Source organism: Tiliqua scincoides, chromosome 3 (genome assembly GCF_035046505.1).
Source record: "Tiliqua scincoides isolate rTilSci1 chromosome 3, rTilSci1.hap2, whole genome shotgun sequence".
Lineage (NCBI taxonomy): Eukaryota > Metazoa > Chordata > Lepidosauria > Squamata > Scincidae > Tiliqua > Tiliqua scincoides.
In genome coordinates, this window is record NC_089823.1 from 38,687,738 (window position 1) to 38,831,916 (window position 144,179).

At 42.3% G+C, this 144,179-nt stretch overlaps 1 protein-coding gene and 1 long non-coding RNA gene across 3 annotated transcripts; one reads left to right on the plus strand and one right to left on the minus strand.

Moving 5' to 3' along the window:
- Positions 1-257: 257 nt before the first annotated feature.
- CBLB (Cbl proto-oncogene B) lies at positions 258-96,129 on the minus strand. Of its 2 annotated transcripts, XM_066619513.1 has the most exons (19): positions 96,049-96,129; positions 94,954-95,128; positions 78,472-78,722; positions 48,157-48,303; positions 34,858-35,014; positions 33,698-33,819; positions 32,327-32,464; positions 31,504-31,591; positions 29,953-30,084; positions 26,223-26,426; positions 23,768-23,953; positions 22,075-22,443; positions 19,762-19,856; positions 13,051-13,179; positions 10,872-10,960; positions 10,649-10,777; positions 8,287-8,427; positions 6,205-6,324; positions 258-2,819 (listed from the first exon to the last, which is right to left on the minus strand). In XM_066619513.1, the coding sequence occupies exons 2-19, from the start codon at positions 95,119-95,121 to the stop codon at positions 2,557-2,559; spliced, it is 2,928 nt and encodes a 975-aa protein (XP_066475610.1). In that variant the 5' UTR covers positions 95,122-95,128; positions 96,049-96,129; the 3' UTR covers positions 258-2,556. The 2 variants fall into 2 exon arrangements, with proteins under 2 accessions (XP_066475610.1, XP_066475611.1); XM_066619514.1 differs by lacking the exons at positions 78,472-78,722; positions 96,049-96,129 and having other exon boundaries at positions 94,954-95,039.
- Positions 96,130-108,801: 12,672 nt separating this feature from the next.
- On the plus strand, positions 108,802-122,734 carry LOC136643758 (uncharacterized). Its single transcript, XR_010794058.1, has 3 exons — positions 108,802-108,882; positions 111,079-111,164; positions 122,548-122,734. It is a non-coding gene; the product is annotated as an uncharacterized lncRNA (long non-coding RNA).
- The last annotated feature ends 21,445 nt before the right edge of the window (positions 122,735-144,179 follow it).

A 144,179-nucleotide genomic window follows, 5' to 3' on the forward strand; every position in this document is an offset into this window, starting at 1 on the left:
TGTTCCTGATAAGAAGTTTAGATGCTGGCGTGATACATGTTGGTTCTTTTCACAAGGATCTGTAGAAGCTTATCTGAGAAGAAATATTTGAACTTCAATGCAAATTCTATCAAAATGTCACAAATGTTGAACTCCAAAATAAATTGATATAGTACTGTGATAAGATGCTGATAATGCTAGAATTTTCAAACACTACCCCCATGAAAGGATTCACAACCCACAGAGGACCCTGACATACCACTGCCCCCCCCCCCCCCAAAATTCCTTACCTCTGGGCATTGTTGGTTCTTTATCGGCATCTTGTAGGTCTGGACCCCAATCTTCATTACAGAGGTTTCAAGTTGTCTCCATCAGTTAGGAACAAGGCTTCCCTGAACCTGCTGGGATTGCTCATACTAATGTTACAGCCACAAATGTTTACTAGCTACTGAGCCAACAGATGCTACCTATTCCTATATACTTAACTACATGTGGTCTGATACTGCTGTAAGAGCAGGGATCTCCAAACTACAGCCAGGAGCCACATCCAGCCTGCCACAAGATTTTATCTGGCCCACAGCAACTTTTTTTTGTCCGAGCATTTGCAAATGTTTGATATTTTTACTCAATATATATCATTTCTCAGTTCAATTGCAACACTGCTTCTTTGTAATTTTCACATTTCTTTTGTTCTGAATCATATCATGCCGATGATAAAGATTCAAGTAAAATTTATTCATTCATTTAAATTTCATTCATTCATAAAACTGATTTTTTTGTGGCCTGTGCAAATGTGTAAAATAGACAATGTGGCCCTCATACTGAAAAGTTTGGAGACCTGCAAAAGCAGCCTACAGCCTGCAAAAGGATTAGGATGCCTTTACAGTGGTGTTTATACCAGAGACACGTGTCAGTCACACTTTAGAACGGCCAGTTCAGGGTGAATGCCGAGTAAACTCTAGGACTGTTAGCACTGGGATGTTTTTGTATGTTGGCCCAGTAGACCCAATTAAACAGTTTGTATACTTGTGTCCTAAAAGATTACAGATATTTCATAGCTCTGTCTGTATTCAGCATACTTAGCTACCCCAGATCTATCATTTCAGAAGACAATGTGAACAGAAATTGGAAGATGTCAATAAAAAAATGAAAGAACATTTGAACTTATTTTTGAGTTTTAATAAGAATAATTCATTTTAAAAAGTTGGTGCTGATTTGGTTTGTGCTTTAAAAGATCACAGTCCAGGGTACCATTATGACATTCAAGGCAAAAAATTTTTAAGGTATCTAAGAATGCAGATATAATGAAATTGGTTTTTCTGGGCACTAATACGAGCATAAGGTATTAATGTGAATTAATGAAGCTTTGCAAAATTAGTGCTATATTAAGGATTCAATTTTAAAGACTTAATTTCTGGATGATATCCAGAAATCGTCTCACAGTCCCCCTAGCAATTTCTTAGAATCTTGCTTTCTCCTGCAACCCACGATGCTGTTGAAGGTTCCCCAACTGTTAATAACAACTTTTCAGGGGCTCAGAGCTTCAGCAGGAAGGTGCCTTCATTGACACAAGGTGGGTCAGCACTATGCCCCAGATATCACTTTATGATGATATGTCCCCAAAGTTGTGATAATTAGAGAGTAATCACTCACACAGGAAGTTATTTGCACTTCACTTTCCAGAAGGCAGAAATGTAATTTACTTGATCACTGCTAATGTAACTCAACAAAATGGATCTATTTGGTGTGCCTGAGGATATTCAAGGCATGAACAATGTGGATGTTGTTCAGCTCTTCAAGAGCTCTTGTTCAATCAGCTCTTCATGGAACTGAAAGGATTATTTTAAACACATACATTCAGATCTTTTACATATATGGCAGAAATGACATAAGCTTCTTTATAAATTTCTGGGGAATTACAACATCATGCAATTTAATATTGTGAATTTTTGGCTTTACTACCCAAACCACCTAGAGATCTTGAAGCTTACCAGTCATGTCAAATAAAAGCTGCCCAATGTGGTCAACATTCATTTTCCCCCCTTTCTCAATAGCAAAGATAGCAGGAAAAGAAATATCAGTAGTGAAGGCCACATTTTTTCCTGCATTTGCTTGATGTTGAAATGCAAAAAATCTATTAAAACTTCTTGAAAAAGAAAAATGGAGAGCACGCTTGGGAAGAAGTAAACAGCTTAGTTGATAGGGTAAGTCAGTACAAAAATAGTTGGAAATGCCACACAAGAATAGAAAATAGGAACAAAAACACAGGATGACTATCAGCTTGAAAATGGTCACTCACCACTCTGTAAACATGAAAAAAGCATTTCACAGATTAAAAGTTCATGGGAAGTAAACTTCTTTAAATTATTTGTCAGTTCAACCCTGATTCAAGAAGTATGGCTAGCAAAAATACAGACAATTCAATCCACTCATGTCGTGGCCTGAGCAGTTTTGCTTTGAAAAACTGCTAGAACTTGATTCTTGAAGATATGTAGAACACAACATCTTTCTTGAACTCAGTCTTGCATAACTGCTCTCACACATGAGAACTGGAGTGCTGCAAGGTTTGTCATACTGCTATAGATTGAGACGAGGGGAAATTGGTGGAGGAAAGCAGGCAAATTCCCTTAAAATGCTCCGTGCTACATCAAGGTTATTCTGGGCTATTTCAAGGGCCCGCTTCACTTCTTCAAAGGAATAGCCTTCGCCCATAAGTTTTGCAATTTTTGCATCAACACTTTCTATAGATGCATCCGAGTTATGTGACTTCCTGTGGTGTATTTCTGGAGCAGTCCTGCGAGGAAGTGGTTTCGGAGGTCTGGCTGGTGCTTGTAACCCATCTGCATAAAGATTAAACAAAGAGGTAACCTCACTTGATGTTAAAATGGACAGACACTTACTGGATACACTTTAAGGTCAAAAAATATTATTAGTTTATTTTTAAAAGGTCAGGTAAGTGCTTGCAGTTAATCTGGTTATCAAAGGCATTTTTTCTTTTAAAAAAATTACCTTTTCTAAATTCAAGACACGGTAGTTTAAATTATACTTAGTAATGTGTGATGCGAAGATGAAATACATCATGGAAAGACAGGAATGGCCTGACTTTCTGAATCCTATGTCTGTGATCTAGGAGAGTCGCAATCAATTTAGATCCGTGGTTCCCAACCTTTAGGAGCCTGTGGACCACTGAAGCAAACATTGGAATTGTTGAGAACCACATTCCCCTCCATCCTCATCACACAAAAAAATAGTTGGTAGCCCATGGGGGGAGCACGCAGTGAGACACTGGAAATGCCAGCTGTGGGGGTCCATGGCGAAGCATCTCACTGAGTGAGCGCTCCTCCACAGACTACAAGAAAGTATAGAAAATGGACCCTCCTGCAGCTGACTCATCAATAAGCACTGGACCACCAGAGAGGGAGGATAATAGACTACCTACAGCCACAGGCAACATTTTAGTATGCCATGTGGGTGCGCACACTTGGAGACACTGGAAGTGATCAAAGGTAACCATCTTTTTTACATGAAACCTTGCGAACCACTTCCCAGAGTCTCATGGACCACCTGCGGTCCCTGGACCACAGGTTGGGAACCACTAATTTAGATCATATATCTATCATAAAACTTGAATCTACTAGTAGATTTGGAAAAAAGGTCATATTCCAGGGCAGCAGACTTTATGACATGCATCAGGAAAATAAGACTTCCCAATACTGTTAGTCAATCAGTGATACTACGTAAAAGGCTGTAATCTACCTAGAAACAGTATGGGCATAATCAAGTCAAAATTAACCCCTTTAAAAAGCACTGTTGTCAATGGAAACAAGGGCTTATAATTCCTCCATGGAAACTGATGGAACCATTAACTTTTTAGCTATGGCTGAATGATAACCTGTATGATTATGTATACTTGCATCATATTTTTGTTGCCTTTGTCCTTTGCTGTGAAGCTGCAACTCAGAGGGTTTTGTTAAAAGCATGCTAATTAAGGGCTAAAAGTCCAGGAACTGACATGGTGAGACATAATTTTGTTGTAGATGTAACGACAATAACATCTCTCAAAACAGCCATTAATCAAGTGGACTTCCACTTTTAGTCAAAGAAATAAACATAGAATCCCTGCAAATGATCTACATGTTCACAAAAAGATAACTTGGGCTGCAATCCTATACACACTTCCCTGGGAGTAAGTTTAAATGAAACTTATTTAGATCATTTACTTATTTAATGGGGCTTATTTCTAACTAAACACTGAACTCTATGAAATCTATGTAGTATAAGGCAAAAAAATCCTCTTATGGATTAAAACATTTTCTGATTATAAATTGGGCTGGAATAAACATAAAATATCTTATGAACTGGATTGCTCAAGAATTCAAACATGTTCTACAAGTGTTTTATTCTGTCTGGGTGAAAGGCAAATCAATTCCTCATGAATCTCTCATTAATTCCACAGACTGTAAATCCTACAAACACATTCCAATTATACAAGGACAAGATTTAGGAGACAGATTTTCATTTAATTCACATTCAGTTGAAAGTACTGATACAGATCATGCTGCATTAGTACTGGCAACGGTGGGTGAAATATATGGACATTTTCAAATACATAGCAAAGTATATACAAATAGCAAATAAGTTATTTGAATATGCTTAAGTATCATGCAGTAATTGCACAGCATTAAACAATTTACTGGCAAGGATCCAGAGGACTATTGCTTAAACGATCATCATTCTGCATACAATATTTAAAACAGGATAAAACAAGGGTATCCTAAGAACTACAACTGTAGACTCACAAAATGGGAAGATAATCTGTGGCTGGAGGGAAGAACTGGCAGAAGGTAGCGACTCCACTGGCATCAACAGAAATGCCTTCCGCTTATATAAGTAGGCTTTTGATTCCAACCCAATAAGTGTAACTTCATAACACAGGGCACACAGCTTGTTCACATGAACATGTGTAAGAGGATATTTGGATGTGGTTTTCCTCAAATAAGATGTGTAAGCAAATTTTATTAGAAAAATAGAGTTTCCAGATGAAGCAGAACTCTGAATCCTGCCTATAACAGTTTTTAGGTAATCCCGAGGAGAAAGTATGATTCTGTTCCTCAAATTGTACACAAAGGGAAAATTTAAATACAGGCAGGCCTCCATATTCACAGATCCAGTATCTGCTGATTTGGGGGCCCTATTAACATAAATTTAAATGCTTACCCCTGCAAAAATGTTCTTCCTTTACAGGGCTGCTATAAGCATATGAGCTCATAGTGATGCACAAGCTGCCTCCCAGCAGCTTGAAAAGACTAGTTTGAGGTTAACAGAAATTGGTTATCTTGGCCAAGCCAAGATAGCATGTGATCATGGGGGAATGCTGGCAGCTGTCTCGTTCTCCTGAGGCATGACACAGCTGCAAAAAGGTGCCATAAAAGAAGGAAATAGCGACTAGGGTAAGTTTGGGAACCACTGGCTTACACTGTGGAATCTTCACTGAAAGTCTCCACTACTTTGTTGTTGCCTGTTCTAGTTTCAAGTGTAGCAGACAATTAAGTGAATGATAATCATGTTCTAAGTAGTTCAATGTACTGGTTTTCTGATATCTGTTGCACTACATCAGGGGTGTCCAAAGTTTTTGGCAGGAGGGCCGCATCATCTCTCTGACACTGTGTCAGGGGCCAGGGAAAAAAGGAATTAATTTACATTTTAAATTTGAATAAATTTACATAAGTTTACATAAATGAAAATATTAAAGATGAACTTATATGAATGAATGAATGGTCTTGCAATAGCTCAAGGCCTATAAAAAGGCCTGGCACAAAGCAAGGTTGACCTTTCCTTTGCTGCTGCTGCTGCATCACAGATGTGAAACAGCAAGCAATGGAGGAAGCCCTCATTCCACAGCTCACACGAGAGGTCAAACAGTTGGCCTCACACTGAGAGCAGTTGCGTCAGGCCAATGCGGGCTCCAACAAATCTCCGGAGGGCCAGAGGCTCATTGGAGACTGGGGGCTCCCTGAGGGCCGCATTGAGAGGCCTTGAGGGCTGCATGTGGCCCCCAGGGCTGGGGTTTGGGCACCCCTGCACTACATCATAGCATCTTAAACACATTCCCTATTTTTTAAAAAAGCTCAAAGTTATCAGTTTCTTCTTCTTGAGGTGCAATTCTACAGACATGCCAGAAGAACGGCTCTCAGAATCATCCACTTGTTACTGTATTCTGCTTACCTGAACAAGACGGAAGCTGGTCATAGTCCTGGGATGTTCTGTGGCTTTTCAAATTTTCACCAGTCAATCTTTGAAAAGGCGGCAAAGGAACTAAGCCATTTACGGGATCAAAGAAAAGTTCTATAAAAATAAAGGAAAAAATAAGATTCCCACAAATCCCTGTTGATAGACTAGAGTTATAGTATCTAGAGTTGAACAGTAGAACATGATGGTCAGAAAGGGCAAAATAAGAAGTCACGGGCTTCTTAAGTAAATACAGGAACCACAAAATACTTTTGCCACAAGCCAAAATGGCAACTCAGATTTCACTCAGCTCTGGTTTGAAAACAATCCTTGGTTAGCATTAATGATGGGGTTTGCACGTGCGCATTCAAATCAAACAAACCATGGATGTCACAATCACAGAATGAAATGGCAAACAAGAGGAAAAGAAGGAAAGGCGGCGCAGGAGCCTAATCCCCTCCCTTTAAGATTCAGGAGAAAATAATTGCAACTGACATACTGTATCTGGAATCCTTACTTCTCACTGCAGGACTGCTAATACACAAAATCCAGCAAAGTACGACCCACATATTAAAATTACAATTAAATATAGCAATGCAAGCATGAACTGTTGGAATGAATGTATGTGTTAGTAGCCAACCAGAGTAAGAGGCTCCCAAATCCAAGCCTCTTAAAAGATCCACATTTCAGAGAGAGAGAGAGAGAGAGAGAGAGAGAGAGAGAGATGAAAGCAAAGAGCCTCCAAACAAACTATGCATTGCACACCTTTCCTTGCCAAATATTAAGCGTTATTCTAATATTCAAAATTCAATATTAAGTGTCTTTTGGATGTAAGGATTCTATTTTCAAAGAATGGATGCAATTACCTGAATCATATCTAATACAACTTAAACTGTCTGAAAAGCAATACTTTACTGCAGTTTGATTTCATTTTCTTTTGCTTCAAGTAAAATAGTGCGAATGATGAAGAATGGACAGCATCACCTTACCGTTATCCAAAAGCTCCAAGGCAAAAACAAGAATATTTTTGTATGATATTTTTGTATGAAATCATTTAGGAGTCTGGCAGGATGTTTGACGACAGCTGAGTGGCAGTGCCACTGAACTGCTAACTGTCTCACTATTTCAGTATAAATGATACAGCGACTCTGCTTGAGAAACAAGCTTACAATATTGTCATAAAATCTGAGTTTCTTCAACTTTCAGATATAAGAAGTCAGTCTCAAGTTTATGACATAGGATTGGGCTGTTAATATGCCTAGTTAAATGCCTACCCCGCCCAGCTGATGCAGTTGTGCCAATGGAGCACTTGCTGCTTCCTGCAGGGAGGCAGTCCCAAGGCCTCCTACAAATAAGAGAACATTTGTTTTCTTACCTCAGGGCAAGCTTCCAATGCCCCAAATGGGTTTCCTTGGGTCTGTGCTAGCTATTTTGTTGGTGCTACTTTGAGGAGAGTAAGGAAGAGGAATGCGGATAGGATCCTGGTGCAAATGCTGGTGCCACTGGGATCTATCTCCTCCTGCCCTGCCCAGATACTTCCCCATTCCTCCTTGAAATATACCTGAAAATGGCATATTCTAAACCCTCTGTATTCATCAAACTGCACAGTAATTTACAGCTGGCAATACTAGGGGCAAGTTTCCTACTTTCTTGCAAAGTCACTGGAGGTCCAATCTTATTGACAGCTCAACCCATATGCTAACTGGGCAAAAAGGCTATTTTTCAGTTGGTGCTCTTCTTATATTTTATGGGGGAGGGGGAGTGACTGTTCTTGACTCCAACACAGTGTCATTTCTAGTGGTGTTCTGCCTTTTTAAAACTGTGAGCCCTTTTGAGACAGGGAACTATTTGGTTATTTGATTTTCTCTGTAAACCGCTTTGTGAACTTTTTTGTTGAAAAGTGGTATGTAAATGTTCAAAATATCAAGATTACTTATTTGGAGGAATCAAGACAATTTCATCTCCATAGTTTAAAATTTAACCCAACAAATAAACAGACATATGCCCAAAACTATTTAATACCTGATGACAGTTTCAGTCTGCTATAAGATTAAAAGACTGCTTGCTGTTAACTGTTACCTGCAGGAGGAAGATACAGTTCATGCCCTGATAGAGGTCTGTTTCCTGCAACAACTGGCTTTGTTTGCTCAATGAGGCTGTGGCGTGCAGGGGGTGGAGGCGGCGGCAGTGAGGGTGGTGCATTTTCAGATGTATCTTCACCTGCATTTAGAGAACGCTTATTATACAAGGAAAGTGTAATTAATAGTATAAACAAAAGAGAAGCTTCATATTGATTTTCCTGCAGTCATGGAGAGCCTCTTCTTCCAGAGCTGATCTAGCAATTCAGAGACTTCTGTAATGAAACTATGAGCCTTAATTCCATTATTCGCAAACCTACAGAATGCTGTGAATGACTTTTTACTGTATCTTATTAATGTTTTAAAGAAAGTTTTTCCTAGCTTGTAAAATTGTCTGCACATTAATAGCTGAACTTCAAAGCCAGTACTTAAGTGAAATAAAAATCCATACAGATTATATTGTAGGCCATTTCTAGTTATTATTTAAAGAATGATGACCATTGATGCATGGTTATCAATAGGTTATGGAATTCAGTGGCATGATCACAAACAATCTCAGAGGAGAAAGCACAAGTAAGATACATGAGTTTATCCTGATCCTTTGGAGCTTTCAATAACTGACGAGTTTAATGATTCCACAAATACCAAAACGTATCCAGTACAGAAGAATATTATGCTCATGGCATCACTACTTACTGTATATGTTTAGTTTAGTGATTTCATTTTACTTATCTAATTTCACTGTCTATAATATTTTCATCCAAATATGAGGTTGTGGGCTAGAACCCAAGTCTGTAAGGGAGTTGTGTTTAGCAGAGCTCCTGAACCTTACTTTCTAAAAAGAAGATCCCAACAACAGTGGCAGACCTACAAAATGTGCTGCTGAGGGGGCACATCCCGCCACCCCCTTCAGGTCAGTGCCTTCCCCTTCCTCCCCCCTTTTTAGAAGTGCAGTCCCACATGCCAAATGCTCACTCAGCTTTACCTTGCCCACTTTCCTCCCCAGCAAGGCAAACTTTGCTTTCCCGCCCCTTCAGTGAGACTCACTGCAGGTCATGGCACCCAAAGGGGCTGCCGTTGTCGCTCTGCATTTCATCCTCCCCCCTCCACCCATTACCCCCCAAGCTACTGGAAGGTCCAAGAACCCAGGGGGCAGGGCGGTTTAGGCTGCTGTTTCTGCTGCTACTGCAACTCAGAAGGGGAAAGGCAATTACCTGGTGAATGATGAGAAGACTGAGGGGAGGAGGAAAGGGGAAAAGTAGGAGGGAGGGCAGGCAACTGCAACTTGTCAGCGGAAGAAGCAACGGCATACAAAACACATGGGAAGTCCACTAAAGGAGAGAGAAAGAGGCTGCATACAAGGGGTGCCAACAGGCAGCTAAGAGTAGAGGGTGAAAGAAAGGAGGGGAGGAGCGGTGTTGCTTTTAAAGCACCTGGCCTGGACAGAAGCAGAAGCTCCAAGTCCTTCACTCTTGATCAGTGGAAACTGAAAACTGCCACTGTGTGCAAAGCCTGCCAAGATCAGCAGCCAGGCCATACCTCTGCTGCTGATGGCAACCAGAAATATAAGCAACAATGACAGTGGCCAATGCACACAAGATTTGAAAGGACGCCATGCATTCCAAATCTCATGCGATTTTGCAGACTGGAACTTGGCGATCTGGTGGCAGAGAGCATCAGAGGAAAAGACTTTTACAGAGTTGCAGTGCCTGTGGATGGATGGCTTGTGAAAAGAAGGGCAGGTAAGGAAGGCAACAGCTGTGTGGGCAGTGGTGCTGCCCTGCAGGCATGGGCCTGCACTGTTGCCTGGTTTCAACCTGGCATGTCGAAAAGTCTCGGGGAATCTTGGTCAAAACCAAGCAACAGAGCAGGTGCAGCTGCTCAAGGGAATTAAAACATGGAACAGCAGGAAGAGCAGCATCAGGCAGAGGTGGGTGGCAAATGCGGGTGACTGAGTGGGGGGCTGATGTGGCAAAGAGCAAAATTAAACTGCTGGCAAGCCGTGGCTTGCAATAAAGAGTGTTAAAATGCAAATGAAAACCGGCAAGGGGAGGAGCCCAGAATGCCACCCCTGCTCGTCTGCTGCTCTGGCCCATGTGGCCCACTGAACCCCCTGCCAGATACACCAGTGCAACACCACATGGAAAGTTGCTCTTCAAAATTCAAGAAGATCTGGTCACAGGTATCCAAAACAGGCTGGGGGGGGGGAGAATCTGGGAAAGTTCTATTGCATATGCTTCAAAAGGACTTTATATCTTGAATTTTTTTTAATTTTTCCATAAATTTGCATTTAACACAGTTCAAGCAACTGACATTAAGTATATTTACTTCTATATTTATCACAATTCAAGACAATATCTAACCTAATGGATGCACCAGCAGATCATAATCAGAGGGAGTCCTTTTGAGTACTGAGTCATGTTTGAGGTTGTTCCTGATAGGAGGCCGTACAGGTGGCAAAGGTACTGGAACAGTGGGTTCAAAGGCATCTCCTAGAAAAACAAGCAAGCATTAAATGGCACCTCCCAACATAAGTCTCTCACATTTTCTTCTAAGCATGTAAGAACTGAAGATGAGAAGTCATACCCATCTCTGAATGTTTAGATCTATTCATCTCAGAGGAAGCACTGTGCATTTCATTACTTATTCCAGAACACTGACCATTCTCACACACACTGAAAGCAAAGATAAAAGAAAATCATCTTGGAATGTTAATTACATGGAATAGACAATTCACCAATGCAGTTGATATACATAATGTACATTGAGCAGTGATGATGTACTTTCTTTATTTGTTCAACCACCATTTGTTCACTTTCAGAATATCTGTTCAGATGGAAAGATTAAATTTACACTAAAATAATCAGGACTGTACAACAAAATGGCAAATCTGTACAAATATAGCAGTAGAAAAAATAATTGCCTGAGTGCAGCTTTTTAAATTTCTTGCAAGGTTTAATGCTAATCTTACTCCTTCCTAGCAATATCATTATCTAAGACCAATATAGAATTAACAAAACAGAAGTGAAAGGTAGAATTCAACAGAATTTGTTTACTAAATAAATTTATTCACTAAAACGGTGCCCACTAAGAATTTCAGAGCACATCACAATCTGAACAATTAAATGGAAGCAACACAATTCCTAATGTAGATTTATAGAGAAAAAAGAAAGTAACCTTTTATTTTAGTGCTAGGATTTTCTTTCACTTTTAAATGAAATTCTAATTATCTATGATTTGTTTAGTAATGCTGCAAAGACAGAAAAATCTAAAGTCAAATGTGAATAATCCATAGTAGATACAGGTCCAACCTTGTTATACATGGATTTTTTATACACGAATTTGACTTAACACAAATGGCCCCTGCAAATGAGAAGGAATGTGCTGATCCCTGGAGAAGGGGAAAAATGCACCCCTTTAAAATGCTTTTCTTACTGTTGTAGAGATTTTTATCTCAACATGATGAGAAGGGCCCTTTAAATTAAAGGAAAACAGTCCTTTACAATAGTTAGAGAGAGGGCAGCCAGCTGACAATAACATCTCTCAAAACAACCATGAGAAAAATCAAATGGACTTCCACTTTTAGTCATATACATAGATTTCCTATAAACTGCAGCTAGCTGAACGGAACCCTCGCGAATAATGAGACTCAACCTTTAGTATGTATTCTGCATAACAAGGCCACAGAAAGCTATTTTATGACAGGAATTGTCAAAACAAAAATGTCAGGGACCACGACAATAAGCACTAGGGATTGCCCCATCCCATAAATCAGTGGTTCTCAAACTCTCTGGGAGAGTTTGAGAGCCACTAAGCTCTTGCGAGGGCGTGAGCAGGGAGGCAGCAGGGGCGGGGGAAGGCAGCGGCGCGATCCTACAGGGGCTTGGGCACATGTACCCAAGCCCCTGCAGCCTCCCAGGAATGCGGGGAGCCTGACACGACCTGCAGCAGGGCTCCCCGCAGCAGTGAAAGTAGATGCGGAGTGATCGCGCCCCGTCTTCGCTAACGTGGAAGTGGAGCGCGATTGTTCCGCATCTACTTTCACTGCTGCAGGGAGCCCTGCTGCAGGTTGCGCCAAGCTCCCTGCAGCCCCCCTGAGTGGTGCTAACCTGGGGATCGCGCCGCTGCCTCCTCCCTGCCTCCAGGCTGCCTCCGCCCCTTAAGGGGGCAGGGCCCGCAGGCTGGGGTGTCACTATGCCCCAGTTTGAAAAGCTCTGCCATAAATCAACTAGCCATCTATCAATATTTACAGTCATGACACATTAATACTATGGCTGTCAGATTTATTAAAATGAGGCAGTATTTTCCTACTAAGACAATCTCTGACAAAATGTATTACTAAGAGAGAAATTAGAATTACATTTTAAGTCCTAAAAAAAAACCCACTGTAGTCTTTTTTTAAAATTATTTAGGTCTATAATAAAAAATGAAAAAGCAGGAAGTCTGGACAATCATTTATGAAACAAACCAAATTCCACAAATCATTTGATGATGCACCAAATATTTTGTAAGAAAGCAACAACTGTGATTTCCTAAATTTTAAGAGTTGCTTGAATAAAGAGAAGTGTAGCTCAAAAACACTATCAGTGAGTTTTAGTGCCGAGTAAAAATGATCAAAATAAGCCCTTTGTTTCATGTGATTTGATAATTGATGTGAAACATCAAAAATTTGAAAGAACTTGTACACTGACTACAGATCTTTAAATAGTCACCGAAGATGGAGTTTGCATGCCAACGATAACTTTACATTAACAAAAATTCTTACCGAACATGAGGTTTTATTTTTGACTGAGAGGTCAAAGATACAGGATAGAAAGAGGGAATCTTGTATTCATCTTCTTCTATATGTTCCCTTGGCATTTCAGGCAGCGTATTTATAGCAGAAACAGGACACCTAAAGAGGAAAAATACATTATGCTTAATTAAGTTCCTTTGTAATAAAAAAAGATACATTAAAAACAGTTATAAAGTGCATGTGAGGTTTTACACTGTTTCTGGGTGATCTAATCAAATCCCATTACTTTCAGTGCCACTTATATGTGGATGATACCCAGGCTCTACCTCCCTGCTTCAGAATCTTCTCCTTCCAATTCCACATTCCCAGCTGCCTATCTGACATTTCAGCATAGATGCTTCACTAAGCTGAAGCATCTCAAGCTCCATTTGTCTAGGACTTTCTCAACGATTCTTCTTCATATACTCTTCTGTCTATCCACTGATAGAGTCACCACCCCACTGTCACATAGGTGCAAAAGCCTTGGCTTCCTTTTTCTCTCGTTACTTATCTGGTCTGTTGACAAATTATGTCACTTTCCCCAATACAATATTGCAGTAATATGGCCCGATGCCTCTGTCCCTTTGGCAAACCACAGCCTTGCTGCCTCTTGTGTCAGCTACTGCAACATGCTCTCTGGTCTCCCAATGACTCATCTCAGTCCTCTCACCTCCATCAATACACTGCTGCCAACATTGGTTCTCTCTCTGGATGCGTCAACTATCTCCTACCCCCTTTAATCCTTTCACCAGCTCCCGAGATCCAGTACAAGCCCTGCCAATTTCTGTTAACAGTCCTGCCTGTAATAATACAGAGTCCAACATCATCTAGCACATCATACTGGCTCTCACTAGTGATTTGACAAACACTTTGTAACAACATGTAGTGAATCTGCAAGGTATCAGTAATCTTCAATTTATAAATAACTACAGAAAGATTTCCTGACTAAGGGCCAAATCCTATCCAACTTTCCAGTGCTAGTGCAGCTTCGACAATGGGGCATGCTCTGCATCCTGTGGTGGGGGGCAGCCACAGAGGCCACCTCCAGGTAAGGGAATGTTTGTTCCCTTTCCTCGGGGCTGCACTGTGGCTGTACCAGCAATGGAAAGTTGGATAGGTTTGGACCCTAAATTATTAGTACTTCTTCATTTAGTTGTTGTTAAGCCTGGGAGCCTTTAAGCATAGTCACCAACATCTTCAGTTGATGTTCCATAGTAGAGATGCCCAAAACAAGCATTTAAGAAATTTATATCAGATTATTCACTTAACGGATCTGGAATTGATATTGTCAGACAGTTACTAACTGGCAGGAATGAAGTTGTATCAACCATCATGGCTAAATATCTTTATTATACTTATATAAGAATTGTCTCCAGAAGCTGAGTATAATCAATGGATATTTTCTTGGACTAATATTTGGGTTTCATTATCTATGCCAATAAAGGTTTTCATTTATATCAGATTACATTCTTCAAATAACCTGAAGATTTCAATGCAGGAGCACTAACTGTTAAAGCACTAAATAATAAAAGGGAAAAAAGATGGCTCAAGGAATTTAACACAAATGTATGACTATCTTTAGTCATACTATTTTGTTTTAATAAAGTTTGAAACTCTAAAATCATTCAAAAAGTCACAATTCAATCTCTTAATCCAGGAAATCATAAAACTATAGGTCTAGCCTCTGTATGCATGGATTCAGGACCCACTGTTTTAACTAACTGCAGGTTCCAAACCCATGATGAGGACTGAATCCGAGCTCCCAGACACAACCAGTGTTCTCTGGTTCCATCGGGGAGCCTTTCCGAAAACTCCGGAGGCCTTTCTGAGGCCTGTAGAGGCACCACTGGAGGTCTTTCTGAGGCCCATAAAGCCTTTCTGTAGGCCCTCAGAACACCTCCAGAGGTCTTATGGACCAGATCTGTGATTTTTCCCAAGGTATGGGCTTGTTTTTCTTCTAGTGGTGTCTCCCATGTCACCCCATCCCTCCATGCTGCTATAAAACCAGGTTGGAAGGGGGGAAAGGGGAAACCTTTTTATAGGACATCTTTGTATAAGCCTGCTAACTGGGTAAGAGGCACTCTTTCAAGTGGGTGCTCCTCTTTTTATCAGGGGGAGAGTAACTAGCCCACCTCACCCCAGCAGTGTCTTTTCTGGTGGCTGTCTACTGGTGTTCTTTTGCATCTTTTTAGATTGTGAGCCCTTTTGGGACAGGCAGCTATGAGTTATCTGATTTTTCTCTGTAAACCACTTTGTGAACTTTTAGTTAAAAAGCGGTATAGAAATACTGTTATATTATTATTAATAATAATAATTACTTTGCACAAAGAAAGAAGTTAGATAGCTGTGCTGAAGACCCATAGGCTCACAATTTAAATTTTAAAACGAGTTTGTTAAACAGCAACAGAATCAGCTATATAAAGAAAAAGATCACCCTGTTTACTGGACAAAACAAACCTAAGCAGGTCTTTGGATCTCAACTACAGTAACTTCCAAACACAGTCACATCACATCGTTTCTGGTCCATTGCTAATCATTTTTGAATGCAGTGCTGCCATACTGAATATGCAGCAGGCTTAGTGTGATCTGTTCATCAATGTCTTTAAATTAACTTCAGCCATTTGTCCAAAGTTGCATATATGAAACAGGGATCAAACCTGTTGCCTGGGCAGAAATGGGTTAAAGTAAGAAACAGAGCATTAGAGTCCCATTTTTTCAGAAAGGGAAAAGCATCAGGAAGATGCAATTTTGAGCAGCAAGGCAGTGTGGGTGAGAAGTGCTTGACTCATTGTCTATCAGTTTTTTTTACGCTAAACTGCTGCTCACCAAAGCAGTTCCAGATGTCCGTTTTCAGTAGTGCCTATCACTGAAAGTGGTATTCAACCTGTTCCTCATGTTCAATTTGGCTATTACAGAAAAGTTACAAGTTTCTAAGAGAAAGGTAAAATGGAATACAGTTTCATATGAATTAAGTACAGCCTGATTTTTTTTGGTTTTTTAACATACTATTCTGGCACTAATTTCATTATTAAAAATCTAGATATGTCAGAGAACTCATGAACCAGAATCATATCTTATTGACAGATGAGATTTGTGAACCTAAATTCAAAAGCTTTCTACAATGCAATATTTAACCACCTTCTGTAGAGGGAGCCAAAGGACATCATATATTTAAACTAAAAGAGGCCTATACCCCAACCAAATACACTAAGTTAAACTAGCAGAATTTTAAATTTAATGGTTCTAATGCAGGGAACCAGGAACACATTTCAAGATAGCATACAAACTGCTGTGCTCATAGATCTCTCTAGCCCTTTTAGGTCAGGATTATGTGTAATGTTGAATTCCAGTTTATTTTCATTAAATAAAAGGAAGGTGACTGTTCTGAACAGATTAATTTTTGAATTTAAACTTAGTTCCAGAACTTAAGTGAATTTTCAAAGAAGTTCATGAACCTGGTTTAAAAATCCAAACCAAGCTCGAAAGAATGAGGTATATGAAAAAGCATATGAGAATTCTGAATGACAGCTTGTAGCAAGGAACAAGCTCTATTCAGCAGGAACCTGGCTTGCTTATATATTTCTTGCATATCACATTTGTATTCTGCCCTTTCTCTGTAAGACAACTCTTACTGGATCAGGTTCAGCATTTCAGCCTCACATAAACCAGCAAAATGATGAAAATGAAAATGACATTTTCTGCTAGAAGTGAATTCTAGCACTTTTCCCTCTGCCCAACAATTGACAGGTGCTGGCAGAAACAGTAGTTAGCTGCATTGTGGATTAGAAGCAAAACTGAATGTGGAAATGTCCCCAAATCAAGGAACTTTTTGAGTTGGCAATATGTACACATGAACATGGAGGAGTACTGTTTCTACAATTTGGCCCAAACCCTGTTCAACAATCTGATATGGTTAGGTCAACTTTTCAGCTCACACTCTTGACTTGATGCAGAAGTAACCATAGTTAGGAGTCTAAGGGCCAAATCCTAGTCAACCCAAAACAAATGTTTCCTTGCCTTGAAGGCTTTCATGACCGCCTTCACCAACTGCAGAAAGCAGTACATGCCCCATTAGCAAAGCTGCATCGGTGCTAAAATGCTGGATAAGATTTGACCTTAACATTCCCAGTCTGTACAGGACCTTAGCCACCAGATTTTGCATACTACCTTTTTCTTTCTAATATATGTCACCAGAAAACAGCAAAGAAACGTTGTATCTTTACAATATGTTACAAGTTGCTAAAGTTTAGCAGGTTGCTAGAAGCTCACTTTCTTAAAGACAAAATTGCTTGTTATTAAGCTTGCATCATCATACCATTAAGTTAATAGCATTCTAATGAGGTAAGTACATACAGTATAACAAAAACAAGCAATAAGCTCTGCTAATATCAAAACTACCAGCAAAAGTTAGCTGGTTCATTTTTCAACTACATTTTTGTCTATATTGTGACACATGTTATCAGTTGTATAAGCATGCCTATAGATTTTAAACAATTCAGCATAAAAGGAAACTTTTGATTGCTAATTCAGTCATTCTAACTAGAAGTTTCATAATCACCAACATTCAAAAACAGTAACCTTGGATCTAACAGAAATGCAGCAGCAGAAATTGACTACAACCCATGATGATGCATGGAACTCCCTCCTGGAGCACCTTAGTGATGTATCCTTTTTTCCTCCCTTCCCTCAAATTTCCTCTTAAAGTCCACCTTTTCTGCAAAGCCTGTGTTAGTAATGACACACCTGTATCATCTTCCCTTGCTTATTCATTTCTCCATTTCCCTTCCCTTCTTCTGTTATTTCCCTTGTGTCTACCTAGATCAGGAGCCTCCAATTAGGCACACTGGAATAATAATTTTGCTGCAAAACAGGCAAAGCCTTACTGTTCCATTGCACAGCCAGCAGTTTCTGTGCCTGAACATTGCTGATCCTCTCACTAGGGTACCACTTCCCTGGGAAATCGGGAAACAAAGCCTTCTGGGGCAATTTTCCCCAGGAAGTAGCTCCTTAGCATGAAGACTGGCAAAAAAAACCTGCTGGTTGCATGTAGAATGGTAAGACTTTGCTACTGTCGTGCTGCGCCCAGAATAATTATTCTGGCACACCTTGGGCCACAGTTTCACGGCCTCTGATCTAGATAGTAACCTCTCAAGGCAGGGGCAACACACTGCAATACACTCTACGGGGCTGCTCTTGAAAATTATCTGAGAAACTCAAAGCCCCACTGCTCATGTCAGTATTTCAGATTTCCTTTTATGTTAAATAGTCCTAAATAGAAAAAAAATTGTCAAATATGCTGAAGGATACAGCTAAAAGATGCATGTGTAGATTCAATATACAAAAAACACACTATAACATGAAGGCATTATATGAATTACACACCCCTGCACTAAAGAATTTCAGGACAATGACCTCTAAACGTATACTAGAGCTTGAGAAGTTACAAAACACTTATAAAGCTATGAGTGCTTTATCTTAAAGTATTGTTTTTTGTTAGTTTTACAAATAAGCAGAAGTTTATAGAACTCAAAGATTCTACTACCAATGCTTGCTATGCTAATTATTTCACCTTCCAGAGAAGTAAAAGAACAAAAAGATCAAGTTTGCCGGGGCGGGGGGGGGGGGGGAGGTACATTTTCTTGCATGTTATCAAAACAAACTAATGTATGCTGTTTTGTTAGGCTACTGTTCTCTACAATAAAAAGCAAGTCATGATACGGCATCCAACTAAGTACCACACAAGCAATTTGAAGAAATTAGAAAATATATGGAAATACAGCATAACCTACTGTTGCTCCAAATCTCAATATACAATCTTCATTTGGTGATTGTCCTACTACCAAGATAAATTCCTTACAATAGAACAATGTATCACACATGATGAACTGACTTCATAGTTATTCAAAACAAATGAACACACAACAAAATGCACAAGCCACATTATGGCCAGCAGGAACCCAAGATAAAAACTGTGACCAGTAAAATACAGAGAAAGCATACTAATGAGCACAAGAAAACACTTCTTTCAAATGCATAATAATGAAGTGTTTTCTTGGGCTCTATTGGTATGCATTTACCCAAAGTTCCCTTTTCCTTTTGGCTAATAGCTGAGGCTGGGCTGCATCTTTTCTATAAAATTAAGGAACAAAGTATAAGCTTTTTCAATTATGAAAAGCAAACCTTAGGACCCAATCCAACAGAGACTTCTCCCCCAGCAAACTGCTGATTTGTTCATAACTTCTGCTAGATAGGGAAAGGAAAGGGAGAAGAGACTAGGTAATTCTAATAGGTGTACTTTGATTTTCACTCTCTTTTGGAGAGACAAAACATGCATTTCCAACACATTAATTCTTGCTTTATAGTAACCCTATTTATAAACACTACCCAATCCATGTTCCTCTGGCACTTGACCAAAGATGCTCCCATATAACTATGAGCTGCTACATAATAAGATTTGAGAGAACTAGAGCATGCTAACGTTTGTTCAGTATTCCTCCAAAAGGACTAATATTCTTGTAAAATGTGTATCATGTTCATTTAATGTGTTCTAATGCTACTCAAAATTAAAAACATTTTTTAAATGAAAATATTAAACATTTCTGGACTTAACTTAGTTTTTCTCACATTTTATATTTTACAGTAATTTTATCCCGCCTTTCTCCTCAAAGGGACCAGCACTCTTAATTTTCAAATTAAACTCACTTCATATTTGACATGACAGAGGCAACAGGAGGTGGTGGCGAAAGTCGAGGTGGAACATCATATTCTTCATTTCCTAGATGACCATTTGAAAATATCTAGAAAAGATATAGTATTAACTTACCCACAATATCCAGGTTAAATTTTACTTCCCTAAGGAAGAAACTCCCACCCACACAGCAATACCTTGCTCTTTCATCTGGTTAGTGACCAGAACTTGGATCAAATTCAAGAACAGACGAAAGTCCATGCATGGTCTTATATAGCTTGCAAATTAATTTTGGTTGGTAAAAAAATGTAAATAACTACATAACACATGTGAATGTAAGTGAAACCTAAACAAACAGAAATAAAAGAAAAACATAAGAACTTCGATGAACGTCATGGAAGGTTAGATGAAACTGGACAAAATTGCACATGGACGAAATTTGAAATGTGGTTATAATTTAAAATGGTTGAAAGAGCGAAGTGAATAAACTTAAGTGGATAAAATTCAAGGTATTGCTGAGTTTACAATTCATTGTGGTACATTCTTTCCTGTTCCAATTAAAATTAACCTATTTATCACAACATACAAAAACCATGAATCTCTAAAGAACTGGCTTTCTTCCCTTCCCCAACCTCCTCTTCACTGGACTTCCATTAGCTCATCTTAGTCACTGCCTCCAACACTTCACTGCTAAGGTTATTCATCTCACACATACTGACTACATCATGCCTCTTATTAAATTCCCATATTCATTTTCAATTGGCTTATGAACCCAGTACAAACTCTGTATCAGTGATTTTCAATCTTTTTCATCTCATGGCACACTGACAAGGCACTAAAATGGTCAGGGCACATTTTGTCAATTGACAAGGCACACCATGCTGCCAGTGGGCGGCTCACATTCCCATTGGCCCTACTAACAAATGACCTTCCCCCTAACTCCCCCAAACTCCCCCAAACGCCATGGCACACTGGTTGAAAATGGCTGCTCTATATCTTTCTATTTAGGCCTCCATGGGTTGCCCCTCCCTACCTCTGTGCTCCTGGCCAAGAAATTCACTCTTCCAACACCACCACCCTCAACCCCACAAAGGCCTTCTGCTTTCTCAACAGACAACATAGCCCCTATGCTCAGAATTGCCTCCCAATACACATGAAGGTTGCTTCCTCTTACTACTTCTTCCTCTTACTTTCTAGATTCACTTAAGAACATAAGAACAGCCTCACTGGATCAGGCCATAGGCCCATCTACTCCAGCTTCCTGTATCTCACAGCGGCCCACCAAATGCCCCAGGGACCATACCAGATAACAAGAGACCTGCATCTTGGTGCCCTCCTTTGCATCTGGCATTCTGACATAGCCCATTTCTAAAATCAGGAGGTTGCACATACACATCATGGTTTGTACCCCATAATGGATTTTTCCTCCATTGTCCAATCTCTTTTTAAAGGCATCCAGGCCAGGTGCCATCACCACATCCTGTGGCAAAGAGTTCCACAGACCTACCACACGCTGAGTAAATAAATATTTTCTTTTGTCTGTCCTAACCCTCCCAGCACTTCTCAAAACCCACTCAACACACCAGCAGGTTTAATTCCTTACTTTAGATTCCCTTCCTAAAACTCACTGTCAAGTCTTTGGCACCACACCTTAGCTCCTATTCCCTACTCATTACTTTAACAAGTATAACTGAAAAATTATGTTTTGTGTTTCCCATATTTACACCTGCTTCTATCCCTCTATTAGCTCACTTGTGTCAATATTTACATTGTAATCCTTGATGATAAGGATTGTCTTTTCAGTCTAAATAAGAGAGCCATATAGATTTTACAGTACTATATAAATAAATATATATTACTATGTGTGTGTGTGTGTGTGTGTGTGTGTGTGTGTGTGTGTGTGTGTGTGTGTGTATATATATATATATATATATATATATATATATATATATATATATATATATATATATATATATATATATATATGGGTTTAGGCATTTTCTGAAGGTAACTATTATACTATAAGTTCTCTAGAGCTATTATCAACAGCAAGCTACAATAAGAATAAATTGCTTTAAGCACAATACATCTACAACAGCTTCTCTTTTTAGCTATTTTCACAAGTGTTATGTTATAGTAGTATTATAGTTGGTTACAATTTGCCTTGGAATATTAAGCAATTGTATGATTATTTACAATACTTCCATTATTAAAGTGTCAACGGCAGGCAAAGGGAGAAAGAATAAAATGGTAAATTATGTGACGAGAAACTGAGCCAGACTGCTATATATAATTAAGCTTCATGATTACAACGTAAGAGTCTTTACCTTGGCACTTTCTGAAGGCAAATCATGACATCTGTGCTTCCGCAGAAGTCCTGGATCAGAACCCATTCGACAGTGCCTTCCATTCATATTTGAACTTGCAGTAAGTCCAGGTTTAGGAGAACCATCACCTCCTACTATTCGACATCCTATTATCTGATTTGTCCCACACACATCTCTGGGACACCAGGCTTCAAGTGGCATAGGCTGATCTCTGGAAGGCACACTCTCAGGTGGATGCAAGTGTCTACTTAATCTATTATCAGGTGGAATAGGTGGTGGTCTTTCCGGTGGAGGTGGAGGTGGATCTCGTACAGGTGGCGGTGGTGCAGGAAGTGGTTTGTCTTGCTTTCTTGCCATACATGGAGAGGACTACAAACAAAAGATAACCATATCATAACACATATCACAGATAAACATACATTATTCATATGATTATTCTCAGAAGAATAAGGCAGGTTTTCTCAAGGTACTAGGCTTGGCAATACTGAGAAAAGATTATCCAGTAGCAATGCTTTTTGGAATAGCTTTCACCTCAGGAATAACCTAATTCCTATTATTAGAAATGGCAATGCAATGATAATTAATGACTGTGAGGTAAGAAAGAAAAAAGATCTCTTCCATTTGTGAGAAAAGGGATGCTCTGAATCCAAACCTACTGATAGAAAACCAACATTTTTCAAGTGACTTTTATACCTCAGATAAATTTTCTTTGCATATATATACACTCGCTGTTCACACACACACACACACACTCTCTCTCTCTCTCTCTCTCTCTCTCTCTCTCTCTTTCTCTTATATATACACTCACACTTTTGCAAAAAAATAACATGAGCAGTACTGGAGAATAAGGAATTCAAAGCTAAAATTTTATTTACATAAAATGTTTTTATTTTAATATAGGCATAAATATTTCACTATGAACTTAAAAGCAGCAGCAGCATTTCTGATTCCCAATATACTGCTTCATGCTTATCAGCTCTAATTAATGTCTTTACTTGCTGTTAAGATCAGCAACACAGACCCTTCAGCACCGGTTTAAATGACAGTTAATTAAATTTATTATAAAAATGAAGCAGCATCTTATGTACTTCAGTTGTTTAAATATTATGCAACTAGAATGAAATTTAATTTGTAACCAGAATTATCAAGTCTGAAGTGCTGATAAATTGTGCATCATCTCTGGACACAGACTTCTCAAAGCAGGTCTTCAATGTTCAATTAAAAACATAATTTTATTTGGTGTACCAATAACCCTCCTTGTATCAGCAGGAATGCTTGTGCTTGACCACAGTATTTCATGTTGGTTATTCTTTTGGCTTTCCAGTATGCATGGTTTTCTAAAACAGCATTTTCCCATCTTAAAGAACGTTAGCAATTTTCTATAAGAATGAACTGTATCTATGGTTTTTGTTTTAACTCTAAGGCAGAGTCTGGATTTTCAATCTCTCACCTGAATAGAATTATATTTGCATAATTTTTACCTACTGTACCACTGAGAAATTAGAATAAACCACAATTTGTAAATGCCACAGAATTTATATGCAATTTGAAAGTATTTTTACTTGCCATTTATTCTTGAGAATCAGGATTAAAATAGTAACTTCCGCTTTGGCATAGCTTTCTTTGGCACCTATTTTCTTAGAGGTAGTGTTACAAGTCTAAATTCTAAACAAAATGCCCAAATAGGACTTACCTTTGGTGAGTTAGTTGGGCTGGCACAAGGAGATCGAGCCACCACCTTCTGAATGAGATCTAGTCGAGGAGGCACTGGTGGAAGGGTAATATGGGGCATTTGTAGGGGATCAGGAAGTGGTTTTCTTCTTTGGGCAAGTGGAGAGGCCCCTGGGGAAGTCACAGGTGAATTCTGCCTCTCATTACACTACAAAATGGAAACAAATTATTAACATTCATAAGAGAATGTGCCAGTGTGGTGCAGAGGTAAGAGTTTTAACATTTAATGTACTTACCTGTTATTTTATTTTGATTTGTAGGAATACATTTAGCTATACAACTACAGGTATGTGCCACCTAATGGTTCACTTAATGATGACTGCATATACGATGGTGGTCAAAGCACAAGATGCTCTTAATGAGGCAATCCTATCTCCCATAGCCTGCAGCAGAGTGTCTGTTTACCCAACAGAAAGGCACATAATGCAAATAAGAGGCAATCTATCTCCAGTAGCCAGTGCAGCCGGCTAGTGTCTTGCAGGGGGTGTCTATTTACACAACAAAGGCAATAGATTGAACTGAATGTTCACTTAATGACACTTAATGGGCAGGAGGTCTGGTCTAGAGGGTAGAGCCTGTGTTTTCACTTCAGTGAAAAAAGAAGAGTGAAACAGACCCTCAAACGAGGGAGCAGAGTGACTTGCGACCTCTTGCCAGTGAGGCAAGGCCGAACTGGGAAATGAGAGCCCTCTGTGTGGAGGAGGTCATGTGACTTGATTATACCCTGCCTAGCAACACAAGGGCAAACCCATACTAAGGAATGCACCCTTCCTCCACTGGAGAACTAATGCTCCCTTATCTGATGAAGACTCCAGAGGCCAGAAATTCTACATGGGATACATCTGGGTCCTATCGACCAAGAAGAAGTGGAACCATTGCAAACCAGTGCCCCCAAGACCCAATTCGGCCAACTGACCCAGAAGGATACCACAGTACAGGAGGGCGGCCAACCCATGACATGGTATATATGCCACTTTTTTATTTAGAGAATCTTGAACATGCCACTCCAACTTAACACTGCGTTTAGCTATTACCATATCTAAATAGGGCCTTCAAGTTCAAGGCCAGTATCTCTCTGAGTAGCAGAAGGTACAAAGCAAGAAACACGGGAATGCTGTTACCTATTTGGACTTTCCAAAGACAGCTGGCTGACTGCTAAGGAGGCCTGCATGGACCTTTAGTTCAGCCCCGGTCTTGTTCCAAAGTCCATATAATGTGCATTGCCCTTCTGCATAACCCAGCTCCCCTCTACCTGCCCACCTTCTCATTCTCAAAGACACCTTAGATGGGATCTCTTTGAGAATGATTTTCCTGAAGATGGGATCTCTGCCTGGCTGAGCCACCTGGGCTTTGCTGATCTCATTGGCCATCTCTATGCTGCCCCACCCATCCCCTGCTATCTTCTACAACCCGCCCCTCACTTCCTCAGCATTCCACCAATACCGCCCTTCTTGGGTAAGTGAGTAATCTGCCAGTTAGTGAAATGCAGCTCACTATCATCTGCCCTATTGGCTGACTCTCCTGTTCATTTTTTTTTCCACCTTTCTCCCCATTTTCCAACCAGAGCAAATTAAGCAGAGTAGCTGTGGCCAACATGAGTGTGCCCTTTGCAGCATTAGAAACTTGGGGGCATGTTGTGTAAGGAGTAGCAGAGCAAACAAACAAAAGATCCTGTAAACTGCTGCAGCACTTTGTGATTATCTAAATGTTTTTCAAAATATGAGGCAACTTTGTGGGAGCCACTTAGAAAATGTCCACATGCCTGCAGAGATATCCATGGGCTCCCTGCACACACACCCCCAGGAGGCCAGTGCTACCAGGGATAAGTTCAAAACATCCTTTCGTCCCTAGCAGTGGTGCGATCCTGGTGATCATGTCGCTGCCTTCGCTCCTTCCCCACAACTTACTTGGTTCTAAACTTCCCTGTAGACGTTTGGGAACCACTGTCTGAGAATATCAAAACACATTAGTATTATAGCTAAATAAAAAAGCTTCCGTTTTAAATGCAGTTTTATGCATCTGGGTCCCAGTTGGTAGGTGGAAAACAGGGAAGATGTGGATTCTGTGCCCTTTGTGGGATTCCCAAAAGCATTTGCCTCAGAACTGCAGGAAACAGGATGTTGTGCTACTAAATGGACCCCATGGTTTGATCCATCAAGGCTCTCTTATTGTTTCATGAAAGACTGAAAATAGGATTGAAAAAGCTCAGGAGACCAAAACAGATGTGTTATAATCAGTGGGTCCACAATTATTTCAGCTAACAGCCTTACCTAGAACTTTACTTCAGTCTGCAAAAATGTACTGCTTACATATTAACATTTAAAATAAGAAGCCAATAATTGACTACTCTCACTTTTGCACACTTTTAAATACAAAACATTTTATATTTGAAAAAATACACACAAGCACGCATGTACCTTTCTCACAGAAGCCAATCGATTCATCATTAAGGATTCTTCTCTGTCGTCGTCATCATCCAAATCAAGCATGGGTATACCAAAGCTATCCAAAATGCTACAGCACCTGGTATTCTCATCCCTGGGGTCAAAGGGGTCCACAATTATGGGCTCAGTCCCTTTGATTTCACAGCGGCAGAAAGGACATCCCTGTCCATCAGACTCCTGTATGTGTGAAACAAATACTTTATACACATGACCTATATATTTATCTATGGGCGTATTCAGCTATAAAAAACCAGGTGAAAAGAACTTTGACAGGACTTTGCAATCTTTGGGCATTGCACAGACTTTCCTGAATTTTGTTGAAAAAATATTCTTGTTTATATATCAAAGTCTACACAAATCCAGCTGAATATCTACATTATAAAAATTATAACCAATCTGCCGCCAAGATTTATCTTTCTTAGTTAGTTCAGATATACATCTGATCTAACAGTTCTCACTGATGTCTCCAACCACTGTGAAGAAATACATTAAAGGGAACCTTCTTTGTTGTGTAATTTTAAGAAAATAGGTCAAGAACTTTTTATCTCTATGTACAGTATTTTCCCTAATACCTCTAAACAATTACAGAAATACAAATCTAATTTCAAAAAGTCATACGCGTACCAATGCAAAAAGGTACACAAACAGAAACTTGATGAGCAACAGATGCACTCTTAAAATTGAATGTGCAAACTGACTGACAACTTATGAATGCACTTTAGATCAGAACCAGGTTGTCACAGGTGTCTAGGAGCAGTAGATTTAAACAAGGAAAAGGCTGCTTGTGCAAACACGCACAGCAGCAGTACAAAAAGACAGAGGGAGGAAATGTATACTCAAAAATAGTACTTCAGTTCCTCATCGTGTTTTCCACCTTTAATATCCTTATAAATGTGTAGGACAGAAATGTTGAAATATTTTTAAAAAGAATGTTTTTAAAAAGAATTCTTTATAGCTTTTGTTTAGAGTTAGCCTCTCCATCCAAAGTCAGTGCAGAACAAATTAACCTTACAAACACAATGAACAGAATAATGTACACTGTATTCAAATGTAGATCTGAAATAAGTTATTTAATACAAATGTTTCACTGTTCTAAAAAAAGCACTGGCAATCTCATCATAGGCATGTCTAATGAGCCATTATGACAGCAATTAAACACTAACCACTGGCAAGTCTTTAACAAGTGACATTGCTTTAGTGCGCTGCCTTCATCAACTCATTAATTATACTGAAGTTAAATTTGCACTGAAGTTTGATTAAATAGGAAATGTGGCTGAACATGGGGGAAAAAGGCCAACACTTCATTTTTCATTAGTGTTAGATGGTTAAGAATTGCACTATACCTGGAAATTAAATATTTTTGTTAGGATCAGATTGTTAGATTGATGCCCAGAAGCAACACTAACTACTTTAGAGATAAAACGGAACAAATCTGTGCTTAGACCAAAGTGCTTGTTTTTATAATTGCTATATCTATTACAGAAGATGAGAGACATTACAATCCCTACATGTGAAAGAGGACGGGGCATTTTCATTCAAAATCTACCATTTCTGTAGCCTTCTACAGATACTTAATACTTCCAATAGCAGAAAATAATCAAAAGGATACAGTACTGTAAACAATTTAAAATTTGTTCCAAATTATATCACAGTGGGTGAAATTTAGAAGAGAGCATCCACCCTGGAAGTCTAAAGCAAATATATCCAATCTCAATTTAATAAGCCTGTTTGCTCAGCTTCCTTAGAATAGTTCCTATTTGACTGATTGCTAAAATACTTAGATAAATGATTAAGTACTTTGGTTATTTTTTATTAATAAGGGGAAAAGTCTGAATTACTAAATGGGAGACACACACTATCCATGGATGTCAACAGAAAGATTCCTGTTAAGTAGAAGCATCAGGATAATATACATAAAAGTAACAAAATGTGTTCAATTTCTAGCAATAAAATAAAACTCTAACAATTCATTTTTGTGTGAAATGTCGTATTGTCCTGGTGGAAAGGGGAAGAATCAAAATATGAGGTGGACTGTCCTGAAAGCAGGGAAGTGGGGAGAGGTTCCATCACATCTATTCTGGTATGGAGCTTTACTGTATGCAGGGACAGCATCAGCAAGCAACGCCATCAGGGTCCAATGTTTGCACTCTTTTTCATAGTTTATTTACAATGGCTCTCTCTCTCTCTCTCTCTCTCTCTCTCTCTCTCTCTCTCACACACACACACACACACACACACACACACACACACACACACCCCTACCTCACACTCCTACCTCACACTCCTACTTACCTTTATTCACATATGAAAAGGAACAAATCATTTTGTGAACTTTTAGCTATTTTTTTTAGCCAAAAAATAGTATAGGTGTCTCCCTATGTCTGCTAGAGATGCGACCCTGGCCCCAGCACAGACACAGGAATGCACTGGACACTATCTTCACGCCCCCCTGCACCCATTATGTTGATGTTGTTTATAGTCATGTGAAGGAATCATGTACTTGCTTTAACCAGACACTATAAGCAGAAAGCTTATAGCAAGACAAGCAGGCAGGCAAGCTGCAGCTAGAGGGAATAACTTAGTGAACATGCTTCCTGTTAATGTTCGCTGTCCCCTCTTGCACAAGTTGCCTGCCTGCTTGATTTACTACAAGTTTTCTGCTTATGGTGTCTGGTTAAAACAAGTTCATGATTCCTTCGTATGACTATAAACAAAGTTAATGGGTGCGGGGGGACACAAGGAACTGGATCCCCAACTGGTTAAAGCAAGTACACGATTCCTTCAAGTGATTATAAACAAAGGTAATGGGGGGGGGAGCATGGGGAACTGGATATTGGGGGATGCCTGCATATATTTATCACTTTTGATTCTTTTCAGGGAGGAAAGTTTCTTCAATTAAACACCAGAGGAGAATCTTTAAGGCCAATGAAGTTTCAGGTAAAGTAACCAACATAACACCCACCACACACAAACTTGCAAATTGAGCTTCATTTCCTTCAATCCTACAGCCTTCCTTTTTAAATATTATGTCCCCAGACTACTCAAATACAGCTCAAGCTGTATTTGTTTATTTTTGAACCAGTTTTTTTTTTTTGCATTATGGGTTCATGTCTGATTTCAGGCAGTCAAGAGATTTTTAGATTTGAATTCAGGATTGGTTCACTGAAAAACACTCTCTGAAGCAGTTTTGGAGTTCAATTCAATGCATGACAGTATTATTCACGCTTGTCTCAATTCACAGCAAAAGCAAACTATATTCAAGCTAGAAATATATTCCTTACAATATTCACCACTTTCTTACTGATAGTCTTGTTAGAACTAGCTATAGGAATCTGATTCTAAAAATCTCTGGATTAATCATTCAATCATGTATTTACCTACATAACCTTTACCTGGGAGGTGCTAGAACCTGAACCTGTGACTTCATGTATGCAAAGCATGTGCTCCACCACTTAGTTATGATCTTTCCCAACATCATAATAATGTGAAATATTATGCCAAGATGGAGACAAAAGTATTAACTGTAAAAAAAAATTTACATTCTTAGATTCACTGCTGCTAACACTACTAAAAAAATATAAATAAGAATAGAATAAAACAGGTAAGAAAATAATCTAAATTTAAATCTCATGGATTAAATAGACTACTTGACTTTGAATTTCATTTGACAACTACAGAAAAAAAGACAAAACATATTACCTACCTGCCATGCAGTAAGGCAAGATGTGCACATCAGATGTCCACAAGGCTCAATTTTCACATCTTTGTCATTCTCTGCACAAATTTTACAAAGCTGGAATGTAGAACCCATTTCACAATACAATTCATATTGTTCCTGAAAAACATACAATTGTAGTTAAATGCCTCCACAGGATAAAGGGTTAGTGCTACATCTATTTAAGAACTACCTTAGAACTTGATTTGCCCTGTTTAACCAATATGGTATGCTATTAAAATGCTATATGCAGTATGCTAGAAATTATACCTCAAAACAAAAAAAGTGCACTTTCAAATTAAACTTTTCAATTTGCTATTGCTAAGCAAAGATTCAGCTTCTCCAAGAAGGTAACTTCCATTTTCAACTACAGCTGCACTATTTGAAGTATCTTCAAACTGGCTTATCATACTTTTAAATTTTTCCCATGAAATAATATCTGCTTTACTCAAGTCTTCGTTGTTTAACATTCTTCCAAATTGTCTCAGGTTATGTGTGTGAGGTTTTTTGTTTTTTTTTTAAATGGAGCATAAACTACAAATTACAGATGTTTAAGAAGTCAGTATGTGTTTTCTTCTGGAAGATTATATTTCCCAGTGCATATTTCTAAATGCCAATTCTTCCATAAAGGTCAGTAAAAGCAGTAAGTACCTAAATAACTAGCATGTCAGATTTCAAGGAGCAATTACAGAACTGCTTGCAATCTCCCTATTCGATGTTCAAGTTGCATTTCTTTTTAAAATTCACTAATTATATCAATATTTAAAACATATATACTTTGTACTCCATATTCAAACCAAGTAGGTGGGCTGCTTTTAAAAAAAAATACAACACAGGCATGAGTTATTTCTGGAATGCATAACAGCTGAGGAATCAGAAGTTCCTTAAAAGCAGCACAGAATGAATAAGGCACCTTCATTCAGATGCCCAAATCACCAATAACTGGAGTATGAAGAGGACCACATACAAAGTTCTGCTTAATATTTCTTCTTCTAGTCATCTCATTCTAGAAAATCACCCCAACTTGCAGGAGTATTCCAGAAATTCCCACAAGACCGCAGCCTTGGATATCTATGCACACTTTCCTAAAAGTAAGTCCCACTGAATACAGTAAACCTGCTTAGGATTCTGCTGTCACTGAGCTGAACTAATTTCCTCCAGTCTACAAAAACATTTAAGCTTTAAAGTTTACATTACTTCCTGAGTTCACAACCAACATGCAAATCACTTTTCATGAAGGTAACAACAAATGATTATCAAGCAATTCAATTCTGGCAGTTTAAAATAAACTTCTAAATAATCTAGCTAATTTGAGACTGGTGAAGGCATTAACACATTTGGTGTGGTTCTTAAACCTTTTCAGAGTGTCCATCTACAGATCTCTTCTTGCTTGACCCACTCCCTCTTTTATTAGTGATCACCTTTAAACAGCAGGTGGGTTTAACAAATATCTTATTGAAAATTTAAATTTTAAAAATGCAATTTATTATTTATCAATTAATATGTTTCATCCAAACGAACCAATAATATCCAACATACCTGCGTAACTTTTATATGATCATGTGGTGTGGGTTCACATAGTCCTGTCAAATCAGGATTATAACTTCGTCCATCCGGGTACAGGTAGCTGGATTGTAAATAAATGTTTGCCATTTTATTCTGCAAAACTTAGCACTAAGCAAATAGATAACATTTCAATGTACACGGTAGCAGTGACAGTAAAGATATGCTCAAGAGCCTTACACCTTCTGACAATAAACTTACATGTGACTTTTTAGTTAAATCTGAGGACAAACTGATGCACTGGACTATGAAGTGTTCTTATGTTCTTATATGTGTATGCGCAACCTCCTGATTTTAGGAATGGGTTAAGTCAGAATGCCAGATGTAGGGGAGAGCACCAGGACGAGGTCTCTTGTTATCTGGTGTGCTCCCTGGGGCATTTGGTATTTGGTGGGCCGCTGTGAGATACAGGAAGCTGGACTAGATGGGCCTATGGCCTGATCCAGTGGGGCTGTTCTTATGTTCTTATGAAGAATTAGACAACACAAATTATGCACCACACTAGCTCTATAACAAATATATCCACTAATAATCATACTTGATAAGACTTCTGTGCCTCAGTCTCAGCAGGCATATCCAACAGCCTATTTTAGCTCTTTATATCTGATATCACTGACTCACTGCAAGAGTCACATTCATATGGTTTTTCCATATTTGCTCTCTTTTTTACCCAGATAAACCCCACTTTCTAGCTCTTTTTCCATTTTATTATCACAACCATCTAAGATCAGCAATTCTCTTCACCACTTCTTATTTCACAGTAAAGTCACAATCATAAGTAGCAAGTATTCATACTTACAATCCTTCCCGACTGCCATCAATCAAAGCTTGAAATAAAGGCTTATTGTGAGGTATGGTCTGCAAAATATTTCCATCGCCAGTGACATATCCAATAGCCCACTGCCCCAGTCGGGTGCAACTTAATCTGAAAATGTAGCTGTAAGATAAAGGGACACAACTACACTTGACTAAGGTAGAGGAGATGGAATTATTACAGGACCATATACAGACCGAAGTCCAAACTGAACTCCCCACATTTTCTGGCCTAGGTAAAATGACAGTGCAATCCTAAGCATTGGCTCTGCTAGTGCAGTGGTCACTACCCTGACCCAGCATTTTGCAAACATTCCATAAAGCACATTTGCGACTACTCAAACCAGCAGCATGGGCAGGAAGGCCTGCATAGGCCCTCTGGTGCTAAATCGAAGCTCCTGGCCACCGGCAGAGGCGAGTAAAGTAGGGCTGGGAGGACATTCTGAAGGTGGAGGGGGGGTGAATTGCATAGGGCGGAATGGAGATGAAACAGGCTCAGGGGCAGGATCAGCAGAGAAGGCCTCTGCCATATCCTAACCCCTTTCTGGGTCTGCTGGCATTACACAGGGCTTCCTGGATTTGCACCAGCAATATCGCTGCTGCAGATCAGAAAAGCTCCATTGGGCAGGCTGCGATATTAACTGGTGTAAGGGGGAAAATGTCTCCTTACTGCAAAGTAACCTCCAGCCTCTTCCTAATCTGCGCTGGATACAGCGTAAGCAATGTGCCCCAGCTGTGTCAGCACAGGTTAAGATTGGGTTGTGAATCGTCTGTATCTAATATATAATGCAAGCCATGTAAACAATGTTTATTAAGAATTTTCAGAAACAAAACAGAAACCCTGTCACTTATAAGTTATATGGGCCCACAAAAAAGTATAGTTTTTGTAGACAGAATTAAGAGTGTTTGTCTCAAAATATCACCTTTACCAAGGTTTTAAAGAGAAGGGATGGTATGCAGAGCGACACTTCATTGAACAAAAGTGCGCTCTATGAACACAAGTGTTTCTCACTCCCAGAAGGTGCTTCTGTTCACAGAACTGCTAGTTTGGAGGTCACCCAAATTGACTGCAGACAACCTGGTCATATCCTAAAACAGCACAAGAGAATCTGGAGATGCACTGCACCACACAAAAGAAAGTTATCAAAAAAGGTGCCCTGTAAAAAAAAGAACAGGGGACAATATAGCAACTGAGCAAAAAACACCAGGGTTGCAGTTTCTTCAACATGGCTGAGAAATTTGCAAAACATACCAAGATAACATTGGCCACATATCACATTACGAGAGTAGAAAGAAATGACTGAACACTGAGGTCAGATGGCCTGTTTCCAATGAAGAATTAACTGGAGTATATTACCTCCCTGGTTTAGTACTGTATTTCTGTAATCGTGCCTTAACTTCATCGTAGGTCAGAAATGCCATATATCCTGGATGTGTCACAGCTAAGAAGTTCCAGTTCCTTAATATTGAACCCCAAGGCTAAATGCAAAATGAAAAGCACATACATATTAATTACATTTTAATCCCATCTTATCTCCATGGAACTTCAGGTAGCACACATGTCACTTCTTCCTTATGAGATAGGTTGGAAGGAGACACGATAAGCCCAAAGTCACCTAGTAAGCTTCACTAGTGTGAATTTGGACCCAAGTCTTCCCAGTTCAAGACTCAGTTCAGAGACTGACAAGACAGGGTTTCAAGACTGTGCATATCTGTAATAATTTATTTATGGAGCGGCATCAGTGCACATGGGTAAATTAAGTAAAGGTCAGGTCCCCGCCCTCAGTATCTGACAGAAAACATTGAAATATAATATGAGAAAGGGGATAGTAAAGAGAGAAAGGGGGAAGTGAAAACTCAGGCCAAAATGTTCAGCAGGTGAAGAAGCCAACAGACTGCAAACTAAAGTTCCTTCTAAGATTAACTTACCAATTTTTAAAATCAATTTTTTAATTACTTTCTTGTTCCTTTTAGCAAATCTGTTAATATCAAGTGTGCTGTAATTGATGAAATTCATCAAAGCAGTCATGCTTGAACAACAAACACGGCAATGATAGTATCTATTAGGAATAAAAGTCTCATACTAAGATACTTAATATGTCACTGTTGAAGAACCATGCTGGGACAGAGCAGAATTTCTCTTCTTTACCACTTGCTATTATATTTATTTTGCATATTAGAAGATAAAATAGGAATATCTAGACTCAAAATAGTAAACAATGTTCATGCAAAACCAAAATTATTACTTATACTAAACCAAGTTTCAGTTCCTATTCCCAATTTATCTTGAAATTCTCTTCTGCTGAAGGTGCCTCCAAACAAAATTTGATGAAGAGTTTAATGTGACTATTAACTTAAACACATAATACTCTGATGTTAAAACAGACACAATCTCAATGACTAATATTCAAAACAGATATATCTTGCCCTCTTTGGACCACTATTGAACATTCTGTAGATTTACTTTTGTCACAGAAAGACATTTGATAATACGGTAATCCAAATATATTTGTTTACCTGAAATAATCTTGTGAAGATATCAAATTCAAAAATTGAAATGTAGTCATTGCAAGTTAAATCAATGGTTGATTTCAAAGCCATTGCTTCCAAACCCGAGCTAATCTGATGTACCTCATGGAGACACTGCCGGAACACCTTCCAAGGCACGATGGTTCTGTGGAAAGAGCAAATTAACACAAAAGTTATTTTCCAAAAGAGTTTCTAGATCAAGCATACAGGTGGGCCTTGATATTCAAGGATTTTCTTTCCGCAGAGCTGGCTCAACGAAGGGCTCCTGGACCCATGTTGAGTCAGACTTGGCCCAATCTGAAGGTGACTGGAACTGTGCTCTGGTCACCTCTGGAGGGCTTTCTGAAGCCTGCAGAGGCCGTGTGCACCTGTGTGGCAGTTTTAAGCTGCTATGGGAAGCATCCAAGGCTTAGGCCTTGTTGCTTGAGGGAGTGCAGAAAGCAGGCTCACTGAAGGGACATTGGGAAAAGGAGCTGAAGTAGCAAGGAGTCAGAGCAATGAATGAGACACAGACAAGGATTCAAATGTAGATATGCTGGGGAAGAGAGCCGGAAGAGAGCCGGACTCAGCATATTACCAAGGCCAGCAAAGTGTGCTTTGCGTACATAGCTGATGTGTCTGCTATGTTGCCAAATATGCTAAAGCATTTCAAAGGCCAGCGCTTATGCATAATTACTACACACCTGTCTGAAGCTTTTGCGGGCTTCAGAATGGCTGTTCCAAGTAAAAAAACATCACTTCTGGTTTCCCATTCTACCATTCTGAAGCCTGCAGGCAGGTGCACACGGCCTCTGCAGGATTTAAGAGCCCAGATTTGCTTATCCAAAGTTTTCAGTATCCAAACAGTTCTCAGTATCTGAGAATGGATCCCCAAAGATATCGAGGCTCCACCTGTACATTTGTTTTCAAGCTAATGAAATTGGTGGATAAAGCTTTCTGCTTTTGTTCTGATTCATCTTCAAGGTCCCCTCACAAGAAAGTTGAAATCCTTTAAACAAACACAAAGTTTTCCAGAAACCTCCCTGAAGTAAAGCAGTATACAAAACTCCAAGAATGGAAAGCAATTGCCAATACAATACATTCCAATTGACTGAAGAATTCCTCAAATCTACTTGCATCTGCTGTTTATCAAGTTGCTTCTGATACAATAACTGAAAGAGAAGCCTCACAATTTATTTCTACAACGTATTTAATTGAGCTTCTGTTCTTATATGCAATTGAAAACATCCAGTTTCCTTAACTTTTAATATATAATGTTAAATATACAATGTTAAATAATTGTGTCACATACTCCACATTTCTAGTGTCGGCAATAAAGAATACTGGGGGAGGGGAGAGAGAGTCCTATCCTGACAGTTTAGCCCACAGACATTTTGTGTAGTTTTGATCCACTGATTATTATATATGATACTATCTAGCAAGGACAGGGAATTATAATCACTATATGACAACTACATACATAAATCACTTATTATATCTGATTCTGAAAAATCCACCTAAACAGCTACCAGTAACATTTTAATGAAATCAGATTAAAAACAGGGAAGTCCCTTCATACCTGCATTTACTAATTTTACTAATAAGTGTTTGTTGATACAAGTCAGTGGTGACATGACTTTTGTAAAATGAACCTATAATAGACCAATTATAACTACTGCATTCATGTGCCATATTCATCTGAATTAGATGCATCTAAAATATGCAAGTTACCTGACATGATGAAAAACTCTTCAGATACATTTCTGATACACTCCATACCTAGAAGTTTCAGATTGGTGCAATACTGGCTAACAGCAGGCTACTATTTTGTGGAATATTATCCAACATCTGTACCTCAGGAAATTCTCTTGCATAATTATTCCAAACATACACTTGACAGAAGTCAGACAAACTGGCTAAAAATGGAAGTCATTAAGGAACATCACACAACTAAAGCATTACAGGTGGAACCTTTATGTGCGTGGGGTTTCGCTTCCTGAACTTCCGCTATTGGGAAAATCTGCATTGTGCCAAATCAACCAGAAACATGTGATTTTACACAAACTGCATAGTTACACAAATTGTGTACAGTTAAGCAAATAGCGCTACAGCCTGACACCTGGGGATGGAAGTAAGGCAGCAGTTCTCCCCCCCTCACCACATTCTGCTTCCGTACTCAGTCCTCCCTTGTTGCCAGCTGTCCCCGCTTGCTTTGCAGGCGGGATGCTGAGCTTTTAAGAGTCCAGACTTATGCATTCTATTTAGAAGTAAGTTCCATTGTAGTCAATGGGGCTTGTTCCCAGGAAAGCATGGAGAGGATTTTAGCCTGAGAGCTCAGCCCTATGCCTTCCTACTCAAAAGTGAGCCCCATTCTAGTCAATGGGGCTTACCCCAGGAAAGTGTGGAGAGGATTGGAACCTCGGATTCCAAGACTCTGCATGTCTACTCTGAAGTAAGTCCCATTCTAGTCAATGGGGCTTACTCCCAGGAAAGTGTGGATAGGGTTGTATCCTAAATCTCATGCTTGGGATTGCTCGGAAGACTTGCTTGCTGGGCTGTTTTGCTTGTGTAGGTTGGAGCACAGAGAGCCTTCAGCATCTCAGTCTGAAGGAGGGGGGAATTTGGTGCCTGGTTTTCCTTCTCATTTTCGACTTTGAGAAAAGCTGCGCTTGCCTCTTTGATGGTTTAGGCTTAGGGGCTCCAAGGAGTCTTACTGTTCCTACGCAAGGTGCGCAATCTTCCAGAGCCTCTTCCATGGGTCCAGGGCTACTTCTGTGTGAAGCACAGCCTTTTTTCAATGTTTTGGGCTGCTTTGAAACAGAGCAAGATACCAGCTCTAGGCAAAGGTGTGTTCGACTTTGAATCCCCCCCCTATTTTCATTAAGACAAATCCACAGACAAAAAAATCAGTGTATAAAAAGGTTGCACCTGTATTTTACTTTCATATCCAATGTCAGAACCACTGTGGATGGTTTGCAAGATACAGTTAATGGAGAAATTGCATATGATTGGTTCTCCACAGCTGATAAGACATCCAAAGCAACTGTTGGTCCAATTTTGATCAATCACATTGCATGAGAAACAGTCAGTTGTATGACAAAGTGGACCATTTAACTAAAGTGAAATACATCTTTTTCTCTTTGGAGATGGGGTTTCTCAAAGACTATTATCATGCAGGGTATCACACTAGTGGATCAAATACTTAGTATATATAGCAATGTGATTTATTAATAGGCAGGTGACAACTACAACTAATTTTACAGAGTGGCATTTCCAACCCTTAGCAGATGTTAAAATACACATATTGATTGGATTAGGGCTAATAACCTGAAGCTTAAACCAGCCAAGATAAAAATAATTTTGGTTCAACAGACTACTTCTGGAGGCTTTTCTACCTATCCAGGATCATTTTAGACACTCTCTGAATTAAAAAAAAAAAAAAAGGATCATTGTGACTGATTAAGACTTGGTCACTGAAAACATTTTTTATTCAGGTTTTTAAAAAAAACTTTACTCTGGAGTTTAATATCCAATATATTTATTAAACTGAATAAGTATTTGAGTTCTATAGTTTTCAACATAATTAATAAGTTTTATAACAACAACTGTGATTGATTTATCCACCATATCATGTACCATTTCTGATGGCAGAGAAGATTTACAAAAATGTGCACACACTCTCTCTCTCTCTCTCCAGCATTCAGAAATCAATAATATACCTGGAAAGGTCAGCTTCTAAACTAATATCTCCATTAGTGAGGTTCAATTCTTCAAGCATTATCAAACTTCAGCCCCAGATCAGAATTTGAAAGCAAAATTCCATTTCAAAATTATCTCTTTGTGACAGATACTTTCCTCATCCCCATCAGAAGTCACCCATACTAGAGAGATACTAGATGCAAATCTACTGATGCTAATTTTTAATCTACTAAATTCTAAAGTACAGGCAAGCCTTCCTTACCCATGGGTTCAGTATCCATGAATCCGACTGTACAAACCTGTACTCTCTGGAGGCATGGGATTTAGGATCCCATCGCCTCTGGACGGTGTTCTTCACAGGCCTCAGGAGACCTTCTTCCAGGGCAGACATTCTAGAACTTTTCCGGCTCATGCCTCCCCTCCCAATTGTAGCAATTGGCCACGGCTCCCCATTACAACACCTCACCTCAGTTACCCCCAAAATGGGGATGAAGGTGTTATAATTATACACTAGAAACAAAAAAACAGCTGACAGCACTGAGGCTGCAATCCTAACCACACTTACCTGAGAGTAAGCCCCAGTGAACAAGACAGGACTTATTTGTTTTGTGTGCATCTGCTAATTGCAAACTGATGCAACTGAGACCCAGAAGCTGTTTGGTTGCAATCCTAACTTCACTTTCCTGGGAGTAAGTCCCATTGAATACAATAAGACTTACTTCTGAGTAGACCTAGCTAGGATTGTGCCTTTGTCTTACAATAGCAGGCAACAGAGTACCCCCCCCCCCCAAAAAAAAAAGGAGGCAGAAGGAAAAAGGGGGATGGCTGAAAAGGAATGGGTATTTTTATTTTTAATCAATTTTTGGAGACAATGCTATCAAGAGTGGGCTTTTTCTTCTTTTTTGAAGGGGGAAGAAAAAGATAAAGGTGAAGATCCATGGTTAAGCTGACACAGAGCCCAAGCCTATGTAGGTCCACTCAGCAGTAAGTCCCATTTGAGTCAATGGGGCTTACTCTCAGGAAAGTGTGACTAGAATTGCAGTTACACAGAGGAAGATTACAACTCACCCCAAAGTAGACTGAGGCATGCCCACACACATACAACCCAACATGCAGATGCCACCCCTATTCCCCCCCAGGCAAGACAGAAGAATGCAGGCTGTGGCATTTGGACACCCCCCCTCCACTAAGAGCATGCTGGGCTCCCTCCTTCCCAAGCAGAGGAAAGAGCTGTGCTGCTCTCTCTAAGTCACGCTTCCCCCCCCAGTCTGAAGCCTGCCAGAAGGCTCATCACCCTGAGATGATAAGATGCAGCACATCTGCCACTGCCCAGTCAGCCATCCACCTCCCCCCACCACATTTCACATGCCCTCCCAGCCTTACACTGCCCCACCCACCTTGTTCACAGCTGCAGAAAAGCAGCAAGTCAGCAGGCAGCACATGCAGCTGAGCAGAGCAGCACAGCTAAGGCCACTTCTCTCCCCAGAAGCCTCACCATGCCCCTGGCGGCTAGCCCCACCTCCCTAGGGAGGCAGGACGCACAGATTGAATACCTCAGTTCTAGGGTCATCACCAGAAGTTGGGGTATTCAGCCTTCCAGCTGGTTCAGAAGGCATCCTGAGCCTCAGAAGGTCCTCCGTATGCAACCGGAGAAAGGAGAATTTTTACTAGTAATTATGGTATTCAGAGGCAGCCATTTTAGCATCTTCTTCAGACAGGAAGAGAAGTGAAGGCACTTATGCGAATTGTAGTCTGTATGAGGGCTACTGCTATGGAAGTGCAGCACTGTACTCCCCACAAAGCCTACAACTCTCATAAGCCCCTTTATCTCCCTTCCAGTTTGGAGAAGATGGTAAAATGCCTCCTTTGCCTCCCCCCCTTTATTTTTGCGCTGCCTCAGAACAGTTCCTGGCAAGTCATTTTCAAAGAATTTCACACACCTCTAAATTTGGCTTTTAAAATACCATGATGTCATCCTCATTTCCATCTGAAACAAAGTCCCAGGGTACAATTCAGTGTGCCATTACTTAAGAAAAATACTCATAGAAAGCAACTGGTCTACTCTGAGTAAACAGGATTGCAACTAGGTGCAGCTGCACTTGTTCACATTCAGTCCTTATTGCTTGTCTCTCCACTGTGAACTGAATTGCACACTCCCAGTTATGTGTTATATGTTGTGTGCCACATGTAGAGCCTCTGACTTAGCACACCAGGCACCTTAAAGAAGGATTTGGTTAATGGTTCTACTGGTATGTTGTTTACAGTGCACTAACCCTGCTAGTGTTTACGAAAAGGTTGTGAAGATGAGAACTTAAAAAGTTAAAGAATAAAAATGTATCTTGTGATCTTTTACTAAATTTTAAACAAATTAGAGACTTTACAGTTTTTAGGTAACAATTAGTGGTAGGTTATTTTTCAGGATTGAACTTGGGTGAAATTAGACAAAATTATAGTCAGGCACCCTGCTAATTTAACCCATGACTTATCTGAGGGTTATAGAAAATTCCATGATTTTTTGCTCAAAACCTACCCTCAGCTTATCTGTGAGATCGAATTATCTGTGAGTGTCTCCAGTAAGTATGATTGTGTGAACTTTTGTGCCTTCTTCTTAAAAACCAGAAGGAGCATTTCTGGATGGGGACGATCATCACCAGGTGATCAGGTTCATGTTTCTAGGAAATAAGGTTCAATCATCCAAATCATGATATATTTAGCACTGAAGGTGTTTTTGAAATATGCTCATTTATTCCTATTGTGCCTACTTCATATTCAGGTTATATGTGGGAGGTGAATTCTGACTGTAAGACAAGCTATGCCACATGGCTGCAAATACGGTATTGCTTCCCCTCCCAGCTCCACCCCCAGAAAGTTAACACTGTGGAAAGGAACACAAATATACAGGTCCAACCTTGTTGTACAGTGATTTTTTTATACACAGTTTTGACTCAACACAAACGGCCACTGCAAATGAGAAGGAATGTACATGCTGATCCATGGAGAAGGGGGAAAATGCATCTCTTTAAAATCAGGTAAAAAAACTGCTTTTCTTGCTGTTGTAAAGAGACCTTCATGCAAGTGATTATTTCATTCTTCAGTTGAGCCTGGTAAAGGCAGGGTGTCCCTTGCATTTCAAATTGCTGATTGCGTCTGTACAACAGTAAGAAAAACCATTTTTAAACCACAATTGTAAAGGAACATGCTTTCTTGTTTTTTAAACTGCTTTTATTTAACACATTTTATGGTATCAACAGGGAGTCCCAGAATCAAACCCCTGTGGGTCTTGTGGCAAGACCTTATTCCACTAGGAGCAATGAAAGGGCAAGAAACCTGGGTCTTTTAATCTATTTTTCCATTTTTTATCCACTGATTTTTTTTATCCACTAGGATTCCAGAACAGAACCCTAGCGAATAACAAAGGATGATCTGTATTCACTTTTACTTCCATGAAATTCCCAGACTGGGATACACAAGAGTGTAAAACCATCAACCAGCACCACCATTTCTCAGCTGAAATGTCTGCAATAATATTTTAGGAATCAGGCCTTCGGGCCATCTAGCTCAGTATTGATGACACTAACCAGCAACAGCTCAGCAAGGTTTCAGAGAAGAAACTCTCTGCCCTACCCAACACCACCAGAAATTGAAGCCAGTACCTTCTGCATTTAAAGCACTTACAGCTTCCAATGAGCTATGACACCTACGCAAACAGCCCATCTGCCTGAGTTAGTGGTTTTTATACAATAAAACAGTCTACTTTTGAAAGCTTTAAATTTGGCTCACACAAACTGAAGCATAAATACTCTGTCCAGTAACTAGCAGCTTTTGTAATCACTGTTATTTACCCCCCACAGGCCCTGTAGAAAATCAGCACTGCTTTGCTGCAATCACTGCAGTGCACCTATTTCTGGGCCACTTCCTTAAGGGGATATGGCCCTCTTCTGGTTTGTCTGGTGGGTCATGACCCTCCAGCTTGGGAACCACAGTTGTAGAGGGCATAGACTAAGCAGCAGTAAATCATAAAGGTAACCATCAATTCTTATAAACATAATGAACATTCTATAAAATCTGATTTAGCCAGACTCCCAGAAAAGGACATTTAAAAGACTCAACCAAGTGGGCATACCTGATCCCTTGGCTGTCACCCTCACCCCACTGCTTGGGTGCAGATTTTGTATAAGACTTGAATGGATAGTCCCCAGTCATGCAGGAGCTGTTTATTAATAAAGTAGCTCCCATACGGCTGGGAGAATGTCAAGAGGATAGTAGAATAAGAATATTAGCCATAGCAATAAATATCTAGGTATATAAATGAGTACCCACCTTGGGTGCTCTTCAGGGATAAAAGCAGGATATAACTCAAATATATGAATAAATGAAATAGCTAACACAACATCATCATCAGCTTCCTCTTTGTTGGAAGACTGTTCACAAATCTGTTACTTTTTGAGAGCTGCTTTGTGTTATCAAGTGTCTCTTGTCACACACACACTGTTAACTTTAACGGTTTTATAGTTCACATCTGAATTATGTGAAGCCAATTTCAAAATCCTTGCCTTGTATTTTTCAGCAGCTAAAATCTTAATTGAATGCAACAGTGGTCCACACAGTCCTTTGTAGCTGGTGTATTATTAAATATTGCAAGTATATATTGAGAAATCTCCAAACACGGAAAACTGAAGTTCAGTGTATTTCAAGAGGCACATTTTTCTGTTTATGCAAAACAGGAAGCCAAAGCAAACAGCAAAATACCACAGTTGATGTAATTTAAGAACATGTTTTAAGATAAAGTACCAAGCATTGTTTCTCTGATTACAGCACAACAGTCAATTATGATGTTTAATTAAAATACCTACACATTTTCCTGATGCTTATTAGATTATAAAACCTTAATGCATCAAGGGAACTTCAAAACAGAAGAGCCTTTGGATGCAATCCTATATAAATTTACCTGGGAGTAAGTCCCAATGAATTTTTACTACATGGATGATAAATTCTTTGCATAATGTTCTTCATCTGCCCTTTTCTAAACCCCCCACCTTGCTTTGCATCTTAATCCCCAGACATAATAAAACAATCTTCATTTGCTATGCTTCTACTCCTCCATAAAGAGCACAAAAGCATCATAAAATCAGATACAACTTAAACCTGTGCTGGTATGTATCAGTACAAACTAAAATTAAACACAGACATATGGGGAAAATACTAGAGATCTGTAGACAAATATATCTAGTATTTCAAATTAAGTTAAAGAACTATGAAATCCTAAAACACATATAATGGCTGCTATTGGATTATAAGTGCATTTTGCAAGCCCATGGAATCACTACAATATTTGGAAGCAAAAATAATTGCCAAGTACAAAATGTGCAATTTCAAGGATTCACTTAAAATTACCATTAGCATCATACTTAATACTATACATTTGACTTTAAACATAAAAGTTAATTGCGTAAAGCAGATTTCAGCATTTCAAATAGGAATTCTCAGAAAGCATTATATACAGAACTATATAGGAGTGATGCCTATTTATATTCTTATGTTTTTGATATGCCTTACATTGATTTTGCTAATTTCTATTGCTACTTTGCCAATTGTTTCAGCATCCCTTTTCAAAAGCTTTACTTCTTTCTTATGTTGGCTAACACACATGGGTACATATGTATACAGTGCTGAATGAATGCCAAGGAAGTGTGACCCAGGTCAGCCTTGTGTAGCTTTTGTTTGGATGGATGACAAGAGGGTCTCAAACCCCACAGGCCTTTGGATAAAAGGCCAAACTTGATTCACTGGAACAAATTATTCTCTCCCCTCTGAGGCTTGCTAGAATCCTTGCATGTGGAAAAGTGCCATGAAATGACACACCTTACTTGGCTATCCTATTCAGACCTACAAACTATCATGGGAGTTTCCTGGCTTTGACATAAGCAAAAGATGTCCCTTTAGACTCTGACTTCTCTCACAGATTTCACAGGAAATTCAATTAAGAGCCTTATGTTAATTAGGACATAATTCTCCTGAGTAAAGGAGAAGTTCCCAGTCACACATTTCTCCAGATTCAGCACAATAAGAGACTACCATGTCCACTAGGAATCTGCAATAGAAACCCATCAAGGACTATCCTAGAAAAAAAAAAATCCATCCCACAAAATATTTTATATTAGTCTATAGAAAGGTTTTCTGCAAAAAGGTATGGACATAGGCCATTCCTTATGTGAAGGCTTCTAGTTTGCTGGAACAGGATAGCTGGTGTGTGACCACAGCCACCTTGTCAGAATTTCTAAGTTTGAGAAACAAACCAACCAAGTTTCACACCTGCAAGGATCCTTAGCAACCCCAAGATTAAGCTCAATCTGGGAAACAGGCTTAACAGTCAACAGACCATCCAGTCACTACACCCCCATAACTGGGTGGGAGAACAGGGCAGAACCCAGCAAGGGTCCCCCACCAGCAGTGAAGATTCCCTGACAGCTCAATCCTATGCGTGCTTGCTCAGAAGTAGTCTTATTATAGTCAATGGGCCTTTCTCCCAGCTAAATGTGAATATGATTGCAGTCTGAGTCATTTCTTTTAAGAATCCCATAGGATTATATGGGGGCAAACATCTACAAAAACCCTTGGGTTTAGAGCTTTAGAGCTTCCATTGCTCTTTACCACTTCTCTTTACCGCTTCTCTTTACCACTGCATCCATTTGCTCAATGCATCCTGGCTTGCCCCACAACCCCATTTCTTCTCTCCTCTCCCCCCCAAGTGTTACTGAAACTATTCAACCAGGGTGGGCTGATAATCTAAACATGTGAGCAGCTTCTCCCCCCCAACCCTTCCTCCCAAGAAAGGCAGCTTGACTCCCTTGTCCGACTCCCTTGCCCTGCTCCATTCAGGCTACAGGTTCAGAGCATGCTGGGGCTTGCTTCCTAGTCCTCTGTCTTTGCCCAGTGAACATTGCCTGGTTGCCCCTTTGCCACTGCAAATGCTACAGATTGACATTCTCAAACCTTGCCGAAATGGGCTAGGTAACGTTGGTTTGTAGCACAGCCTTGAAGATCTACCAACTCCCCATGATTTTCCTTGTCTGTTTCTCATGTGAAGACACACTTGCTACATGCTTAGTTGCCTCACCTCTCAGTCTGTGTCTCCTTCCCCAAATAAACACACCTCACCAATCACTCAAGTCCACCAATTTCCATTCTAGCTAATTCCCTTCTGAAGCTTCAAGCTTCGGTCAAGAGTGCTTCAGAGGGATAAACTAGCTCTCCCATTGCAAGTGAGTGAACTGCATTCACAGCCTATTTCTAGGCTTATCTCTTAACACAGCTCAAGTTCATCATTGGTTCAGTGACAGTCTTCAGAGAGCTGCTTTCACCTACATTCTTTTGCCATTGCCTAAATCCCAGCCTCCCTTCTTTTCCTAACCCCCCCCCCCCATTTTAATCCTGTTTCCCTCTTTCCACTTACCTTAAAACCTGCTCTTTTCTCCCCAATTCTTCTGGGAAGCTGTGCTAATCTCCCTAGGTCCCTTCTGCCCCCTTTCCCCCTCTTCACTCCACCCTTGCTCTCTCTTCATCTCCTAACTGCTTTCCCCAGGGCTCAACTGTGCATCAAAGTTAGCTGTAGAATTCCTCCTGTCTAGATCATATGTGAGCTAATTCAATCCCACTGTTAACTCCATTTTTTACAACTACAATAAACTTTTCTACATCTTCATTCTGTTTTTCTTTCATTGCCAAAGTATACTGTCCTGCAACTGGATCTCAAAATACATTTGCCTCCCCCTCTCTGTGCACATGTTGCAGGTGTTTTAAAAAGTGCTGTCAGTAATGGTCATGAGCCACACCTTATGTCTAGCACATGTCAAGTCGCTATGTACCCATGTTACTTATAGGCACACCTGGAAACACCTAAACCTAACACACATTTTAAAACGGCAGCATTTCTAGGTCATTCAGTTTTCTGTTGGTTTGTAGTTTAGAGAATTCTCTACAGGTTCTCTGAGAGGGGGGAAAAAAATCAATATTCTGAACTTGTCTCTAGTCTAATTATCTTTGGCTGCATTTAATCCCTTTGTGAAATTTCTTCAACTTTTTGCCATCTAAAAGTGGTTATGAACATACCATTTATCAATACTTTCTGCCAGCATTGACATTTTTTGTCTTCATTCAGTCCCTTCAGCCTACTATTAATACTGATGGTTTTCTGTCTAATCCTTTGTCTCTTTTTTCTCTGTAACATATGAACCTTGCTAGTCAGTCATAATGTTTGAAACACTCTTATGTTCTCACTGCAGTTTTTATAAAGTATTCTATCAAGCGCACTTTTCATGATCACAATATTTCTCTAGTGACTTTGATACACATGCTACCATTATTGACCAAGCATGATCTACTACATCCTGCACTTCAAGTTCCCATTTTAGAGCTCAAAAGACAATTGCTAGCCAATACTAGATTTTAAAAGGTCAAACTATAAACATTAAACATTAAACGTGTGCAAGTAGTCCAGCAGCCCTTATGTAAGTGTGTTTCTACATAAGAAGTCCATACATGGCATCATACAAAACTGCAAAGAAGCCTCTCAGCTGCCGCTTGTATGTAACATACAAAGGAGCCCTAATAAACTAACTGAACCAACCTAACTGTTGGGTGTTTTTGTGCTGAAACACCCAACAGCAATTCCCATAAGTTATGTAAGTTCCAGTAAAAATAAAAATAAAAGTTCATTTGGAAATCTTAGCTGTAGGTCCTTAACAAAACCCTAAAAAGGGGGGATCAGTTAACTTCAACAGGATTAAACAATGTTATTTTTCATTTCCTTTGTGATGGAAAGGACACACAATACCTGGAATTTACAGAACCATTTGCAAACTAATCTGTCATAACAAGCACCAATTCAAGAAGACATGACCCAAGGCATACCTTTAACTCAGCAGATTAAAGAGCAATTCATAACTAGTCAGCGTCAGGCATTTTGTTTAATGAAGAGATTAAATTGTGGTGCAAACAAGGTCAGGTCATTGGTGTTTTCTGCATTCATGTATATACATAGTTTCTTAAGCACCATCATCCATGCCTTCTGTTTCACCAGTGATACCTTACAAAGAACACTGGCATCACCGTACTCAGATAAATGAAAACATTCACTTAATTCTCCCACTTCAGTACTACCTTCTAATCAGATACCCCTGGGAAACTTACTAGAACAACAAAAATGATGGTAGGCATCTTCTCAAAACATTTCTAAACAAGAAAAATATGTAGATTATAAAGAACACTATTCAGTACACTTAACTACCAATGAAGCAGCATACTAGAAAAAAAATCCTGAACTCTCTATTTCGGTTCTCAGTGAAAGGATATGTAATACAGAAAAGACCTAAAAACGACAGGCTAGATAAACCACTGGGTCTAAAACTTGATACAGTACTTGACACTGTGTCCTTGTTCCCAAATGCATGCTTGTTAGAGTATTTTTACAATTGCAAAACCGTAAAGCATGCATACAAAATGTGCTTCTGAAAACAATTTATCCCCTTGCCATCATGTACAACATACATGGACTCTTTGTCCATTCTACACAGACAGATTAAAAACCATGACAATGCTGTTTACACTTACTTGTCTCCATAGAACTTTTTCCAGAATTCTGCAGCATCTGCTTTTGTGATACGAAAGTTGTCTCCCTGGAACTGGCCGTTGGGAAAGATTGCCTTTATTTCTGCAAGCATGTGACTGAAGATGAGAGATAACTTTGTGAGATTTCGTCTGTCAATAAAACAGAGAGGGGGGAAAAAACACTTGAAACTTTGCAAGGAATCTCTGTTTTACAGGTCTGTATTGAAGGAAAAATAAAAAAAAAGTGTTTAGAAGTGTAGCATGCATTCGTATTTTTAATAGCACATTTGCAGTACCATTTCAAAATACTTCAACAAATATTAGCTAGTCACCCCTACACACCAAGGCAAATTTTAAAGGTTTTCGAGTAATGAGGTCTATATTTTATGGTTATACATACAGTTTTCCAGTCATAAATCTTAGTAGCTATTAGCCAACTGTTAAAGAGAGGACAAATTGCTATTTTTCCTACATGTGATGCAAACAAAATGTCACATATTTCTGCAAGTGGAAGACTTTATTGATCTGATTAACAAACCATAATCAACACTGCACTTTTCCACTTCTTGCTTTTCCTACCAATGAAGCCCTAAAGCCTAAAGGACAAGCCAAAAACTGGTAAGCGTATGTCAGCTAGCATACTAGTATAAATTGCTAGCCAGATAGTCCACTGATCTTTCTAATTTGAGAAAAAATTGCTTTTTGTGACAATTTCCTTCTGTTAGAACTTGGTATAAACAAAAAGGTCTCAGCAGTCTAAAAGCTTTTACTAGGCATTCTAAGCATATTCATTTTTGCACCCTCAAGGGTACTATTTAATCAGCTTCTCATTTCTGCAAACCAGTGCTTTACACAAGTTGACTGACCTACATGAACAGTATATTGGCAGAGCAACTGTGATGTTTCCATAGTTTTCATGAAAGATCCCAACCTGTGATTTTTCCAGTTCATGAAGAGAAGGGTGGTCTCATGCAAGTCTACACCTCAGACTTTACATTGCTCATATGAGTAGATGACCCACATGATCTGTTATTTATGGAAGCAAAGTACTGACTGAACAGATGCAAGTGAAATACTTCTTCCAGTTCAGACAAAAATAGCAAGGAGGAGGTAATATATTTCTAATAATTCTGCTTAAATGAAATATTTTTTTCCCAACCAAACATGCACAAGCACAAACAAATAATGGTGAATAGATATATGCTTCATCTTATATAGGTATAATATGAATGATAACTTAATAGGTATATGCTTCATGATTAGGAATATGCCACATGCTCCTATGCTAGCCTGAGGCTAGCGTTGCTGCAATGCCACTGCCTGTGGGGCGCAGTCACAGCGAGGGGTTCCGGGGCAAAACCGCCGCTCCGGACCCAGTGGGGACACTGGTCGCGGCTGCATGCCCTACGCGGGAAATGCTCATCCGCACCTCCCACTTGCTGCTCACCCCATCGCGCCCATCTCTCGCTCTCCCATCTCCTTCTACTTTGCGCACCTGAGGCAAAATGGTACATGCGGGGCCGAAGTGGCCTCCCACTCACGCAATGCTGGCTGGTGAGGTACACTGGCTAATCCCCTGAGCTGGCCTCCTGCTGCTAGGGATAGGTGGGGGGGAGGAAAGGAAGGAGCAAGTGTGGGGGGGGGGAAGAAAGGAGAGAAAGAGGAGGTAGGAAATTGCTGAGCAGCAGAGCATAGCCAAATCACGACCATGCTCCGTGCAAGGCAAGGCTGCACTGGCAAGTATGGGATGGCCCCTCCGGAGAAGGAATCCAAAACAAGTTTGGACCTGCCTTGCCTCATGTTGTGACGAATGCCCCCCCTTCCCTCCTACAGAGAACATACCCAGCTTATTTTTGGATTATATACTGAAGAGCAACCATTTCTATATGTAACTAAAGCCTCTGATCCTGTTTCTTTCACATGACTCACTTGAGTCCCAACACCATTATGGCTAATAGCAAAAGAGCTTCATTAGGCAAACCAAAGAGCTTGGGCATGTCCAGTGGAATTTTCTGACATTTCTCTTCAGCAGTACATCCCTTTTTGCTTCCGATTTGCTTTCCAAACTTTCCTCGGTTAAAAAAGATTGTCACGCAACATAAGGAACTGCTGCTCAAGCAACACAAAGTTGAAAACTTCTAGTCCTGTAGGACTTTTAATCCAGAACAACATATTCAGGCCCCAAAACTGTATTGCTATAAAATAGGGGTGTCCAAAGTTTTTGGCAGGAGGGCCACATCATCTCTCTGACACTGTGTTCGGGGGCCAGGGAAAAAGAATTAATATACATTTAAAATTTGAATAAATTTACATACATTTACATAAATTTATATAATAAAGATGAACTTATATGAATGAATGTCTTGCAATAGCTCAAGGTCTATAAAAGGCCTTGCACAAAGCAAGGCTGGCCTTTCCTTTGCTGCCACTACCGCATCACAGATGTGAAACAGCAAGCAGTAGAGGGAGCCCTCATTCCACAGCTCATGCAAGAGGTCAAACAGTCGCCCTCACGCTAAGAGCAGTTGTGCCAGGCCAGTGTGGGCTCCAGCAAATCTCTGAAGGGCCAGAGGCTCATTGGAGACTGGGGGCTCCCTGAGGGCCGCATTGGGAGTCCTTGAGGGCCACAAGTGACCCCAGGGCCGGGGTTTGGGCACCCCTGCTATAAAAGATGTATTAGACAGAGGAAATCTGTCCTAGCTTAGCGTTGTTTTGTTGCAGTTCAGAAAAGTAAATGGAGCTTTCCCTTTTCTTTCTTTCTTTTTAAACATAAGAAGCCTGTGCTATCCTCAGAAGGATATTTCCTTCCCACTTTCAACCACATGCATGAGTTCCAACTGTGCCAAAGGCCCTCATAGGGTTTGGGAGGGAGAGATGCATTAAGGATTGCCGGTTTGGCTATTTGTAGTTGGGAAACAATATAACTCCTTTGTTGCTACTAATTTTATTAATGATTTTATAACACCACACACAAGTATTTAGTTATCTCATTTATTCCACAAGTCAGTGAATAAGAGGGCAGGTCCTTTTATGGATTAGGAACTGGCTGAAGACCAGGAAATAAAGAATGGGTGTCAATGGGCAGTTTCCATAATTGAGGGAGGTGAAAAGCAATGTGCCCTAGGAATTTGTCTTAGGACAGGTGCTTTTCAATTTGTTCATAAATGGCCTGGAGTAGGGGATAAGAATCAAAGTGGCTAAACTTTTCCAGTTGGTAAAAACCAGAAGGATCTCTCCAAAGTGGAATGGGCAGCAAAATGGCAGATGCACTTCAATGTAAGTAAGTGTAAAGTCATGCACATTGGGGCAAAAAAAATCAACACATTTACATTAAAGCAGTGTTTCTCAAACTATGGGTTAGGACCCACTAGGTAGGTCACAAGCCAATTTTAGGTGGGTCCCCATTTATTTCAAAATTTTATTTTTACTATATTAGACTTGATGCTACCATGGTATGTGACTGCATTTGGGAAAATGTTACAGATCTGTACTTTTAATAGGCTATTATGTATATGCTTTTAACAATGATAGTAAATGAGGCTTAATTCTGGGTAAGTATGAGTAGCAGTCTAGGATTGTCAAAAAATTTTCCTGCTTAATGACATAACTTCCAGTGGGTCTTGACAGAGTCTTATTCTGAAAGGTGGGTCCCAGTGCAAGAAGTTTGAGAACCACTGCGCTAATGGGTTCTGAGTTGTCTATGACAAAGAAGGAGAGAGATCTTTGGGGTTCCAGTGGACAGTTTAATGAAAGTGTTGACCCACTGTGCAGCGGCTCTGAAGAAGGCCAATTCCATGCTTAGAATAATTAAAAAAGGGACTGAAAATAGAACAGCTAATATGATGCCACTGAACAAACAGAGGCTAAGGCCAGATCTGCATACAGTTCTGGTCACCACATCTTAATATAGTGGATTTGGAAAAGGTCCAGAAGAAAGTGACCAAAATTAGCAGGCTGGGGCATCTCCCTTATGAGAGGCTACAGTATTTGGGGCTCTTCAGTTTAGAAAAAAAAGACACCTGAGGGGAGACCCACAGAACATATGAGGCATATAAAATTATGCATGAGGTCGAGAGGATGTTCTTTTCCCTCTCGCACAACACTAGGACATGCACTAAAACAATTAGAACAGACAAAAAGAAAATATTTCTTTACCCAGTGTGTAATTAATCTGAGGAACTCCCTTCCACAGGATGTGGTGATGGCACCTAGCCTACTTGCTTTTAAAATTGGTTTGGACAGATTTATAGAGAAATTCATCACAGGTAATAAGCCATAATGAATATATGTAACCTCCTCATTTTATAAGTACGCTCTCACTGCCAGATGTAAGGGAGTGGCAACAAGATATGGGTATCTTGTGTGCTCCCTGAGACATCTAGTGGTCCGTTGTGAAATACAGGAAGCTGGACTAGATGGGCCTATGGCCTTATCAGCAGGACTCTTCTCATGTTCTTAATCACTTAAAACTTGTGACTATATTAAGTCACAAAATTGGTTTTCACAATGTGATTTCTAAAAGATAGAACTACATAAGATACACAAAGCTGACATTTCAAATTCATCTGTAATTGCAGGGTCAATGATCTCTTCTAATTTGGCAGTTTAAAAAAGTACAAGATACCAGGCCCACCCACTCACCTGCATATCACAGAATAAACCTAGTGGTGACCAAGCTACTTACTCACAATAAATACTAAACTACAAAACTGGCTGTAAGCCTTTCTTCAAAGAATGCATTTTTCAACAAGGGACACAAAGCAAAGCTTCATGCATAATCATCACGCACTGTGTCATTGATTCACATTTACAATGTAAGTTCCTACCACAGCAAACTCAGACAAAGTTGAAAAGGAGAAAAAAAAAAAAGAAAATACAATAGGCATAGTAGCTGGAAAGGCATTTGTCATTTTAATTATGAATAATTTATTTCTACCATTAAACAGACCAATATAAATTAAATTATAAATCGCCAACACAGCTAATCTACACAGTTGTAATAAAGTTCATAAGGGGTTGTTATGACATCATTTGTCACATCACAACTCCACTGAAGTGAGTTGCTGAAGTAGCACAGGCCTCAATAAGGGATTAACATTTACACGTAATAGTGTATTTTGGAGTCATTTGAAGTTTTGTCTTTCCCAAAACCAATGTATAACAATTAAATGGAACAAATCCAAAGCCTTAACCCTACTAATTCAGGCATACCACTCAATTCAGTATTTATGATCATCAAACAGCATGTAAAGCAGTTACATTAAACAGTAACACTGTTAACAGTTTTACTGATTTTACCAAAAGCTTTTAATTGAACCATTTGTTAGTGCATAGGAAACACATGATTTAATACACTGGCACAATGCTAACCCCCAGGTTAGTCACTTGTATTGTTCATTACAAAGGGTACAAGCCGTTGTGTTGACTCAGAAGTTGGGGAGGCCAGCATAAGGAGTTGTGCTGGCCTCCCCGTGCCAGATTGGGCCTGGTGGGGTAAGTTTGCATCAGCCGAGCTGGGGGGGCATAGGGAGGGCGGGGAGGAGGTTTAACGGGGCTGGGTAGGACAGGCGTTCCCGGGGGGTAGGCAGCAAGTGGGACCAGGATCTTTCGGTTATGACCCCATTCCCGAGCAGCATGGAACAGCCTCTGGCTCCTCTGGTCTATTTGAATTTGTGCTACCTCCTGAGGTGGCGCAGATCTAAGTAGACCCATTGGGGCCAGTGCAGTGCAACACTGAGTCAACTTCTAAGTGCGTAAGGGGAGAGTTTTTCGCTTGCCTTAAGTTTGCACCAATTCTGGTCCCAAACGTGCACTGGATGCAGTTCAAGACCCACTGGCCTGCCTGCTCTAGCACAAGTTAGGAGTGCGCCCTAAAACAATAGGACAGAATTGGATTGGATAGAATTGGATAGAATAGGATTGGATAGAAAAGCATACAGGATGATTTGTAATCATGGATTCAGTCCTACAAGATCAAGTCTTGAGGTGGCCTCCATACTAAATCACAGATTGCCTGATCAGCCAAAATGGCAGACCATCAAGCTGGTTTGATTGTATGGGGAAAGGTTAATTGCTGCTGCTTCTTTAATGCTCTCAAATTTAAAGAGTTACAGTGATATAAGTATTTTAAATTCAGTTCATGAATTTACTTACAGCTATAATCTCCTATACAAAAGAAAAATATTTTTCCCCAGTATACTATTCCACTGTCATATTTATTTAAAAACAGCAGTTTCTGATGTTAAAAAGCTAGGAAATTAGTCTCAACTCTGTGGCATGTGTAAAGCAGGCACATTACTCTGTTAAATTACCACCATTAACAGATTTATATAAACACATCTTTGTGACACACACCATTTCTTTTTTCAGAAGTTTGTAAACATGAACTGAGAAAGTTGTGAATGGATGCACAGTTTGGGAGTAGTCCCGGACTCACAGCTCTCCCTGGAGAGCCAGATGGCAGTAATGGCCAGGGGCGTGTTGCCCATCTTCAGCTGCAGCCATATTTAAGTTGGTCAGACCTGACCACTGTGGTTCATGCCTTACTGTCTTTAAGACTGGATTACTGTAAAAAGCTCTATGTGCAGCTGCCCTTGAAGACTGTTCAAAAGCTACAATCAGTGCAGAATGCAGCGACCTGGGTGGTTACTGAAACTAGGCAGTTAGTTGGACCATTGCTTCAACAACTGCACTGGTTGCCCATTTGTTTCCAGACCCAATTCAAGGGTCTGATATTGACCTTTAAAGCCCTTCATGGTCTGGATCCAGGTTATCTGAGGTCTGCCTCCTCCCATACATTCCGGCCCACTCTCTTAGGTTAACTGAGGGAGCTCTCCTTCAAGTGCTACCTTTATCCCAAGTTAGAGGAATGATGGCATGGGGATGAGCCTTTTCTGTAGTGATGCCACAATTATGGGATTAAGAACTAACCCCCTCACTCAAGGCTTTTTGGTGAAGGCTCAAAGTATTTTTGTTCCATCAGGCATTTGGGTGAGATCTTCCCCCTATGCTTCTGTAATAATGCTTTAGTTTAAAACAGGGGTGCCTAAACCCCAGCCCGGGGTTGCAGCCCTTGGAGGCTCCCAATCAGGTCCTAGGGGCCTCAATGAGCCTCTGGCCCTCCAGACACTTGCTGGAGCCCATACTGGACCAAAGCAACTGCTCCCAGCACAAGGACAACTGTTCGACTTCTCACCTGAGCTGTGGGATGAGGGCTCCCTCCACTACTTGCTGTTTCACGTCTCTGATGTAGCACTGGCAGCTAAGGAAAGGCTGGTCTTGCTTTGTGAAAGGCCTTTTAAAGGCCTTGAGCTACTGCAAGACCTTCATTTATTCATATAAGTTCAATCTCTAAAAAATTCATTTATGCAAATTTATTCAAATTTTAAATGTAAATTAATTTTTTCCACAGCCCCCGACACAGTGTCAGAGAGATAATGTGGCCCTCCTGCCAAAATGTTTGGACGCCCCTGGTTTAAATAGTTGCCTTCCTCCAATGGCTTTATTTTTAATAATTTTATTTGTTTTATATACTGTATTTTAGCATGGGATTTGTAAGTCTCCTTGGGCACTTGCTTCGGCATAGGAAAGGTGACATTTTTTAAATAAAATAAAGTATGAGTCACCCAGAGCTGTCACCACAACTGATGGTGTGACTATTTGCAATTGACAACTCCCTCCTGGGTGGGATCATATGTCATTTATCCTATGATGAATAAAATAACAACAGGAATGGCATTTTGTTACTCACCTTCACAAAACTGTAGAATATATGAGAGTTCAGAGAAATGTGTGTGAGGGCTGATCCGTCTGCTTACCAGAGGACTAGGGGCATTCAATCCTGGGTAAGATTAGAGGCCACCTAACTTACTCTTCCCCATTTGTGTAATGGTTAATGCTGCCTTTAACAGCAAATAAAGTGTTTCATACAGCAGCCATGAAGTCAGCTATATCATGCACTAAGTTGATTTGTTCAGCAGCGCGCTCACTGCAGTATATTTACACAGTAAAATTTATATTGTGTTTGCCATATCTTATTCATTCTGTCAACATCTCCGTGAGATAGATCCTTGTTATTTGTACTTTCCAACCAGGGAACAGAAGCTGAAAACGGTAACCCACTTCTTCCAAGTTTGAGTTCAATCCTTTAATTGTTGGAGTTGGTGCAACTCCGTCTGCTGTCCAGAAGGGGCAGGATGCTGTCCAGAAGGGGTCAAGCTATGGCCCAGTGAATCTGACCTTTCTACCTTTTCTTTCTGTGATCCTTGTGGGGTGTGGCCCTAACCCTTTATCCTTCCCTTCTCATCTGAGCATTTCTTCTTGTCTTCTGACCACGAGCCTGTTAAGATCGGCACGCCAGGGCTCTGACGCCCAGGCTATCTTGAGCACAAGGCATGCAGGGCGAGGCAGCTCTAAGGCCTTGCTATCTCTAAGTGTTAGCTGAACCTCTGATCCTAATCAGATGCTGTAAATATACACTCAGTGGAACTGTAAGTAAGCAACTTTTTTTGCAACTTTAACAAGCCATTGCCTCTTTGTCTTTTTTCAATGAATAGCAGTTAGCCGGGGGAGTCCGCTGCTTAAGCTACTCTGCTTACCCCCAAAGAGGAAACTATTTTTAATTTCCTCCAACATAAATGACTCAATATTTAAAGGTTTTGGGTTCTAATATTAGAACAGATCATGTCCAAAAGCAAACTTTTGCTAATTAGAAAAGAAATTCAATAGTTTTACCACTTCTGCTCAATACAAGAAACCATCTTCTAGAGTAGATGTGCCCAAACCCTGGCCCTCAGGGACTCCCAATTCAGCCTGCAGGGAGTTCCCAGTCCTCTCTGGCACTCTGGATACTTGCTGCAGCCCACACTAGCCCGACACAACTGCTCTCAGCGTGAGGGTGACTGTTCAACCTTTTGCGTGAGCTGGGGACCGAGGGCTCCCTCCACTGCTTGCTGTTTCACGTGTGTGTTGCAGCAGTGGCCGTGGAAAAAAAGCCTTGCCTTGCTATTGCAAGGCATTTTATAGGACTTGAGCTATTGCAAAACCTTCATTCATATAAGTTCCATCTCTAATAAATTCAATTATGTAAATTTATTTAAATTTGAAATGTAAATTCTTTTTTTTTTCCCCGGGCCCCCTGACACAGTGATGATGTGGCCCTCCTGTCAAAACGTTTGGACACCCCTGTTCTAGAGCAGTGTTTTTCAAACTGTGGATTGGAACCCACTAGGTAGGTTGCAAGCCAATTTCAGGTGGGTCCCCATTCATTTCAATATTTTATTTTTAACATATTAGACTTGATGCTACCATGGTATGTGACTACATTTGGGAAAATGTTACAGATCTGTACTTTTAACAAGCTACTATCTATATTCTTAACAATGCTAGTAAATGGAACTTACTCCTGGGAAAGTGTGGGTAGGATTGCAGCCTAGGAAAGTGAAAAATTTTCCTGCTTGACAATGTCACTTCCGGTGAGTCCTGACAGATTCTCATTCCATAAAGTGGGTCCGGGTGCTAAATGTGTGAGAACCACTGTTCTAGAGAGTATACATTTAAGTTTCTACAAAGTAAGTTAATAGACAGTTTTGTATGTTTTAATAGTAAGGTGGGTTACTATTTAATATTATTGAAGGATACAATCAAAGGAGGCATAATTGCTAAATAGCTGTTCAAAAGATCTGCTACTTCCCTTTCAGCTGTCAATGAAACACTTTAAAATTATAGCTGCAAACTTGGGAACCTCTTTCGCACTTTCTCTTTCTTCCCATCCCTACTCAACCTATGGTGCTTCTTGCCTTGTTCAAGAGCTCTCAAGTACCAATGAATCCCTCCCCCCCCCCCCATTTCTCAACAGTCTCCATTTCTCCCATTCATCTCAGCAGTCCCTCATTCCCTTGGGAGCTCCATGCTTTTATTGTATAAGAATCTTAAGTTTTATTCTTCAATATGGTGACCTTCACAGGTACAGTTTTTTAAGGTGCAGAATACAGTGTAGCGTGCATGTTCAATGCATGGAGGAGGACTGGACACACAACTGTATACTACAAAAAGCTGCACTGACAAATTTAGCTGTACATGCCAGAGACAAACCCTGAGCATAGCTAAATAAATTCTGCTTTGCCCAATGCTTTGCCTTCCTAAAAATAGGACATTCAGATTATGAAAGGAACTGTAACTATGTTGTTCTGATTTCCTTAAATACAAATTCCATTTCTCCCCACCCCCATTTTGTTTATAATAGTGGTTCCCAACTTTGGGTCCGGGACCCACCAGTGGCTCAGGACCCAATTTTGATGGGTCACAAAACTGACAGGGCAAATTAGGCTGTGTGTATACAGCAGTGGTTCTCAAACTTTTCCAACTCACAGCTCCCCTGATCTTTGTAGCCATTGGCCACAGCTCCCCATTACAACACCTTACCTCAGTTACCCCCAAAATGAGGATGAAGTTGCTATAATTATACACTAGAAACAACAGCTGACAGCACTCTGAGGCTGCAATCCTAACCACGCTTACCTGAGATTAAACTGTGAACAAAATAGGACTTACTTCTGAGTAGACCTGGTTAGGATTGTTCCCTGAGTTTGTTAGCAGCACACCTGGAGGGTTTTGGAAAGGGAGGGGGGAAGTGATGAATTTGCTGGGGGAGGGAAAGACTTTGTTTTGTGTGCATCTGCTAATTGCAAACTGATGCAAACTGAGACCCAGAGGTTGTTTGGTTGCAATCCTAACCTCACTTTCCTGGGAGTAAGTTCCATTGAACACAATAAGACTTACTTCTGAGTAGACCTAGCTAGGATTGTGCCTTTGTCTTATAATAGCAGCCAACAGAGTACCCCCCCCCCCAAAAAAAGGAGGCAGGAGGAAAAAGGGGGATGGCCGAAAAGGAATGGGTGTTTTTATTTTTAATCAATTTTTGGAGACAAAGCCATCAAGAGTGGCTTTTTCTTCTTTTTTGAAGGGGGAGGAAAAAGAGAAAGGTGAAGATCTGTGGTTAAGCTGACACAGAGCCCAAGCCTATGTAGGTCTACTCAGCAGTAAGTCCCGTTTGAGTCAATGGGGCTTGCTCTCAGGAAAGTGTGACTAGGATTGCAGCCACACACAGGAAGATTACAACTCACCCCAAAGTAGACAGAGGCATGCTCACAAACATACACCCAACATGCAGATGCCACCCCTTTTCCCCCCAGGCAAGACGGAGGAATGCAGGCTGGGGCATTTGGACCCCGCCCCCCAAGAGCAGACTGGCTCCTTCCTTCCCCAGCAGAGGAAAGCGCTGAGCTGCTTGTACTTAACTCTTCCCTCCCAGTATGAAGCCTGCTTGGATCGTGCCCTGTGCTGATGAGATGCAGCACCTCTGCTGCTGCCCAGCCAGCCTTCTCTCCCACCTCCCCCCACGTTTCACATGCCCTCCCAGCCTCACACTACCCCACCCACCTCGTTCACAGCTGCAGAAAAGCAGCAAGTCAGCAGGTAGCACATGCAGCTGAGAAGCGCACCTAAGGCCACCTCTCTCCCAAGATGCCTCACCCCGCCCCTGGTGGCTAGCCACGCCTCACTACGGAGGCAGGATGCACAGGTATACCGTGTTACACCTCAGGTATACCAGTTAAACAGACTGCTACTTGGGGAGGTACTGCTCCCCACTCAGCAGTATAACCTACACCCCTTGGCACTTGTAAATCAGGCAGCAGCTTCTTAAAACATTTGGAAACCATGGCCTACCGTATACCTGGTCCTGGACTTAGAAACCAAGGTGAAATCAACACATCATAAAGATTCAGTAGAAATGCTGCACTAAACTACACTAGAAATAATTACACCTAAACAAAACTGCTATCATTTTTTCCAATATATGAAATCTTCATAGCTAAGCTGCTGAAAGTAACAGATGAAGCTTTTTATCTTGCCAGAATAAAAGGGTGTGGTCAGAAAATATTATAGAATTGGAAAGATTAAATCAACTCTTGGTAGGGACTTCTGGCATAATGATGTCCCAACAATACTCACTAATTATGCCTGAAGAGAAGATTCAAATTTCTCCAAATTTCAGTCATTAGAGCAGGGGTCTCCAAACCCCGGCCAGGGGGCCAGATGCGGCCTGCAGCAAGCCTCTTTCTGGCCCACGGCCAACCTCTTGTCCCCTGAAAGCCTCTGGCCCACTCAACTGAACATGACCAGAACTGTGCTCTGATTGTGTCTGGAGCATGTTCTGAGGGTCAGAGACATTGAATGAATGAGCCCGTTCATTCATTTATTCACTCATTCAAGTTCCATCTCTAATTTATTTATTTAAATTTTATATTTAAATTTTTTTCCAGCCCTCCACACTATGCCAGATATTTGATGCGGCCCTCTGGCCAAAACATTTGGAGACCACTGCATTAGAGTATCAGCAGGAAGAAAAGTTTCTACGAACAAGTTATACGTAGATTTTTACAAAAAGTAAAATACTTATCTATGTTGGAGCTAAGTAGTATTTTAGGTGCCCTAAACACTAGCCATTTTAAAAAACTGTCTTCAGTAGGGGAAATATTTCCATAATGACAATGATAACAGATGTACTCTAATCAATTAGACACATTGAGTAATGTGTGTTACTCAAAACAAACCACCTTACTAATATAACTGGTACCACTCTCAATAAACAAATGAAAATAGAACTAGATTCTAAAAAAAAAAAAAAAATCAGCTATCTCAGGCTTGGAATATAAAATGTATAGGGTTACAAAGTAACAGCAACTTTGTATAGGCAATGTTAACGTGGCTATAACATTTTAATATGAGCAGCAGATAGCACGAAGTAGAATGAAGAAAGGGAGAGAGTACTTCCCATGGCATCAACCATAAAAATCCATAAGTAACAAATCAAGAAATTATGTCATATCAAGGGTTAAATACTCCAGCATTCCATTTCTACAAGTTACTGACCAGAGGCATTGGGAAAGACCAGAAGGCAACAGCCCTACTCCTCCCCAGCAACTGATATTTAGAGATATATTGCATCAAGAGTAATAGCAGCTAACAAATCCACCTACCAGGAATCTGTTTTATCATTTAGTCATCCAATCTGGCAGTAATTGTATCTTGTGGCAGCAAGTTCTGTAAGTAACAGCCGAATCCTATTCTACCCCCAGTCATAGCATGCTGCCATGTCAAAACAGGCTGCATTGCATGCTGGGGGGCTAGGGAAATCAGAAGGGGGAAAATACTGCTCTTCCTTCTCATTTACCACTTTGGGTGTTGAGGGAGATACAAAGTTCTGATTCTTGTACTGCTAGTAGCCTCTTCCAATGTTATCTGATGTTGTCTCTCCATCGTTCTCTGGGTCTGCCTCACACTCTTTGCCCTTCTCCTCTTTTGTCTCTTAACCCTCTGTAAATCCCTTTATCATCAGAGGGTCTCCTTGGATCTGCACCAGTACATTAACTGACACAAGTGTGAGAAAGCAAGGCAGGGGTGCCAACTAGCTCTAGAGTGAGCACTATCTGACACAAATCACTCATGCTGCATGCCACCCCCTCCCATCTTCCCCTTGACCCACCCCTATCCTCCCATTCCATTCTGTTCACCCTGCTGACTTACCAAGATTGGTGGGGCTTTTCTTCTCCGCTGCCACATGCAAGGTCCTCCCTGCCTCCCTCCCTTCAGCAATGGCCTGGAGGCGCATGGCTCCGTACTTCTAGAATGGTGTCTATGACACCGTATAGTGCTTTCTGTCAATGAAACACTAGTTCTGGCAGCATTCATGACAAATAGGATTGGGACGTTACACAGTTTGAGGAAATACTTCTTTTATCTATCCTGAAGCAATGGCCAATTTTATTGGGTGATCCCAAATCCTAGCATTGTTAGAGAGTTTCTCTGTATTTTTCTTTCTCTATTCCATGTATAATTGTATAAACCTCTACCATGTCTCTCCTTCCTTGCCCCGTTTTTCTGAACTAGAAAGCCTCCAATGCAATAAATCTTCTCATAGGTACTCCCAGCCCTTGATTCTTTTGGCTGCTTACTAAATTTCAGCTCATGCCCCAATGTGGCAGCATCACTAAATATAAAACAAGGGAGGGGTGAGATGTTAAGTGCATGCTTTGTTTGTAAGAAGGTCTAAGGTTCAATACTAGTCATTTTATTTGCAATCACTTTTCTAAAAACATTCCTTCTGTTCTTTTTCAGTTAGCCACAGGACAATTTGATAAAATTAAGCAGTATTTCCATACACACTTACCTAGGAGAAAGCCCTACTGAACACTGTAGACCTTACTTCTGAGGAAACATGCCCAGAACAGGGCTGTATGTTATTTTTCTTAACAAATCTGTTGCAAACTCATCTAATTTGAATGTAGTATGTCCAGCAACACATTAAAACTTGCAGTCAAAATACGAACCATAAGTCTGCAGAGCAACGTCTCTAGATCTCAACTCAGCACCAGGTTTTTAGATTTCCTTCAAAGCTATATAACAACTTTAAGCATTGTTACTTAGCTCCCATTCCCACCATGAGAAACTGATTTGATTTCCAATACATTCAATTCAGCCTGTTCAGTTTCCATTTCAATGTTTTGTTTTAATAGCAAGCACAGCAAAAATATGCCACAAACAAAAGTTTGTCCCTTCTTTGTAACAAAACCCACACACACACAAAAAAAACAGTTTACAATCTTCCCTTTACAAGGGAAAAACAGTTTCCCTTTGTCAATATGCCCCTAGTAGTATGCAATTTCTCTGAACTGAGTTGACAGTGAATCGAGGGTAATAAAATATTACAAGTTTAAAAGAGTATGCCCAGTAATATTTAGAGGCGTCAGACAGGATCATTTACAGGACAGGCTGTAGAGGTGGAGTGAAAACACAAGGACACAAGACTGAGAACAGAAAAGAACTGAAACAAAAAACTTAGTATTGGTAGTAAAAGAAGAGCAAAGTTTCACATCTATGAATATTAGTTTGGGTGATGTTCTCAAGGGAGAAAGTCTAAACCATATACATGATTTTAACAATGCTATTCATTGTTTTTATCAATTCAAGGAAGTTTACATATACAAATAAAAACAGACACTAAAATCCATAACACAGACCCAAGTAAAAACAATTAAATCTACACAGCTGTGCCAAACATTAGCCCAGAGAGAAGTTTTACAAGGCTTCCAAAAAGTTCGAATATTGTAAACCTCAACGAGATCATTCCTTAGTTCCACAGCAACACAGAGAGATGTTTCCAGCCATGACAGTATCTAGTACCCCTCTATTGTGTCTGGATCTAGCTCATGCCAAGAACCCACCTCTTCCAACTAGCAATCCCTCTTTTTTCATTTGCCTTTTACCTTAGATGTCATTCACATCTGTGAAGAGAAGCTGCGAGTCACTTCATCTCCTTTATCCGTTTAGTACGTGCATAGCAAGCTATCTTAAATGAACTGGTCCATCTTGGTCAGTATTGTCTACATCAGGGTTTCTCAAACTGTGGGTACTGACTCACTTGGAGGGTCATGACCTGATTGTGGGTGGGTCACAAACCTGCAGCTGACAAGCTGACAGCAGATGAGCAAAATGCACTGAACCCTATGAAAAAAACTGAATTATATTGCTCATTTACTTGTGAGTAGGTGACCATGTCTTGGTCCATTGTGAGCAGCAGGCCAAGAGGAATCCAACACCACCAGAATGGTCCCAATCTGATAAACACAGCCCCCAAAAAGCACGCGAGAAGGAAGTTCCTCCTGTCAAGCTGACGAATGTATTGAGGCCTACGGAAAGTGAAATTAAACCACACGTTTGCTCATGAGTAAGTAAACATGCCTTGGCTCATGTGGAAGGTCAGGCAAAGCGGAGTGCAGGGCTACCAGAATGGTCCCGATCCTAGGCATGTTGAGTTCAATCAGTGCTCCAGAAGGCAGTCCCCACCACCATAGTGCAGTAAGAACACGTTTTTAGACTTGTAAAGCTAGGTGGGTCTTGATTGTGTGTAATGTTAAAAAGTGGGTTACAATGCTAATAGGTTTGGAACCATTGCTTCAATGGAAAGGGTTGCTGTCTTCTACAGATTCCTCTCCTCCCCCCTCCCCCACAGTGAAGTCTCATTTCCTCTCTTCAACATTCTAGGTTTTTAATGCTGCTTAGAGGGAAGCTTTGAATCTCAGCCTAGCCCAAACAAAAAACAGATTTAAAATCTATTTTGTTCCAAATTACACTGATCTGGCATAAATATAAGAACTTGAATTGAACTGGACATTGAATAGGGCTGACAATCTTACAGCGTTTTTTTGGGGGGGGGCGACATTTTTACAGGCAGGCTACAGGGAGTTCACTTGATTGAACAGGGCTGGTTTCCCCAACTCCCTTATTTATTTGTTTTACTTTAATTATTTCTAATTCATTTTAATTCATTTAATTATTTATAGCCTGCCTATCTAGGGAAAATGGCATAATTTCAGTGCTTGAACTGGGTAATTTCAGTGCTTGCTACTTTCTCAGGAAAGCACTTCCTGCTTGATGATGTCACTTCCAGTCATGACATCAATTCCAGGACAGATTGTCATACTAAAAATGGTGCTAAAAGTTTGAGAACCACTGCTCTTAAGTGCAGGACAGAGAAGGCTGTCCTTGGGGCATTTGGTGGGCTTCTGTGAGATACAGGAAGCTGGACTAGATGGGCCTATGGCCTGATCCAGTGGGGCTGTTCTTATGTTCTTAAGGTTTATTGTATTGGCAACCTTCAGTCTCGAAAGACTATGGTATCGCGCTCTGAAAGGTGGTTCTGGCACAGCGTCTAGTGTGGCTGAAAAGGCCAATCCGGGAGTGACAATCCCTTCCACACCGGGAGCAAGTGCAGTCTGTCCCTGGTCTGTCTCCCTGGCTATGGGCCTTCCTTCTTTGCCTCTTAGCCTCAGACTGTTGGCCAAGTGTCTCTTCAAACTGGGAAAGGCCATGCTGCACAGCCTGCCTCCAAGTGGGCCGCTCAGAGGCCAGGGTTTCCCACTTGTTGAGGTCCATCCCTAAGGCCTTCAGATCCCTCTTGCAGATGTCCTTGTATTGCAGCTGTGGTCTACCTGTAGGGCGCTTTCCTTGCACCAGTTCTCCATAGAGGAGATCCTTTGGGATCCGGCCATCATCCATTCTCACGACATGACCAAGCCAACGCAGGCGTCTCTGTTTCAGCAGTGAAAACATGCTAGGGATTCCAGCACGTTCCAGGACTGTGTTGTTTGGAACTTTGTCCTGCCAGGTGATGCCGAGAATGCGTCGGAGGCAGCGCATGTGGAAAGCGCTCAGTTTCCTCTCCTGTTGTGAGCGAAGAGTCCATGACTCGCTGCAGTACAGAAGTGTACTCAGGACGCAAGCTCTGTAGACCTGGATCATGGTATGTTCCGTCAGCTTCTTGTTGGACCAGACTCTCTTTGTGAGTCTGGAAAATGTGGTAGCTGCTTTACCGATGCGCTTGTTTAGCTCGGTATTGAGAGAAAGAGTGTCGGAGATCGTTGAGCCAAGGTACACAAAGTCATGGACAACCTCCAGTTGATGCTCAGAGATTGTAATGCAGGGAAGTGAGTCCACATCCTGAACCATGACCTGTGTTTTCTTCAGGCTGATCATCAGTCCAAAATCTTGGCAGGCCTTGCTAAAACGATCCATGAGCTGCTGGAGATCTTTGGCAGAGTGGGTAGTGACAGCTGCATCGTCGGCAAAGAGGAAGTCACGCAGACATTTCAGCTGGACTTTGGATTTTGCTCTCATTCTGGAGAGGTTGAAGAGCTTTCCGTCTGATCTGGTCCGGAGATAGATGCCTTCTGTTGCAGTTCCAAAGGCCTGCTTCAGCAGGACAGCAAAGAAAATCCCAAACACTTAAGGTTTATACACTTCCATGTTTTCAGAAAAGGGTCATTTCCAACCCTTGCTTATACCCAGATCGATTTAAATGCTAGGAAAGCACTTCCTGCTAAATGATGTCACTTCCAGCCATGATATCACTTCCAGGTTCATGACAGCACTTCTGGTGGATCTCAGAGATTGTCATTCTAAAAAGTGGGTCCTGGTGCTAAAAGTTTGAGAACCACTGATCTACATTGATTGGTGGCAGCCAAGGATGCCTTTTAGAAACGCACATACATTTCTAGAATTCTAGCACTAGTACTCCAGTCACTATATAACTTTGTAGGCTGCATTTTCCTTTCATTCAGATTAAAAAAATTAAAATATATTCTTAAAGGCTACACTATGTAAAATAGTTTGAATTCACAATTTAGATTTAGCTCTACAATTATTAAAACATTTAGTGCAACTCAGGCATAGCTAAAAGAACCTAAGATAGTAAGATGCTGTTCTATGAATAAACATTAGCTTCTAGACCATCAGTTTAAATATGCAGTTTTAAATTGTTGAATAATGGTGCCATGTCCTAAACTGCTGTAAGAGCCAGAAATATTTTTTCCCTAATGTTTAATGGTTCTCTTCCTTGTAGTTTTAAGACTCTGCAACTATAAAAATGGACAACAAGCTGAACAATTTGATGACTCGTTGAAGAAGACTACCTCAATTTTTCAATATTCTTCAGTAGGCTAAACAAATCCAGCTTCTTTAAGCTGCAATTTGTATTCCAGAATCTTTACCAGAACTGTAGTACCTATCTAGAAACTTCCCATTCTGACTTTGTGAACTGGATTAACATCTGAAGATTAAAATATAGGGGGACAGAGGTAGTTTCAAGAGTTATTGCCATTCATTTTAATCAGTTTCAAGAAACCTTCTGAAACATTTATTGTCACTTTTATTTGTCAACACATTTTCTTATACTAAAGAAGTGTTATTGAAGCAATTCACACATCTAAAAATAAAGCATTTCTAGACAACCATACCTTCCAGTTCACAGCAACACTCAGCATAACTCTGAAGCCATTTTTCACTTGGTTGAGATATTAGATAAAAGATGCCCTGAAGTCTCTCCTTCTACTGGGCCATGCATAATTCCTTCTCCTTTTAGGTTATACTAATTTTTAAATTCTACTACACCCATGAAACATGAAGATGTGTGAAAGAACTCATCCTCACAGCCTTTCAGTTCATGCATGCCAGAGGGGCCAAAAGATTATTAGCTCCTTCACCAACCTCTAGTAGAGGTTGTAGTTCATTTACTGCCTTCCAGCATATAGTGGGTATATCTCTTACTTTTTTCACATGTGGTTTTATTGTCTACCAAAAAAGCAAAAGAATTTAAAATTAAAATCTGTATTTAGGAATACAGAATCAATAGGTAGAACAAGCACTACACATTACATTTAATGTCCTTACAACTCGTCAACAAATAATGAATAAAGCTCAAATTAAAATTGAAAAAATTCACAAAGCTGAAACAAAACGTTCTCGCTTCACTTCAAAACAGAATATCACCTTTTCGCTTCACCCTCTTGCTCATCATAGAAATATTGTACGAATATGAACATCACCCACACAACGTTTCACACTCATTTCTCATAAGTCAAATTACTGGATGGGAGGTAGGAGCAAAGGTCTGATCTTCCCAGGAAGTTAAGGATATTTTCACTAGGGTGCATTTAGGGAACATATTGCCCATCTGGTCTCCCTTAACACATTAAATGCTAAACAGCCATTTCAAGTTACTACCTGTTAGCCCTCCTTTTTGAACTAACCACAGGAAAAGAGACAGGAAATCTGTTATCAATAGGCTGCATCCTGTTTAACCATAGCATTATTCACACAACTCTAATTCAAACTCCAAGCAAGAGTTAAGCAAAGACCTAGCAAAAGCTCTAGTTTGAAATAAGATAGCATTTGGAAGTTTTAGCAACTTGATGGCACTGTGAAGAGTACTATGAATGTTAGATATTTACTACATGACTACTATTCTCCCAAATGATTACAGAAGTTGCACATAAAGCATTTTTTTTATTTCCACACTATTAACCTTCCAATGTAAACACTAAACACATAAAATGCAAATCTTACCCAAGACTTATCAGAATGAAAATTTATACTGATGACACCAGTGCAACATTTTCATGGTGGCAGTGGCAACACCGATATGCTTCAAAGTTCAAACTTTTGTCCCCAGGGATCCTGTGTGTTTACCAGCAATGAGGCACTCACAAAGCATCCTATATGGTTAATCTTGATTTTAGTATAAATCCCAGTTTGTTCAATGAGTGTTCCTTCTAGGAACGTGCATCTAAGGTCACCATATCAAAAACTGCACGTGCACTTCCCATCACTGTATCTCCAAGTGGAGAAAAAGTAGCTCAATTTCTATACCTATCCAGCTGTTAGAGGCATAAAAGAGCTCCCAGAAAAAAGGGGACCACTAAAACAAGGTAACATTCTTTTTCTCGTTTTTATCACTAAATCAACTTGCTCTCATCAACACAAAAATAAGAACATATCCATTCTTGTACAGCCATATATAGACAGCCAAAAACTAGGCAAAAGTGTGTCTCAAGAAAAATACAAATGCCCATGGTGTTCAACTCACAGAACATAAATACAGGTTGAGCCTCATTATTCGCATGGGTTCCTTTCCAAGCACTCGCTGCATGGCAAAATACCACTATAGCAAATCAATTTAAAAAACAACGTTTCTTTGCTCCAGTGATTTAAAAACAGCCTTGCTGACCTTTGTGATGTAAGATAAGAGTCATTAAGAAGACAATCCATCCATCAGTTCTCCTCCAAGCGCTTACAAAGGCGCTTCACTTAGCCCCTCCCTTCACCAATGCAAAGTGATCACCTTTCTTTCAGGGAGAAGGGAAGGGTGCCCTGGAGAGAAAAGGATTCATGAATTGTCAGCCAGCTGCCCTCTCTCTCTCATTAAGGAGGCTAAAGGACAGTTCAGTTTTTTAAACAAATGCATTTTCCCCTTCTCCAGGGATCAGCACATCCTTCTCATTTGCAGAGGCCATTTGTGTTGTGTCAAATCCGTGTATAAATAGGCTGGACTTGTATTCCCATCCCCTCCTCCACACTGCAGCCCCCAACAAGTTGACGCTAAGGCGAACCCTCAGAAATAGTGTGACAGATGGTGTGAGAAGATGCCAAAGGACAGAACAACCTGAAGAAATTGTCTCCCACTTCTCTGTGGGAGTGAAAACGGATTTTCCGAGGGGAATCCACATCATAGGAAACTGTATTATTGCCATTCAGTTTAATATTTCAAAGAAGTGGTTTAAACTTCAACAGCTTTCTGCATTGCTAAAAATGAACTGTACATGAACATTTGATGAAACATTGTTTTAGCAACATGCATACTGAATCACATTAACCAATGAGTCAACTATTCAGGGTCATTCAGCTACCCATTAAAGCTACAGAACATTAGAACTGGGATCTGCCAGATGCTTTTATTTGAAGATGTTAACTTAAAATTACATGAAAATAAAGTAAAAAATAAACCAAGTGAAGAGCCTACATCAAATTACATGAAACAAAAAGGTACACTCCCAGAATGTGGGAGAAAAATGTATATTTATATGCTATTTTAAAAAACATGCAATTTATCAAATGCCTTTCTGCCCCTAATGGATTCAAGATAATGTAAAAATACATAAAATGAGATACTGCAACAAGTCCACCCCATTGTCCCTAAAGAGTTCAGCAACAAAATCTAATTTGGTACAGACAGCACAGAGTTTGCTCTTGAAAACAAAGAAATGCCAGAATTCAAACCCTGGAGAACTGTCAACTCAACTGAAAAGCAAGTTTAGATTTTAGAAAGTTGTAACTCTGCATGATCATTATCACTTTTACTTTTCTAAAGTGACAAGGAAGTATATGCATAAAGTCCCTGGTTAAGAATATATAGAGCCACTCTCTAGTCAGTCTTTTGCCATGGTGAGAAAATCAAGAACCCTCCTTTTCTTCCACATTAACCTGATTTCTTCAGATTGTCCACCATAATCTCCCCAATTTTCCTTCCTTTTTCTTTCTTCCCTACATCGATTTCCTTAACTCCAGATGTTTCTGAGAAACGTACCTTAACTCCGCCCAAGTCCCTTCCCTATTTTCCCACACAGTACTTTTCGCCTTCTCGCCCTTTCCTTCCTACCAGCTTACATTGAGGACTCTATTGTGAGTGAGTGGTCATTCTCCCTATTCAATGGCATCACTTGTGGGGTGCACTGGGTGATGTCACTAGAGACCAAAATCACTAAAAAAAAGTTTGTAGGAATACCATCATGTGGTACCATCATGATGTACCATGATGTACAATTTGCTGTGTAATTTACAGCAGAATGCAATGAAAAAAAAATCAGAGTGAAAATCTCAATTCTATCAAGGCCAAAAAACAAAAATGCAACTGTAACAAAAAAGTACATTCCCTTAATTCAAAACGGACCAATGACACGGATTGTTCAGAGAGCCAATGAGATGTTATGAAACCAATAAGGTTTGAAACCATGAAACCAGGTTTGAAACGAAGAAACCAGCATAAGGTGAAACCCTTGAGGGGGGCGACACCACCAGTGACCAAAATTGCTAAAATCATGGTTTGTAGGAATGCCACCATCATGTTATACAGGTCCAGCCTATTTATACACGGATTTTTTTTTATACACGGATTTAACTCAACACAAATGGCCCCTGCAAATGAGAAGGAATATGCTGATCCCTGGAGAAGGGAAAAAATGCATTCCTTTAAAATTACAGTTTAAAAAACGGCTTTTTACTGTTGCAGAGAGACAATCATACAAGTAATTACAGGTATAACCTAAGTATCCACAGATTTTTCTATCTCAAAGCTGATGGGAAGGACCCTTTAAATTAAAGGAAAACAGTCATTTAATAATGCCTGAGAGGGCAGCCAGCTGACAATCCAGCAATCATTCTCTCTGCAGGCTTCACTCCTCCCTTCCCCCTGAGCAGTGAACTAAGGCTAAATTGCAGCGATTATCACCTTCTCCAGTCTTTCCCCCTTGCTGGGGCTCCTGGTGAAGGGAGGGATTGCTGCCTCCTAGTGAAGCCTAAGTGCCTGGAGAGACACTGATTTCCTCTGTGTGCATTATAAAGGTCAGCAAGGCTGTTTTTAAGTCACTACAACGAAGAGACTTTGTTTTTTAAATTGATTTTTTTTTTTAGTTCTTGGAAGGGAACCCTCCTGAATAATGAGACTCAACCTGTAGTTACCAACATGCCATTTAAAGGAATATCTATCACCAATGTTTTAATACACACTCCACTAGTCAGCACTCAGCTATAGCTATATCTAAATAATTGCAATGCAGCCCTTTTGCAAGTGATCACAAACCAGAAGTGCACTTATTAACCAGAAGTTTCTTATTTTTCATTTTAGTTAACAGCCACACCCATGAAGACGACAAGAGTTCTAGAAGAGTGGTCAACAGAGACACCATCTGCTACAAAAACAAGCCAAGAACTACATTACTGCTGCCAACAGCCACAGTCTAACAGAGCAGAACTTCCACCAATGCATGTTGGTAGGGATACATGTACAAGATTAGACCAGGTACTTTTTCAGTACAAAATCTTATTTTCTTAACATTTTCTGCAATTCCCATCTACCTTTCATTTTTAGGTAATGTTTCACCTGCAGTAGCCCTTGAGGGTCTAAAACAGGGGTGCCCAAACCCCGGCCCTGGGGCCACATGCGGCCCTTGAGGCCTCTCAGTGCGGCCCTCAGGGAGCCCCCGGTCTCCAATGAGGCTCTGGCCCTCCGGAGATTTGTTGGAGCCCGCACTGGCCCGACACAGCTGCTCTCGGCATGAGGGCAACTGTTTGACCTCTCGTGTGAGCTGCGGGATGAGGGCTTCCTCCACTACTTGCTGTTTCACATCTGTGATGCAGTAGCAGCAGCAAAGGAAAGGCCAGCCTTGCTTTGTGCAAGGCCTTTTATAGGCCTTGAGCTATTGCAAGACCTTCATTCATTCATATAAGTTTCACCTCTAGTATATTAATTTATGTAAACTTATGTAAATTTATTCAAATTTTAAATGTAAATTAATTCTTTTTTCCCCCTGGCCCCCGACACAGTGTCAGAGAGATGATGCGGCCCTCCTGCCAAAAACTTTGGACATCCCGGTCTAAAATAAACCTGCTTCTGTCATTACTGCTTGGACAAAGTTTTATTGTCCCACTCTCCTACCCCTCATTAGAGAAAATTATTAGCAGGTCATTTTTAACACTCCTTAACCAGACCTAGGATGCTACCCCATGTGCCCCAACATTTGTTCAGTGTTAATAGATTTGATTGGAAAGTTAGCAAGAAGGTAAAAGGTGTTTCTTTAAGTTCTTAATGTACTTTAAAAGCACTATGTGGAACTACAATATTTGTTAGTACCATGTTTCTATAGTGTTTAAACAGAATGACCCATAAGCAAATAAATACTTAAGTCACCAAAAGGACAGTGCAGGCATACCCCCCCATCCGAGGGGGTTTCATTCTGGAATCTCCCCACAGTTAAAAGAAACAATGAATACAGGTGAATGCCTCCCCACCCTACAAAGGCGAGGTACGCTCTGCTCCCCTTGCCTCCAGAGGGTCTTCTGTGCTCAGCAGAGGCTGTGCATGTCCGTCCACAGCCTCCACTGGGCTCAGACTGAGTCTCAGAATAAAGAAAGTCATTTCCGGTTTTTTCAAAAAACTAAGTGACTTTTTTCATTCTAAAGCCCTGCAGAGGCCATACATACAGATGCAGTCTTTACTGGGTTCAGAAGGCTATGCTGGAAGGTCAGGGTGCCCTCTTGAGCAATAGTCTTTCTTACAGTTGTGGGGGTGCTGCAACTACTGGCAACCTTCCTATATGTTCACCAATGCATGTCCACGCTTGCTTGAGTTGTTTTTTTTTTGGGGGGGGGGGGGTTCTAGCTCAAGCTCCAACTTCAGTGTCCATGCTCACAGGACGACTGTTTCAAGGAATACAGAGTTTTTTTAGTTGCCTCCATATCCACAGATCAGGTCCACAGGGCCCCGTATGTGCCCTCTTTTTTTTTTTTTCCAAAAAACACCGGAAGTGACTTTTTTCATTCTGAGACTCAGTCAGAGCCTGGCGGAGGCCATGGATGAACAGATGCAGCCTCTACTGGGCTCAGAAGGCTTTCTGAAGGCGAGAGGAACGGAGCTCCCCTTGCCTCAGGAGAGGGCACATATGGGGGGCCCTGCTGACCTGATCCATGGTTATGGAGGGAACTAAAATCTCCGTATTCCTTCCCCCCCCCCCCAAAAAAAAAAAAAATTCTAGCAAGCGTGGATATGCATTGGTGAACATATAGGAGGGTTGCCCGTGTTCTTTTCTGGTTGCAGCACACCCACAACCATAAGAAAGAATATTGCTCAAGAGGGCACGCTGACTTTCCAGCATAGCTGGAGGAGAAACATGAAGGCTTGCATTCGATAGGATGCATTGAAAAGCATCAGTGCACATGTGAAATATCACAAAAGACTACTACTCAAGACCATGAAGAGCTGTTACCACTCACAACAGAAAAAGTCTAACTCCATATAAGGCAGCTTAATTCATACATAACCCTGACACACATTAGTCATCCACGTAAAACTAATTTGTCATCTCAGATGATACCATTTTCCAACCAGATCCTCCACATATTTCAATTCACAGAACTTCCACTTTCCTAATCTTTCTTTCCCTAGACCAGAATTTGTCAAACTATGGGTCGTGACCTACGTGGTTGCCTGATTGTGGGTGGGTTGTAAAGCTGCAACGGACAAGCTGATAACAGATGAGCAAAATACACTGAACCCTACGGAAAGTGAAGCTGAGTGATACTGCATGTTTACTCACAAGTAGACAGATATGCCTTGGTCCTCTGCAAAGGGCCAAGAGCAATCCTCTGAAAAGGCCAAGAGGAATCCAATGAAACCAGAATAGTCCTGATCCAATGAACATAGCCCCCAAAAAACACCTGAGAAGTAAGTCCCTCCCCTCAAGCTGACGAATGTATTGAGCCACATGGAAGCTAAACCACACATTCGCATTTTACTTGCAAATAAGCAAATGTGTCTTGGCTTGTGTGCAAGGTCAGGTGAAAGGGAGTGCAAGGCTACCAGAATGGTCCTGATCCTATGCACATGGAGCTCAACAAGTTCTCTAGACTGCAGCCCCACCCCACTATAGTGCAGTAAAAAGAAGCTTGAGCTGGTAACACTTTTCTTTAGTCTTGTAAAGCCAGGTGAAGTTTGGAGCCACTGCTTCACTGGAAAGGGCTGCTGTCTTTTACAGATTCCTCTCCCCCCCCCTTCCACAGTGAAGTCTCATTTCCTCTCCTCAACATTCTAGATCATGGGAGTCCAAAGTTTTTGGCACAGTGTCTCTCTGACACTGTGTCGGGGGCCAGGGAAAAAAAGAATTAATTTACATTTAAAATTTGAATAAATTTACATAAGTTTACATAAATGAATATATTAAAGATGAACTTATATGAATGAATGAAGGTCTTGCAATAGCTCAAGGCCTATAAAGGGCCTTGCACAAAGCAAGGCCAGCCTTTCCTTTGCTGCCGCTACTGCATCACAGACCTGAAACAGCAAGCAGTGGAGGGAACCCTCATCCCACAGCTCATGAGAGAGGTCAAACAGTTGTCCTCACACTGAGAGCAGTTGCATTGGGCCAGTGCAGGCTACAACAAATCTCCGGAGGGCCAGAGGCTCACTGGAGACTGGGGGCTCCCTCAGGGCTGCATTGAGAGGCCTCAAGGGTCGCAAGTGGCCACAGGGCCGGGGTTTGGGCACCCCTGTTCTAGATTTTTAATGCTGTTTAGAGGGAAGCTTTGAATCTCACTCCAGCCCAAACAAAAAACATGGATTTAAATTTGATTTTGTCCCAAATCATACTGATCTGGTATAAATATAAGAACTTGAATTGAACTGGACATTGAGTAGGGCTGACAATCTTATAGTGTTTTTTTTTGGGGGGGGGGGGTTTGACATTTTTGCAGGCAGGCTACAGAGAGAATTCACTTGACTGAACAGGGCTGGCTTCCCCATCTCCCTTATTATTTGTTTTACTTTAATTATTTCTAATTATTCATTTTAATTCATTTAATTATTTATAGCCTGCCTATCTAGGAAAAATGGCATAATTTCAGTGCTTGCTACATTCTCAGAAAAGCACTTCTTGCTTGATGATGTCACTTCCAGTCATTACATCACTTCCAGGACAGATTGTCATACTAAAAAGTGGGTCATGGTGCTAAATGTTTGAGAACCAATGCTCTTAAGTACAGGACAGAGAAGGCTTATATACTTCCATATTTTCAGAAAAGGGTTATTTCCAAACCTTGCTTATACCCAGATCGATTTAAATACTATCAGTACATTTTGTAGATCTAACACTTTTTAAAAAGTACTGTACATTAATAGTAAAATTCAACTCAAACAGTTTCACTGCAAATGCCTGGACTCGAGGATGGTTTAGTTAGTTTTTGTCACAAGCTGCCAGAAGTTCTTTATAAATTAGACAACAATGAGCTACTTCAAAGTAGTAGTTACATTACATTACGTCATACATACATACCATAGCATCAAGTCTAATATATTAAAAATAAAATTTTTAAATGAATGGGGACCCACCTGAAACCAGCCCACAACCAACCTAGTGGGTCCTGACCCACAGAATGAGAAACACTGCTCTAAAACACAAAGTAGCAAAGTTCTGCTATTACAACTAACTAAGAGCCCAATCCTGTGCTCCGCGGCAGGGCTCCATGCTGCCAAGCACAGTCGCAAATGTGCCGTAAGGCGCTTTCACGGGGCTCACCGCTGGGCTCCTGCCCGTGCTAGCCCAGTGCTAGCACCAGGTGGTCACCCAGCTCCCGCGGCTGGGCAGTCTCCCAGACCACCAAGCAGCGGCACAGTAGGTGAGGCAGGGGTCGGGGCGGGGAGGAAGCCAGTGGGGGGCAGAGAAGGCGGGCGGGAGGAGAATCCGCAGAGCTCTCGTGTACGGCCGCACGCCCTACATGAGCACCTTTTCCTTACCACAGACCTTTTGGTTGTGGTAAAGTGAGTAGCCTCATTGCAGGGCTACTTACCTTACTCGGGGGAAGTGGACAAATGTCCCCTTCTCCCAAGGCAGCGCAGGAGGCACTGGATTAGGCGGCAGCCCTCCTTGGTGCCACCGAGCCTGGGCACCCCGGGCAGCTCAGGATTGGGCTGTAAATTGATCATTAATTATGCCAATTTGTCAGTCAGCACCACATTTGTTCTGGAAGGGACATACACCGAGTAACACTTTGGGCCCAATCCTAACCAACTTTCCAGCACTGATGCAACCATGTCTACAGGGCATTTGTTTGTTCCTTTGTTCCCTTACCTTAGGGCTGCACTGGTGCTGGAAAGCTCAATAAAACTGGGCCCTGCATCAGCCTTTTCATTTGTATGTTGCAGAACGAACATTCTCCAATACGCATGTCCATATGAATCTCTACAATTTGCAGGGCTCAGATAACAGAACCTGTATTTGACTACAACATGTTTTTTTATCTATGTTTTTATTTTACTATATTAAAAACCAATACAAACAGAAAAAATTAAAAAAAAAAAAATATGTTGCCACACAACCTGTAATAACTGCATGCAATGTATTTAGAAGTTCAGAAATAGTTTTACATACAGGGCAAAAAATGAGTTCTGCTTTACCTATATGTAAAGTAACATGACTAACTTTACATCTGTGGCCTGATCCATTAATATCAACAGACACAACTTGTTTATGGTTAACACTTTCTACCTGCACTACTCACGTACAAACAAGAGTCAGATTCTTACACAGTTATAGGTAAACTTTCTTACATGTCAGAGGATATCTTCAGATTGGGTTTATACAAAATCAAAGTCAATTTCTTATTATAAATTTTCAATTGCATCTTCCGTCCAGGCCTACTTTCCTTTCTCAAAAGAAAGATATTCCCTCACTTGTTCTCTGAAAAGTGACATTGTTAATAGCTAGAATAAAATAACCAAAACGTATATTGTTCAATAAAAAACACCACAACTAATCGCACACCATGGGGTTAAGTAGTAAGTTACTTCTTGAACACACTATTGAGTAAACCATGTGTTAAGCAAAAACTTATTTAAGCCAAGAAACTTTGCTTGTGATACCCAAAAGTTACAGTATAGTAAGAATTGTTCTGTAGGTGTAGGAGTCATACAGGTATGACTTGTAAGAATGCAACACTAAAAAATGGTTACAATCATGATTGGGTTATGCATATAAAAATGAAATAAAAGTCCTGCTGCATCTGCCAGACCTGAGTGAGCCTAGGTTCATGGCCATAGGCAGTAAGGACTTCAGTGGCACCCCAACTTTTGAACTACCTCCTTTTCAAGTTGATAAGTCCCCTCCCTGTTAGCCTTCCAGTGGGGGCTCAAGAGCTCCCCTTTCCATCTAGTGTTCCCTATCACCCTTTTTTGTGGCTTTAGTTCCTGTTCAACTATTGAAAACTAGGCCGCTACATTATCATCTGCTGCTGTTTTTATTGCTATGCTCTTTTTAGTAATTTTATTAATTACTCTGCTTTTTTATTATATGACTTTTATTTTACTGTATTATACTTTAATCTTCTTGGGTGTTCCATTTTTATGGGAGGAAGAGCAGGATGGAAATATTTTAACTTTCATTTGTATATAAAGACAACTCCACAATATCATGCTAGTAATACCTCTTTAAAAGACAAATAATTAGAGGTGAATAAATAAAACCATATAAATAAAAAAGTTGCCAACTATGTTTCAACACATTAATGAATCTCTAGGATGTCATCAAGTCCCAGGAAAGAAAATGTCTCATTAATATTTTGGAAGCATTCAAAATTCACTATCATTTTGCCACAGACTACACAATCTCCACTACTAGCTTACATAAACACTGAATGAAATATTGTTCCACTTTAATACAGTTGGAAACGTTAGTCTATATGCCTCATAAATACGTCAAGCAAGCAAGCCTCCAACTACAACCCAGACAGACGGACATCCATTTCCAGGATGCAGCCCTGTACAATGGGAACTGCTACAGAAATATATTTTATAAAGGAAACACAATGAGAGGCATCCTGACTTCTGCTTCGATTCTCAGGAACACCCTTTTGTGAATATAATGTCCCTTTCCATTTTTGGACAGAACAAATTGGGATGCCATCTCTACTTTGGAAGTTCTCTTAGAAAATATGGCTACCACTTCCTAAAGAAGCAAGTCCAATGCATTGCTAGTGACCTGTAATCTAAAAATAAATGTACCTGCAAATAGTTATAATGTCAAAAATAACTGCTGAAGTGTATAAAACTTGTGACTGGAGTGACCGAAGAAAGTAAGTGAACATTCAGAAGTTTCATCTTACCTGTCCTGGGACTGCTCCTCATACATCCTTTCTTTTCCCTCTTTAAAAAGTCTTATCGCCCGTTTTGATTTTTTCATGAGACTGTCAATATAGATTTTAAAATACTCATTTTCACTGAGCTGTGCAAGTTTCTGGTTGTCGTCATACTTGCTCAGTATAAGTCGCAAATGTTGATAGGTATCTGGTAAAATGTCAAGTATGTAAGGAGGGCTGTTTTTCAACTGAAGTTTGGGATTCTGACAGAGTCTTACCTAAAAGCAAAGAACAATTTACATAAAATTTAACAACTTGACAAAGACACAAAAACCATCTGTACAGCACAAAAACAGCAGCTGAACACATACTTCTCAATCATGAAATGCTGAAAGTACATTGTTCCAAGCAACCCTACTTGCACTGATGATACAGTGAACAAAATCAAAAAATCTCTGCCCATATTTGTGGAAAGATCATAAAGTTTGTCTCCCATGATCAACCGACAGAGCTGTGTGAACAAGCAGAAACAAAAAAACCAAGAGGATAGGAAGCATACATGACTCAATAGGCCTGAATATACTCTGAATTCCGTAAGTCCCAGAAGGTGCAGAAAGACAATATTAAGTTCCACAGATTATTACAGGTGCTACCTGTAATCACCCGAGAAAGTACCTGAGAGGTTCCAATCAAAGTGAATTATAAAGTCAATGAAGTTTCAAGACATGCCAAAATTGGAATTCTAATTTATTTTGGGGGGAGGGATGGTGAAAGCTGCACTGGTGCAGGGACCTTAAACAGTTAGCTTTACACTTCTGGTGCTCAAAACGGGGTGACTCTAGAAACCTGAAAAAGTTTACAGAGCATCCCCCTACCACCTACAGTAAAGATTTCAGATCCATACAAAGATGCTAAGTGCTTGTTATACTCATATTAATGTTCTCTTCAATATTTTTGGGACTCAATTAAACTCTGCTATGATCAAGTATTAAACGCATTTCTGTCAAATATAGAATTACAGCATCACAGACTGGCAGGTATCATAAAAAGCAGCAACAATGCTTTTTCAAGAGACAAAACCCAAGACAGAAAAATTGCATTGAACTTGCAAAGCAATTCTATGCAAGTTTATTCAATCTCAAATGCAGCTTACACCCAGGAACGTTAGCACAGAATTGCACTGCTAGACAATGATTTGGGCATCTAAATATTTTTAAGAAGTTGAATAGAGTGTGTGAGAAAAAAAGACCAGCAAGAAGCCACAGAAACAAGCAGCTTTGCTGACACACAGGCAACTATCTTGAACTATTCAAAATGCCTGCAATTGTTACAAATTCTTTATGGCTCATTAGACTGACAGAACACAGTATGAAGAAACAGAATTCAGTTCCTCTTTCACAGGCTTTTGAAAACATTTGTAAGCCAATATAGTTATATAGAAGTAACAGAAAGATTCTGTGGTTAACATGGTTTGTAATACCTTTGTTATTGCAGAGTACAAGGAGGCCAATTGCAAAATGAGTCAGAGAAGGAATATCTTTGCTCAGCCCTCAAACTATTAGTTTCATAATAATGACATTTGCCCTGTGCAAAACACTGTATTTTTTTTAATCTGAACAAGTACTAGATTGTAGTGGAGATGTTGGACAAAAATCTCTATTTGAAGATGTCTGAGGCTTTCTGTGCTCATTTTGTAATGGAGAATTTTTAAAGAAGATTTCCAAAACTGCCAATTGGGCTAATTATATAGCTCCTAAAAATCAGGATGATATGATATCATAGCAGTTTGTATTAATAGTAAACAAGAAAAGTCAGCTACTTACATAAAAAGTTTACCTTTTGCCAATTCAACTGGGTTACCCATTACAAACACTTCAGACTAAAAAACATTTTATTGTGATATAATAGTTATGTAAATTATAGTTTCATTTTGTTTCCAGTTCTGTAGATTATACACTACTGTAAACCAATAATCACCTAACTACCTGAATTCAGCAAGTGACAAATGGTTTCGCGATTGCAACAAAATAATGTAGGAAGAAATCTTTGCCCTGGGTCGCATGTTAACCCTATGTCAAGGATCCTCTTCTGTGACTCCGAATGCAATGCGTTAGGCTTTCCAGGGATAAGAAACACAATTTGAGCCTATGCACATAAGGGCACTGCACTGCACACATAAATATGGAGAACATACACCTACTGTTGTACCACAGCAATAGGATCCCTAGCCCAGGTAAGCATTTCAACCAGGCCTTGGAGACATTCTGCTTGAGACAGTCCTCCATTAATCTCATTAGACTGAAAACACCAAAATCACTTCCAAAATGTGAGTGGCTTAAAGCACCTACTTGAGTCCTCTACACCAAAACTGACTAGCAACCAAAGTCTTTTAAATTTTGTGGATGACTACAAGATTCAACTGTACTTTAATTGGGTACTTTGCTGTAATGTTGCACTTGCCTATGGACGTAGGCTGAGCAGTGGCAAGCACCACATTAAAAGTCAAGCCAATGAAGCAGATGTAACTACATTACAAGTTAAATGCCATATGATCTGAATTGCAGCTACTACAAGGTGGCCCAACTCACTTAACATGATTCTTCCATCACACTTCACACCAAAGGAACAACGAATCTCTAATCCAGTGTATGTCTCAAAAAGCAGATGCTCTTAACACAACAAATTTGAACATGCTCACATGTGAGGAAGTGATAAATTTACCAAAAAGTAATGATTTTCAGATGCTACAAACTGCCCCAGAAAATTCTGTATGTCATGTCTTTAAAGAACAATTATGTGCCCCGTAAAGACCATACTGGGTCCATGAGTTACAGACAGCCATTTTGACACTTTTATGTAGGCAGTCATCTCATGTTCTGCTTTTGTGCAGGTACAAAAGTGCTGTTCCAACTTCTGGTAATTCCAACTTCCAGACAAACCTCCAAAACAGAACCAGGATGTAATGTACTTTAATGAATCATTAGATTATTGAGAAGAACTGGCAACAAGCTGCTTGGAGGATAACGACTTAATACTGCTTACAAGGTGGGGTTGAAATCCAAATAACCTCAGTTTTCATTTGGGGAAACAACCTTTATCTATAACTATGACAGTAACCTAGAATACAAAATTGAGAAACCTTTCAAATGGTACAAAATTAATTTCTAAAAAAACTTCTAATTACAGAGGGGGTTTACAAGAAATTTATACAAATTATACTTAGAATTTAAGTGACTATAGAAAGATTACTTTAACCATCAACTCAACTTGCCTTCACTTTCTATGCTCATATTTTATATGCTATGCTCAATATTCATATCCTTTTGTACATCCATATTGTACCCAGGGAACAAACAATTGTATTGTTGAATAAATACAGCCTTACTGAAGCTAAGCATGTCTAGTCAGTTTCTGGGTAGGAAACCTCTTTAAAAATAGCTTCCTCCTGCCTTGAAGTTCATCATAGAAGAAAGATGTAATACAGGGGTGCTAAATAGGTCGATTGCGATCGACAGGTTGATCGCGAGGGCAAAATGAGTCGATCGCGGAGCTGCTCCAGCTGTTCCTGCAGTTCTGCGGCTTGGCCAGCAGGTGGCGCCGAAGAGCCGCCTTCTGGGTTCTGAGCTCACCTCCGAGCCTGCGCAGGGGCAGCCTAGAGTGCAATGAGGGTGCACGCGCGCTCTGTGACTCTCACCGGGGGTCGGGGCGGGCGGAAAAACGAAGTGAGAGCGCGCGCAGTCGCCGTTTGTCGCTCTGCTCGCACCCCCCTCACCCTCAGCGCCCGGGCTGGACAGGAGAGGCTGGAGCTGCGGCAGCGCAGGCCGCCGGACAAGGGTGGAGAGAGAAAGCGCCCCTCTCTCCAGCCCACCCCTAGGGTAGAGGGTGGCCTGGGCGCAGCCCTGGGCTGGAAGGTAAGCGGGCGGCGGGGTCCCTGCAGGTGGAGCGTGGGGGGCTGCGGGAGGGCAGCAGGTGGTCCAGGCTGCTAGCCCACCCGCCCGCCCGCTCTGGGAGGCATGACTGCTGCTGCTGCACCTGCACCTGGACCAGGCGGTCCCTCCCCCCTCCCTCCACAGCCTGCGGGGAAGGGGCTGCCAGGGCAAGCCCGGCCACCTGCTCCTCTGCCGGTCCTCCTGCAGGCTGGGGGCTCCCGGCACAGGCCAGGCAGGGCATCCCTGCGGAGGGGGCGAGCCTGTGCAGGGAAGGCGCTCTGCACGTGCTCAGAGCACCTCCAGCCGGTGGCTTCTCTCCAGCCCACCCCAGGGTAGAGGGTGGCCTGGGCGCAGCCCTGGGCTGGAAGGTAAGCGGGCGGCGGAGTCCCTGCAGGCGGAGCGCGGGGGGCTGCGGGAGGGCAGCAGATGGTCCAGGCTGCTAGCCCGCCCGCCCGCTCTGGGAGGCGTGACTGCTGCTGCTGCTGCACCTGCTGCTGGACCAGGCGGTCCCTCCCCCCTCCCTCCGCAGCCTGTGGGGAGGGGGCTGCCAGGGCAAGCCCGGCCACCTGGTCCTCTGCCAGTCCTCCTGCAGGCGGGGGGCTCCCAGCATGGGCCAGGCAGGGCATCCCTGCGGAGGGGGCGAGTCTGTGCAGGGAAGGCGCTCTGCACGTGCTCAGGAGCACCTCCAGCCGGTGGCGTAGCTGGAGGGGTCGGGGCACCCAGTCTGGTAAGGGGAAAAACACTTTGCACATGCTCAGAGGTGGTGGCACAGCTGGAGGGGGGCGGTAGATCTCCAGGCCTTGCTGGGTTTCAAAGTAGCTCTCGAGCCACAAAAGTGTGAGCACCCCTGATGTAATATGTAAAATGAACTTATACCAGTGTTTCATTTGTTCTTCGACGTACCACTTCACATGGGCCACCTATTCAAAGTACCACTGGAAGAATCTGGAGATGACAACATCGCTAGTTACTGCTGGGTTGAGCAACCAGATGCCAGGTGACCAACACCAGTAAGATGCTCAGAGTGGATGGGAGGGCTCTTCTGAGCATAAAAAAGCATACTTTGTAGCTCTGCCTGCCGCTGTTTGCTGTTCCACATTTCTGGTCTCGCTGCTGGGTGGCAGGTGTCTAGGGGTTCCGAGAGTACCACCAGACACTACCACAGACACTGGTGGTACCTATACCACTGGTTGAGAAACACTGACCTATACCATATTCCTGGACAGGCACTTACCAAGTGGCCTAGTCCCTAATCTTGAAAAACAGTCTCCTTTAGGTATTTAAGGCTTCTCTCAGCAGCTTTCAGTTTCTAGTTCTACATTAAAGAGGCTGAGAGAGAAACTTCTGTAAGGTACAATAAGAATTATTCTTCCATTCCAAACACATAAACAAATACTATTTAGCTTATAGTCTAGCTCCTCACTAAAATGGACAGGAACTGGAAAAGGTGCAGAAGAGACCAACCAAAATAACTATTAGGCTGGGGTACCTCCCTTAAAATAAGTAGGTTAAAGTATGGTGACAGAATGAAGTACTTGACTACTACTGGGAAGCCATCTGTGAGTCCTCTTGAAGCATCAATACTAGCATCGTTTCAAAGTAAAAAGTTTAAGAAGTTGAACTTAATAGATAGGTTGTTGGCATCCTTCAGTCTCAGAAGACTATGGTGTCACACTCTGAATGGTGGTTCTGGAACAGAGTGTCTTCTTCAGCGCATGAAGCCTGGGTAAAGAAGGTATGGAGGATAGGCTGTTACCCATGCAGCAAATCCCCCCTCTCCACGTTGCTGAAATGGTCCAATGGAAAGGCAGAGGCCAATACGGTTGGTTCCAGTGGCGTCGCAGGAGTTGCCAGAACGTGACTGTGTTCAGCCATGAACTGCCTCAGGGACTCTGGCTCCGGATTTTGCCTCGAGGTTGACTCCTGAAGCCTTTTCCATAACTGAATGTAGCCACAAGGCAGTGGAGGTTTGGGATCAGAGTTTTCCTTCTCTCAGATGAGCTGCCTTCCCAGGCTGATGAGTCCCATCTGCCCGGTGGCTGTTTAGTCGCCTCTTACAACAAGTACAGCCAAACTGAGGGCCTATTCTTATCCCCAGCCCCCAGGGGAAATACTTAATAGATAACTTAATGTCAAAGAATAGAATTAAGGCTTACACAGAGATTAAGAGTGTCTCAAAAGATGTCATGTTACAAAACATATTTACCTTCATATTAAGACTCCAAAAATTCCTTTCTAAGAACAAATTTGAAGCATAGTTATAAAATGAAGTTGTGCACTTTTCATTTCATACGTATCTTGAACAGTGTGTATTACCATATTTTTCGCTCCATAAGACGCACTTTTCCTCCCAAAAAAAGTGGGGGGGGAGTGTGTGCATCTTATGGAGCGAATACTGCAAAAAAAAAAAAACTCTGCCCCAGCCCTGGCCCCGCCCCCTCACTCTACTCTGCTCTGCTTCCCCGGGCAGTCAGAGGCTACTCAGAAGTAAGTCTCAGAGTCACTGGGGCTCACTCCCAGGAAAGCGTGGGTGGGGTGGCAGTCTCGCTGCCCAATCCTGTGCAATGCCTACTCTGACGTAAGTCCCATTAGAGTCAGGGGGGCTTACTCCCAGGAAAGCCTCTCTCCCCCCCCCAAGCCTGGAGCATCACAACTTATCTGCAACACAAACACTTTTCCCCCTCTCTCACACACACAGGCTGCCCCCTTCTCTTACACACACAGATGCTCTGCCCCCCACACACACACTCACACAGCAGGGGAGGGGTGCTTTCACTCACCTCATCCAGCATCTGAATGTAAGCCCCCCCCCCCCCATCACAAAGAAAAAACTGTCTCCTTGGTCAGAATGCCAGTGTTTGCTTATTGCACAAGCCCCAGGTAAGGCTCGGTTCTCACCATAAATCCAGAGGTTTGTTGTGTCTTAAGAATTCAAGTTGTGGTTGGACTTTCCACTTGTTCATTTGTACTGGAATCACGGAAGAACTGGTGAGGAGGTAGATGTGGTATCAGCAGTGGCCCCTTTAAGGGTAAGGCCTGGGCATCCAGCAGAGTGTGCTGCACAGCTGCAGCCACTGGAAGGCAATAGGGCCCTCAGGGATATAAGGAGTACCTGAGGCAGAAAGGGTTTGTGGGTTTTGAAGGAGTTCAGATTGGAGGTAGGAGAGGAGACTGACTGGGTTTATTGAATTTGGAATCTGACTGTGGATTGTGACTGGACTTGGATACCCTGATGGATTTGACTGACCTACCTGGAACCTGACCTTGGACTGTAATTTGGCTTATTGGTTCTGGACTCTGATTTGGCAACTCTGATTGATGGGACTGAATTACTTGGCAGCTGTGGACTGGAATTGGACTCACTTTTGCTTGCTGCACTGGTGAGTTGCACAAGGGGGACTGATCAGTCTTAAGCGGGCACAAGGCCCAGTGGATTGGGATTTGGCAGAACATCATTGTAGCAGAAAGATAATGTGATCCCTATTTGTGTGCACCTGCTTTTGTGAGCTTCATAAATTCTGACTCTAGTGCTGATGAGTTCTTGGGGTTTCCAGAAAACTAGAGTACTCAAACCTTTAAGTCTCTCCATTTGTTAATGACAGTGATAATGGTTCTTAATGCCACTGTTGACTGCTGTTCACTTTACATGGTTCAAATGTTATTCTGTTATAGTTTAATATTTTATTACACTATTTGGTTCAGAATATTTTTTTTCCTGTTTTCCTCCTCTAAAAACTAGGTGCGTCTTATGGAGCAAAAAATACGGTATGTTACACTAGGCATTTGAATTTAATTATGTTACCTAAGCAGGACTATATTCTCCCAAATACATTAATTTGCCTGCCTGTAGGTAATTCTATAAGCAACTCATTTCTAAACTGTTTAGTATTCACATTATAAAGAAACTCACAAAATGCATTCACTAATAGCTAGAAAAACCCCTGTCTGAAATCATGGATAGTTGCTGCCAGTAGACCAGTGTTTCCCAAACTGTAAGTTGCGACCAGATTTTTGGTGGGTTGCAGGCCCACCAAGATCACAATACTACAGGGTAAAATGGTGGATGACCTGGAAGTCACTACCGGTTGGTGCATCTGCACACCCCCGCATCACTGGCTGTGTCATGCCATGTTTCCCAAATTGTGTGTTGTAACCCACTGGTGCAACACAGTTTGGCAAAAGTGGCATGCAGTGGAAAATGTCATGGGGTGCAAACAACCTGGAAACGACTTCCAGGTCATCCGCCAATTCACCCTGCAGTGTCCTGAACTCATCAGGCCCCGGATTCACCATGGACAACCCAGTGAGTTGCCAAGATAAGAGTTGCCAGGGTTTGGGAACCCCTGGAGTAAACAAACTTTACTTTGACTTAGAATACAAAGAAATGTCATATTCAAAATAACTTGCCACCACCCATCTCCATGAAGAAATAAAGGTAAAGCAAGATAAAGTCTTCGCATCCACATTCAACATTTGGTTAGATACACAAGATAAAAGTGAATCTGGGGTTTTTGCAGACTCAGTGACTTGTGAGTCGCACGTGTGGAAGACGCTGAAAAAGAGTTGAGTCAGCGTCCCCAGCACTCATCCCAAAGCGAGCTGAGACAAGTCTGCCAGTGCCCAATCACTGTTTTCAGCCACATGCAAATCTCGTGGAGCAAACATTCTGACAGCAAGCAGCAGGGAGTTCCAGCCAGGAGGAAGAAAAGGGTTAATGCGAGCAGGAGAGGGAGGCGGGACTGCGCTCTTTTCCCAGGAAGGAAGGAATGGATGATCTCTGGACAAAGGATGGGCATTCTCATATTTTCATTGGCTGAGGGCAGGCAGGCAGGAGGAGCAACCCTCATTGAATGAATGGGTGAAATGGGACTACTCTGAGTAGAGCTGCAAAGACAGGGTCATCCTGGTAAGCCTCCCAATTGTTGTTTGTGACCCTCCTCCCTCTCAGTTTCTGTCACTGCCCTCACTCAGTCACTCCCACCCCTTACTGCCCTGCTTACAGATGGAAGGGGAACTCCAAGACACACCCACACACTCCGGCAGCAGTCCCTTTTTCTCACTGCTGCCTTTTGAAAGGGGGTGATTCAGCCTAGGAAGAGAGAAAAGGCAAGGGAGCAATCACACTTTGCAGGCATGGCTCTGTTTTGTTACTTGGGAGGGAGAAGGACCTTCACTGAATGCATGGCTAAAGAGAGAGTACTTCTGAGTAGAGATGCAACTATTGGGACATCCAGGTAAGCCACCCAGCTGCTGCTCATGACCCTCCTCCTCTCTTGCCACTTCCATCCCAGCAATCTCATGATCCCTCCCACCCCTCCTGCCCTCTTTACAGATGGACACAGACATTAAGGGAGTGTTCAAAGAGAGCTCCAACACACAAGCACACTCCCCAGCAACAGCCCCATTTTTTCCCAGCTTTTAAAGGAGGGCTTTTTAAAAAGGGAGGGATGACTCAACTCAAGTCCATTAGAGTTACTAAAGGGAGACTCAGTAACTTGGTAAGTGCCCCGTTAGGACTCTTTTTTGAGTCTTGAGAGAGCAATGACTCAGCAACTCGACTCGAGTTAAGCCACACAGAGTTTTCCCAACGCTGTTATTTCATAAGCTAGGTAGAAAATATAAAATACTTAAAAGCAAAATAAGTTTAAACAAATACAAATTATATCAGCAACATGTATTATGTTCTGTAGAGTATGGCTGCCATGTACATTTTTTTTCTCTTCCATACTCAATGCCAACAAGTATTTCAAGGTATCATCTATAGCTTCAGTATTTAACGTCACCAAATGCAAGGGTAATCAATAATAGGTTATCATTTTCCTGTTCCGACTGACTTGGAAACTTCTGCACACTGATTTGGAGCAATGCCACTCAAGCACAGTGAGCCAACTGGCTTTCACAAAAGGTACTAACTGAAGGAACCCAACTACAATTTCACTTATGCATTGATGTTACTTTTCCCGACACATACATCCATCAGGAATACAACTGATACTGTATGAACACTTTCATATTTCTTAGACTGCTGACACAAAGCATATCTGGCGCTTCCAAGACCTGATTATTACATAGTGCACATCTGGAGGTGGGATTTTCTCCTGTGGTCACCATATCAGTTTTTTAAAACAGGAAGCAGAACAGCCACAACAGTGTCAATGAAATATCAACTCTGAGAACTGTGCATTTTACATCACTATCACCCTCAGCCCTTTATAACCATCATTGCCCTTCAATATGTAGTATATTTTCATGTTCATTGTTTAGTCATTTTGAATGCCTGTTGTCAGGCAAAAAACAGGTTAAGAGGTTTAAACAAAAATGATTTATGTCATTTGCCTCCTACATACAGTGTGTCAAGAGTCAGAACTCTCATTTATGAAAAAATGGAAACATTCAGGTCTTATGAAAACGAGGAGAGGCAGTTCATAAACACGGCAATCCAATAAAACCCAAATGAGTTCAGTGGGACTTACTCCCAGGTAAATGTTTGGAAATGCAGTCTAAGACTACAATCTTATAAGCACTTACCTAGGAGAAAGTCCTATTGAACTCAGTGGGGTTTACTTCTGAGTACACATGAGTAGGGTTGTACTGTCAGGTATTTTCCTCTAGTAGTTCAGGCCCTAACACAATACAGTCATCATCAGAAGTCCTTGTCTTTGTTTTTCACCTAAATCAACAGTGACTGTAGTGGATTTCTGAAATGCTTTTAGAAACCCAATATTTATTTTAACTGAAAAACTCTCCTCGGGTTTTTCCTCGGGTCAATTTCCTGGGTACAAGAGGGAAGGTTTTTGGTTTTTTTTGCCTAAACACTGTATTTGTTCAAATCCATCCTCCTCACTAGAAGTACCAAATACATGACTCAAGGAACACACCACAACATTCTAACACTATGACATCATCTTGTCTGGTATACTTTAATCTAATCTGAAAACAAAATTTGATTAACTGACAGAAGCTTAAATAGGATGCATTAAGATCTGAACAGGACACTTATCCACTCGAAAGACAGGAAAGGTGTAGCATTGACTTTTTAAAGCCATCTACAATACAGACCTAAAGCAATCATTAAACACACATTTTAACAAGGCTATCAAAAAAATCAAATACTGCAACAGTGACATACACCTCTAAACAATGAGATTATGATTCTTTTGTTTCATCTGTTGTAAAAACTATTCAACACATCAGCAGAAAGCTTTCTGAAGATTTAAACCTAATACCACTCAGATGGGAAGTCTCAGAAGATTGCATCTGTAAATTTGTTGTGAATGTGACAGTCTCTGCTTCTGAACTAAAAGCTTCCTGCTACTGAATAATATAATGATCCAAGCGCCTATAATGGTGAAATTAATTATAAAGCAAGTTCTGGGAGATGTATCTTGGCTAAAATGAAACAATAGACAATTCTAAAAGTGGTGCTTAGTACAAATCAGTAACGATTATTTGTATGATACATAGACCCTTAAAATCCAGGCCTACACAATTATATTTTTCCATTCTCAACTCATTTGCCAAAGGGCATGCTTCTATAGCAGATACCTGTGCTCCCGCTATAGGGCTGCATTGTACAGACAAACCATTTCACCCAAATAATTTTAGTGCTTGAGCCAAGAACTCAGCTGTGAAGAGTGCAGAGCATATGACCCACATGTACTGCAGGAATTAGATAGCTAATACAGCAGATGGTTTCAGTAAGAGCTGTGAGGCAAGGCCCAGTGTTACAGATATTATACTCATATTGGTCATTCATACCAAGATTTAAAGTGCCAGCAAGTCAGTGCTTAGGATAAGACTCCAACTACTGCCTCAGGGCATGTTAAGTCTCCACTACAAATAAATATGCAAAGAGAAGTTTACATGGTAGCAGTCAGTCAGTTCACATATATGTGCAAAAGTCTACTACCACACTACCTGCACAACTATGATTTCTTCTACCACAAATTTATTACAACTAGCAAACTGCTAAGCAAACAGAATGCAGCAGGAATATGCCTAGTAGGCTCCCAAGTTATATCGGCATCACCCACTTTTGACACGTTAAGGACTAGAGCAGTGTTTCTCAACATCTGTCCTCTGCTATTTCACTTCACATGGTCCACCTATTTGAAGTACCACTGGAAATAACCGACAATGACACCATCGCCAGTTACTTCTGGGTTGGAAGGCCAGGTACAACACAATAAACACTAGTAAGAGGCTCAGGGTGGACAGGAGTGCTTTTCAAGCGTGGAAAAGCATGCTTTGGAGCTCTGCGTAGTAGCCAAGCCTCTTCCACTGTTTGTTGTGTCACATTCCTGGTCTCACTGCTGGACAGCAGGAGTCCAGCAAGTACCACCAGACACCACCTCAAGAACCACTGATTGAGAAACACTGGACTAGAGCACTCTTGAAAACTGGAGATCATGGAAATGTGGAACCCACTCTTTTCTACTACAAACATCCTGCTATCTTTTTGCTGATAGGCAAGTGCAGGATTTTCTCCTTAGGCCAACGACCCTTCAAGTTCCATCCCAGTTTCACCCATATCGTTACCTTCACCTCCACTTTGCCTAAACAGGCACTCCTTTACTCCCCTCACTGACCCCACCAGAGGGGTCATCTCTGGCTCTCTCTCAGCACATGCGCTCAGGATCCAGCTTTTCCTCTGTAAGCCTACTTTTCCACTGCAATTGGAGTAAAGCGTGATTTCCTCTCAGCTCCCCAAAGCCCATCCCTCATACACATGGATGGGCTCCTGGGGTTTGTAGTTTTCTGTTCACCACAGCAGTTCCTCTCCCCAATTGCACAAAGAGAGACAGAAAACACACAAAAGAAAGAAGAGTGCTCAAAGGAGTGGATCATAGAAAAGTGGATCAAGCCTGTATGTCTAAGAAAACAAAAGAAACTCCCTTTGAAATCTAGTAAACTTAGTAAGACTATCTGATAGCGAGATAAAGGGCCCAATCCTATCCAACTTTGCAGCCGCAAGCAGCTTTGCCAAAAAGGGTGTGCCACCACGGAGGCCTCCTCATGTAAGGGACCATTTGTTCCCTTACTTCAGGATTGCATTGAGGCCGAATCTGTGTTGAAAAGTTGGATAGGATTGGACCCTGAGGAGAAGCGGCACCAGAAACAGAAGCATTACATTGATTACAATGCAAGGCAACTAAAAAATGCTCACCTTTTTCAAGTGAGACTTTAGGGAAGAAATAAGATGGACAAAAAGGATTTACAACTGGAAAAAATGGAAATTCCAACAACTGAACTAAAAATATTTTCGCCAGATCAAGAGTTCCTTTTTAAACATCAAGTTATAAATGAAATATGAATTTAAATGAAACAAGTTAAAACAAAACCTATACTAGTAGCTTTAAACTGAATACAAGATATTCTAATAAATATGGCTCACTACTGAGCACACTGAGAAAAGTTAAGGGATCCATGGGAAAATGCCTAATTTGATAGAAAACATTATAAACACAGTACTTATTACTGGGATCAAAGACTGATAACGGGTCACAGTCACTGGAATCTCACTTCCAGCCCAAAGAGAATTCATCTTATATCTCAGGAAAAACACATACAACACATCATCAGTCTGGATGATCTCATGTAGATCTCATTTGTCACCAACTGAATTCCACAGATTGCTCAGTTCAAGTTAGAATTTTTTTTACTGTACCAAAAACCTAACCCAAGCACAAAGACCATCACTACAGAAAGAGTGGACGCTACTAAATTAATGCGTACTATCTAATATGGAGACCTTACAGGACTCCTAAATACGAACCAAGAGGAAATTATGCTGACACTTACAAACACAAAAGTAACTTGTATTTATAAAGGAATATAGGCATTATAGCCACTCTTTAGGCTTCATTACTGTCATAGCCTTGACAGTACTTTAAAGTTCATCTACATCAAAATGTAAATACAATCAGGAACTGAGAAGCTCACCAACAGAGTGCTGCACCAGGAATCAAATGAAGGACCATTGTTCCCATTGACACATTAGCCTTGAAATTCAAGGTTAAATTCTTGATAGCACAATTGTAGAATGCCTACTCATCAAGATCAAACACCAGCTGGTGGTGTCAGAGCCTCCTCATGAAGACATAGTACTAAACGAATAATGTCCCAATAGGCTCTAGCTAGATGTTCTTCTAAACATTCAAAAGTTGCAAACAAACATTCCACAGCATTACATGTATTCCTAGGAATAACATATGTCCCTCTGCTTAAATCTATAAAGTAGATATGTTTACTGTAAGTGAAAATATCCATCATAAACATTTAGAGAAAGAACTGCTTTGCTTAAGAATTTAATTCAATCCAATCCAATAACCTTTATTGGCATACAGAATTTAATTCGTTGATAGAGTTTGCTCAGTTTTGAGGATTAAAAGGGGACATCAAGTAAGGACCATAGACAATACTGAACATTCAGTTAAAAACCTTTCCTGCCCTCTTCGCAATTAAACTCAATTATATTAAAGTGAAAAAGGATTATTCTACAGGCCCAATCCTATCTAAATTTTCCAGCAAAAATGTAGGCCTAAGATAAGGGAGCAAACATTCCCTTAACACTGCGAGTTTGAAAACCACAGTGGTAAGTCTTTGCAGGGGCGGGGGAAGCAATGGCAGTTCCCCAGCAGCCCCCCCCCCCCGGGGGTGCGGGGAGCCCTGCACAACCTTCTGCAGGGCTCCCCGGGTCAGGGAAGGTGACAGCAGAGCGATCACACCCCGCTCTGTTCCTGGAGCAGCTGTCCCTGGCTGCGGGGAGCCGGGCACAAGTGCCCGCAGGGCTCCCTGGGTTAGGGAAAGTGAGAGTGGGGTGATCGCACTCTGACTCCACAAAACGTGAAGCAGAGCACAATCGCCCCACTCTCACTTTCCCTGACCCGAGGAGCCCTGCAGGCGCTTGCACCCGGCTCCCCGCAGCCAGGGACAGCTGCTCCAGGAACTGGAGGGTGCACCCCAGTCGCTGCAGCCCAGTCGAAAGGGAACATGGAGCGATTGCGCACTGCTTCCGGATTAGCGGAGGCGCGATCGCTCTGCTGTCACCTTCCCTGACCCGGGGAGCCCTGCCGAAGTTTGTGCAGGGCTCCCTGCACTCCCGGGGGGCTGCAGGGGGCCTGGGCAAGTGCACCAAGCCCCTGCAGCCCCCAAGCCGCGCAATGCACCGCTGCTGCCTCCTGCCTGTCTCCTGGCTGCCGCTGCCCCTGCCCCTTAAGGGGAAGGGACCAGGACCCTCAGGCTGGGGCGTCGCGATGCCCCAGTTGAATACCACTGCCTTACCTTGGGCAGGAGGTCTGGTCTAGAGGGTAGAGCCTCCATTAGCCCGAAGATAATATCAGAAGGTTGCCAGTTCAAGGACATTGGCAGCTCCCTGAACGGCTAAGAATGGTGAGACCTTGAAGCAGCTGACAAGCCCAGCTGAGTGATTCCACCTGCTCTTGGTATGAGCAAGAAGCGTCTTGGCTGCCCTCCATGTGAGAGATGGAGCTGCTTGTCAGCCTGTGTGGGAGAACTGGAGGCCAGAAGTGAGACCAAACCTGGAAGATCCATTCTGAAATGTTGTTGGTTCTTGAAAGAGAGAAGCTCTATGATTGTAAAAATCCCCTTGAGGGCTTTAGAAATGCCTGCCTATGTAAACCGCCTTGAATAAAGTCAGAGGAGTAATCCGATGACCAGAAAAGTGGTATATAAATACCGAGTTGTTATTATTGTTGTTATTATTATCTCAAAGAGGTCTCCATGATTGCTCTCCCGCCATAGGATGCAGCCCACTGCCACAGCTGCATCAGCACTAGAAAGCTGGATATGATTTGGCCCTCCATTGTATAGGACTGCAAACTTATTCTCACTACTCTAATGCAATATGTTCACTACCCTAATACAATATCCAACAAAATAAGGTTGCAATCCTATCCATGCTACAGAGGAAGTCCCACTGAATAAAGCGAGACTTACTTCTAAGTAAACAGGTATAAGATTGCTCTAGAATTATTCTGGTCCACATGCCAGCCTACAGATAATGTTTTTATTACATTAAATCTCCTACCTTACGATTAAATAAGTTTCCATAAATTGTTCATCAGATCATCACTTCTAAGGTCTACTAAAAATGAAAGCAAAGACTTAAGTTCTGTTTGTTCATGTAAGGGAATCTGATATTTTCCTCATTCCCCGAAATGTTAGCCTGAACTATGAACATATGGTAAACATAAGTGCTTTACAGCTTCCCTACCTTAAGTGAAGTTTCCTGTGTTACAATAAGATATTGTAACAATGTGACCTGGTGTAATCCACAGGAACATCTCATACACAGGAAACTAATCACTTGTTCACAACTCTACAAATGTCTACTATTTCAAGAACAGTATTAGACAAAAAAATACACATTTTTACAAAGATTTTTCTTTCCATGCTGTGGAAAACACATAACAAGGCTAAGCAAGAGATGGAGGGGGACCTGCCATGAACATAAAAACATGTTCTTTCCAAATAAGAATACAAACTAATTCGACAATATTAATTTCCACATATGTGCATACAAACTCACATACACTTTTCAGACAGTTTACAAACTCACCACTTTATCCATTAACTTCCAAGTTTTTTCCACAGTCCTTCGATCAGCAGCTGCTTGCTTGGGGGGGCCAACTGCATCCTGAATAGCATCAATGAAGCCCAGAATACGCCCTTTGCGGGGGTTTCCTCCTCGGCCACCTGGGTTCCGGCCATTGAGGGAGTTGGCCATCTGGGATCTTAATTTTATAAGAGAAATAAAGGGTAATGCATGATGTTGGAAAAGACTTACTGCCCCCCCCTACAGCCCAAGCACACATGTGCACTGATGCACACAAAGAAAGTAACACTACCTTCATCTATATATCCAGAGACAAGGATGTGCGTAGTGGGAGACTTGATTAACTTCGGATGATGAACCACAGCCACCCTCCATGGTAGCCTTTACTCAGAAGGAAGTGATCTGTGATTCAACATTCTACACAATCATCCACAGCAACTTTGCACATTTAATGGAAAGAAAGCCTTAACCACCAGTATACATAAAACACACTGTTTTCATCAACCCACCTCCTTAATTTCTTCGTGAAGAATTTAAAGTCATCAACAATCACTCTGCACAGCAATACAGTTATTCCACTCCCCCTTTTTTTCAGGTTCCAGGTACAGTACCCTCTTTTTCTCATACATTTAAGAATTCATGATCTCAAACAGATTATTAATGGTCTACACATGTTCAGAAGGGACACACACACTTCACTCAACAAAGAGCCAAGTCTGTTAATTTGCTCTCTTACCAAACTAAGTCTACAATCCTATCCACATTTTCCTGGGAGTAAGCCCCATTAGTTATATGGGACTTACTTCTGAGCAGACAGGCAAAGGATTGGGCTGTCTAGCTGCAATCCTATCCACGTTTACCTGGAGTAAGCCCCACTGACTACAGTGGGACTTACTTCTGAGCAATCCTCTCCACACTTACCTGGAGTAAGCCCCCTTGCCTACAGTGGGACTTACTTCTGAGCTGACATGCATAAGATTGGGTTCTCAATACCCCAGTCGGGGGGGGGGGAGGGAAGAGGAATAAATCAATCCATCAAAACTGAAATCTCTCGCATGCCCCTCTACATTCCTGAAGGGATACATTCAAAATACATACATGTCAGCAAGTGTGTTTGACAGATCTTGTCTACAGATATTCTGAAAGTGCGACGTATAGAAGGTAGACGAAGGCAAAAGAAATCCAAGGAGCAGCAGGCAGGCAGCGGGAGGGAGGGAGATGTTTTGTAGATCCAAACCTGCCACAGGAAGCTTCAGGGGGCGGCAGGAACAAGTCCCTCTTCCTCGCCCAGACAGTTTGGGGGGGGGGCAAGCAGTACCCTAGCAAGCCTCTCCCCTCCCGCCGTCCTCGCTGCCTCTCCCCCTCAGGGACACGCTGTCCCTCAGCGGCGCCCGCGTTAAATCCCAGCAGCGTCCCCAGTCCGGCGGCTGCAGACGCGGTCTCTGCCCCTCGCGGCAGTCAGTCGCACGACGACGGCGGTCTCCCCCCTCAGCGCAGCCCGCACCCAGCTCCCCTCAGTCCTCGCCCTTGCTCCGCAGGGGCACACAGGGCAGCCATCAGGTCGACGTCGTCGCCACCGCGGGCCCGTCGAAGCAGCTCGGTCGCGCTCGGCTGTGTTCTGAGGGGCGTGTGGGGGCGGCCCCGAAGGGGCGTGGCCAGCGGCCACCCGCCGCAGCTGAGCCCTCCCTCAGAGCAGGCAGCGACTGACTCCCTCCCCCACCCCTCAGGCACGCGCCTGCGCACTGGCCGCAGCGAGGCGGTGGAGCTCGCGCTCCTCTCCTTCCCTAACGGACCAAGGTTCAGTCTCCTCCTGACACTAGCCAATCAAACACCAGCACGCGCGGAGGTGGGGGGAGGGGGAGAGCGAGCGCCTGATGAGGCGCCCAAGTGTATAGAACGTTCAGCAAGCTCCTTTCCCCCCGCCCCCACCCAACTTTAAAACGGCTGGGCAAGGGGAGGGGGAGTCTGTTGGTCCTCCAGTTCCTGATGGATGGGGTAACGGCCAATGGGAGACAGGGAAAGGACTTCCGGCTCTCCTCTTTGCTCCACTCCCTTCTGACTGTGATTCATGAATGAGTCAGATGGAGGGGGGAGGGGATGAGGGGGAAGGAAGGAAGGAAGGAAAGGGCTTAGGAAGCCAGCAAGCACAGGAGGACTGCAGGAAACGGGGAGGTATAGAAGAATGAATGAAATGGGGGGATGAAGTGCCACCACCCCTAGGGGTGTCTGAGCCTCTGATAGAGCCAGGGATGGGGGGACAGGTGAGGCAGAGCCTCCCCACTGGAGTCCTTCACAAAGCACCACCACCGTATGAGGCGCACAAGCACCCACAACCCACGTACGGTGGGTGGGGAGGCAGGTGAGGCAGAGCCTCCCCACCGGAGTCTTTCGAAAATCACTGCCACGTTGTGAAGCGCGGGTTGTGGGTGCTTGGGTGCCTCACATGGCGGCAGCAACACTTTTCAAAGGACTCCAGTGGGGAGGACTCCAGGGGGAGGCTCACCTGCATTCCCACCCCACCCGCTGCACGTCCCTAGATAGAGCAAACTTTACTGCACAAAAGCTTATTATACTATTTTATTTGAGAAGTTTATATCCCACCTTTCCTATGCCAAAGAATAAAATTTATTTTTCACATTTTTAATACCACCCTCCCTCCAAGGAGCTCAGGGTAGTGTCCATAGCTGCTCCCCCTCCTTTTGTCCTCATAACAACCTGTGAGTGAGGTAAGTGAGGCTGAGTGAAAGTGACTGGCCCAAGGTCACCAAGGAAGCTTAATGGCTGAGCAAGGATTTGAACTTGGATGCTCTAGGTCTAAGGGCACAATCTTGACCCATTTGCACTGGCTCAGTGCCGGTGGAGGATGGGCAGGTGGAGGATGGGTGACCATCACCCAGAGCTCCAGGCGAGTACCAGGCGGTGGAGAAGTGAGTGGAAGCATGGGGGCAAGTGTTCCAGAGCAGAGGAGGGTGGGAAGAATGTGTGGCAGGGAGGGAGCAGGGCAGGACCAGCGGATCCATAGCCCCGTTTCAGACCTCCCTAAAATAACCGGTGAAGAGTCAAGTAGCCCCATTGCGGGGCTGCTTCCTATACTTACCCATGGCTGCCTGACATCCATAGGATGCAGTGGGAGCCATTTCAGCACTGCTGCAGCCTTGGACGCCAGGCAGCTCAGGACTGGGCTGCAAAGTCCACCTCCCAAATCATTACACCATCCTAGCACTTGAAAAATGCAAAATACAAAGCATAAGAACATAAGAACAGCCCCACTGGATCAGGCCATAGGCCCATCTAGTCCAGCTTCCTGTATCTCACAGCGGCCCACCAAATGCCCCAGGGAGCACACCAGATAACAAGAGACCTCATCCTGGTGCTCTCCCCTACATCTGGCATTCTGACTTAACCCATTCCTAAAATCAGGAGGTTGCGCATACACATCATGGCTTGTACCCCATAATGGATTTTTCCTCCAGAAACTCGTCCAATCCCCTTTTAAAGGCATCTAGGCTAGACGCCAGCACCACATCCTGTGGCAAGGAGTTCCACAGACTGACCACGCGCTGAGTAAAGAAATATTTTCTTTTGTCTGTCCTAACCCGCCCAACACTCAATTTTAGTGGATGTCCCCTGGTTCTGGTATTATGTGAGAGTGTAAAGAGCATCTCCCTATCCACTCTGTCCATCCCCTGCATAATTTTGTATGTCTCAATCATGTCCCCCCTCAAGCGTCTCTTTTCTAGGCTGAAGAGGCCCAAACGCCGTAGCCTTTCCTCATAAGGAAGGTGCCCCAGCCCCGTAATCATCTTAGTCGCTCTCTTTTGCACCTTTTCCATTTCCACTATGTCTTTTTTGAGATGCGGCGACCAGAACTGGACACAATACTCCAGGTGTGGCCTTACCATAGATTTGTACAACGGCATTATAATACTAACCGTTTTGTTCTCAATACCCTTCCTAATGATCCCAAGCATAGAATTGGCCTTCTTCACTGCCACCGCACATTGGGTCGACACTTTCATCGACCTGTCCACCACCACCCCAAGATCTCTCTCCTGATCTGTCACAGACAGCTCAGAACCCATCAGCCTATATCTAAAGTTTTGATTTTTTGCCCCAATGTGCATGACTTTACACTTACTGACATTGAAGCGCATCTGCCATTTTGCTGCCCATTCTGCCAGTCTGGAGAGATCCTTCTGGAGCTCCTCACAATCACTTCTGGTCTTTACCACTCGGAAACGTTTGGTGTCGTCTGCAAACTTAGCCACTTCACTGCTCAACCCTGTCTCCAGGTCATTTATGAAGAGGTTGAAAAGCACCGGTCCCAGGACAGATCCTTGGGGCACACCGCTTTTCACCTCTCTCCATTGAGAAAATTGCCCATTGACACCCACTCTCTGCTTCCTGGCCTCCAACCAGTTCTCAATCCACGAGAGGACCTGTCCTCTAATTCCCTGACTGTGGAGTTTTTTCAGTAGCCTTTGGTGAGGGACCGTGTCAAACGCCTTCTGAAAGTCCAGATATATAATGTCCACGGGTTCTCCCACATCCACATGCCTGTTGACCTTTTCAAAGAATTCTATAAGGTTTGTGAGGCAAGACTTACCCTTACAGAAGCCATGCTGACTCTCCCTCAGCAAGGCCTGTTCGTCTATGTGTTTTGAGATCCTATCTTTGATGAGGCATTCCACCATCTTACCCGGTATGGATGTTAGGCTGACCGGCCTATAGTTTCCTGGGTCCCCCCTCTTTCCCTTTTTAAAAATAGGCGTGACATTTGCTATCCTCCAATCTTCTGGCACTGTGGCCGTTTTGAGGGACAAGTTGCATACCTTAGTCAAGAGATCTGCAACTTCATTCTTCAATTCCTTAATAACCCTTGGGTGGATGCCATCAGGGCCCGGTGACTTATTGATCTTTAATTTATCAATGAGGTCTGAAACATCTTCTCTTTTAACCTCTATCTGACTTAACTCCTCGGTTAGGAGGGGCCGTTCGGGCAGCGGTATCTGCCCAAGGTCTTCTGCCGTGAAGACAGATGCAAAGAACTCATTTAATTTCTCTGCCATCTCTAAGTCTCCTTTTATCTCCCCTTTCCCTCCCTCACCATCCAGAGGGCCAACCGCTTCTCTAGCGGGTTTCCTGCTTCTAACATATTTGAAGAAGCTTTTATTATTCCCCTTAATGTTGCTGGCCATGCGTTCCTCATAGTCTCGCTTGGCCTCCCCTATCACCTTCTTACATTTCTTTTGCCACAGTTTATGTTCCTTTTTATTCTCTTCATTAGGGCAAGACTTCCATTTACGGAAGGAAGCTTCCTTGCCCTTCACAGCCTCTCTAACTTGGCTGGTTAGCCATGCGGGCACTCTCCTGGATTTAGTGGAACCCTTCTTTCTTTGCGGTATACACCTCTGCTGGGCCTCTATTACTGTTGTTTTAAGCAGCCTCCATGCACTCTGGAGAGACTGGACTCTTTTTACCCTCCCTTTCAACCTCCTTCTAACCAGCCTCCTCATTTGAGGGAAGTCTGCCCGTCGGAAGTCAAGGGTTTTTGTTAGAGATTTGCCTGGTATTCTTCCCCCAACATGCACGTCAAAACGGATCGCAGCATGATCACTGTTCCCCAATGGCTCAGTAACGTTTACATCTCTAACCAAGTCCTGCGTACCGCACAAAATTAAATCCAGAGTCACCTGTCCTCTGGTGGGCTCCGTGACTAGCTGATCTAAGCCACAGTCATTTAGCACGTCAAGAAATCCGGTTTCCTTATCGTGTCCAGAACACAAATTGACCCAGTCAATATGAGGATAATTGAAGTCCCCCATGATTACAACCCTGTCCTTCCTTGTCACCTCCCTAATCTGTTTCCTCATTTCAAGGTCCCCATCAGATTTCTGGTCTGGAGGACGATAGCACGCCCCCAGTATTACATTGCTGCACAAGCCTGGTAATTTAACCCACAGAGATTCTACGGTGGAGTCGGACCCACCTTCAATCTCTACTTTGCTGGATTCTATCCCTTCCTTAACATAAAGGGCCACCCCACCTCCAACACGCCCCTGCCTGTCCCTCCTGTAGAGTTTATAGCCCGGGATTGCTGTATCCCACTGATTCTCCGCATTCCACCAGGTTTCCGTTATGCCCACTATGTCAATATTTTCCCTTGTCACCAGACATTCCAGTTCTCCCACCTTTGCTCGTAGACTTCGGGCATTCGCATAAAAGCATTTATACACGGAATGCCCCAGGATGGGCTGCTTATTCGCTCCTTTGTCCCCGCATCCTCTCATTGTGCCAAACCGTCTATCACATCCCATCACCCTACCTTTCCCAATTTCTTCTCCTACCCTGCCTTTGTCTTGTTGTTCTCTAACCTCCCCATCCTCATCCCATAGGGATGAGGAGTCCCGAACCGGATGCCCCTCGGCTCCTGTCGGCCTTCCCCCAGGGATCAGTTTAAAAGCTGCTCTGCCACCTTTTTAATGTTATGCGCCAGCAGTCTGGTTCCATTCTGGTTCAAATGGAGCCCGTCCCTCTTGTACAGGCCCCGCTTGTCCCAAAACGTTCCCCAGTGCCTAACGAATCTAAACCCCTCCTCCCTACATCATAACAAGAAGAGAAAACATCAAAGCATTAAAAGCATTAATTTTAACATTAAACAGTGAAGCATAAAACAAAGCAAGGCCAACACATATCGTTGAGCCTTTGGGGAACAAGTAAGTCAATGGAGGCAGCCAAGTCATAGAAGTATTTTAGAGCAAATATCCACTCAGCAACCAAATGCCAGATGAAACAGGTATGTTTTGAGCCCTGACCGAAAAGCCATGAGGGAAGGAGTAGTTCTCAATTCCCTTGGAAGGGAATTTCATAGTTGTGGCGCCACTATGTTTCATAGTTGTGGCGCCACAGAGAAGGTTTGCCCCCAAGCTGCCACCCCTCTACCATATATGTAAAACCTCTTCAACCTCATTTTTTTTCTCAAACTGAAGACTGCTGTGGATCCATAACGTGCCCCCACTATTCCCTTCTTTTGTTGAACATCTAGGGTGCATGAAAAATCCTATCAGATTTTAAAAACTTGGCATTTGATACGTTGTTACTTCTGCCTCCAGTTGAGAACTTTTCTTCTAACAGACCAATTTAACCATGCAACTTTACAATAAATGTACGTGTCACGGAAGCACCAGAAGACTTTATTTTTGACAGGTTTGCATGTCGCCCAGTTCTATGCAAATATACTTGGAAGGCAGTGGCACTAAATTTAATAACATTCCCAGTTCTTGCTAGATATATATCATATTGCAGTCCAAATGCTTTGTACAGCGTGATATTTATATTTACGCAGAAGTCAGTCATAGTTCAATGAGATTTACACCTTAGTAGGAGTATTTAGAACTGCAGGAAAATCAGTACCTCCTAGGCATGTTTAGAGTAAGCCAATAAATTCTGGGGTGCATAGTGCAGGTTAAACATTCCACTTAGTGTTTCATCCTGTGCACCCTTACTTTGGAGTAAACCTAATTGAATTCAGTAACTTTTAGTCCTGAGTAAACATTCATATTTTTTTGATAGAAATAATGCCCGTTTTCCTATTTTTTAAACAATGTAATATCAAGCTCTGGATGGGAAAACAGCCATTTTTGTATCTTATTCCTCAGTACCAACTGTTATCCGTTTTGCACAACAGGAACTAATCTAATTAAGTACACAAACCTTGATATATTTTTTCAGAAGTAAGTCCCAGTAAATACAATGAGTGTACAGTATCTGGGATCCCAAAGTGTGTGGGATTGCAGCCTTAGTTTGTATAAGATTTCCTGCACTCCCTCTCAAGACTGTTACAGAATGCAAACGGGGTTTTCCATCATCCCTGGCTTTGGTCTCTTTCCATCCTCTCCTTGTTGGCTTAACATCCAGCATTAAGAGGAGTTCAAGGACTCAAAAGCTTGCTTACTACTTCATTATATTTTTACTGATAATAATTTTAAAGTAATATAGCAGTGCTAACTAGCACCAAAGAAACTAAGGGCCCAATCCTATCCAATTTTCCAGCAATGCAATGCAGCCCCAATGTAAGGGAACAAATGTTCCCATAACTTGAGGAGGCCTCAGTGACTGCTTTTCCACCCCAGGATGCAGTGCATGCCTCATTGGCATGGCTGCACCGGCACTGAAAAATTGGATAGGATTGGGCCCTTAGTTGTCTAATAATAATTGTCTAATAATTTTACTTGCAAGAGATGTGGTTGGAAAGTAACAGATTCTTTACATATGTGATAGGCATGTTCCATCCTATCATAGAAATATTTGCAAGTCAAATTCAGAGGGACCTTAACATAATAACTGTGACATAGAACTCGATCTCAAACAACACAGCTTGAACTTACTTTTCTAACAGTGCAATTCTATGCACATTAGTTCATTCAATGGGAGTTACAGCCAATCTTAAGAAGAGTCCTGTGCTACAGTGCAGTGGGGCCTCCACATCCAGAGTAGGACCAGAGGCTGTTGGAGTCTGGACGTTTGTCCCCTTATCCCGTAAAGAGCTTCAGAACCCACGATGGGGCTATTTGGATCTGTGTCAGCAATATTGCTGGTGCAAATCCGAGCCACCCTGTGTTGGGCTTTCGAGTCCAAGAGTGGGGACAAGATGCAGTGGTAGCTGCAGCTACCATCCCTGCTCCCTCAAGCCTGAACCACCCCCCTTCCTGTCCTGCCATTTGTTAGCAAATAACAAGTGTTTGTTATTTGTTTATAAATTTGTAAGTTAATTATTCTATGAAATTATCTATATTCATGGAAATATATTTAAGTGGAAAAAAATTAAAGCAGCTTGGGTGATCCAGCTCAGAACTGAAAAAATCCCTTTACCCATGTCGTGGTTCCAGTCCAGACTGGGCCCCTTGCAACTCCTTTTTAGAAAAAAGTGTCTGAAGCACATCAGCTCTAATGTAATGTGTAGTTTGGTCAGTGCCATTTTAAAGCCATGAGCTGGACCCACATGGTCCCTGCCCCATGATGGCACACTGGGTGTTACTGCTGCCACTAATACTGAAGGTTCAGGCTCAGGTCTGGCAGAGTAGGTCTTCTGATGGGCATAGACAACATCCAGCTCAGTAATGGAGCTTGAAGGAATACAGCTTAGACCTTCCATTCACCTAAAAAAATACCTTGAAGCATCCTCTTTTTAAAACATGGAATAATTTGGAGGACTGTCAGGTGACAACAGAGCTATCAATAAAATGGGTCTGCTGCCTGATGTCACCTGTGATTAGCCTTGCCACCTCTGCCACAGCACATGTACACCCCCTTTAAGAAGCCCCGAACCTTGTCACCTTGCACTTTTCTTGGATGTTTCTTTTCAAAAACAGGAAGTGAGAGATTTCCTGATTTATTTAAAGGGACCACATGTTGATAGACTGAGGTGAGGGGGATAAGGAATTGCTCTTTTCTTTAGTAGTGGTTCAAGGGGTTGGTTCTTTTTGGAAGCTATCTTTTGTGATCCCTTTGGGTAAGTAAAACATTTTATACTATTTTTGTTGAATGCATAAATGATAAGTGTTTGATTATAGCATTTCATTCTGACTAGACTCTTCTCTGACAGGGTGAATGAGAAGCAGGTGAAAATGTGCTTTTTAAAATAACATTTTCCTTTCAACCTTTTGCAGGAGCCAAACACTATTTGCCTTAAATATAAGTTTCATGCATAAGTAGAAAAAGAGTGTTTAGATCTGCCATTCAAACGTAAAGGGAGTTCTGGTTCTGTTCAATGTTTGTTTCAAAATGTGTTATTTCCAGAAATAAAAGCTTTCAGCTCTTTTATGAAACTCTTATTTATGCCTAGAGGAAACTCTTTCCAATCTTCAGCTTGCTACTTCTGAAAAAAAACCACACATATTCTCTCTTGGATGCCTGAAAACATTTTGGATTACGTATCCTGTTCAGTTTAGGGAATATTTGTACAGTGTGGTTTCCTTAAAAAGAAAACATACAGTAAGGCTGCAATCCTATATACATGTCCCTGAGAGGAAGCGTTGCTGAATAAAATGGGACTTATTTCTAAGTAAACATATATAGAATTGTTAGTACTGTGCTGGGTAGTTGCAATACAAGGACATCTGCAAGAGGGATCTGAAGGCCTTAGGGATGGACCTCAACAAGTGGGAAACCCTGGCCTCTGAGTGGCCCGCTTGGAGGCAGGCTGTGCAGCATGGCCTTTCCCAGTTTGAAGAGACACTTTGCCAACAGTCTGAGGCTAAGAGGCAAAGAAGGAAGGCCCATAGCCAGGGAGACAGACCAGGGACAGACTGCACTTGCTCCCGGTGTGGAAGGGATTGTCACTCCCGGATTGGCCTTTTCAGCCACACTAGACGCTGTGCCAGAACCACCTTTCAGAGCGCGATACCATAGTCTTTCGAGACTGAAGGTTGCCAATACAAGCTGGGTAGTGTTGATTTAATCACAGTATATCCAGCTAGCTAATACAGTAATTGCTCCAATGGGAATGCAGCTATGGGAAAAACACAGAATTCCCAGCTACTAACCTTCTCACACCTTTTTATTTTAAAGAAATACATTACAACTTGGAACCAAAACTGGATTTCAATCTGAATAGCAATCAACTGACTGGAATAAGCTAGGCTATTGTTGTTCTATAACATTTGAAAGTACTGTATGTATTTACTTCTTAAAACAAAAGCATTTCAATATAATTTTTAAGACACTGAATCACATGATTAGTCACATCTCTAATATGAGCATTTAAAATTATGTGGTATCAAAACAAAACTCCACTGATCATTTTGCATCCCCAACTCTGTTCCAGGTTGTACCACAACAACCAGTGAAAGACCAGGGTGGTAGAGCCCACTCTGCTCTGCTCACAGCTCATATCAAAGGAGAAACCCAAGACTGCAGAATTTTTAGCAGTTGAAAGGCTTACAAGGAGACCATGGGATGCAACAGAAAGACCTAACTGTGGCTCAGCTTCCATGAGCCACAAAAACATCCCCCAGCATCTGCTCTGTGCAGGGACTTTCCCCTTGCATTGAAGTGACATCTCTAATGGATTCTCTTGCTGCTTTGGCACATGTGATGCACCAGCTTTCACAGACCTATCCAAGAAATCCCTGTGCGGCGATGTAGCAGTGCCGGTGCAGGCTATGCTACAACTCTCAGGGGATTTTTGGCTGCTGGAGGTCTCCTCGGGGTAAGAGGACATTTGTCCCCTTGCCCTGGGGTAAGCCCCAGCAGCCCAACACGTCAGCTTGGACCCATGCCAGTGATATCACTCGTGCAAGTCCATGTTGATCAATGCAGGTGAATGAGGCCCAGGAAAGTGATTTGGATACAGTGCACACTGGCACTGCCAATCCTGCCCCATCACTACCCCATTGGTGCGCCTGGGCCTTGCGCTATTGCAAAGTGTTTTATGGTGCTTTTGCAGCAGCGCTGACAGAACACACATTATGCAGGCGCAAGCCCTTTTCAAAATTGGGCTATCAGTCCTGCAATGGTCTTATGAGGTCACTGTATTATTTTAGGGTGCCCTGATATGTGTCTCTGGTCCAATGCAAGTGCCAAACTGGCATGGTGGACAGATACAGCTCCTCTTAAGCAAAGTTTGAGTTTCTCAAGCCAAATTCAAAGGGACAATTTTTTCTTTTGTGCATCCCACTTCTTCTATCTCTTTCTTTACATGGAGAAGCACCCTTGAAAATTCCAAGTGGTTATATCTTGAGCAAAACCATCTCATCTGCAGAAAGGACATTGACATAATGTAGGAGTTTCATAGTCTCAAGGAAACACAAAACAAAACATAACATTTGGACTTTTGACCCCAGCAAAAGATCTTTTCCCATTCACATGTAAAGTCTGGTGCACTGACTCTTGCAGAACAGGATAACACAATCAAGCCTTTCCTTAGAAGGCAAGACCCCTTTCTTGGTATTCTCAATCTACTCTGTCCTGACACACAAAAACATTTCCCAACCCAGCATCTGATAGCTGGGGATGTCCCATCTAGAGCCATCCACACACATAAGGTTAGAGAAGATTGAGGCTAAAGTCTCAAAAAAATTATATATTGGCTTTGGCCAGAAAAAAATAAGAAATCGGGTCAGAGACTCTCCAACTGTGCATTCTCTGTGCTTAACTTGGTGTGTATGAGGATCACCTACTCCTTAAGCATTGTCATCTCACAGGAATCTCTGGCACAGACGCAGGAAGCCATATAAAGAACCCAAGAAAGGCTTCTATTGTCTCTACCATTCCTGCTGTTTTCCTTCTTATGTGTGCATCTTCCTCTGAAGCCCAGCAAAGTGCCCACCGAGTTGTCCAGAAAACACTTCCTGAATCTTTCCTGGGAAAGCACCCAAGGCTTTGTTATCTCACTTCCCTATCCTCAAACTTTCCAGGCTACTGCCCAACACCTGCTGGATTTGCCTAGCAAGCTCTTTATCTCAGCTACCTACCCCCTTGGATCCTGTCTTGCTACATGGTCCAATGAAACTGTCACAGCAGCTGCAGAGAGGTCTATTGGGCTGCAATAGTCTTCTGTATCTTTCCTCCTTCCTCCACTATCTTTACATGCACCAAACTGGTAGCACAATTTAGTGATGATTCATAGTAGCAGGGCAGGGCGGAGTGATCCGCCCCTGGTGTCAAATATGCCCAGGGTGTCAAAAACATAACAAAGCAGCTGGTAGACCTGGCCGCCCCTAGGAATCACAAGGTGGAGGCCTGGTCCATCATTGTATTGGCAACCTTCAGTCTCGAAAGACTATGGTATAGCGCTCTGAAAGGTGGTTCTGGAACAGCGTCTAGTGTGGCTGAAAAGGCCAATCCGGGAGTGATAATCCTAACAACACAGTCCTGGAACATGCTGGAATCCCTAGCATGTATGCACTGCTGAAACAGAGACGCCTGCATTGGCTCGGTCATGTCGTGAGAATGGATGATGGCCGGATCCCAAAGGATCTCCTCTATGGAGAACTCGTGCAAGGAAAGCACCCTACAGGTAGACCACAGCTGTGATACAAGGACATCTGCAAGAGGGATCTGAAAGCCTTAGGGATGGACCTCAACAAGTCCAACAAACCCTGGCCTCTGAGCGGCCCGCTTGGAGGCAGGCTGTGCAGCATGGCCTTTCCCAGTTTGAAGAGACACTTTGCCAACAGTCTGAGGCAAAGAGGCAAACATCACAGATGTCAAATATGCTAGGTATGCCACTGCTTATTTCTCTGCCACTTGAGGCTCTATCCTCTTGTCAGAAATCTATGCTTCCTGCACATTTCTGGAATCTGTGTGCTACTTCTGTGTGTGTTTTCAGCAGGACATCCCTCTCCCCTCCTCCATTTTGTGTCTCAACATTTCCTTCCCCTTTAGAAGTTAGGCTTCTCCATGTGTCTTTATTTTATGTCATAAGCAATACTGCTTAGGTTCTAGCAGTGAGAATGTGTGTTAGACATACTGCATATACTCTTAAATCACTGCTCATTTGCTGTTTACCCTTGATTTTTCATCCCTTCTTAAATATTGTGTATTTATCCCCCACCAAATAAATATTGCTGTGTTTGTATCTATATCCCCATCTCATCCATGTTAAATGTCATTTTCTGTTGGGGTGTGCCATGAACCAATATGTTCTCTGAGCACTTCTAGTAACAGTGGGCAAAAGCGTAATATTAGACTCTTGCAGCTCAATCCTATGCATGTCTACACAAAAATAATCTCAATGAGTTCAATAGGGTCTCTCCTCCCACCCCACCCCCATAAGCATATAGAGCAGTGGTTCTCAAACTTTTAAGCACCGGGACCCACTTTTAGAATGACAATCTGTTGGTACCCACAGGAAGTGATGTCATGGGCCAGAAGTGACATCATCAAACAGGAAAAATTTTTACACCCCCTCACACAACAAAATAAAGTCAAGTAAGTAAATTAAAAATTTACAATAAGTATAAGTTTAAAAATTTATTTAAAAGAAAGAAGAACCCTCCTAAACCACCCAAGTAGTTGCTGATCTGTTTTTTAAAAACTCCCCTATATGAATTTCAAAGTTGTAGCACCACCACTGAGAAGGCGCTCTCCTTTGTTGCTACCAACTTACTTGCATATAACAGAGTTAGTGAAGATAAGGTCACAAGTATCTTCCCCCACCACCACCACATAACTATGCATGCACACTCCTGTCTATATAAAGCACTCAACTATGCATGCACACTCCTTTATATATATAAAGCACTCAAAGGGCTGTAACTTACCAAATTGCATCTCTAACTACAAGCCAAAGCTGTTTGCTTTGTAGAGAAGACTGCATCATGAAGATCAATAAGGTAACCTATGCTACATCCAGACCATAAAATACAGGCTCCTTAACAACTCCCTTTTAATTCATTGCATTATAAATATGTCAGCTTAATTTCAAAGCAACCTTGCTCCTCAGGGAGTCATTTTATATTCATTGCCATGTCATTTGTTTTAATAATTCTGCTCCATCTGCTGAAACAGGTGTAAAGGGCTCTAACCAAGCCTTATAATGCCTTTCTCTGCCTCTTTGTCAAATCTGGCTTGTAACATTACAGACACATCCATCAATTGTATTTGTATTTGCTATTCAAAATGATAAACAGAGCAGATGAATTGACTTCATTTTCTGATCAACCTTTTCCTTTAGGTTGGTAAATTGAAATTCCAGTACAAAATTAAAATAATGAAGTATTGAAATTGAACCATTCTGAAATGTTTCATTTTTAGTGCAATGAAAAGCATTCTCAAATGCTCTAGTTTTTACTTTGAACAATTTTAGCACATCATTCAAACATTGCTACCCCCCTTACTCCTTTAAAAAAATATATATATTTGTGCAATTTAAGCCAAAGTTCTAATTTTAATGTTCAGAATTTGAAATCCTAGATTGCTGTTGTGCATTCAATTACATAGTTAGTTGAGTGTTGAGTACAGAATGTCAATTCTATTTCTAAAAATAAGTTCGTAGTTAAAGAATTATTCCATAGAATGAAATTTATTACTCATAAGAAGTCTGAGTGCTTGTTATATACAGTAGAACCTCCAAAGTTGACCACCTCTCTATATTGACCACCTCCTTAAGTTGACCTAATTTTCACAGTATGGACAGACACTACATGTACACGATGGGAGACTAACCTCTCTATATTGACCACCTCCGTAAGTTATATCTTGACCACTTCGACCATTGCACAGACCATTGCACAATTTATGCTCCGTAAGTTGCCCTTATGCCTGCTAGCGCGTGTGCAAAAGGGTTTTTATAGGTGGGCAGACTGCACATAGCCAACAAACCTGCGCCGGCTGACGATTGTACCTGGACATGTACCAAATTGTGAGGGACATGAGGTTGCTTGTGCATAGTGAAGCCACTGTTCTTTCACTTTGGTTCCCATCACCAGTGCATTACTTTACACTTATATTGTACACTCAACAGCTTTTAGTGAGGGACCATATCAAACACCTTCTGGCATTTAGTGAATCTGAGGAGACCCATTGGAGACCAGGCAGCCTAAGTCAAAAAGTGTTGTTGTTTTTTAGCTGTTGGGGCTATATCACATGCTACATGCTATGGGCTGGCAAGGGATAGCATTGGTCTGCCTGTCTGCTATGAAACCAAGTATTTTTTTTTAAACTTACAATTTTTTTAAGCTTATGAATTTTCAGGGTTTTTTTTTTTTAAAAACACTGATTGTGGGCTGTTTATTCTCTGTTTCTTGATATAGATATAGATTATATAAATAGTAAGCATCACAAGAGGATCAATTCTCATTGATATTTGCAATAAAACTTTTTAAAAATCCAATCTAAATAATAACTTGGCCTTGCATTTGTTGTGCTGGGAGCTAAACATGATAATATTTAAATGCTTTTTTTCCGTATGTTGACCACCTCCCTATGTTGACCAATTTCCTCCAGTCCCTTGGGTGGTCAACTTAAAGAGGTTCTACTTTGTATGTATGTATGTATTGTTTGCATGTGTTATTTGCTCAATAGAAGTGAAAATATTGCTATTTCCATGAATGAATGTTCATATAGACTTGTAGTAGGGAAACTGTTCCTATCAGCTATTCATTATTTTATATTTCTGTTCTGCAGGCGGAGTTACATTGGTTAAAGTGACAGTAACATAGAGTAAAAAGGATATTTTTGAAATTTATGACACGCTAAGGAATATAAAACAGGTAAATGAATATGTTGCCAGAACATTAAGCTGAGGGATAATGTATTATAACCTATTAAAATGTGTTATAGTCCTACTGGTCGACTTAAATTGCATATTTGCATGCAAGAATAGTCCCCCATCCGACAACCAAGGTACTGTTTAATTAAGGAGCTTATCTTTGCAAGACATTGCTTGGCGTCTCTTATTTCTGCATTGTGGCCAAGTGTCTACGTATCCTATTCTATGCTTTAAACCAGGGGTGCCCAAACCCCGGCCCGGGGGCCACTTGCAGCCCTCGAGACCTCTCAATGCGGCCCTCAGGGAGTCCCCAGTCTCCAATGAGCCTCTGGCCCTCTGGAGATTTGTTGGAGCCCACACTGGCCCGATGCAACTGCTCTCAGCCTGAGGGCAACGGTTTGACCTCTTGCTTGAGCTATGGGATGAGGGCTCCCTCCACTGCTTGCTGTTTCACATCTGTGATGCAGCAGCGGCAGCAAAGGAAAGACCAGCCTTGCTTTGTGCAAGGCCTTTTATAGGCCTTGAGCTATTTCAAGACCTTCATTCACTCATATAAGTTCATCTTTAATATATTCATTTATGTAAACTTATGTAAATTTATTCAAATTTTAAATGTAAATTAATTCTTTTTTCCCCCCGGCCCCCCCCCGACACAGTGTCAGAGAGCTGATGTGGCCCTCCTGCCAAAAACTTTGGACACCCCTGCTTTAAACCAATGGGTTCCAACTGTTTTCCACACAGCCCTGGGTTCTTTGAAAGCTTATCAATAATTTGTCACTGGGAAGCTCAATAAAGGCAGATATATTGACTGAAAGATACTCATGGTTTTTCCTTGCAATACATAAAAATAAAGAAGTGTTGGGTGTGCTCTGGGGAATACTCTCAGTACATGTGTGGTGATGGTGAGGCCCCTTGGGCCTGTACAGTGCTCCGTATAAACTCAGTTTGCACCTTAGAACAGGGTAGTCTAACATGGGGTGGGTCCAAGAGAGGACCATGGGTGCGTGGCCCCCCAACTAACACCAGAGGGGAAGGGCACCTACCAGGACAGGAAACAGTCCAAGCACAGCCAGGAACCCAGGTCTATCCACCTGGAAGAGGCAGAATGGGAACCCAGGTCTACCAGGCAGGTAGATCTGGGGTCCAAGTCCAGGCAGGAGCCCAGATCTACCCACCTAGCAAATCTCAGCCATGGAGGACATTAAGTTCCACCCAGAGCTACCTGCCTGGTTGACCTGGGCTTTGGAGTTGGTAGTGCTCATGGGTACCCCCCCCCCCCAAACACAAATACTGGATCTGTCCTTGCCAACATGAGATCTGCAGACCTCATGTGACCTGCAAGGCCCTTTTTGGCAGCCCTCGAAAAGTTCTATTGCACCCACAACCACCACCTCTGCCTCCTGAACCTGCCAAGTGACTTTGGCAAGCTCAGAACCTGGACATAATTGGCAGTGATGTCATCATGTCACTGCCAATTATCTTGAGTGTCTGTGCATGCAAGGGATGATGCCAAAGTTGTGCGCCCCACTTCCCGGCTGTTAAAAGTTGGACCACCCTGCCCTAGAACATTATGAGACTTTCTGCAAGGGATAAGGCAGATGTGCAGGTTTTTCCAAGCAACCAAGTCAATGTGGGAAAGAATTCTCTGAGGTGAGAAAGTGTGAAAACCACTAATGTAAAACTATTGTGTATTATAATATTGACTTCAGCACATTGTGGGATAGTCTGAATGAGTTCATGTGTTGGGGATAGGGGTTTTGAAATCTGCATCTGAATTGGTTATCTAAAACTGGATGCAATGCATCTGAGTTCTGGAGCTAAGAAATGGACTTTCCTTAATGTTTTGAATGTGGTTTCCAAACTTTTTTGACTGGCAGCTCCCTTGACACACTGGGCCATTGGCCATGGCTCCACATTAGGGCTACAATCCTATACATCAGGGCTGGTCAAACCCCAGCCTGAGGGCTGAATCCATGGAATCCATGAATCCTTCCCTCGTGACTGGCACTTACGGTTCTGGCATGCTGCAGGACTTTATGTTCCTAGATCAGGACAACATGATACTCTGGGCAGTCGTGTCTTCGCGGAAATCCAGGCACAATATCCACTGGGGCATTGCACCATAGACACGACTGGCCAGAGCATTGTGTTGTCCTGATCTGTAGACATGAAGTCCCACAGCATGCCAGAACTGTAAGTACCAGTTGCATCAGGGACCTCATTCCCAGTGTGCAGCTGTCGCAACTTTGAGTGCCACTGCTATACATTGTATAGAGTGGCAGTTTTTGTGAGGATTCTGCAGCTCCCTGGAGAGCCACAGCTCACAGTTTAGGTACCACTGCTCTTTTCCCTTATTTTAATGCTACTCATATTATTTATTCAGGAACTATCCATAAGAAATGGTTTTACAACTTTATCAGCAGTAGAATGAAGGTATAGTTCATTTTTCAGTATGTTGTAGCATATGCCTCCAAGCATCTCTTTCCATCCAGTCATGTTGTTCTTACTGAAGAGTCCCAATGTTATATGCATTTTTACAGCATCTAATAATGTGTCAGGCAAAGGCCAACATTTTCTTTTGTCCTTGTGTGGAGGCCAAGCCTTCCATGAAATTAATTCCTTGTATCACAGCTAAAAATAAACAGATTGTCCTGGAAGATTTGTCAGCAAAGCCGTTAATACCCAATCTGCAGGTAAAGGACTTGGTAGCTTTGTTTGGCTGTTATTTCATATCAATAGACACAATTGTTACAGAATTTAGACAGTCAGACCCAGGTGTGAATTGTCAGGCTTGGTCCTGCCTAAAGTTAAGTATGTAGGGCAGGGGTTCTAAAACTGTGTCACGACACCTGAAGGCATCCTGAGGCACTCCCTGGGGCATTGTGTGTCACCACAGCTAGCCAGCAGTGTGACTGCATGGGACACTACAGATGGCAGTAGGAGGCTCAGCCAAGCAGGTCGAGCTCCTGCACACAGTTTTCACATGCTGGGGAAGGCTCTCCCACCACCACAAGCCTTTTACCTATGTTTGTAGCATCTCACATGGCTTCCGAACCCAGAAGTAACTGGTGATGATGTCATCCCTTGTCACTTTTGGGAGCCAGGCACTGCGTTTGCCATGTGGGGGATGTTGCAGAGTACCGAAGATTGGGAAATAATTAGGGTGTGACCCAATGCATGTTCATTCAACAGTTAAGTCCCACTTTGTTCAGCTGGGCTTTCCCCAGATAAGTATGGACAGGATTATGCCTTAGCCCCATTTGTTTTAATGGAAAAGTAATCTCCCATCTCCCACCAAATTGCTTTCTTAAACCTCTCAAATGGTTCTTTCTTCAAATTTCAGATTCTTTTTTTTCTAACCTTAGGCTTTCCACTCAAACTTTCAAGTATCCTCACATGCATACAAAAATCTACCCTATAAGCTGCAGTTTATTCATTTCCAGTCATCTGTGAAGAAGCATATTCTCAGAAAACGGGAAACTTTTTGTCCATGTTTTAAGACATTTTTTTGTAGTTTCTGTAATCAAATTGTAGTGACTTTGGCTGAAATAATTCCTTGGAACTTGAAATCATGTGGATTTTTGGCTTGCCTAAATATAAAGCTGACTCAGATCCTCAAGAAAACTCTTTTAAGGTTGAGCCCTTAATTAGCCAGCCAAATGAGTCAGTGCCATCCATCCCTCATGCAGCTGCTCTGATGGAAAGAACGGTTTTGGGTATCGCTGTAACCTTGAATAGCAGTGACATTGCTTTTTTTCAGGACAGATGAAAGGACATTTGTAGGAACAAGACTGAGCCAAAAACGTCCTGTCTACAAACGAGAGAAACCTCCTTGGACACTGAAAACATAGACAGCAAAATAAAGGACTTTAGTACATAATGATGTTGAGCTCTGTTGCAAAAATTACCATATGAGCACTGGACAAAACACTGGACAAAGACTTGGGTGGCTAAAGGCCACACATGATTCTTATTTTAGTTTATTTAAAAGATTTTAGCCCACTTTTCCAGCACATCAGAGTCTGAGGCAGCTTACGGAAATTAAAAACACAAAACTGAGAAGGAAACCCAATACAATACAGATACTATTTTTTTTGAAACATAACACTAAAAAGTTTATGCATCCAATTCTATGCATGTCTACTAAGTCCCATTATGGTCAATGGGGCTTACTCCCAGGTAGGTGTGGATAGGATTGCAGCCTTAGAAAGTAAAAACAAAAAAAGCCAGCCATTCACAATTAAAACTCACTATCATTAAGGGCAGTTGTCAAAGTTTGTCTTACATAGAATCAACTTAAGGGGATTCTGTCTGGCTCTTTACAGGACCTTAGTGTGAAGCCGAACTGGACAGCCACTTCATATGGGACACAGCTTCATACAGGTGCATACAAGGAACAGAACAGATACCTGTGTTATTATTCAAATGTAACACTTCACCCACATTTTCCACTATAAGAACTAAAGAGAATTTGGGGGAAAAACAATGTTCAAAATAGCCTTGAATATGAAAAAAATATATCAGCCATATCCATAGAGAGACCGAGAGTAGAGTTGCCTGGTTTCTGCCATACAGTACAGTACCTGCATAATGCTCTGGTCTCTGCTCTGGTCAGAATGACAAGGACCACTGAAAGGCTGCTTCACCTACCTCTCAAGAAGAATAGCAGGCAAGGGAAAGGCCAGCTTGCCCTGGCCTTATCTGTCAGCCAGAGAAGGAGCAGCTGCACAGAGCTTGTGTCACTCCTCCCTGCCAGAAAGAACACTGCTCAAATGGCCAACTGCCCAAAGATTGAACAATCTGGCCTCTGCCATCAACCAAAGGAATAAGAGTTACTGAGGTGTGAATAAGGGCCAGCTTGTCCATGATGCAGATGATACAGCTCATGTTGAGTAGCAGATTTCACTCAGAGGCTGCTGCTGCCGCCTTTCTCCAACCAGTCCCAGATGGAGCGCTACACGCTGCCTCCCACTCACTAAAGATGAGTGGCTTGAAAGGTAGCATCTGGCCCCTATTTTTATCTTGCTCCTTCCTCCTGCAGACCCTTTAAACAAAACAGGAAGTGCAGGACATAGTGGAACTGGTCCCAGTGTGTTCTGCACTTCCTGTTTTATTTAAAAGAACTATGTGAAGGAGGAGCGAGTGGGAGGGGGGTAGACCTGATTTTATTTTTAGCAGCAGCCCTGCTTGGATGCAAGGGAGTGAGAAAAAGATCACACGGATTGTACCCCTCCTAGCTGGGTGACTAGGAGGAGGTGGCAGTGAGGGCAGCAACAAATTTTGTACACCTCAGATGTGATTTGCCTTCAGGCCATGCCTCTGTGTGTCTGTGAGTGTGCACATAAAGAGATTTCTTTATTGTTGCAATTTGTTGTAATTCACCTTGAGGACAATTCAATCAAAAGGCAGGGTATAAATCTTCAAAAATATAAGTAGTGCTCACTTGCAAGAATCCGTTGGTATCACTGAGTAGACTCAAAAATTGGTATATAAATCATTGCAAGTAAAAGCCCTTGTGATATTTGTGAAGTAATATTAATTCCACTGTGGGCCCCAGCTTAAATATTTGACCCAAACATGTTGCTGAAATGTTAATTTTTTCCCCCTGCATTACAGCAAAACCAGTTTCCAGAGAATACCCAAAAGACCAGAGAAGGAAAGTGGCTTGCGGAAAGTGGCATCCAGGGTACTTTTTTAAACAAATAGAAGAGCTTATTAAGAAAATCCTGTCCCCAGATAACTTATTTTAAGGAATAGGACATGTGTAGATTCAACTGCATTTATAAATCAAAAGCAAATATCTAAGCAATGTCCAAATGTTTTGCTCATGGTTTTTTAATCTTTAAAATTATTTCTGACATGCTGTGTGCTGTGGAACTCCCCAGGCACATTTGCATGTACCATAGAAACGGCATTGCATAATAGAGAGAAGCAAATACTCCCTTCTACAGAAACCCACACATTTCCTGAACTCTCTTTCTCTTAACTTTGGAGGTGCGGCAGACTTGTCTGAGGGACAAAAAAGGTTGGGAGACATTAACAGCCCAATCCGATTGTCTAATTCTTGTGTTCTGCCAGCAGAGAATTTAAGTAGGATCGGTCTGTAAGATCATTTTGCTGTTTGCCATTGCTAGTTGGTGCTGCAGGAAGAGAAGGAGCATTCCAGGACTTGGAAGTTAACGTCTGCTTGCCTCCTGGGCAGAGATCTATAAACACTTAGACGAACTTTTCTTTTTAAATTTATTTTTGAGACTACAGTGTCATTTTTAGTTCATTATTTTCCTTGGGGACAGGACAAACACATTTAGAAGGGGGAAAACCCACTGTAAGTGGCTCTGAGCTCCAGGGATGAGTGAGTTTATACTCTGAACTGATGAATGAATAATAGGTGGCAAAGTCACCCTTCCAGCAATAGAATAGTATACTTGCTAGGAATTATTTCTCTTCTACCTCACCTAGCTCATGCAAGGTCTACTGAGCTTTCTTGTCCTATTCCACAGCAGCTTCTTAACAAGAAGCTCACAGAGGTTGACAGCTCCTGTTATAGAACCCGAGTGTCCCTTCAACCTCTTTGCTTGTTCTTCAGTTTCTCTGCCTTGCTCTGCCCTGACTCTCCATGAATCTTACATCACCTTTCTGACCTTAATTGTCCCCAATCCAATTATGGGCGCAATCCTAACCCCTTATGTCAGTGCTTTCTGGCACTGACATAAGGGCAATGCAGCTCCGAGGTAAGGGAACAAACATTCCCTTACTTTGAGGAGGCCTCCGTGAGTGACACCCAACTGCAGGATGCAGCACATGTCCCATTGGCACCGCTATGCCAGTGCTGGAAAGCACTGACATAAGTGGTTAGGATTACTCCCTATGTCACTCATGTCTTGATTTAAGTCTTGACAACAAACCGTTTGTGATCCTTTAATACCCACTCAGGGCTGTGTTCTTGCACCAACCTTGTTTGGGATTTTCTTCACTGTCCTGCTGAAGCATGCCTTTGGAACCGCAACAGAAGGCATCTATCTCCGGACCAGATCAGACGGAAAGCTCTTCAACCTCTCCAGACTGAGAGCAAAGTCCAAAGTTCAGCTGAAATGTCTGCGTGAATTCCTCTTTGCTGACAATGCAGCTGTCACTACCCACTCTGCCAAAGATCTCCAGCAGCTCATGGATCGTTTTAGCAAGGCCTGCCAAGATTTTGGACTGACGATCAGCCTGAAGAAAACACAGGTCATGGTTCAGGATGTGGACTCACCTCCCTGCATTACAATCTCTGCGCATGAACTGGAGGTTGTCCATGACTTTGTGTACCTTGGCTCAACGATCTCTGACACTCTTTCTCTCGATTCCGAACTAAACAAATGCATCAGTAAAGCAGCTACCACGTTTTCCAGACTCACAAAGAGAGTCTGGTCCAACGAGAAGCTGACGGAACATACCAAGATCCAGGTCTACAGAGCTTGCGTCCTGAGTACACTTCTGTACTGCAGCGAGTCATGGACTCTCTGCTCACAACAGAAGAGGAAACTGAACGTTTTCCACATGCGCTGCCTCCGACGCATTCTCGGCATCACTTGGCAGGACAAAGTTCCTAACAACACAGTCCTGGAACGTGCTGGAATCCCTAGCACGTGCTGGAATCCCTAGCTGAAACAGAGACGCCTGTGTTGGCTCGGTCATGTCGTGAGAATGGATGATGGCCGGATCCCAAAGGATCTCCTCTATGGAGAACTCGTGCAAGGAAAGCGCCCTACAGGTAGACCACAGCTGCGATACAAGGACATCTGCAAGAGGATCTGAAGGCCTTAGGAGTGGACCTCAACAAGTGGGAAACCCTGGCCTCTGAGCGGCCCGCTTGGAGGCAGGCTGTGCAGCATGGCCTTTCCCAGTTTGAAGAGACACTTAGCCAACAGTCTGAGGCTAAGACGCAAAGAAGGAAGGCCCATAGCCAGGGAGACAGACCAGGGACAGACTGCACTTGCTCCCATTGTGGAAGGGATTGTCACTCCCGAATTGGCCTTTTCAGCCACACTAGATGCTGTTCCAGAACCACCCTTCAGAGCGCGATACCATAGTCTCTTGAGACTGAAGGTTGCCAACAACAACAATACCCACTCACTGGTAATCTAGCCTCCCTCTGTTTCACAGTAGGGTCAACCCTGCTAGTGCATCTAGCAAGGGAGAAGCTATGAGATATTACTACATAGCTTTGCAATCTAATCCAGTATCTCAGTCCTGAAGATTATTCCTCAGAGATGCCAAGGTCCCAGTTAGGGAACAGTTGTTTTATCAACACAGGGCTACAAAACTACAAGGCCACTCACTCAGGCTGTGATTCAGCCCTGCTGCTTCACCAGAACACATGGTCTGGAGAAGCAGCAGCTTTATGGCTGCCATAAAACGCTACGTGCCATACATCCTGGCCTGACAAATCATAAGTAACAAAGGCAACAGTGGCCACCACGGGAGCTCTGGCACCTGTAAGTTGGCACTAAAGTCAGGGAATGGGCAGAACAGGAAGGGGATGGAGACTGGGGAGAGAAAGGGGTGTATGTGCTGAGGTTAGAAGGGGACAATTATTGGCTGCAGCAGCTCCACCTATCTCCTTCTAGGCTTTGATCCACCTATCCAGGTCCACTTGGACTTGTACCAGCAAAATTGCTAGTGCAGATCTGAGTAGACCCATGGGGACAGCAGAGGCGCACTCTGAGGCAAGGGAATCAATATTCCCTTACCTCAAGGAGGCCTCTGGGACTCAATCTCCCCCAATTGGATGCAGTTGGTACCCCATTGGCACAGTTGCATCTGTGCCAGGGAAGTTACATTGAATAGGTGTTTTCAGAAGGACTTGTTTCTCAGCCAACAGATGAACTCTCTTGGTTCATCTTTACTATCTCCCTAGCCCAGGAGTTGATTCTGGAGATGCATATTGCATGCTGTTACAATATATTGACTAGCAGTTTCCATTTGTAATTCTATTTTTGTGGTTCTTAGGTACAAGAAGCAGCAATAATTGGAAGGATACTCTTTGTTATACTTTCTCTGAAAACAGCAAATCAGGATTTACATTTTGGGGGATTATATTTTGATATAGTAATTTTTTCCTATACATGAAGAGGAACATAGACAAGAAGGCAGTCGTGTATATTCTACTTCCCCCAGCAAAATCTGCTTCCTGTCTTCTGTTGCTACACCAGTGGTGGCTGGGGAATTGTGGGAAAGAGATGATTGTGCCCACTTACCAGAATACAGAGAACGATTTCTTTCTTCTCCTGTTACTACAGCGGTGCAGCCTAGTACTAGAATATTTTACATGACAAGCTTTGCTCTGACAGCTAAAGATAGAGCCAAAGGCAAAAAAGATCAGTCAAGTAAATAAACTTCAGTCCCATCCTCTTCTTTATTAATGTTGGGAAACTGTTGAAGTTCATGAAAATGTCACTTGCAGAGTGTCACGGTCTTTCATCCCTTTGACCATTCCTACATGCTCTTGGTTCATTGTCTTAATTCTCCCTTTGAGTCAGAAATGCCTGTTCTTAGATTGTGTAGTCTGCTATCTCAAAGGTCTTAGCACTTCATGCAAAAGCCAAACACAGTTCCCAGGCATATAAGCCTTACATAGAGTACAAGTTCTTGAACACATCAACCTGGCTGGTCAGACATCCCAAACATAGATGTGCAAATCCTCAGGGTAAACTGCCCTACAGTAGGTGCCACCACCTCTTTTAACAGCTAATCATCTAGCCAAGGGCCAGACTTAGATAGATCGGTTCCTTTGTATTCACACAAACAAAAGCCTGTGATAATAAATTGTTTATTTAAAGAATAGAATTATGGTTATATATTTCTTGAAAGGCATTAAGTATTTGAGAGAATAAATGCAATATACACACAATGCTAAAATAAAACCAAGCTCCTGAGCTTACTTATTCCAAATGCTCACCAGGATCTTTTAACCCTGAGGATAGCCTCTTTTTAACCTGCCATTCCATGGGTGATACAAACAGCTGCCCATGCTGGAAAAGGCAAGAAGTAGCTCATCCCTACTCACCAACAGTTTTTCAATACCTTAAAATTACCTTTTGTCCAGCCAGATTCCAGACCAACCAAAGTGTCTGACAAATGACCTCACCAGCTGGTGTTACAGCAGGTCACTCACTCTGACCCCTCCCAACTGGAAAATCACTGCTGCTGCAAATTGTTACTTCAAATATCATGTCCTTGTTACCAGCTTTTTTATCAGGATCCTTTACTGCTGCTAGGCTGGGACAATGATAAGAAGCTGCTCTTAGCCTACTAACAAGCTCTGTTCCCATAGCTGCTTCAAAATGGCTTCTGGCCTACAAAACAGAGTGAGATCGGAGCCAGTGATTTTAACTTGTTCTTCACACTGAGATATATCTATCTTCTCCAATGTGCAGACAGCATACTGTGTTTAAGCTTTTGGTTGATTCAGTGGTGTCACTAAGGAGGCGTGAGTTGGTGGACCAGCCTGGGTGACATGCGGTGGGGTGTGGCAGGGGATGACAGGCACATTGCCCAAGCCCCTGCCAAGTAGCCTTCATGCCACATTTGGAGCTGAAAGTTCCCCCCCACCTACCCTTGCATCCAATTGGCCACAAATCACAGCTTTCTGGAAGCCATTGGCTGTGTTGCATTGATGCACTGATGTCATCACATCACCACCAAACTACTTCTGGGTGCTATGCTTTGTGCCTGCGCATCAGATGGGCCCAGGCCAGTTGTTGCCAGAGTACGTGTCGCTCAGCATGGTGGGTAAGGGGGGTGTTTTGCATCAGGAGGATGGCATCTGCCCAAGGGAGGAGAATACATTGGCAATGCCACTGGGATGCCCAGGAAGTAAGATATGTACCAGACTATTCTTAAGTTCGCCTTACATGTATCTTCAAGTGACTTGAAACAAAATTAATGTGAGGAGTTCCACCATGAATGATGGGTAAATTGCCAGCAAGGAAAAGCATGGCATAAAGTCAGGCACATTTGCAATGAGAGCAACAATTTCCTTGTTGCTCATGCTAAACCACATGTTGACTCAAAATTCTACAATTACAAACAGCATTGTCCTGCAAGTACCTTCATTGTGGAGTAGATGTGGTTTATCAGTACTCAAACTGAGTTGCCAGTAATCATAGTTCTCACCCCTATAGTGCCCACCCATTGTATCAGTATGCAGTAGATTTTCTTTCTTTACCAAATTCCTACTCTGCCTTTCCCTTGTCAGGTAGCAAGGCACCACTGCATGTACCCTCTGGTGGCACCACTCTCCCTCACAAACATCAAACATGCATATAAATGCAGGGAACAGGTGTTGCTGATGCTATTGAGTCTTTTGTTCCTCAATCTGTGTTTCTCCTTGTCACCCACAGACAGCTGCCCCACAGTCGAAGACACTATGTAAACCTCAAGGAAAGCTGCCTGCCTGCCTGCCTATGGTGACCAGAATGTGAAACCAGCTGCTGCTCAGCGAGGTTGCCAATCGCCTCATTCCAGTCAGGCCCCTGTGGCTTTGCAAACTCCATGGCAGACAGTGAATCAACTGATGTAGCCAGACCTCAAAAGGCACTTCTTTCTTGTCTGTCTGTTGGATAATTTGCAATGGCCAACAGCCTAGCTTGGAGGAAGTGGTGGTCAACCCCACTTGTGTGTTTTGCTTTCAGATGCTGCTCTGTTGCTGATATAGTTCAATAAAAGCTTTGACTGGATCACACTGGTTGTTTCTTAGCAGATAGAGATCCCTTCGTCAGTGTGTTGTTGCTGTGATACTCATTTATTGTCTTTCCTGTTCAACAAGCATAGTAGCACTTGTGGCACTAATCTGCAGAAACCTGACAATGTAGTCAGATTGGCTGTTTTGGCCAATGCAAGAAGACACCCCTCCCCCCCGAGATTATTGCACAGGCCTGCATAAGAAGGGTATTGGTCATGGGTCCCACTTACCTGATTTGGATGACTAATCATTTGAATGTTCTGCAGGCTGGAAGAGTACTAGTTCTGTCAGTAGTTGTTGGTGACTCCGTTTTATCTCTAATTTGTTCTCTGGATCCTTTGGCTCCTTTTCTCTAGTCCATTTCTACAGCAAGCAGGTTTTGACATCAGTGTACCTGCAGTGGAGAAAGGGGCTATGGAATACCTTTAATGTACCATGGATAGTTCAACTTTTTAACTCACTCTCTATATGATAATTGGAATAAAAAATACCCTAGATTCTGAAGTAAGACTGACCCAGCAGCTGTTATTCAACCTTATAACTAGGGCCAGTCTCTCCATGAGACTGACTGAGGGCCCAATCCTATCCAATTTTCCAGCACCAGTGCAGTCGCAAGGCAGCCTCAAGGTAAAGGAACAAATGTTCCCATACCTTAAGGAGGCCTGTGTGACTGCTGCCCCACCATAAGATTGCAGTGCCTGCCCCATTGGCACAAATGCAGCAGCACTGGAAAACTGGATAGGATTGGGCTCTGAGGCAGTAGCCTCAGGGAGCAGATAGGTGGGGGATTGTCTTCACTGTTTTGCATTGTAGCTTCAGAAATGAGGAGAGGAGCGGAGCAGAAGAGTTGTGGATGAGAGGAGAGTGGAGAAAGGGAATAGTCCCAGGTGGCTGTCATCAGGAGCATCTTGCAGCTAATTGCTGATTTCAGGGAGGCTGGGAGCAAGTCTTAGTGCGTGGGTAAAGGGTGAAGGCCAAGCTGGTCACACCAGCAGGTAGTCCACACAGGTCCAGGAACATATGGGGGGGGGGGGTATAACTTCTGAACAGGACTTGTGTTTGTTTACAATTTTTTGATTGCACTTAAAAATATTAGATGCTTTATGAATTAATAACATAACAACAATAATAAAAAGCAATGGTATTGCCATGTATGTTATATGGCTTACCGATCTGGGACCAATAGAACAGCTTGAGCGACTCCAGTAAGTCTTTTTTCGGAAGCTTTTAATCCTACCCCCATGTATAGCCTCTGAAGTTATATGGTTGGAATTGGGACTTCCAAAGATTTCAACCTTGATTTGGAAAGCTATTATATGATTTAAATACAGACAGTTGCCGAAAATCTTCCTGTTTTCACAAAACTAGCAGCACAAGAACGCTGCTGGGTAAAATGGAATAACATTAATATGAAAATATGTGAGCTGGGCCTACAGTCACTAGAAAAATTCAGTGGAAGAAGCCATTCGCTGCTTGTTGAAAAGCTGTTAATTCAAGATTGGGGTGGCCTTTTAAGGGAGGCTAAGTGTAAATGCTCCCCTTCTTATTTTGGAATTAAATTTCCCACTAAATTTTCATTATCCATCTATTTTTATGTACTGACGGTTCCCAAGTTGAGGTGTGCTTATATGATTGCACGATGTAATGCTTTACCAACTGCACAAATGAAGTGTTGTTTTCAAAAGATCCCTCCTCAGCAGCATTATTGTGATTGTCCCTTAACTGAATTAGACACCCACCGGGTGTCTAATTCAGTTAAGGGACAATCACAATAATATCATATCTTTTTTCTGATGCCCAAAATATACAGCAGGGAGAGATCGATTCTTAAAGAAATGGATACATAAATTTTCTATGTTTTCATACTCTTTAAGATTGAAATTACTGTTAAGTAGTCTTTGCAAAGAGTGTGTTGTGGATATAGCCAAATTCTGTTTCTATGTGGTTTTAAACTCTGGTTTTAAGATTTTAGGTAAATAGGTGTATGGCTTATATGCTGATCAACCTAATAAACTTGAACTTGAACATAACAACAATAATATTATTATAATATCATGGAGTAAATGAGATTTTCATTTAAAATTGTCTTAGCAAAAAAAAGTACCCCAATAGATAATTGCTTCACATTTTCTTTTGTTCTGAAATACTATATATATTTTTTAAAGACCAAACAATAGAAGGCGACAAATGCCTTTATTCTTTAGTGTAATGTCTCTCAAATACTTCTAGCAGCTACATGCTTTGCAGAGGCCTAATAAGTAGATTTGATGTCTACCCACAAGTTTATAAACTAAAAGAGAGACAGCATATGAAGAAAGCAAGGGAAGGACGGAAGGTGGGGGAAATATGTAAATTATAGCGCTAGTTCTCAGAAATGATGCATTCTGCATTTTAAACATCATGCCTTTAAGACGTTTCTGGTAGGATGCAGCTATCAGGATTAATTTAGGACAATCTGGGATCTTGCTATAATAATTTCCCTTGTGATATTACTTTGGGCATAGCACATCTGACTTTTCACACTACTAAGATAAGCTTATCTTAAATTCAAAACAGAGAAAAATCATAAATTAGCTGCTGCGTTATTTCTGCAAGCTTGCTGGGAGTCGACTTTCCGAGACCTCAAGGTTCAGATATGTTTGTGTTAAATTGTGCCTGTATTTCATGCCTAGCCATTACAGGATGAACTGTAAACAGATAAAATTAAAAATGATTAACAGTAAGTGTCCACAGTGTTCTTGCCCGAGGGGGCTTTCCCTATTTCATTTGAATTAGCCTTGCTAATGTCAAAGGAAGTGATAACTTTAACCACAGGCAATGTGTGTCTACAGCTTGTTCCTTAATTCTGCAAATGTGAAACTTGTAATATACAGTCTCAGAGATTTGTTCCTACTTCAGTATTTTAATACGTGTTTTTATATGTCATGACTCCTGGGGAATATCCATTCTTATCAAACTATATCAGAATATGTCTACGGAAGGCACAAAAAAATATTCATTAGAGCATGAAATCCTTTTGTGGTTGATGACAGGATCAGAAACAGAAGACTCAGAAAGCACAAGAGCAACCTACTTGTTGCATTTGAGTTCTTCAAAACTGTAACCCAGTGATTTTCAATCTTTTTCATCTCGTGGCACACTGACAAGGCATAAAAATGGTCAAGGCACACCACCAGGTTTTTGACAATTGACAAGGCACACCATGCTGCCAGTGGGGGCTCACATCTCCCATTGGCCCTATTAATAAATGACCTTCCCCCAAATTCCTGTGGCACACATGTGGACCACTCGCGGCACACCAGTGTGGCACAGCACAGTGGTTGAAAATCGCTGCTCTAACCACTCTATTAATTTGGGATTGGGCAAGTGCAGCTTGACTCAAGTTGAGTCACAAGTCTCTGCTCCCTCAAATTGACTTGAAAACAAGTTATAATAGGGGCACTTTTCAAGTCACCTGGAGTATTTTCATGACTCGAAGACTTGAGACTCGAGTTGTTCCCTTTAAAAAGCAAGCCGTGGGGAAAAAAAATGGGGCTGCTGCTGGTGTGTGTGTGTGTGCGCGTTGGAGTTCTCTTTAAACACTCCCTGGATGTCCCTGCCCATCTGTAAACAAAGTGGGAGGGGGTGGGATGGACTGTGAGAGAGCGGGGACAGAAGCGGCAAGAGGAAGGAGGGTCACGTGCAGCTCCTACAAGGCTTACCAGAATGACTCGATCCTTTGCAGCTCTACTCAGCAGTAGTCCCATTTGTACTGGTTATTCAATGAGGATTCCTTCTCCCAAGTAACAACGGAGCCATGAGGAGGCATGTGTTGGAAGTGTGATAGATACAAACCACCTCCCCCCCAGCTTCCCTGCCTCCACCCATGTGTGGGGAATCAGTGCCAAGTCAAGTGGCCTCAGACTTGAGGCCTGAGTTAATGGTGCAAGTGACTTGAGTCTCCATGAGTCAGCGAAAAACGCTGATTTTTGCCACTCAAGTCACCTGACTCGAGTTCCCATCCCTGCTATTAAGAGTGAAGTACTGCCACTCACAAACTTCGTACAGTTCAGTGAAGCTTTCACACAAGTCTCACACAACAGAGATGAAATGAACAGAGATGGACTGGTGCATCCACCATCTTCTCAGTTCATCAAATGGGTCCTATTACTTAATAAATTGGTTATAAATGGGTTTCATCAAATAGGCTTAGAAACTCCCATGCCACATGTTATGTCACATGTGTGATGGGGGGTGTACATTATGTAGCCCTGCTTTTTTATCATGTATACAGCAATTGGGTAAGCCAGCTCTGTGTCAACATCTGTTTATCACCGGCTACACTGCTACATCAAAGCTTTAGATCAATTGGAGGGATCCAGCTTATCACGTGGAAACCATTTGAGGCAATCCTATGAACTTACCTGGGACTCATTAACTTGGAAGTATGTAAATATTCACAAAATTCTACTGATAACACTAAATATCTGGGTTATGCATACATTTCAGCATATCAATAAAGTTTGGGCTTAAGGAAAGATACAAAAGTAGGCAAGTATGAAATGAATGGTTATTGCAGAAAACAGAACTCGGGTTGTTCCAATATGAGAGCTCTTTGGGAAAGTAGGTGGTCTGCATCTGAGTAGAAGCCTCTCCTTGACTTCAGTCCTACTTCCTATGTAACATGCATATAATGTTTCATTAAGCATTTTGCTATAATAGCAAAATGCTATTATGGCACTGTGCACGCCATAACTCTGCAAAATCTATAAGGGGTACTGCGTGCACAACAAGATAACTTCCAATTTACAGGTTGCAAGAGACACAGAAATGTCATGTTCAAGAATGTAACTGTCCCTCATCATTTCTAGGCTGATGGCAACTTCACAGCAGGAAAAATAGCTGTCCTTTCCAAATGACAGGCTGCATATAGAGAATAACAGCACAAGTTGTTTCATATAAGTGGGATGGAGACATTTATCTGCAGTCAGGGCCACTCATGACGCTTATCATGAGGAGAAGGACTGCTGTCAGATTTGTCTACTCTTTATTCATATAAATGTGAAGCTTGATAAGTTTGGAATTGTGGTCTTTGGTTTCCACCCCCCACCCCGAGACCTTGAACAATTTGGGAGGAACAAGCATCCTCCCTTGTGCTAAAGTCAAAGGCTAGTTTGGACATGCAGTTTTTTCCCGTTATTGTATGTTTATGTTTATGTTTATGTATATATAGAGGGGCAATTTTCTTCTATGTTGGACCTAGTGCCTGCTTGATACCATCATACATCACCGAAGAAGCGCTGAACAACAGCGCTGCCTGTGCTGGAGGAGCTTGACAGTGAACCAACCCTAGAAGAACTTCACGTGGCCCTGGACTCCCTTGCCTTTGGCAAGGCACCTGGAAAAGACAGCATCCCTGCTGAAGTCCTAAAATGCTGCAAAGAGATCATCGTCACTGAGCTGCATGAAATCCTCTGTCTCTGCTGGAGAGAAGGTGGAGTACCTCAAGACATGAGGGATGCAAACATCATCACGCTGTACAAGAACAAAGGTGACAGGGGTGACTGCAACAACTACTGCAGCATCTCTCTCCTTAGTGTTGTAGGAAAGCTGTTTGCCCGAGTTGCACTAAAGAGGCTCCAGGTACTTGCAGAGAGCGTCTATCCAGAATCGCAGTGCGGATTCCGAGCCAACAGGTCCACCACTGATATGGTATTCTCCCTTAGACAACTGCAGGAGAAATGCAGGGAACAACAACTGCCACTCCTTATACCCTTCATAGATCTCATGAAGGCTTTCGACCTGGTCAGCAGGGACGGCCTCTTCAAGATTCTCCCCAAGATTGGATGTCCACCCAGGCTCCTCAGCATCATCAGATATTTCCACAAGGACATGAAGTGCACTGTTGTCTTCGATGGCTCCACATCAGACCCCTTTGACATCCGAAGCAGAGTGAAGCAGGGCTGTGTTCTTGCACCAACCTTGTTTGGGATTTTCTTTGCTGTCCTGCTGAAGCATGCCTTTGGAACTGCAACAGAAGGCATCTATCTCTGGGCCAGATCAGACGGAAAGCTCTTCAACCTCTCCAGACTGAGAGCAAAGTTCAGCTGAAATGTCTGCGTGACTTCCTCTTTGCCAACGATACAGCTGTCACCGCCCACTCTGCCAAAGATCTCCAGCAGCTCATGAATTGTTTTAGTAAGGCCTGCCAAGATTTTGGACTGACAATCAGCCTTAAGAAAACACAGGTCATGGTTCAGGATGTGGACTCACCTCCCTGCATTACAATGTCTGCGCACGAACTGGAGGTTGTCCATGACTTTGTGTACCTTGGCTCAACGAACTCCGACACTCTTTCTCTCGATACCGAGCTAAACAAATGCATCGGTAAAGCAGCTACCACGTTTTCCAGACTCACAAAGAGAGTCTGGTTCAACCAGAAGCTGACAGAACATAACAAGATCCAGGTCTACAGAGCTTGCATCCTGAGTACACTTCTGTACTGCAGCGAGTCATGGACTCTTCGCTCACAACAGGAGAGGAAACTGAACGCTTTCCACATGCGCTGCCTCCGACGCATCCTCGGCATCACCTTGCAGGACAAAGTTCCAAACAACGCAGTCCTGGAACGAGCTGGAATCCCTAGCATGTATGCACTGCTGAAACAGAGACGCCTGCGTTGGCTCGGTCATGTCCTGAGAATGGATGATGGCCGGATCCCAAAGGATCTCCTCTATTATTATTATTATTATTATTATTATTATTATTATTATTATTATTATTATTATTATTATTATTAACAGTATTTATATACCGCTTTCCAACTAAAAGTTCACAAAGCGGTTTACAGAGAAAAATCAAATGACTAAATGGCTCCCTGTCCCAAAAGGGCTCACAATCTAAAAAGATGCAAAAGAATACCAGCAGACAGCCACTAGAACAGACACTGCTGGGATGAGATGAGCCAGTTACTCTCCGCTTGCTAAAAAAAAGGAGCAGCCACTTGAAAAAGTGCCTCTTACCCAATTAGCAGGGGTTCTCTCTATGGAGAACCCGTGCAAGGAAAGCGCCCTACAGGTAGACCACAGCTGCGATACAAGGACATCTGCAAGAAGGATCTGAAGGCCTTAGGAGTGGACCCCAACAGGTGGGAAACCCTGGCCTCTGAGCGGCCCGCTTGGAGGCAGGCTGTGCAGCATGGCCTTTCCCAGTTTGAAGAGACACTTGACCAACAGTCTGAGGCTAAGAGGCAAAGAAGGAAGGCCCATAGCCAGGAAGCCAGACCAGGGACAGACTGCACTTGCTCCCAGTGTGGAAGGGATTGTCACCCCCGAATCGGCCTTTTCAGGCACACTAGACGCTGTTCCAGAACCACCATTCAGAGCGTGATACCATAGTCTTTCGAGACTGAAGGTTGTCAACTACTATGTATATATAAATACACACACACACACACCCTTGGTATCAGGATCACACCATATTGTAACCAGATCATAATGTTAGATAGAATCTTCAGTGCAATTTCAGACACTATTTTATGATTTTTAGAATAAAAATTCTCGGTTAGTAGCAGTGAGGTCCTTCAGTATCATTTAATGTCTGGATTCTTGTTCATCTCCTGGTGGAGGCATATATATATATGAAATAATATATATTATAAGAAACATCAGTTAGCTTGCACATTTGTGAAGAAAGGAAGCTATAAACCACGTTTACAATTTCTCAGCCAAATTTCCTGTTTTCCCCCTCACAATCAGTAAATTGTGGTTTTTCTTTGTTTTTTGTTTTAAATATTTGATTTGATTTAAGGCATGGATACAGGGAAAATCACAGATATATATATATATTCAGGGTAATACAGAGGGAAAAACACTAGGGAATTACAGAACTGCAGCCAATACTGTCTTATTTCTATAATTATTTCTATAATTATAATCTCTTCAATCAATATTTCATAATCATTTATCTAACCATTCATATAATGGGTTCCACAATCTCTGTATTCTCTCCGTCTCACCATCCCTCAATCTTTCTGTCAACACATCCATTTCTACAATCTTGTATAATTTCTCAATCCACAAATTGTTTATGTAGGAAAGGATTCGGCATAACAGCTGAAGAAGTGCCATTACTCCAATTATTAATGCATGTTTTCAGAATACTTTTCCAGTTTTTAATAATCAAGAGCATTGTTTTTAAAAAGACAAGGTTGACTGAATAAAGCTTCATTGACGTAAGGAACTGCATACGGGAAGAACTCTTCCAGTAGCTGAGAATGCTCTATAAATGTTTCATTCCCATGTGGTATAGATTTCTATTGCTTTCTGTGGATAAGAACATATTTTCCCTCTTGAACATTTGCAGGAAAAGGAAACACTGGTGATGTTACTAAACTAGGCCTTGACTTTTTTCCCCCTCAGACAGGACTCCCAACCACAAGTATAACTACGTCACTTGGAAACATGATTGTCTTTCCACTCATTGGGAATCTGAAACTTCAGAAAAAGCTTTCCCTCCACGCCACACTTCCCGTGGCCTTATAAGGGCATGAGTGCTTTCTGTTGAGCAACAAGTTCTGGTGTGGAATGTTATTTCTGCCTGACGTAAAATACTGGCACAGGCTCTCCAAATGACTAGAAGCTGTTCACAGTCTTTTAAAGCCTTAAATTATATAAACCCTCCCTCTTGCCCTGAAAACAGACTTCAAATCAAACAGAAACCAGAGAAACCTCAGAACTTCATCATCTATACCAAGCACAGTAATTCAAGTACAGCAATTCTTAAGTGCTATATTACACTTTTAAGTGGTGGCCCTTTTTAAAAAAAAAAAAAAGGAGGGGGTCACGGAGATTTATGACCATATTTTGTCAAACAAGTTGAGACACTGCTGTCATTTAAGATTACATGTAAAACTGAGAATCTAAAGAACAACAAAGGTGGCTTGTGATCCTTACAGCTCCCTCCAAAACACAGTTAAGTGGAAGTGAGTCCACAAACCACAGGAAGGCAAGTTTGCATGGGTCTTAAGCAATCTGTTGGGATTTGAGTCAACTGCTGCTCACCAGAGCTGAACTCCAGGGAAGAATGATAAAGACGGCTCCAGTGAGAAATTGCTAAACAGGAATTTACCAGGAAATTTGATTTCATCTGTTTTGACTTGAACAAAGTAAAGGTCTCCTATCTGGCAGCCCAATCCTCACCTGCACTGGTGGTTAGTGGGGCCACATGGCATCTGCTGTATCCAATGTGACTTTGGAGCAGGCTGGAGGTTTCCTCGGGATAAGAGAATATTTTTACTCTAACCTCGAGTAACTTCCCAGTCTACCCAGTGGGGCTAATGGATCTGCTGAGAAGCCCCCTATAGGGCTTCCAGGCCTGGGAGGGAAGATAGGATGATGATGATGATTGATGATGATAATGGTATTTACAGTATATACTGCCTTTCGGGTCATCGGATTACTCCTCTGACTGTATTCAAGGTGGTTCACAAGGCTATTTCTAAACTCCCGAGGGGATTTTTACAATAAAAGAAAGGTTCTGTCTTTCAAGAACCGCACAACACTTCAGATGGATCTTTCACAGTCTGGTATCACTTCTGGCCCCCAGTTGCCTCCCACACTGGCCGATAAGCAGCTCCTTAATCTCTCACTTGAAGGGCAGCCAAGATGCTTCTTCACTCACACCAAAGAGCAGGTGGAATAAATCAGCTCAGTTTGTCAGCTGCTTCAAGGTCTCACCATTCACGGAGCTGCCAGTGGCCTCGAACTGGTGACCTTCAGATGTTATCTTGCTCTGCTCTGCCGATACTGCTCTGCTGATCCAGCCTCTCTCTCTGGCCTGATTCACCTCCGTTCTGCCTTTCACCCGCCCAGAAATGCTCCCTCCCTGCTTCCATTCCATAACTCCCCAGCCCCTGCACTGCTTTGCGCTTTACTTACCTCCACTAACACCTGGGGGTCGGGATACAGCACCATCCAGCTATCCTGCTGGTGCTGCTTACATGCAAGAGGTCAGAACATGTTTTATGGTGCTTTTACAATGGCTAGAGCCAGTGTAGCGGCTGTTGGGCTGGCGCTAACCATAAGATTGCACTGTCACTGAAGTGGTCCTGTTCAAACCGTGCTCTTATTGCCCGACCAGTCCCACATGATAGACATGCAAGGCCATGGGATGCACACATGCCCTGACACCTCCTTTCCTTTCTGAAAGAATTTGGGGCACTTTCCATAACTCTAGGAAAGGGGTGGTTTGTCCCTCTAAATGGGATTGTGAAATGTATTGGGCTGCCTGTTGCTCTGAACTCGATTGGGCTCAATGGGCTTATATCCAAGTAGGTCAGATTAACCAAGTCACAAATCAAATGGCAAATTTTCTTATGCATTTGTCATTTGCTTCCTCCTTTTGTCTTGAGATATTCATGTAGCAAAAAGTCTTTCTTTCTTTCTTTCTTTCTTTCTTTCTTTCTTTCTTTCTTTCTTTCTTTCTTTCTTTCTTTCTTTCTTTCTTTCTTTCATTCATTCATTCATTCATTCATTCATTCAAAGGAATGCCCTGAAAATGTCACATTTGGAAAATTGGGATGGATATGAGTTCAACTTTACATTTGTTCTCTGGCTTCAGCAGACATCCAAAGACATCCATATGGCAGCCTTGCCATTTAGGGTGGTTCTCATTTTCTCACTTCCTTTCCCTCACTCCTTTAATTATTTATGTACTTTAAGTTCAAAGCTGAATATTCCACTTAATCATACACTGTGGAGCATTGACTCCACAGCTCTGGTTCACTGAACTCTGTTAAAGTCTGTGACTAACAGCCCGACCATATGATCCTGTGTGTGTGGGTGGTAACCTACCCCAAATGCTGATCACTGAACAGCTAAGTGGAGGGGCCACAATTCCTGTGAGGCTTGATTGCTTAAATTCAAGGAAACCTGGATCTGCCAACAGGGATAGAAGTCAAAAGTTACCTAGTCCCTGAGCACACTTAGCTAGAGGCAAATCCCCCTCAGAGGGAATGCAGCTACTGGTATTACAATCACATCTGACACAGTTGGGTAACCTATGTACTTCAAATTCTGATTACACACATTTGCAAATGTGGTGACTGGAGTCACCTGTGTGTGCAGACCCGAAGCTTGATGAAACCTCCTCAGAGGAAGGAGGAGTACTGCTGTCTTCAGCACATATTAGGATCATGGGAACATTGATTCTCTCTTTTTTTTTTTTGTCTTATATAATGCTTCTTTTAATACAGTATTTTACAATATACCACTTATATTGTAGTATATGGAGTGCCCTTGCCTATTAGTGCTGGGGGACTTCAACATCCATGCCAAGGCCCCCAGGACAGTTGTGGCTCAGTACTTCATGACCGCCATGGCAACCATGATCTGTCTCAGAGAATATCTGTCCCAACACATGATGCAGGACATATGCTGGACCTGGTTTTTACTGCTAGGCAGGCTGATGGTGATCTGGGTGTTGAGATTAAGATCACTCCTTTGTCATGGACAGATCATTTCCTGGTGAAATTTAGGCTTATCGCAGCCTCTTGCCTCCACAGTGGCAGGGGGCCACATGGTATGATCCGCCCCAGAGGCTGATGGATCCAGATGGTCCTGAGGGCTCTGGGGGACTTTCCTGTTGCCAGAGCTGGTGACTCACCTGGAGACCTGGTTGATTTCTGGAACCAGGAGATGACCAGGGCCCTAGATGAGATTGCTCCTGAGTGGCTTCTGCCCAGCCTCAGAGTAAGAGCAGCTCCTTGGTTTTTCTGAGGAACTGTGAACAATGAAGCGGCAGGGCAGACGTCTAGAGCGACGTTGGCGAAAGACTTGTGCTGAGTCTAACCGCAAAGAGGCCAGAGTCCATCTCAGAGCCTATTCTAGGGCGGCGGCGGCAGCGAAAAGGTCATAATTTTCTGCCGCCATCACATCTGCGGAGTACTGTCCAGCTGAGCTCTTCCATGTGGTTCCAGGCCTACTTGATCTCGCCCCCCCTACTGATGGGGAGGAGCACAGAGAGACTCGCTGTGATAAGTTTGCTAAGCACTTCGCGGACAAAGTCGATCAGATCCGGCATGACTTGGACGCCATATTAGCAGTACCTAGTGATGTCCCTGGGGCATCTGTCTATCCTATCTTGTGGGATTCTTTCCAGCTTGTGGAAAATGAGGAAGGATTCTCTGGAGTGTGAGACCATCTTTTTGCCCCCTTGACCCTTGCCCAGCATGGCTAATTAGATCCGCCTGGGGGGGGGCCTGGCCGAGTGGACAGCGAGGGTGGTGAATTCTTCTCTGAGGGTGGGAGTACTACCTCCGACCTTGAAGCAGGCGGTGGTTTGTTCTCTCCTGAAGAAACCCTCCCTGGATCTTACTAACTTGAACAACTTTCCAGCCTGTCTCTAATATTCCATTTCTGGACAAGGTGATTGAACGGGTGGTGGCATCCCAGCTCCAGACGATCTTGGATGAAGCTGATTATCTGGATGCTTTTCAGTCTGGCTTCAGGCTGGGATTTGGGGCAGAGACTGCCTTGGTTGTCTTGGTGGATGACCTGCGTCGGGGAATGGACAGGTGGAGTGCATTCCTATTAGTCCTGCTGGACCTCTCAGTGGCCTTTGACACCATCGACCATGGTGTCCTTCTGGGTTGGTTGGCTGAGTTGGGACTTGGAGGCACTGTCCTGCATTGGTTCCGGTCATTCCTGGCTGACAGTGCTGGAGGATGCTTTGTTCGGCATCTTGGCCTCTTAGGTGTGGGGTGCCGCAAGGTTCCATTCTGTCCCCCATGCTGTTCAACAGCTACATGATGCCGCTGGGAGAGGTCATCCAGAGGTTCAGAGTAGGGTGCCATCAATATGCTGATGACACCCAGCTCTTTCTCTCCTTTCCTCCTGATTCCAAGGAGGCAGTCAAAGTTCTGGACTGCTGTCTGGAGGCTGTTAGGAGCTGGACATGGGCAAACAAGCTGAAATTGAATCCTGATAAGACAGAGGTTCTCCTGGTCCAGAAGTCCAAGTCTCGGGTATTGGACTATCATCCTGTTCTAAATGGGGTTGCACTCCCTCTGAAGGAGCAGGTTCGCGGCTTGGGGGTGATCCTGGATCCGCAGCTGCTTCTGGATTCCCAGGTAGCGGCTGTGGCCAGGGGAGCCTTTGCTCAGCTTTGGCTGATTTGCCAGCTGCGACCATACCCGAGTCGCTCAGACCTGGCCACGGTGACCCATGCCCTAGTGACATCCAGATTAGACTATTGCAACATGCTTTACGTGGGGTTGCCTCTGAAAACGGTCCAGAAACTGCAATTAGTGCAGAATGTGGCCACCCATGTGGTTGCTGGGGGTTGTCGGTACGTGTCAGTCGGGCCACTTCTTCGGCGGCTACGCTGGCTGCCAGTTCGTTTCCAGGCTGAATTCAAAGTGCTAGTTTTGACATTTAAAGCCCTACACGGCTCGGGTCCAGGGTATTTGAGGGACCGCCTCCTTCCATATAGTCCGACCTGTCCTCTCAGGTCATCAGAGGGGGCCCTTCTGAATGTGCTGCCACCAGTGCAGGTGAATGGGATGGCGGCCAGAAAGAGGGCCTTCTTGGTGGTGGCTCCCCATTTGTGGAACTGCCTTCCCCTAGAGCTGAGAACAGCTCCCTCTCTAGAGTCCTTTTGGCGGGGGCTTAAGACCTTTTTATTTACACAAACCTTTTAATGCTGACACAAGGGGGCATGGCCTTTTCTTCTTCTTCTTTTTTGGGGGGGAACCAATTGTTTTGTTTGTGTTTTTAAATGTTTGATTTTTATACTTATTTATATTTTTCATGGTTTTCATATTTTATTTGTTATCAGCCTTGAGTGCTCCTTTCTGGAGTGGAAAGGCGGGATATAAATTCTACTAATAAATAAATAAATAAATAAATAAATAAATATTATCTTTCAATACATGAACCTATTCAAACTAATTCCTAAAAATATTAGCTGGCTCAGGGATAAATTGAAAGTAGTTCTCAAGCACCACTGTCTACATACCAATTCTGTACATATAAATGCAGTGTTGTATTTATTGTCTTTGCAAAAGCCATCATGGCTTCGTCTGTTGGATATGATCATACAGGAAAACAGGCCACCACTGGGAGCAAGACTGATTGGTTAGTGGGAAGAGGAAGGAGGAGGAAGTGTTCATGTGAGACTCACATCCACAGAGATATAGCAACATCATGCAACTCTTACTACTAGTCTATATGCTGCTGTAACCCTTGTAGCAGCTCTCTGAAAAGCCACATCCATTCACAGTTTGGCCTTTGCATTCACAGAAGTGGGACCATTTGCCTGTGTTTGACAAGGTTCCAAACTGGTGCTGCCCATCCTTGCTAGCACAGCCACCAGCTCATATGTCATAGTTTCATATGTCAAGGGCATATCTAAAAGCATGAGTTTGTGCAGTGCGACTGGAAACACTGATCTATTTCACTATTCCTCACCATTATGAAAATGTGAAAGATCTCCAGGTCATTGCCCTCATGCCAGAGTCTGACAAAAAAGCACTAGTAGACAGAACTTTCCTTATTAGCAATAGGATTAAAAAAAATCAACTAGGGAGGGACTTTGGTGGGCAGAATGCTTCTCCCACTTATTCAGCTGATCTCATCTACCATGGAAGCTGTTTTAGATGACACCTACAAGTGTGGTCCTAATAAACTCTTTTATGTAAAATGTGCACTGATCTGATGGAAACTATTAAGGGTGCAATCTGCACTCGCCTTTGGGCCAGTGCAAGTCCCCTGGAGGTGCCCTGATTTCAAGAGTCAGGAGGCAGGCACATGGATGTGCACTGGCCTCCAGAAGTCATCTTTGGTGCTGTTGTGCCAGAGGATAGGTAAGTTTGTGCCAGTTGTGTCAGGCTAGTGCGGGGGTCTGGAGAAGGTGGGGGAGGGCAGAATGGAGGTGTTTCAGAGTGGGGGGTGGGGGGCAGGGATTGGGTGTGCCTGTGGACAACTCAGGGCCAAGTGGGGGTCGGTGGGCTCAGACCAGATCCTTATCCCACTCCTGGGCGACCCAGCACAGTTCCAGACTGCTTGAATCTGCACCACCTCTTTAGGTGCCGCTTTACCTGGGGTAAGGAAAATCAGTTCCCCTTGCCCTGGGCTGAACTGTAGTCAGCCCCAACCCTGCACTGGATACAGAGCAGGCCGGCAGGCCTACCTATTCCAGTGTGGGTTAGGATTGGGCTGTATGTCGGTCTTTTAAAATGGAAATACTGTGATTGGAAAATTTTAAAATCAGCTTCTTGACACAACAGTTTAGAAGTCTTCTTTTGAAGAATCTAACTAGACAGATGCTCTCGAATAGCATACCCTTTTTAAAAGTGGGTTTAGGGAATTACTTCGCAGCCACAAACGTTTGAATATTACAATAGGATTTTCTTAGGCATTTGGAAACATATCCCAGTGAGATGGTATTTGTGATAGCCTGGAGCATTTACCGCATATCCTGCCACATCACAGATGGCTAGCTCTGCTAAATGCTAGATCCCACATCAGAATGGAGTGGGATTGTCTGTGGGAGGCTAGGAAATGGGGGGTAAGATGTCACTTGTTTATTCATTTGCTTTATTGAAGGCATAGAAAGCAAAAGCAGAAGGAAAATGCTTTCATAAGAAAGCAACAGGAAACCAGCCATTAGAAATACATTAGGAAATGAAACTATACAGGCCAGTTTGGGGATCTCTTTTATTTTATTTTATTTTTGCGCTGAGTACATATGAATGAATGTTTGTTTCGGGTGCAAATTTTATTTTCAGATATGCACATCTGAGACAGATTTTCCCCTCTCCCCTAAATAGTTGAGCCATTCTGTATTCTTCAATATATCATCTTCAGTTGTCTATGGGCCAAGTCATACAATCAAGTGATAGTAATCAAATGATAAGTTTATTCACTGATAAACCTACTTCTATTGACCTGTGCTGTATACACATGATAAGAAAACTTTCTTCAGCAAACCTGATATGTGATAGCCAATTCACACTTATTAAGTGATTTTCTACCTCTATCTCTCTTCCAACATCTTCGTATAGTGGAAAGTTCAGCAATACCTTTCGAGGGTCAATTTCAGCAGACTTGGTGAGATGTGAAGATATAACAGTAATAAATGGTCATTCCCACTCAGTGGTGTCCGAGATGGAAGGGAGTCCAAGCCCTTACTGGAGGATAGCTAGTGGACATTTTTGGACACAGCAAGGTCAGCATCCTGCAGCTCCCAACACCTCACACCAGTTTCTGATTGGCAAGCCACACTGATGTGGGTTGATGATATCATCAGCTCATAGCATTAGTTAGTGGCCCTGCACTAGCATGTGCTAGCCAGTGGCATAGCTAAGGAGGTGCAGGGGGTAGCAGTGCATCGGGCATCAAGTTTAAGGGGGGCAACAAGCTGAGCTTGACACTAGTGACTAAAATTGTGAAAATCTTGGTATGTATGAATAATACCATCATGTTATATATCATTGGAAAGGTAATTTAATGCAGAAAGCAATGAAATAAACTGTTTTGGAATATCTGTATTCTATCAAACGTTATAGCCAATTAACCAGAAAATGAAAACACAACTGCCTTATGGAACAAAAAGTGGATTTGCTTAACTCAAAACTGACCTATGAGACTGATTGTTCTGAGTGCCAATGAGATATTATTATGATACAGTATAGAACCAATAACTTTTTATTTATTTACTTAATTAATTAATTTGATTTTGTCATGGAGGGGGCGCTACAAAATCTTCTTTGACCCCAGGTAGCAGATAGATGCCTTAGCTATGCCACTGACTGAGGGGAGGCAGCAGAGCAAGTGGGTGGTGAGTTGCTGGGGGAAGTAGGTGGGTTTCAGTTTTCACTTTTTAAAAAACCCAGGCGTGATGTCACTTCCAGTTGTGACATCACTTCCGGGACAACATTTTGAGCTTGGCACCGGACTATATGATCATTAGCTATGCTGAAGAAGTGTGTGTGCTCTCTTCACATCTGGAACACATACATCTTCACAGTTACAAGAGAGGCCAGCTTTAAACACTGTAAACAAGCATCCTAGTTTTCCAGCAGCGCAAGACCTTTTACAGGGCTGCAAAAGGTGGCTGCTGTCACGTGCTTCCAAGCCACTGTCACAAATGGGCAGTGGCACAGTACATATAGCAGTGGCTCCACTGCACCCAGTAAGTTGGTGGTGGAACATGTCATGGGCAGGGAGGAGAAGGACAGGGGCAGTTCAGGGAAGTGAGAGGTGGGGTCCTGGGGGCAGTGACTTGTGCCAGGATCCTACTCCCTCTTTTTGAACCCGTCCCACCCCTTTTTGCTCCTTGGATGTATGCCAGCCATATACAGGTGTGTGCTGCTTAACAACCTTCTGCTTAACAACAGACCACATATACGATGGTGGTCAAAGCACAACAAAGAGGCCCTTAATGAGGCAGCCAGGACTCCCATAGCCTGCAGCAGAGCGTCTGTTTACACAACCAGGAAGAGGCAATCTATCTCCAGTAGTCTGTGCAGTCAGCTAGTTTCTGTCAGGAAGTGTCTATTTACACAACAAAGGAACTAGATTGGGCTGAATGTTCGCTTAACAACCTAATCACATAAGAACAAGAATCAGAGAAGGATCCCTATCATTAAGTAATGCATACCTGTAGCTGGCATAGGTCCAAGGTGACTCATAGACCACCAGAAGACCAACACCAGAAGACCAACAAGATATTTTTACTTACCTCTGTCGGGCCTCCTGATTGTGTCCCTCCACCACATACTCCCATTCACACTGTTGGCTGTAGTGCATACTCCTTCAGCATGGCTTCATCAGCACCAATGGTGGGCGATAGCATGGTCTGGTGCACAATTACAATATCTGTTTAAACATACGGATTATAACAGAGCATCAATGGAAAGCTAGAATCAATTATCACTTCTTGAGGACTTTATTATAGGGATATAACTTAAGTCACTTTTGTGACTCTCTTCACTTGCCTGTTGGTTTAACAGCTGGTAACTATTGATAACAGCCCTTCCCCCAGCTGATGAAGTGGTTAATTTAAGTGTCTCCTAGAACTTCCCACTAATCAGATGGGATTTAACAAAGATATTCATGTGGTGCTTCTCTTTCCCCTCCCAATTCCCTGGAAGGTTTTAAAGTTTAAAAATTACCTCTCTCCAGGAGCGATCAGCTATTCAGAAGAGATTTTTTTAAAGCATTAATATGGCATTTCTCTTTCCTCTTCAACTCCCCAGATGGGCTTTAAAGTTGGAAAATGTATCCAGACCTTCGTACAGATGGTTGAGCTTTGTGTGAAAATCAAGGGCAAACTTAAATATCCACCAAAATGTGAAAAGAGGGACTTTTAACTTATATTTTAGAAGTGATTGTTTTAGAAGGTCAACCCATAAATTCTTTGTTCCTATTTTATTTCATCTCGAAGTTTGAGGAAGTTGGTGGTTAGAAGCAAGGATGAATATTAAAGGTTGCTATTATTCTTCTGCTGAATTTCATGCTTTGCAAGGCGAGTAGAGACATTAGGAAATGAAACACAATTAAATTCCCTTTAGGCAGCTATTCTAGATTATTCAAATTGTACATTGTGTAAGGTCTCATATACATACTCCTTCTATTCATGCTGGTGTAGTACAAAGGATAATGGACAATGTTTTGGCCTGGCTGTTGGAGTACAGTGTTCAAATCCTTGCTTAGGCAGGAGCTTATTCAGGTACCTTGGCCCTACCCTTTGTTTTACCCTTTCTGAAATACTGAAGCATTAGAGCAAACCAGACAAAACATGAGGGTTCTGTGATAGGAACCCCAATGCTATTTATTTATTTATTTAGCACCATCAATTACAATAGAAAAAATTACAGGTCCCTGCTCCAAGCTGTTCAGAGTCTAGCAATAGACACCAAAGCAAAGAGAGAGGAAGTGGAGCGGAACAGTGGCAGAATACATGGGGAAGAATATGTGCCTATTTCATGCGCATGCAATTATACTTAGTTGCAGTCCTGTGAAGGGGCTAGAAGGCAGTGCCAAAGTTTCCATGGAAAATATGTGAAGGGATTGGAAGTGAGAGAGCAACCCTCAAGTGATCAGAAAGGCTGTTCCATATATAAGGGGCAGGAATGGAGAAAGAATCCAGTTGATTGTCAATGGGCAGACAATCGGTGTCTGAGCAGTCACTGAGAGCAGTCACTGAGAGGGGTGATTTGAGTCAGGACCATGGTGCAGGAGGAGAGATTCCATCTTTTCTCCATGCAGTGCATTGCAGTCTCAATCCAAATTCTGCCCCCCCCCCAAATAACCCTGCTGCTAGCCAAAACTGCAGACATGAATTGCAGCTTCAAATGGGCAATATGTTTCCTGATCCCGCATAGAAAGCTTCCTTATATTTAATATTCCTTATATTATATATAAGGAATATTATATATTCCTTATATTTAACCAATGATGGTTCATGTTAACTCAGTATTGTTTGCATCGCCTGTCAGCTGTTCTCCATGGTTTCAGGCAGGGATCTTTCCCAGCCCTATCTGAAGATGTCAGGAATTGAATTTGGTCCTTCTACATCCAAATAAGGTTGCCAATTCTGAGGAAACTCTTCCTGGAGATCTGTTTCTCCATCATGACATAATGTTATCAAAGCTGAAATCCTATACTATATACACTTTCTTGAGAGTAAGCCCAGCTGAACTCAGTGGTACTTACTTTTGAGTAGACATGATAGAATTGTTCTATAAGTTCAATACCCAGCTAACACATTGGGAACTCCAGGACTGCCCTCAGTGGTTACTTGAAAATTGATATTAATTGCTGGACACTCCAGGCGAATCCTGGAGAACTTGAAACCTTATACGATAGAAAGCATGTGCTTCCCACTGAATTCCAGCCCTGCCCTCAGTGGCCCTGATCCAAATAATCATCCTGCCCATGACTGCTTTTTGAAAAAGGCTGCAGAAGTTAGTGTAAAGAACGCTACATCACTTCTAGTTTGGCCTTGCCATAGAGTGTAGTATGGACTACCACAAAAGCCTGTTTGAGAATGAGCCAGTGAAGATTCATAGCTCTGTTGATAGTTCTACATAAATGAATGCACAAATAGCACAGATTGCAGAGAACACAATATTGGTACTTTTCCTGCTAATTACATAACGACTCACAGTCTGTTAATAATTGCTCAGAATGAGTAATAACCATTTTGTTTTGGTTTTATTTTGCCTTTGTTGGAGGGGAGGAATATATCTGAAGCATGTTTTAATTGTTGGTGATTTGTATTTGCAGCAGTACCTATGAAGTGAGTGGGTGGTCAAAGGGAAATATGCTCTTTTATGAAAAAGCTGAGCAATGGCAGGTGGGGTGCGATGGGCCTCACCCCTCCACCTTTTCCCACTACATTGGGGTAAGGCTACATTGGGGTAAGGCTACATTGGGTGGGTGACCCAAACAACATGATCATGCATTTTAGACGTGGAGCGACAGATCCAGCCAGAGATGTTGTGGCAGGAACAAGAGATTTATTACAGCCACAAGAAACAAAACCTTTTGTTCTCAGTCCTCTATTGTGCTCCTCTAGTTCCCTTCACTGAGGAGCCCTGAATGACTCACTAATGAGCTTCTTCTAATTAGGGCCTAGGGATCACCTAGCAAGAAAGGCCCTTGCCTAGCAAGGGACACCAACTAGGCTGGACTTGACTAGAGTCCAACTTCTTGTCAGCTTTACATGGGGCAAGAACGGCCAGCTCCAAGCCTCAGGTGTTGTGTGATGGCAGATGCCTATGCAAGAGTGCTACAGGCTGGACCAGTCCCCTTCCTCTGTTCCCAGGAGGTACCCTTCCTTCAGCGACCTAGCCTCCATTTCTTCTTCTTCTCCCCTCTGGGCCTCATTTCTAATTCCTATAACCCATGTTCTTCTTTGCTCCAGTAATCCCTTCCTTCCCTCTCTTTTCTTCCCTTCTACCATTCCTCCTCTCACTCTTCTCCTTGCTCCATGTTCTCCTCCAGGCCCTCGCCCCTGAATGATCCTTCCTTTCTCTGCCTCTCCCTCTCCTTTTAATCTAACCCACCTCTCAGAGTCCCACGCCTTCCCAACTACCCAGCTTGCCAAGCTCTTGCTGGTCTCCACAGTTCCTAAGACACTTAGCTATGATATCATTGCCAGTCATTTCGGGAACTCCCAGGTGGCCTAAACAGGAACCTGAACATCAGCCCAAACAGCAGTGTATACACTGCAGAGCCACAGTGCAGGATGAGACTCCACATTGGGAAAGGATTAATCATCCCCTTCCTGCAGTGCTCCTAGTGC

Coding starts and splice junctions, on each gene's coding strand:
- CBLB (XM_066619513.1), bottom strand. CDS start 95,121: ATGGCCAACTCCCTCAATGGCCGGAACCCAGGTGGCCGAGGAGGAAAC. Junction 31,592..32,326: donor GATGGCAGTCGGGAAGGATT/GTAAGTATGAAT, acceptor TTTACAATCCAG/CTACCTGTACCCGGATGGAC. Junction 2,820..6,204: donor CCAGCTTCCGTCTTGTTCAG/GTAAGCAGAATA, acceptor ATCTTTATGCAG/ATGGGTTACAAGCACCAGCC.